The sequence below is a fragment of the Neoarius graeffei genome, chromosome 1, assembly GCF_027579695.1.
Source record: "Neoarius graeffei isolate fNeoGra1 chromosome 1, fNeoGra1.pri, whole genome shotgun sequence".
Classification (NCBI taxonomy): Eukaryota; Metazoa; Chordata; class Actinopteri; order Siluriformes; family Ariidae; genus Neoarius; species Neoarius graeffei.
In genome coordinates, this window is record NC_083569.1 from 27,313,324 (window position 1) to 27,436,624 (window position 123,301).

At 40.3% G+C, this 123,301-nt stretch overlaps 9 non-coding genes, 2 pseudogenes and 4 gene segments (V, D, J or C); 10 read left to right on the forward strand and 5 right to left on the reverse strand.

The window, feature by feature from the left end:
• Positions 1–20,378: 20,378 nt before the first annotated feature.
• Positions 20,379–20,460, forward strand: trnas-gcu (transfer RNA serine (anticodon GCU)). Its single transcript has one exon. It is a non-coding gene; the product is annotated as a tRNA-Ser (tRNA).
• Positions 20,461–24,435: 3,975 nt separating this feature from the next.
• On the forward strand, positions 24,436–24,998 carry LOC132884464 (T cell receptor alpha variable 12-3-like). The segment is given in 2 exon segments: positions 24,436–24,475; positions 24,631–24,998. Coding segments are annotated over 2 exon segments (408 nt in total).
• Positions 24,999–26,278: 1,280 nt separating this feature from the next.
• Positions 26,279–26,456, reverse strand: LOC132897540 (U2 spliceosomal RNA; annotated as a pseudogene).
• Positions 26,457–32,816: 6,360 nt separating this feature from the next.
• On the forward strand, positions 32,817–33,319 carry LOC132887097 (T cell receptor alpha variable 12-3-like; the record flags this gene model as incomplete). The annotated part of the segment is given in 2 exon segments: positions 32,817–32,856; positions 33,021–33,319. Coding segments are annotated over 2 exon segments (339 nt in total), but the record flags the coding sequence as incomplete, so codon positions are not given.
• Positions 33,320–36,455: 3,136 nt separating this feature from the next.
• On the forward strand, positions 36,456–36,646 carry LOC132897784 (U2 spliceosomal RNA). The gene has a single exon (XR_009656378.1). It is a non-coding gene; the product is annotated as a U2 spliceosomal RNA (small nuclear RNA).
• Positions 36,647–36,907: 261 nt separating this feature from the next.
• LOC132896398 (U5 spliceosomal RNA) lies at positions 36,908–37,022 on the reverse strand. Its single transcript, XR_009656030.1, has one exon. It is a non-coding gene; the product is annotated as a U5 spliceosomal RNA (small nuclear RNA).
• A 4,405-nt stretch (positions 37,023–41,427) lies between these two features.
• Positions 41,428–42,006, forward strand: LOC132884473 (T cell receptor alpha variable 14/delta variable 4-like). The segment is given in 2 exon segments: positions 41,428–41,494; positions 41,690–42,006. Coding segments are annotated over 2 exon segments (384 nt in total).
• Positions 42,007–53,252: 11,246 nt separating this feature from the next.
• On the forward strand, positions 53,253–53,325 carry trnaf-gaa (transfer RNA phenylalanine (anticodon GAA)). The gene has a single exon. It is a non-coding gene; the product is annotated as a tRNA-Phe (tRNA).
• A 3,716-nt stretch (positions 53,326–57,041) lies between these two features.
• Positions 57,042–57,156, reverse strand: LOC132896686 (U5 spliceosomal RNA). The gene has a single exon (XR_009656135.1). It is a non-coding gene; the product is annotated as a U5 spliceosomal RNA (small nuclear RNA).
• Positions 57,157–63,419: 6,263 nt separating this feature from the next.
• On the forward strand, positions 63,420–64,022 carry LOC132887104 (T cell receptor alpha variable 12-3-like; the record flags this gene model as incomplete). The annotated part of the segment is given in 2 exon segments: positions 63,420–63,559; positions 63,724–64,022. Coding segments are annotated over 2 exon segments (339 nt in total), but the record flags the coding sequence as incomplete, so codon positions are not given.
• Positions 64,023–84,059: 20,037 nt separating this feature from the next.
• On the forward strand, positions 84,060–84,250 carry LOC132897067 (U2 spliceosomal RNA). Its single transcript, XR_009656231.1, has one exon. It is a non-coding gene; the product is annotated as a U2 spliceosomal RNA (small nuclear RNA).
• Positions 84,251–87,391: 3,141 nt separating this feature from the next.
• Positions 87,392–87,506, forward strand: LOC132896000 (U5 spliceosomal RNA). The gene has a single exon (XR_009655897.1). It is a non-coding gene; the product is annotated as a U5 spliceosomal RNA (small nuclear RNA).
• Positions 87,507–87,864: 358 nt separating this feature from the next.
• Positions 87,865–88,038, reverse strand: LOC132897565 (U2 spliceosomal RNA; annotated as a pseudogene).
• Positions 88,039–95,149: 7,111 nt separating this feature from the next.
• On the forward strand, positions 95,150–95,239 carry trnar-ucu (transfer RNA arginine (anticodon UCU)). Its single transcript is given in 2 exon segments — positions 95,150–95,186; positions 95,204–95,239. It is a non-coding gene; the product is annotated as a tRNA-Arg (tRNA).
• Positions 95,240–103,552: 8,313 nt separating this feature from the next.
• Positions 103,553–103,667, reverse strand: LOC132895952 (U5 spliceosomal RNA). Its single transcript, XR_009655885.1, has one exon. It is a non-coding gene; the product is annotated as a U5 spliceosomal RNA (small nuclear RNA).
• Positions 103,668–123,301: the final 19,634 nt, after the last annotated feature.

Here is a 123,301-nt window from a genome sequence, read left to right on the forward strand (position 1 = left end):
GGACCAGCTCTATACCCTTCATAGGGTGCTCGAGGGTTCATGGGAGTTTGCCCAACCAGTCCACATGTGCTTTGTGGATCTGGAGAAGGCATTCGACCGTGTCCCCCGTAGTATTCTGTGGGGGGTGCTTCGGGAGTATGGGGTTCGGGGCTCTTTGCTAAGGGCTGTCCGGTCCCTGTACGAACGGAGCAGGAGTCTGGTTCGCATTGCCGGCAGTAAGTCAGACCTGTTCCCAGTGCATGTTGGACTCCGGCAGGGCTGCCCTTTGTCACCGGTTCTGTTCATAATTTTTATGGACAGAATTTCTAGGCGCAGCCAGGGGCCAGAAGGAATCCTGTTTGGGAACCACAGGATTTCATCTCTGCTTTTTGCGGATGATGTTGTCCTGTTGGCTTCTTCAAACCAGGACCTTCAGCATGCACTGGGGCGGTTTGCAGTTGAGTGTGAAGCGGCTGGGATGAGAATCAGCACCTCCAAGTCCGAGGCCATGGTTCTCGACCGGAAAAGGGTGGCTTGCCCTCTCCAGGTTGGTGGAGAAGTTCTGCCTCAAGTGGAGGAGTTTAAGTATCTCGGGATCTTGTTCACGAGTGAGGGAAGGATGGAGCGTGAGATCGACAGGCGGATCGGTGCAGCCTCCGCAGTGATGCGGTCGCTTTACCGGTCCGTTGTGGTGAAGAAGGAGCTGAGCCAAAAGGCGAAGCTCTCAATTTACCGGTCGATCTACGTTCCGACTCTCACCTATGGTCATGAGCTTTGGGTAATGACCGAAAGGACAAGATCGCGGATACAAGCGGCCGAAATGAGTTTCCTTTGCAGGGTGGCTGGGCGCTCCCTTAGAGATAGGGTGAGAAGCACAGTCACTCGGGAGGAGCTCGGAGTAGAGCCGCTGCTGCTCCACATCGAGAGGAATCAGCTGAGGTGGCTCGGGCATCTTTTTCGGATGCCTCCTGGACGCCTCCCTGGGGAGGTGTTCCAGGCATGTCCCCCCGGGAGGAGGCCCCGGGGAAGACCCAGGACACGCTGGAGGGACTATGTCTCTCGGCTGGCCTGGGAACGCCTCGGTGTTCTTCCCGAGGAGCTGGCCGAGGTGTCTGGGGAAAGGGAAGTTTGGGCTTCCCTGCTTAGACTGCTGCCTCCGCGACCCGGTCCCGGATAAAGCGGAAGAAGACGAGATGAGAATATTTACTAGAATAGATTTGTTAAAGAAAAAAAAGACCATCACATTTCCTGTTAAACTGTTATTGAGTTTGGAGCACAATAATGAAATCTTGTTTAAGCACGCTGGAATATCCTAGATCGAGGAAGTAAAAGAAGCTAAAACGTATTATTATTATTATCATTACATGTAATAAGGGCTGTATGACTGTAATGTTGTTTATATTGGTTGTGTAGTGCAGTCATTATAAATAAACCCCCCTGGTGTCACTATACCCCCTGGTGTCACTATACCCCCTGGTGTCACTATACCCCCTGGTGACACATATTCTGATCAGCAGTGTCAGCTACAGAAAGGGTGGAGCTCCACAGGCTACTACAGTAAACTGCACTTATTCACCTTCATCTTTCAGCAACTTATCATCTCCATCATGCTGCTCTTTCAACTCTTTCTACTCATGCTTCTTCTGGGTACATTCATCTTAATTTTAGTCATAATATGTTTTCATATTTCATTCATTTATTTATTTCATTTCTTTTCTCTTTTTTCCCCAGGGAGCACATTACTGCAAATGACTGAGCAGCGTATATCAGAAAAGCATGTCTTGGAAGGAAATGATGTCATTCTGTCTTGCAATTTAAAGGCAACTACAGGTGATGATATACACTGGTATCGCCAGTATCCCAAATCCAGACCAGAGTTTCGTGTCTCTGTCTATTCATCTGGACAGCAATCTGCAAACGCTGATAAAAAGCCTGAGGATCTGCAGATTTCCTCTGCTGCAGTATCAGACTCTGCAGTGTACTACTGCGCTCTGAGGCCCACAGCGACAGGAAACTTGCTAACATTGTACAAAAACCTCTTGCACGGCAAAGAAAGTGTTCACATAGTGCTGTAGACTCAAACACTGCATTTCTGTATTGGCAGAAATAATAATGCAATGGAAAATATATTAACATTTTAATGTGTCTCCAATACACGTGGCTATGTATCTTGAAGACACAAAATAAAATAACATGAATAAAAAAAGAGAATTTTCATGGCTGTTTATTTTATTTTGAAACAGTGCTTTGTGATTGTCTGTTGTTTAAAACACTATAAAAACAAGCGATACTCGTCTCTTCTGAAGTGTAATACACACTCACTAACTCTTACACACATCCATTCATTCAGTGATTATTCTGTTCGGAAAAGTCAGGAAGGGAGATCCAAGTCCAGGCAGGGTATGACTTTAATCCTCACCATACCTCAATATTATCATAGTGAGAGATCTCAGTCGTATTTTTTTTGACAACTCAGAAGGTGTGGTTCTTATTTAATTCCCCGTGATTCTGTTCCGACACACCCAGACCCCACCACCACCGATTTCAAAAACTCATCAGATCTACACGTATCACAAAATTTATGCCAAAAGGCGACATGTTTGAATCCCTGTTTGCACCTCTGGAGCTGCTGCACATAAGATTTCCTCATCTTCATTTTCACTCTCAGAAAAAAAGAGCCTTTTTAATGAGGAAAAAAACAAAACATCAATAATTTTCAGCATCTTGTGGCCATTTTTGTTTAACTAGATGCCATTTTTGTGCAACTAGCCAGCTGAGCTAGCAGCAAGCTAGTATTAATATGTTCACTGAGAAATTACCCAAAGAACATACAAACAGATGATCCAGTACTATATTTGGGTCCATTTTTTTTTAAAGATTGATACATTTCAATTGTAAGACAAATTTCCATCAAACTAAAATTAATAATTCTAAATAACTTGCATATTAAGATTTACACAGTTGAAATTTTTGTGATACCAGAGTTTATTAAATGTATTCATATAAATCTTAACACACAATTAAAAACACATTTAAATGTATGTGATGTATTCTCAAATCTAAACAAACTAAAATAGTCAATGTTTAATACCAGACATATGCAATGTGTACTTAATAAACTGAGTTTTTTTCTAACTATGAACAATTCAGTATGCCTTAATATGGCTTATATAATAACATGAGATGTAATTATTAAATTAAATGAATGCTGCATTTACTCAGCTTACATAATTATGACAATCATTAAAATTATCATATTCACCATAAAGTACATAAATTGCTAAATTCACAGTCTTAGCCCTCAATTAAAAAGTTACTATAAATCATATAAAATAGTGCATCACAATGCAAACAATTAGCACAAAGGCCAATAAAAATATCAGATAAACTGCATATTTTCCAAAAATGATTTGAACACATGCACAGTGGTTAACGGTAAGCAGAAACTGTTCCGAGAGTCACTGAAGCTCTGCCAAATGTTCTCATTGTTCAACTTCAGTGTGCATTGTGGGTATAGGGAGAGGCTGATAGGAGTGGGAGAGAGGGAAGCAGGAAAGATCTCATCTCATCTCATCTCATCTCATTATCTGTAGCCGCTTTATCCTGTTCTACAGGGTCACAGGCAAGCTGGAGCCTATCCCAGCTGACTACGGGCGAAAGGCGGGGTACACCCTGGACAAGTCGCCAAGTCATCACAGGGCTGACACATAGACACAGACAACCATTCACACTCACATTCACACCTACGGTCAATTTAGAGTCACCAGTTAACCTAACCTGCATGTCTTTGGACTGTGGGGGAAACCGGAGCACCCGGAGGAAACCCACGCGGACACGGGGAGAACATGCAAACTCCGCACAGAAAGGCCCTCGCCGGCCACGGGGCTCGAACCCGGACCTTCTTGCTGTGAGGCGACAGTGCTAACCACTACACCACCGTGCCGCCGGAAGCAGGAAAGATGAAGAAGAAAACTGGGAAGGAGGATGGATGCACATAAGGAGAGAGGGAGGCTCTTAGGCCTCATTCTGCTTTCATTCACCCATCCCTCTCAGCTTCTCTCCTCCCTGCTATCCATCCCTCTCTGATCGCTCATGGGGAGACACATAAATCATACAGTCTGAGTGCTCAAATGCTGTTTCTCCAACATATGCAAAATATTTTAACAGTGCTTTAATCAAGTAAAAATTGAACTCAAACTGATACACTGGATTTATCTTTTATTGCTTAATGGTCTTCTTGATGCCATTTTCCCCCTCAAATGAAATTTTGAACCCAGTCAGCATTTAAAATAACAACAGTTTTTAACAACAGAGGGAAAGAGGAACAATTGACAAGTATACAGTGATGAATATCCTTAAGATAAGGCACATTTTACTGTAAATAGCTTATTCTGTGACCGTCTCAGCAATTTTTGACCAAAACATTTGTTTTTATTGAAACAACTTGGGTTTCAGTTTTTTGCAAGTTGTGGGGCAGCTTGTCCCAATCTAGGTTCATCGGTATCTTCTAAAACACCTCAAATGTGCCTTTCAGCTCTGGGGATAACTCAAGTTGAGTGCATAGATTATTCCAAATAACATCACAAGTCCAAAGGTGATGCATCGTAGATCAGTTAGAACCTTGACTCCCTCAATGACAACCTCAACATCTGCAAGCTTGGGAAAGGTTTCTGCATTCTCCGGTTTAACAACATAGATCCCCATGGCTGTCTGTACGATTGCTCTCTGGGCCTCTTCATGGTTAACATCCTGTGAGCAAGAGCTTTTAGGTATTTGAGCTCTGCTACACGACAACGATAAAACAAGACAGCAGAAAGTGCAAGGTAATAGGAAATGCACTGTTATCAGGTACAACCGCAAATCAGAAAAATTTGAGATTATGTGGAAAATGCAAATAAAAGAAAGCAGGGATTTCCAAATTTACTTTCACTTGTATTTCATTGCAGACAGTATAAACAAAATATATTTCATTTTTGTTCGTGTTTCTGGTCTTCTTCATTTCATTTGTTAATATACTGTACATCCATTCCTCCATTTCAGGCCTGTAACACTGTAATGCTTCTCTGATTGTGGTGGACGCTGAAGCACTGGGACAGCTGGGGTTTTGCTTTGGCAGACCTTTTTTAATGAAAGCAATTATCACTTTTCACACAATTCTACACACACACACACGGGCCGAAGCCTGGCTGCCTCCCTCCTCTCAGCTCTTTCCCCCTTGTCAGCTCGGCCATCACTGGAAACACGCATGTACGCATGCACGTACGCACACACACACACACACACATACACACCATTAGTTAACCACAGGTGTGATCATTTTGCCACTGACCTTCCCTGGCCTCACTCTCCATTCACAAACTGGCACTCAACCACACCATTGCTTCCACAAACACATTCTAAAAAAATGTTGAAATAATGAGGTAAAACAATGAAATAATGGTGTGATTTGAAACAGGTGATGTCAACAGGTGATTATAATAATGATTTGGTACAAAATCCATATCCAGCAAAGGCCTAGTCTTTGAGTAACAAAGATGGGCCAAAGATCTGTCAAACGATTTGCCAATAAATGCATGAGAAAATTATTGAAATGTTTCAAAATAATGTTTCTCAAAGAACGATATGAAGGGATTTGGATATTTCACTCTCTGATTCAAAGAATCGGATTCTTGAATCTTAAATGATTCAAGCAATCTGGAGGAATTTTGGTGTATAAATGGCAAGGGTGCAAGCCAAAGCGGAACACCTGTGATCTCTGATCTGTCAGATGGCACTGCATCAAAAACCATCATTCATCTACAGCTGATATAACCACATGGGTTCAGAAAACCTCTGTCAAGCCCCCCCCCACACACACACACACAGTGTTGGATTGCTCAGTTCTTTCTCTGGTTACTGGCTTCCCTGCAAGAATATAAGAGACAGGCATAAATAAATTGCCAGTTGTCAAACACAGCTGGAACTTGTTACGTGTTACCTGGCAGTTCTACCTGATTCCTTCCCACCCAGAGCCAACACTCAGTGGCGTCCCCACTACCACAGAGTACCATAAAAAAGATTAAAACTGTAAATGAATAAGACCAGATAATGGACAGCGTATCCATAGAGGAACTATGATGATGATAATATATCATCAGGAACTCTCACTCCTTGATTCAAACTGCTACCACAGTCACACTGCACAAAGCTGGATTCATCTGTGCAGGAACTGATTACTCGACCTGGGCAGGAAGGCTCATCCAAAGCCAGCTGATTGACAGTTTGGCCACTCAAGCAAATGGAAAAGCAATAGAGGAAAAATAAAAGAAAAAAACAATCAGGAAAAGCAAAAGGGAATGGCAAAAGCAATAAAGAAAAAATATTTTCTTATTGCTTTATTTTATTTCTGCATTCATTTTCTTATTCTTTTATTTTGTTTTTATTCTTTTTTATGGCACTTCTGTGACTCCATACACATCTCTGACACAACGCCAAAGCTGTTATTTTTTCCACATTCTGTTGACAAGTTTAGTGAATTTATTGAATGTTTGAGGTTAAATTCTTACCAATTCTTACACGCAGGACCTTTAAGTTCCTTGAGCACCCTATTGGATATTCGAGGCACTTTTAGTTTTCACTGTGTACAGTCAGATTCTTTTTTTTGTATATCCCAGCATGTTAAGAAGTCAGGGTCAGAGTACTGGATCAGCCATGATTAGCACCTCTGGAGCAGACAGGGTTAAGCTTAGCAGAGCTGAAGTTTGAATCTCTAACCTTCTGATCCGTAACCCAGAGCCTTAATCAGTGAGCCACAACTTCTCTCTAACATGCCCTTGACATATGCATTCAGAAATTTGTAATTACATTTAAGGACAATGGAATAAACTAGTTACATGCTCACTACATAGGGTACAACATAATGTCATTGTGTCATTGTAATTTAAATTAATTTGAATATGTGGTTGAATTAAGTGACCACAGCAATGCACATAGGATACGACAGACACAATCTGCTTGCAACTAGGGAAGAGGTCCTTATACCAGCGACCTGCATAATATTGAGTAAAATTCAGTAAATTTAACACCACATCATAAACTGTATCATGAGAATTCAGTGTTTGATTTAACCGATCAACTTAAACAATGGATTTTAATACATATGATGCCAGAATTGACATGACTACACTGAAGTAAAAGTAGGTGGAGCTCGATGTGGTGAGATGCAGTTTAGAAAGTTTCACAGAGTAACTGCCATTTATATCGACTGCAAGAGAGACACAGCAATCATGTTACTCTTCTTTGTTTTCATCATTAAAAACATTGGTAAGTCATTTATATTTTACACAAACTTTTGGTGTATGCTAGAGATTTGTACTGATACCTAAACGTCATGTTTCAGTTGGTATAAAAATATCCTTAAGAAATGAAAATAGAAATGTTGATGTTGTTGCAATGTCTTTACTGCAGGTGCTGTTGACAGCAGCATTAAATCAGACCAAACCATTATATCTTCAGCTGAGGGCAGCAAAACCACACTGACCTGCACATATGATGATTCGGCTTACTATCTCCACTGGTATCGACAAAAACCTCAATCAGGACCAGAGTTTCTGCTGCTGACTGATAAATCCACAGAAACTATCATTAGAGCTCAACAACCTGACCCACGTCTGTTCATCAGACTTCGTAAAAATGAAAAGAAAGTAGATGTGGAGATCTTTCCTGCTGCAGTATCAGACTCTGCACTGTACTACTGCGCCATGGAGCCCACAGGGACACAAAACTCAAACACACTGTACAAAAAGTGCAGCTTGGTTTTAATTTTTCTTTTCAGGAGGGGGAGCTGTTTACCTGTTTCATTCAAACCTCAACACTGATCTTCTTACATATGTTGGTAATGTTTATTGGTTGAACAATCAATGAAGAGATCATTTAAATAAATGTTAGCTGGGTCAAAAAAAGCCTGATAAATGTATACTATATACATTTATCAGGGTGTGCTTCAGTATGTTAATAGCATACTATTTTTTTCATAAGGGATACTTGTGAAAAATCATGACCATGCCAAAACACTTCACATTTACTACACGGTTACTACAAGGGTGCGTTCTGATTCTGACTGTGGAGCTCAACAGTCTGTGGGCTGCGCAACCAAACAACCCTAATTCAACCTCACTGTCATGATCACTAAAGAAAACTGATACGAGAAGCATAAGCCTTATACAAGAGCTACAATTTTTAAGCCATTTTTAGTTTCTGATAAAATGTTATTATTAACCTGTGTAGGAATGCACAGCAGGTTTATTTGAAGACATATTAAAAAAAAAAAAAGTTGGGACACTGTATAAAACATCAATAAAATACAGAATGCAATGATTTGCAAATACTTTTTGACTTAGAGTCAACTGAATACAATTCAAAGACAAGCTATTTAATGTTCAAACTGATAGACTTTATATTTTTTTGTAAATATGCACTCATTCTGAATTTGAAGCCTGCAACATGTTCCAAAAAAGATGTGACGAGGACATGTTTACCACTGTGTTATATCACCTTTTTTTTTTTCTTTTAAGAAGACGCTGTAAGCATTTGGGAACTGAGGACACTAATTGTTGAAGTTTTGACCATGAACTTATTTCCCATTCTCACTTGATATATAACTTCAGTTGCTCAACAGTCCACAGTCCATCCTGCTGTTATTTACACTTCATAATGCTCCACACATTTTCTACAGACCCCTTGCACTAACGTCACACTTATGTTAGCAACCGTTGACAAGCGAACTTTGTTTACATACTGAAGACAAGCGATACTGAAGATGTCAGACATCTGTAGTTCAATGAAAACTACAGCTAAAAAAACCTTTAGTATCAGATTACTTGATAATCTAAGTCAGAAAGAAGCAAAGGATAGATATATATGAAAATTAGAGTTTATTAGTGGTTATGATCCATGCAAAATTACTCAAAACGATTGTAGTGACGATGTAGATTTGTGGCCTAGCGTTACCTGCATAGATATTGGAATGTACCTTCTCATTGCATTTTCCCTGTTTTAATTAAAAAAAAACAAACAAACAAACAGATAGTTTGCTGGAAGAGAAGAGCAGGGAGGATTGAGAATCGAGTGGCTGAGGTTTGTTTACACCCGATACTAATTCTTGTAGTGTCCTAGCAGTCATTGCAAAGATGCATACAAAAAGCCCAAAAATGCCTTCTTACCTGGGCAAAAACAATCCAGGATTTATCTTGTAGTGTCCTGATCCCCAGATCTTTAACCTAGCCACATATAAAAAGTTGTCCACCTCCATGCTCTTCCATGTTTTCATCTGTTTGTCCATGTAGAACAATGTCTGCAGCACCAAGTAGTTTGAGATGTTGGGGAACTCACTTACTTCTTCTTCTTACTTTGGCTGAGCTTCCACTCGCTTCAAGTCTGCACGTTTCGCCCATCCCTCCCTGTCCATCATGGCCATCTGTAGTTCCTTAACACATCCCAGATTTGTGTCGTTCACCAATTCATCTATGTAGGATATGGCCTGCCTGCCCACATTCTGTTTCCCAGTCACTGGTTGCCACAAGACTAGTTTCAGTGCCACTTCCTCCAGGTGTCTAACACAATGTCAAGCTAACTTCAGCCTCCTGTATGCTACTTTAGATGATACTGGTGGTAGGCTTCCATATAACTGTTCATTTGTTAGCTTTGCCTTCCATGATATGTTGAATGCCATACGGAGCATCCTGGTGTAACATCCATCTCGTCTCTTTTGCATATTTTTGTTGATGGTCCAAGTTTCACTACCATACAATAACACAGATTCTACTGTCATGAGAAAAAGATGTTCTTTTAGATTTCTTTTCAAGTTTGAGGTCCATACCTGGAACATCTTATGGCATGCTGACCATGCTAAAGCCTTTCTTATCTCGAAGTCCTTGCTTGAGCTGTGCATCCAGCCTCCAAGGTATTTGAAGTTGTTGACTACCTTGATCTTCATTCCATTTCTGGCGTGTATCTTTTCTTCGCCCTGGTTGAATTGCATGATTTCTGTCTTTTTTGCATTAAGTTGTAGGCCAACCTTGGCGCATTCTACTTCTACATGTCTCAGCATCTCACTGGCTTGTTCAGTTTCTTCAACAATAAGCGCTATGTCATTGCAAAGTCGGTGTCTGTGATGACTGATGGATGATGTCGGCGACTTCGCCTTCTGTCCAGTTTGAATCCCAGCTGTTCTTCCCTGCCGTCTATTGCCTGCTGCATACAGTAGCCCAGTACTATTGCAAACAGATAGTGTGCCAATGTATTTCCTTGTAGGACACCCGATACTATTTCAAAGAAATCAGTGTAGCCGTCAGGTGGGGAACTCAACTGATGGATAATTTTTCAAATAATCAGAAAAATCCTTCTTTACTAGCATGTAAGGATCTATCCCATTGCAAAGAGCAACTTTTTGAAAGTATTTTGACTGTACACTGGGCTCTAAACTGCAAAAATAGTCAGATACGGTTTCACTAGCTCTTCAGATAATGGCAGCCAAAATGGTTTGTCTGACCACTGCTTCATCCACCGGAAGTAAACTCACAAGCAAAAGTCATGTGACTGAATACAATCTGTATTCTATTATAGGTTAACCACTCGCAAAGAATGACCAAAAAACCTTTAACTCCGTGGATTGTCAGTGAAGAAAATGGCAAGATTATGGTCATATGCTGTGACTCTATGGCAGGCCTTGGAGAGAGCTGTTCTCACATAGCATTGTTGTTGTGGGCTATCGAAGCTGGAGTGAAACAAAGGGATTCACTAGTTATACCTAAAAAGGCATAGTGGGTTCTTCCAACTACTGTGAAAAAAATCTCCTACGCCTAGATCAGTGATATTTCCTTTTTAAAGAAATGCCCAGGTAAAGTTCCTAAGCCACAATCAGAAGTTAGAGACAAAGTTCCAGGGAAATGGTAATATCTTTTATCTTTTTCTCTATTTGAATGATTGGAACAACCAAAAACAGCACAAAAATGAACATAAGACAGCTCAAGCTTTGCTTAGAGAAAAGACGGTGTCTGGTTATCCCCCAGGAAAAATTATTACGTGATGTATGACATCACACACAAGGGGTCTAGGAGAGAGGTAGGCCAGTTTAGCACTCACACTCTTACTACAAAGCCACACTGTTGTAACATGCAGAAATTGGCTTGGCATTGTGTTGTTGGAATAAGCAGATACAGCCCTGAAAAAGGCATCGTCTGGATGGCAGTATATGTTTTTCCAAAACCTGTATGTACCCTTCAGCATTAATGGTGCCTTCACAGATGTGCAAGTTGCACATGCCATGCAAACTAACACACCCCATACCATCACAGATGCTGGCTTTTTAACTTTGTGCTGCATGGTAACAATCTGGATGGTCCTTTTCCTTTTTCACCTGGAGAAAACAGCATCCATGATCTCCAACAACAATTTAAAAATGTGGACTCCTCAGACCACAGCACACTTTTCCACCTTGTGTCAGTCCATCTCAAATGAGCTCAGGCCCAGAGAATTCAGCACCGTTTCTGAATGTTATTGAGATATGGGTTTCACTTTGCAGGCTAGATGCAGCGATCAACTCTGTTTAACAAGAACGGTTTTCTGAAGTGTTCCCAGTCCCATGTAGTAATATCCTTTACACACTTCAACCACAGTAGGTGAAAATTGTGCCATTTTCTTCAGTAAAGATAATCACAAGGAGGCAATATCATAATTTAAATCAAAACCATTAATACATATGACTTCTTATTGTTTATTTTATTGAAAGACATTATAGGGGGTGGCATGGTGGTGCAGTGGTTAGTACTGCCACTTCACAGCAAGAAGGTTATGTGTTTGAACCTTTCTGTTTGGAGTTTGCATGTTTTCTCTGTGCCTACATGGGTTTCCTCTGGGTGCTCCAGTTTCTTCCCACAGTCCAAAGACATGCAGATTAGGTCAACTGGTTATTCTTACTTGCCCATCGGTGTGAATGTGAGTGGAAATAGCTGTCTGTCTCTCTGTGTTAGCCCCATGATAGAGTTGTAACCTGTCTAAGGTATTGACCCATCCCACGTGGCGTCACGACAAATGCGGCTGCCATTTTGGACATGAACTACCAGTAGTCTACCACAGCCAACAACGAGGAATGACGGCGAAGCATCTAAAGGAATATAGCCATCAAAGAAAGTTTTTACTTTCAGCAAGACTTCCATCATGCCATTATATTGTTGTGCACCTGGATGTAGTAACCATCAACACACAAGGCAAGATTTATCATTTTATCGGATCCCAACAGATGCTGACCGATGGAGAAGATGGATAGCGGCCATTAACAGGAAAGATTGGCAGCCCTCGGCATACCATCGCTTGTGTAGTGACCACTTTGTTGGAGGTAAGACGAATAAAATTAGCCAGAAAAGGCATTACATTGCTGTTAACATTTTGTGGCGGTGAGTGTGTAACCAAATAGGTTAAAATAACCCATTGTAACCTCTTTGTTCTTCTGTAGTAGCTATTAGCTAACGACATTAGCTAACATTGTGTTCCTTTGCTGTTGGTAGACTGTAGGACAGATCAGAGGTAATGTCCTACAAATAAGTGTGCGTAACATTGCTACAGTAACATACTAGCTACTATGTTGTTGACATTAGCTAGTACTAACAGCTAGCTGCTAGTACACTGCTACAACACAGACACCAACCCTAATAATACAGTTCTTGGTCATTGCCTGGTAACAGCAAATTTATAACGGGCCATGTCTCAACAGACTAAGAAATTATTTCAATGACATTTAATAACATTTTGTTTATCCTGAGGACCGACATTAAATGAAAATGTGAACAAACCTTAGCTGTAATAAGATGGCGACCACCGGCTCCAGGGACGATCCACTGATGTAGGCATGTGACCCAGCCTGACACAAAATATTTGTAGGCATCCAAACTCTTATACGCTTTCAGATCAATACCTGTGTATGGCGATGGGTTTTTAACGACATAGGTATACAGATCATGTGGGCCGAAGTCAGGTAAAGACGAGGGCTTCGTGTACTCCCGAACGTCAGTGAACAATCCTGGTGGAAGCAGGTAAACGTCGTTCTCTAAGCCTGCTAACCTCAATTTTTGCAAATACCTCTCCCTCTGCTCACCCTGTAAATGCCCTACGTCGCTGGATAGTGAAGGTGTTTTCTGCATCTCGCTCCTTTTTCTTTTATGTTTTTCGTTTGTCGTCTTCCTCGCATTCAAACCGATTCGAACCGAAGTCCACTTCATGTCCAAAATGGCGGTCGCGTTTACAAAGGTCACGTGAGTGGGAAGGGTCAATACCCTGTCTCTCGTCAGCCACCAATGTCAGCTGGTATTGGCTCCAGCTCACCAGAGACAAACAATGGATAAGGGGTTTAGAAAATAAATAAATTAATATATTAGTCTATAACTTTTCAACAATATTATCCCAAAATTCAGCAAAACATGGACATTAGCAGACTTAACAGACATCATAAACTATATTATCCCCATTTAATATTTTAATGAATGGATTTTTACTCCATCTTTGTAATCCTGCTGCAGTATCAGACTCTGCACTGTCGTCCTGCACCCTGGAGCTCACAGTGACACAAAACTCAAACAGACAGCCTTCTCCAAACTCGGTCAGATTAGGCTGAAGTCAGATTTAATTTAAACTTTAGTTATTTATATTAATGAGCCAATAAGAAGTGCATACAGTGTTCGACAGCAGCACTTCCTGGGTGTGCACTTCTTACAGATGTGTTCCCTCATGTGTAAAGTTCAGCACATACAGCACTATTATACAGAGTCCTCACAGAACTGTGTTCAGAAATGGCTCAACCATACAATTTACTGTACACAGTGAGATACATCCCACTGATTCTCACTGTCGCTACAGGTAATTAACTTTCATCAGCTCATCATTACATCAATTAGTACAATTGTTAATTATTACATTTTTAACTATTAATTCATTGTTTTAATTAATACCCATGTTTGTATTCATCTAGTAATTTCTTAATTTCTTAAGTCTGTATTTGGTTGAAAAAAATTGATTTATTTTTTCATATTCTTTGTTACAACAGGCAGTTTTGCAGACAAAATTTGGCCGACAGATGAAGCTGCCAACATTGTCAGGAAAGAAACAGACACTGTTACTCTGAAATGTTCATATGAGTCAAGCAGTGAGAGCATTTATCTTTACTGGTACAAACAATATCCGAACAGCGCACCACAGTTTTTACTGTATAAAGGTGCGAGGTCATATAGTTCTGGGAGCACTCCTACTGATCGTCGATTAGAGTCAAAAACAACCAGAGACTCCACTGAACTTACTATCAGAGGTCTAAAGCTCTCAGATTCTGCGCTCTATCACTGTGCTCTTAGAGTAGCAGCACAGTAATACAGAGTCAATGAAAGGCTTTACAAAAACATACAAATGGTATATATGAAGCTTCTAAAACCACAGATTAAAGATACTCCCTTTACCAACTTGCCAGTTAACCACAGAGACAAAAAAACATTTGTGGTAGCACATGCACCTGGAGGAAATAGAACAGAATAATAATGAGGGATTAACACAACAACTCCACATTAATCACAGTGAATTCACAAACCTACATGTTTCATTCTCCAAAATATTTTAATGACACTTCCAGATTCATTGTGTCAGGTTTTGCTGGTTTTCACTATCTGGAATAAAACTAATGAACTAATGAAACAGAGGTATCTGTGTTTTCTTTCTCTCTTCCCCCCCCCAATCTGTCCCTCTGAGTTACATGTTGATCCTGGGATTGAGATGCTGGCCTCTTCTGCCCCTCGGACCTGCTTGATCCATCCTGGTGCCCTGTGTCTGGTTGGAGTTTTATCGCACCGCTCCTGTGAAGGACGGCCCCATGAGGACAGTTGAGGGTTATACCTGTTAAAACTGTTAATATTATAGTCATGTTGTCTGTTGTTGCCCAAATGAGGATGGGTTCCCTTTTGAGTCTGGTTCCTCTCGAGGTTTCTTCCTCATGTCATCTGAGGGAGTTTTTCCTTGCCACCGTCGCCACAGGCTTGCTCATTGGGGATAGATTAGGGATAAAATTAGCTCATGTTTTAAGTCGTTCAAATTCTGTAAAGCTGCTTTGCGACAATGTTTATTGTTAAAAGCGCTATACAAATAAACTTAATTTGATTTGATTTGATGAACTCTTTTCTGGGTTTCCCCATAACCTACTGGAGTCAATTTTCATTTGTTCATTGATTCACTCATTCATTTGCTCATGTGTTGATTATGCAAGTATATACGTACAAACAGATGTGACTTTGATCATACAGATACAAAAAAATAATGAAATAGAAAAATAAGACAATTCCCAGTGGAATTTGCTTTTCCTTTTTCCATCGCAAGATTTGATTACACTGAACTTTGATGAATATGGGTCATGTATATCATATAAAACAAAATTATGTGATTAAGGGATGATGACTCTAGACTTTCATCAAGCACTGGGTTTTTTTTTTCAATTTATTCTGTGATTCAAACTTTCAAACATGCATTTAGGTGGATTGGTCACACTAAATTTCCTATACACTCACTGTCCACTTTATTAGGAACACCTGTACACCTGCACATTTTTGCAATTGTCTCATCAGCCGATTATGTGGCAGCAGCATAGTATGAAAATCATACAGATACAGGGCAAGAACTTCAGGTAATGTTCACATCAAACATCAGAATGAAGAAAAAGTGTGATCTCTGTGATTTTGATCATGGCATGGTTGTTGGTACCAGAAAGACCAGTTTGAGTATTTCAGAGGCTACTGATCTTCTGGGATTTTCACACACACACACACACACACACACCAACCAGTCTCTACAGGTTACACAGGATGGTGAGAAAAACAAACAAACAAACAAACAAAAAAAAAACTGAGTGAGGGACAGTTTTCTGGGTAGAAACACCTTGTTTATAACAGAGGAAAAGGGCCAGATTAGTTTGAGGTGGCAGGAAGGATATACTAACTCAAATAATCACTCTTTACAACTGTGGTGAGCAGAAATGCATCTCAGCATGGACAAAACACTCAACATTGCACTGGGTTGGCTACAATAGCGGAAGTCCACATCAGGTTCCACTCCTGTCTGCCAAGAGCAGGAATCTGAGGTATCATGGACACAGGCTCACTCAAATTGGACAGTTGAAGATTTCCAAGATTTCCACAGACTGACCACTGGATAGGTTGTAGAAATACAGGAGACACCTGAAAAATGTGTATAATGTGTCTCAGATGTTTGTGTACCTGTGATGGTGCAATTGAGTGACAAAAAACAGGAAGAGCTTAGCAACTGCGCACCACTCATCAGTAATGAAATGCCGGCCATAGAGAACGCCATAGAGAACGGTCACAATGAGGAGAACATTTGTAATCTGTCCAAACTACTGGAAGATAAGGTGTGTGTACTACATGTGCCTGAATGACTTTATATCTGCACTGTGGTGTTAAAATCCACACATGAAGCATTAGACCTATATTTACTGATCATTTGAGCTATTAGAGTGAATAAGTGTTGGACTGTGTCTCTCTGAAGCGAGTCTACAGATGCACCTGGTGGAGAAACTGAGGCTACAGATGGAAGTGCAGGAAGAGGCATAACATGAACAGGTCTATCATAGCATATCAGTGTTTCTCAACTACTGGGCCACGGCCCAGTAGTGGGCCGTGAAGCACCATCTAGTGGGGCATGAATTTTTTGTTCAAGTTTGAAGCCAAATACTAAATAGTGCAGGATGTCGTAGTGTCCCAAACCCAGTAGCTGGTTTACCGTACACTTTTCAAGTGGAATAAATACATTTGTGGGTAAATTAATAAGAACAAGCCTTTATTTTTGTCACATTCCTTCTTTGCATTTAATCCACATGTGCGCGCACGCATGCGCAGAATAAATAAAGACATTTGTGGGTAAATTATATGGATCTACGATGCCTGCTGGAAGAGAAGAGCAGGGAGGTTTGAGAAGCAAGCACATGTGGTTTATTTACACCCGATACTAAAACTTGTAGTGTCCTAGCAACCACCTCAAAGACGCAGACAAAAAGCCTAGAAATTCCTACTTACCCAGGCAAAAATGATACAGGATTTATCTTGTAGTGTCTTGATCCCCAGATCTTGAATCCAGCCACATATAAAAAGTTGTACCCTCCATGCTCTTCCAGGTTTTCATCTGTGTGTCCATGTAGAATGATGTCTGCAGCACCAAGTAGTTTGAGATGTTGGGGAACTCAACGGATGGATAATATTCCAGTTCATAATAAATGAATGAATAAGTTTATTTAAACACGATAAGTTGATCAGTAGAGCTGGTGGGGTCATGCATGTACAGATACAAAGAATTACAAATACAAAAGACTAAAAATATCCACAATCTTTAAAAAAAATAACTTTAAAATCTTTAAACCATTTTGACTGAGAATGCCCAGCATTCAAGGTTTGGCTTCTGGAACATGCACAGAGTTTTAAATACAGCAAGAAGACAGAGTCATCTATCTCTCCCACCCTATTTACCAACTATATACCAAGTTTCAAGATATTATTTGTTACATTTTTCAAGTTCTGCTGCAGGAAACCAAACCTACCTCCTTACACTGACCTCAGCAGCCCATGGCATAAGCCCACCAGACCTTTGGTACTGGACCAGTTCACATGTTGCTTGATATGTATACAAAGTTTCGTGAAGATATCTTCAGTAGTTTTAAAGATATGGCCCAGAAACAAAAATGTGACCGGACAGACAACTGGACAGATGGACATGATTTAATCCAGTTCCATTTCATGTGTGGGTTGAACTGCAGTAAAGCTGGAAATATATTCACAGATTCAAACTTCCTGGACCAATAATTCTGAAGGATGTAACCAGAAAACTGTTTGACATATCAAGTTTGATATTCAATTGTAACTATACATTAATGCTATAAAGTGAAAGCTCTGGTTCCCTGCTGTCCACCAGGCACCCAGCAGAGTCACACCATAATAATGTCATGGTGTTGTTTCTGGTGCATGGTATGCAGTGTCAAAGAAAGGAATAAATACGTATTCATAACTGTGATGTGTATCTCTTTTTTGGTGTCAATGTAACAAGACAATGCAGGAATTTATTGACATGAAATCCAGTACACTACACAATTTGATGGTTCATATGCTATAACATTATTATTCTAGTCAGGTTGATTTTGTGTCCTTGTAAATATTTTGCTCATGCATTCATCAGGAGCTCCACTTTTAGACAATCACTAAATATCTATATTATTCTATTTGGGAACACGATGATTTCTGCTTGCACCTGCACAATCACAGTTTCAATTTTGTGCTACATAATTATGCAATATTAACTTTACTGAATAAAATCAGAGGAAATTAATATTTATTTGAGGAAAATAATTGAAATAACTTGGCACAATGCAGATACTCATTCATACATGTGGCGAATTGTATCAGTGCAGCAAACAAATTAGTTTTTTTTCTTCCACTAGTTTGCTTTTTGTGTTGTTGATATAATTGTGTGTATTTAATATTTTCTGTAATAATAATAATAATAATAATAATAATAAATATGTGCATTGATGTTGGTGATTCTACACTGTGTAGTAGAAGAGTGAAGTGGTTGAATATCTTTGTCATAAATCTTTTCGGTGTTGCACTTTGTACACAGTCCCTGAGCACTCATCTCACAGCCAGCAAATTTACTGCAAACAGCAAATATTCTAGCAAACCTGCAGCAAAAAATAGAATTAGGGATCAATTGTTTGCCGTAAGTTTTCCACAAAGTTAGCTACAAATGCACCAGAGGTTTGCCACAAAATTAATTTGCATGTGAAAATACGACCTTGCCACAAATTTGCGGCAACATTGCCAAAGGTTCACCACAACTGTCTACCAGAAACCTGATTTTTTTTAAATCATGATCTAATTATTGAATAATAATTGGTTTTAAAATTAAATTATTTGCACTGCATTGATGTGACTATTAGCTGTTCCTGCTTCCAGTTTGCATTTGCTTACAATGTGCTAAAATCAGGTTCCATATATGAGGCTGAATGTAAAGCCAGGATTATTCAGTGAGAATCATCAATCAGTCAATAACATTGGTGACACTGTCATGTGATGCTGTGGGGCGGAGCTTCAGGAACCTTTATGATCTTAATAAATCAGAGCACAGAAAGAATATTCTCATTCAGCTGAGACCATTCATCATGTTCACTGTTATATTCATGTGTCTGTGGCTCTCACTCGGTGAGTTAACGTTTTTCTGTGACTTCAGAAATATTAAGTGTTGAATTAGTGATTAATTAGTCTGTGTGGTGTTAAAAACAGCAGAATGTGGGTCTGACTTATGTGGTTCTGGCTTGATTATGTAAAGGTTAAAAACATTATATTCTCCTTTCTCTGACAGGTGACTCCATGGCAGAGTCAATAGAGTCACTTTTCATTTATAAAGTTGTTCATGAAGGTGGTGATGTTACTCTGTCCTGCAAATACGATACAAGTGATCCATCACCCACCCTGCACTGGTACAAGCAATATCCAAAATCTAAACCTGAATTCCTTCTTTATATTTTTCCAAATGGAGTTCTAAAGGCCAATTTATGCTGACAACACAGTCCTCGCAGATGGCGTCACAGATGGCGTCTGCGTAGCCCCCCCCCCTTCGCAGATGCTCTGCGCGCACCTCCCAAAAATTGTGACCACCGCAGAAGCCTCACAGACAGAGTTGTAGACAAGAGGGCTCTGATTGGTCCACTCTACATCCGCTGTACACGCACTTCCGGTTCCCTACTTTCCCGGTTTGGTTTGTTTTCACGACCGCCATTTTTAAAAACATGAGCGAAGATAGAGCAGCATGAAGAGCAGTTGATCGAGGAAGTGAGGAAGTACGTACATCTATATAACTCCAGTTCTAGTCATTATAAGTAACCAGAGGATAAACACTCCACTAACCACACCCACCAACTACTCCTAGCGATTTCGCGACTTCGCGCCCCCTTGCTTTGTGGCAGTGAATAACATCGCACACGCCTATTACTCCCCGCTCAACGATAAATTACAACTGTCTGCGAAAAGCCATCTGCGAAAGCATGACTCTGCAAGAGCATGCAGAGTCCCCCAAGAATGTCTGCTAAAGTTGAAGATAATAACCAAGTGGATCTGCTCATCTCCTCTGCTGCTTTATCAGACTTCAGATGAGCATTTAAGACGGATTTATTTTTGAATATGTAGTTTTCACATTTTCATAACAAGCTTATTAAATAAATATACAGCAATAATGTTCCAACAAATATTTTAATGAGTGAGTTTTGACTTTGACAGTTATTAACACACCAAAGATCATTGCATCATACAAAATAAATAAACACACATGTAACTGTGGATGAGGTGGCCGAGAGGTTAAGGTGATGGACTGCTAATCCATTGAGCTCTGCATGTGTGGGTTCGAATTCCACCCTCATTGTATGCCTGTTCTTTTGGGCAGCACGGTGGTGTCGTGGTTAGCCCAGTTGTCTCACAGCAAGAAGGTTCCGGGTCGAACCCAGCGGCTGGCGAGGGCCTTTCTGTGTGGAGTTTGCATGTTCTGCGTGGGTTTCCTCTGGGTGCTCTGGTTTCCCCCACAATCCAAAGACATGCAGTTAGGTTGACGTGGGGCAGCCTTGAGCAAGGTACTGAACCCCTGACTGTGCCATTTCACACTTAAGGGCATTTTATCCCAGCAAATTTCCTACAGTCTTGTTTTTTGGAGGTGGGAAGAAACTGAAAAACCCATGTGGGGTGAACATCTAAAACTGGACATGTGCCACAGTGCTGCCAGTAAAATAAATAATCATCAAATTATCACATTTTTATAATTCTTCTGCTTAAAGTGTTTCCTTCTGCTGTGAAGTTATGTCGTTTTTATCATAAAGAAATCTTTGTTCCCTCATGGTACAATTCCATATTCCTCAATATCCAGTGCACTAAAGACAAGGCTTGGCTCAATCCTCATACCAGAATTCCACAATGACTGTGGACCCATGAGTCTCTCTGTTCTGACTGGAGTAATTACACTGTTGGATTGTCCTGAGGAAGGGCATATCATTATCTGAGTGTATTAAATCCACATATATAATACTGAAACTGTATATTGTGGGAATCTGAATATTTTGACTCTTTTCTACATTGTAGAACAATACTGAAGACATCAAAACTATGAAGTAACACATGGCACATGATGATGCTTTGCACACTATTGGTATTATCTTAACCAGCTTCATGAGGGAGTCAGTTAACAGGTGTTGCCTCGTCAAAGTTAATTAGTGGAATTCCTTGCCTTCTTAATGTTTTTGATGTCAAACAGTAAATAGTAAATAATAAAAATACAGTAAGTAGCTCTATTTGACACTGGTAGTAATCCATATTATGTCAGGAACCGCTCACCTAAGTAAAGAGAAACGACAGTCCATCATGACTTTATGACATGAAGTGTCTTTTAATGAATTTAAAAAAAAAAACATTTGAATTAGGTGAGTCCAAAAATTTGACTTGTACTGTATTTTTTCGAAAGCTCATAACTCTTTTGTCTTTCTGTAATGTATACACTGTATGTGTAGTAAACTATGACTGTATAAAGGTTTTTCTCCTTGGTGAACACTAGATGGAGCAGTCAGTTATCTTATTGTGGGCAAAGTACTGAGAACCACACAACCCTGCTCACATCCTCCAGAGATGTTCAGTTCTTTGATGAAGAACACGACTTTTCACAATAAAACCTCTGTGACAGAGTATACCTGGTCTTCTATCATAGACACTGCATATATATTATCCGAACCCCTGCTCCGGTTACTCTTAGTAGCTCAGTTAAGTTCAGAGACACCATTCTGATAAAACAACATAACTGTCCACGGATGACTAAACTGTGAAATAAACCTTAACTATTCTCTTCCACTTAGCAGCTCTAACATTAAGCTGCCTGCTGCTGCACATATGACACATGGAGAAAGTAAGACAGAAAACAAATTAGCATTCAAAATGAATATCAGGTCATTTAATACAAAAATACCACACACACACAGTATGTACCACTCCTTTCCAAAGCCTAATGGCTTGCTGGCATCTTTGAAAGACCAGCAGCGAAACACCTCAGAAAATATTTGTTATGCAAAACAAATAAAAAAGAGGCTTTGTGTTTCTTTTCTCTCTAATATATTCTCTGTTGGGGCCGAGGACCCTAATGTAGAGGCACCATTAAAACACCAAAGTACATAAGTGAATATTTTAATTCTTCAAGTATATTTTTCTCTCCCTCCATCCATTCTCTATACTGCATTTCCATTGTGGGTCGTCGGTGAGCTGGAGCCAAACCCAGCTGATGATGATGGAGAAGCTGGGTACACCCTGGACAAGTCACCAGTCTATTGCAGGCTTAAGATAGAGAGACAGACAGCCATTCACACTCACATTCACACATACAAGCAATATTTCTATAGAGAAGCCAGTTGACCTCATCCTTTGGCCTGTGGGAGGAAACTGGAGCATGCAGAGGAAACCCACACAGGCACAAGGAGAACATGCAAACTCCACACAGAAAGACCCCTGATTGACTGGTATGTTCAAACTAGGAACCTGCTTGCTGTGAGGCGACAGTGACACTGCACCTCTGTGCCACCCGAGTGTAGTTTATACATTAAAATGACTGTAATTATGTAAAAACATTAATTCCCTCCTTTCAGTATGTGTTTGCTGAAATGTGCTCAGGACAGGTTCCCCATGTGAGGCTGGATGTAGATAATATCACTATAGCCTTCTTTCATCTCAGAAATATTGCTCAGGTAAGAAATATAATGCCACTTCATGATGCATTAGACCTAGTTCAATCTTTTGTTACCTCCAGGTTGGATTATTGTGATGCCTTACTGTCTGAATGATCTAACAGATGCATAAACAAGCTCCAGCGAGAGTCTTTACTAGAACTAGAAGATATGACCACATCACCCCTATCTTATCCACACTGCATTGGCTCCCAATCAAATTTCACACTGATTATAAACTACTACTTTCTAACTATAAAGCACTAAATGTGCTTGATCTCACGCCACAGTACCTGAATGAATTTCTGGTCCTTTATGACTTGCCACACTGACTTAGATCAAAAGGTGCAGGCTATCTGTTGGTACCTCAAATAGTTAAGGCTCCAGCAGAGGGACAGCCTTCTTTTACAAATCCCCCCAGTTATGGAACAGCTGTACAAGTAGTGTTCAGGTCTCAGACACAGTCTCAGTGTTTAAGTCTAGACTGAAAATGTATTTGTTTAGTGAAGCCTTTTGTTAACAGCTTTTTGTTACATAAAGTAGCAGATCTGGAGGGTTCTTGGGCAGAGAGTGTTTTGATAAGTGTTTTGAAGTGCCCTTAAGCAAGGCACCTAACCCCCAACTGCTCCACAGGCTGCTCTGGGTATGTTGTATGTCGATCTGTATGATCTGCCTGTAATGTAATGTAATGTAATGTAATGGTAAAATGGGATGTTTGGATGCCCCCCCCTTACATGTTCACTCAGGTTTGTAGACGGTAGAGTGGCCTTATGTACACTTTATGTACCACGGTGCCCTCAAGTCTCTGTTACGTTCTGACTCTCCCTTTTAGTTATGCTGTCATATTTAGTCTTGCTGGAGTCCCCACTTGCACTCAGCACACAATGTACACTGTTCATAACCATTATATAACAATGAGCAAACTAAATCTCTCTCTCTCTATTGTGCTACACATGCCACTCTTGAGACACCAGTGATGATGATCTGATGCGTTACTTCTGGCTGGAGTTCTCATCACTTCACTCCTGTGGAGGATGACCACTTATGAACAGCCTAAAGATCCACTTAGAAGATAGCGTTGGAGAAAAACAGTTTTGCTACGATGGCTCAGGACTGCAGTTGCCATGAACAGTTTTGCATTCAAGTCTCAGTCAGTAAGCAGTTGATAACTTCAACAAAATAGACTTCATGCCAAAACTACAGTGAATTTCCTGGTTACACAATCACCCCTTTTCACGATATAGGACACAGTTATAGAAGTGAGGTATTTATAATCACACTGTCTGTTATCACCCAAATGAGGATGGGTTCCCTCAAGGTTTCTTCCTTTTGTCGTCTCAGGAGTTGTCACTGTCACCTCAGGTTTGCTCAGTAGGCATAAATTTATATCTGGCTTTTATATAGTTCTGTAAAGTTGTTTTGCGACAATGTCTATAGTTAATAGCTCTATACAAATAAAATTGAATTGCATTGAATGTAAAGCCAGGATGCTGCAGCAACTCAACAATCTGTCAACACTGTAAGTGACACTGTCATGTGATGTTGTGGGGGCGGAGCTTCATGATGCTTTTTGAACCTTTATGATGTTTCCATATTAGCTTACAGAAAGTCCTCAGAATATTTTAATTCAGCTAAGACCATTCATCATGTTCACTGTTATATTAATGTGTCTGTGGCTTTCACTTGGTGAGTTTTTATTTTTTTTTAATTAAAAAAAATTATGTGTTGAATTAATGATTAATTAGTCTGTGTGGTGTTAAGAAACAGCAGAATGTGGGTCTGACTTGTGTAGTTCTGGCCTGATTATGTAAAGGTTAAAAACATTATGTTCTCTATGACAGGTGACTCCATGGCAGATTCAATAGAGCCACTTTTTACCCGTGAAGTTGTACATGAAGGTGATGATGTCACTCTGTCCTGCAGCTACAGAAAATTCACTGGTACAGTCAACTACCTACACTGGTACATACAGCATCCAAAATCTACACCTGAGTTCCTTCTTTATATTTATCCAAGTGGAACTCTAAGTCCCAACCGTCCCCCAAGAATGTCTGCTGAAGTTGATGAAAAGAAGAAAGAAGTGGATCTGCTCATCTCCTCTGCTGCTGTATCAGACTCTGCACTATACTACTGTGCTCTGCAGCCCACAGTGACAGGAAATCCAACTGCACTGTACAAAAACTTTCACACAGTTTTGTTTATACTGTAGGCAGTTCTGCTGATGATTTTGAGAATTTTTGGTGGGAATCTCACTTTCTCTCTGAATATTTATAAAGGGATTATATTGGTGCCACATATTGTAAAGTAGTATCATAAAGCAGTAAAACAGTTTTATTATACTGAAGACAAATGAACTAATAGGTTACATAATTTGCATGCTCTCCAAACCTGATTTAATGAATTATCTCATCTCATCTCATCTCATTATCTCTAGCTACTTTATCCTGTTCTACAGGGTCGCAGGCAAGCTGGAGCCTATCCCAGCTGACTACAGGCGAAAGGTGGGGTACACCCTGGACAAGTCGCCAGGGTGTCACAGGGCTGACACATAAAACCATTCACATTCAATTTAGAGTCACCAGTTAACCTAACCTGCATGTCTTTGGGGGAAACCAGAGCACCCAGAGGAAACATGCAAAATCCGCACAGAAAGGCCCTCACCGGCCTTGGGGCTTGAACCCGGACCTTCTTGCTGTGAGGCGACAGCACTACACCACCATGCCGCCAGAGTTGTTCCAGTCAACAGAAAATATCCATACAGAGAATAATTCTGGAAAAACACACCAGTTTCCCACAGTTTTTCTCCCAGCTCTTTTTGGAGCCATATGGAGTAAGCCATCTGTTGAAGAAGGTGTAGTTGTTGAACAGTACTGACAAACAAGCCAACAGTAGGGCAATTTTTTTCTCAAGCCAGTATTATGTAATGGCTTTTTTACTTGAGGCCAACACTATCTTTTGGAGGAAAGTGTCATCTTTACTTAATCCATCAGCAATATGTCCAAGATAGAGGGATATGAAATTTGTATTGATATTAAAACCCCAATATTTTTAAATGGTTGTTGCCATTTCCTTCCAGAATATTCTCGATTTAGAAGAAGCCTTTATTTGTCACATGCACACTCAAGCACAGTGCAATTCATACTCTGCATTTAACCCATCTGAAGCAGTGAACACACACATGCACACAAGTGAGCAATGAGCACACACACACATACCCAGAGCAGTGGGCAAGTATGCTACAGCACCCAGGGAGCAGTTGGGGGTTAGGTGCCTTGCTCAAGGGCACTTCAGCCCAAGGCCACCCCATGTTAACCTAACTGCATGTCTTTGAACTGTGGGGGAAACCAGAGCACCCGGAGGAAACCCACATAGACACGGGGAGGACATGCAAACTCCACACAGAAAGGCCCCCACTAGCTGCTTGGCTCGAACCCAGAACCTTCTTGCTGTGAGGCAACAGTGCTAACCACTCCAGTTTAATACACCACTGTGCTGCCCACCATTCCTGGAGATATTGCAATACTAGGTTGATGTGTGGAGCGGAAGGAGCAAGCCTTCCAGCTCCCTGCTCTAAAAATCTGTCGTCCTCATGTAGAGAACATATGAGATAGTAAACTGATAAGAACAAACACTACACTTGATCTTAGCCAAAAGGCCGAGAGGCTGTGCCCAAGACTTTCCAACATGGAGAGGCGTGATATGTTTAAGAAGAAACATTTTTTCCACCCTCCAAATAGAAGCTCAAATAGAAGCTTTCTGACTTGGCGTTGTCGTGGACACTGAACTATTTTCAGGGTTAAAAAAAATGAATAATAATAAACTACAATGTTCACTTAAACAGTACAATAATTATAATTCTTTGTTCATGGACCAATAAAATAAAACAAAACTGGAAAGAGGGTTATATTTTTTGTACAAATCTTCAATCTTGAGACACAACCCAGGCCTCGAACTCCAAAAGATCTATTTAAGAGGTGAAGTTGGATGCAGTGAGTTGATCAGCAACAGTGGGATTGTTCTGTGTTGTATTGGTGATTTAGTTCACTGTGACTGATACTGTGAAGTGATGATCTGTACAAAGTTATGCTCCAACAGCAGAACTTCCTGGGTGTGGCCTTCTAGAAATGTGTTCCCTCATGTGTAAAGTTCAGCACATACAGCAAGCACTATTATACAGGATCCTCACAGAGCTGTGTTCAGAAATGGCTCAACTATACAACTTCCTGTACATAGTGAGATACATCCCACTGATTCTCACTGTCACTACAGGTAATTAACTTTCATCAGATAATTAATTATATTCCTTAATACCCATGTTTTAAGCATAAATTCTTGAAATGATTGTTTTGTGTTTGTTTCCAAAAATACTTCACAGATTTATTTCTTTATGTTCCTCTTTACAACAGGCAGTTTCGCTGATAAAATCTGGCCGACAGATGAAGATGCCATTGTCAGGAAAGAAACAGACACTGTTACTCTGAAATGTTCATATGAGTCAACCAGCAATCGCATTTATCTTTACTGGTACAAACAATATTTGAATAGTGCACCACAGTATTTACTGCATAAAGGTGCAAGATCAAGCACCTACCAGAGCACTCCTGATGATCGTCGATTAGAGTCAAAAACAACTAGACTCCACTGAATTTACTATCAGAGGTCTAAAGCTCTCAGATTCTGCGCTCTATCACTGTGCTCTTAGAGATGTAGCACAGTAATACAGAGTCAATGAAAGGCTTTACAAAAACATACAAATGTTAAACAGGAAGTTTCTAAAACTTCATCAAAGATACTCCCTTTACCAAATTGTTATCAGTTAACTGCATACACAAAGGTTGTGGTAACATCTGCAGCTAAAAGTAAAAGCAAATTAAAATAAAGAGGGTTTAAATGTGGTGCAACTTTAAACAAGTACACATTTATCACAGTAAATTCACAAACCGACATTTTTCAGAAATGTTTTACTGACATTACCAGAGTCATTGTGTCAGGTGTTGTTGGTGTGAACTACTCTGAATTAAAGATACTGAACTTTTCTGGCCAGTTTTCCCCACAATACACAGTGCTCAATTTTAATCAGTTAATTCAGTCATTAATTATGCATGTACATAAAAATGCATGTTATTTTGCTGGATGGGAGCTCAGGCAGTGGCCTTTTACAAAGATGAAATGGATGAATAATAAAATGGCAGCAGTGCATACAGTACATATAGTCATTCAGATAGAAAGGAACCTGAAAAAGAAATCTCTAAGCCAAAGCTTATTCTTGACTTTCCCCTACAATATAATTATCACCCCTCCTGTAGATTTGTTTACTTTATCCATTTATTTGTGTTTTCAGTCTGTGAATTGTGTAAGTTGTAATTGCAGTTGTGTGTGTGCCTTACCCACTTCCACCTTCCCTGAGTCAGTTAATCCTTTCCTTTACAAACTCGAGTCCCTCGGTCTCTCATCCTGATACACATTTATCACAGTAAATTCACAAATCTACATTTTTCAAAAATGTGCTGCTAGCAAAATGATGTGCAGACAATAATCTGTGAACTAATTTAATATATTTCTGCCCAACAAGATTTGTTTTGCTCGTTGACAAAAGTTATAGTGTATTTTAGCAATATAAGGGCCATAGCAGTTCAATATATACTCTCAAAATAAATATTCAGGTGGATGCTTTTGAACATTGCTGGTCCTCTCTAAGTTGCTCTGGACATACAAGCATATTATAAACCACACAGAATTACAATTATTAGCTATTATTGCTGAAGCTATTTGCTGTCTGAATGACTCAGTATGCTTCTCAAAAACAAACTGTAGGCAGGTATTACATGGGGGGCAGAGTTCCCTTTCCTTTGTGATTTGTAAATCGAAGTAGAAAAGAGATGTGTTTAATGTGTTTAACCCCTGTTACAATGTTAGCTTTTGATGTAAAAAATAAATACATCCAAAATAAAAGTCAGATCAATCATACCAGATCTTATTCCACCTATTAATGTGATATAGAAACCATCAAAATCAATGTGAAAAACAAATAGAAACATTTTAGGGGGAAAAACTTACAATAACCTGGTTGCTAAGTTTTTTTTTTCTTCAATTTGAGAGATAAAATTATGTATTTTATATTGAAGTGAGTAATAAGTGCATACACTCTTAGAAAGGATGTGTTAAACTAAGACAAACTGTTAACTTCTTACACATCAGTGGGTGAGTTTTGGGTAAACGCTTGTTGTGTGAATTTGGACAGTGAATGTGTCAGGAAGGTTAATATGAAGACGTGTAAACTTGTAATATTAATACATTATGTGCTGTATAAAACAAATAATTGGCCCTCATTTATGAATTGAAGAAACTGGGCATACGGTCATTTCCACGCAAAGCTTGGCATTTATCAATGTGAACGTGAGCGGAGTCTTTGATCAAATCTCATGTCAAGTCTTACCTCATGTACGCAAGTACTGAATCAGTGCGGATGTGCCGTGCAGCACAGTAAATCTGGCTGAGTGGAGAAGTGTTATTAGACCATATATACTGACTGTCATCTAAACATATGCAGCCACATATTCATCACTTAAAATATGGAGCATATGGGAAAATATCACATTTTATAAAGGCCTTCATTGACTATGAGCTTGAATTTGGTCGCTTGTTGATGGCAGCGCTGTTGACCACAGCAGTGAGTTCTTTTCATACTGGTATTGGATCTGCACTGGTTTCTACAAATTAGGGCCATTGTGTTGAATGCTGTGAACAAATACACAGGTTGTGTTGATTTTAAAACTACACATTACTATGGGTAAAACAGCTGACATTAATACAAAATGTGTAAATTTAAGTGCTATACAATTTGTGTCAATCTTCCACAAGGAATTTTAATCTCCACTATGAACATTTGATTAATGAAATAATTTGATTGATTTGAAAATACATGATAACTGGGCTTGGTACTGGATGGAGAATGAAAAGTCAAAAGTAGGAACTAAGACATGACACCTTTTAAGAGTAGCTGGAATTTGTGTTGGCTTCCACTGTTCTTTATCCAGAAATGTAACCGCTAAATCTGTGTGAACACTACATTTCATTTCATTACATTCATTTCATTTCATGGACTGAGATCATCATTGTTCTGATACACAACTCTGCTGCAATGCACATCTAGATTCATGTTTTCAAGCTTGCTGATGACATTACAGTGTTGAGCCTCATCAGCAAAATGATGAGTTTACATACAGAGAGAAGGTGGGCAGTTTGAGGACTCGTGTAGAAGCAACAACACCTGGACATAACAGCAGATCTTATTTTTGACCTCAGGAGGTCCCACAGTGGTTAATGTGGGTCTGTTCATGTGATCATGGGATTCTATGAGTCTTGGGTTGCACATCACTGAGGATCTCATCTGGGCCAAAAGAAATCCCTGCAATGTCTTAATTTCCAGGAGGGACTGTCCCCTTAGTACAGGGGTGTCAAACCTGATCCATAAAGGGCCTTGTGGCTGCAGGTTTTCATTCCAGCCATGCAGCAGCACACCTGACTTGGCTCATTCAATCAACTGAACTGTCTTCACACAGTCAAATACTTGCAGCCACACCCACCCTTGATTAAAGGGTGGGTGTGTCAGTTGATTGAATAAGCCAAATCAGGGTGCTGCTGCATGGCTGGAATGAAAACCTGCAGCCACACGGCCCTTTATGGATCAGGTTTGACACCCCTGCCTTAGTACATTCATTCCATTCATGGGATCAACAGAGAGCATCCTGTGCAGCTGTACCACTGTACCACACCATGAACAATTAGATAGAAAGCTTTACAGAAAGGTCTACAGGGTGTGTGGTTGAGACCAATTCTGAACTTGAGTGATGTAGCTGCGGCTCTGTACGAGTTCAGGGTTTTTTGTCAAGTTCAGCTATTTGCTGTAATGATTTGTGAATTAAAAAAAAAGACTTCATTTTCACAGCAACACATTTTTCAGGGTAAACTTGGACATTGTTCATTTCAAGAAAACAAAATAAAACCAAACCAAACAAAAAAAAAATCCTTGGTGTGTAAAAGTCTTTTCTCTTTCTCCACAAGATGGCATTGTCAGTTATCTTATTGTGGCCCAAACATAAGGACCCTGCTCACGTCCCTGAGAGATTTCGACTTCTTTGATTATGAATACTGCTTTTCACAATAATATACACTCTCTTCAATCATACAGAGTACTTTAATATGTAATACATTGAAAAAATACACAGAGATTGTACAGATAAAGAAAAGAGCCCTTTATTTGTCACATATACATTCGAGCACAGTGAAATTCTTTCTCTGCATTTAGCCCATGTGAAGCAGTGAACAAACACACACATGCACACAAGTGCGCAGTGAACACACAACATCCCCATAGCAGTGGGCAGCTGCGCTACAGCGCCCGGGGATTAATTGAGGGTTCGGTGCCTTGCTCAAGGGCACGTCAGCCATGGATGTAGAGGGAAGGGAAAGTGCTGTTCATTCACTCTTCCCACCTACAAATTTTCCTGCTTGTCCAGGGAATCAAATTGGTGACCTTCTCTAACCTTTAGGCCGTGGCTGCCCCAGAGATGTGAGATTTTATTGCAGTTGTGTTCTAGTCTTGATTCTGATTATTTGATCAAGCTGAATAGTATAATTCTCAACTCATCATCAACAAAATGACTTGTTTCTCTGAATTAATAAAGAAAATTGAAATTGCAGTCAGACTATAAATACAATTTGTTAATAATGTGTGATGTGTAATATATTTGTCTCCAGCAAGGACAAGCACATTACAGCTGCAGTGAATAAAATGGGCTCTGGACAGGTTCACTTGTAATGGTGGCGCTGGTGATGTTTGTGACTGGATAATGTAAATGTTCTATTTTGCTTCCACAGTTTCATGTTAAAATGATAACTAGCAACCAAGAGATTTTTTTTTTTAGTTTCTAGGTTTTTAAAGCAGAACAATCATATTTAAATTCTCATCTCATTATCTCTAGCCGCTTTATCCTGTTCTACAGGGTCGCAGGCAAGCTGGAGCCTATCACAGCTGACTACGGGCGAAAGGTGGGGTACACCCTGGACAAGTCTCCAGGTCATCACAGGGCTGACACATAGACACAGACAACCATTCACACTCACATTCACACCTACGGTCAATTTCGAGTCACCAGTTAACCTAACCTGCATGTCTTTGGACTGTGGGGGAAACCAGAGCACCCAGAGGAAACCCACGCGGACACGGGGAGAACATGCAAACTCCGCACAGAAAGGCCCTCGTCGGCCACGGGGCTCGAACCCAGACCTGCTTGCTGTGAGACGACAGCGCTAACCACTACACCACCGTGCCGCCCCATATTTAAATTATATGAGGCAAATTAATTAATTAATTAATATTTAAAGAAAGAAAGAAAGAAAGAAAGAAAGGTAGGCCAGGCAGCACACTAGGCTACAGGGAAGAAATAAGAAACACAAAGGAAATAAAACATCCAGTCAGTCTCTCTCTCTCTCGCTCTCCTTAAGACCTCATGGCTTGCTGGAATCTTTCATAATATGACCAAGAGCAGCAGCTGTTTTTTTCCTCACCTCAGTGAAATAACAGGTTTTGTCATTACAAATTCCATAAATCAATCACATTATAATAACAATAGTAATAACTTGTTATACTTTTTTTTTCTATCATGACATTTATTCACAGCAATTTCTGGTAAGGCCAAAGCCCCTAATGCAGTAAAACTACTTATAAAACATACATAACAGGAAATTTAAACATTTAATAATGTATTGATTAGATTATATTTTTACAGACTAGAATGTTTGATTTTTCATAATTCCATGAATTCTGCTGACAGTCGGAGTTGAAGACAGGTTCCCCATGTGAGGCTGAATGTAAAGCCAGGATGCTTCAGTAAGAATCAACAACCTGTCAGTAACAATGGTGACACTGTCATGTGGTGCTGTGGGCTGGAGCTTCATGAACCTTTATGATGTGAACATATCATAGTACAGAAAGAATACTTTCACTCAGCTGAGACCATTCATCATGTCCACTGTTATATTCATGTGTCTGTGGCTTTCACTCGGTGAGTTAACTTTGACTTTTTGTCACTGCAGAAATATTAAGTGTTGAATTAGTGATTTATTCGTCTGTGTGGTGGGAAGAAAAATCAGAATATGGGTCTGACTTATGTAGGTCTGGCTTGGTTGTGGAAATGATAAAAACATTTTGTTCTCTTCTCTATGACAGGTGACTCCATGGCAGATTCAATAAAGCCACTTTTCACTCAGACAGTTATAGATGAAGGCAGTGATGTTACTCTGTCCTGCAACTATCAATCAACTAGTACTGCATCACCCACCCTGCACTGGTACAGACAATATCCAAAATCCAAACCTGAGTTCCTTCTTTATATATCACAAAGTGGACATAAAAGTGACTCAATCCCACCACGTCTCTCTGCTGAAGTTGATGAAAAGAATAAAAAAGTGGATCTGCTCATCTCCTCTGCTGCTGTATCAGACTCTGCACTATACTACTGTGCTCTGCAGCCCACAGTGACAGGAAATCCAACTGCACTGTACAAAAACTTTCACACAGTTATGTTACACTGAAGGCTGATCAACTTCCAAAGTTACATAATTCCAGATGATATAATATCAGTGATATAATGAGCTAAAATAAATAAATGGGGGGTTCAATAGGTCAATAAAATATATGTCTTTTGGCTCGGTCTCCTGCTAGACTGTAAATAAATAAGACATGTCCAGGGTATTTACAAGAAACACTGGGATATTTAAATAATCCTTCAGTGTCTTCTAGGAAGACATGGGTGTATACGGAAGATGCAAGAAAACACGCATGGCTATTATAAAGACACCGGCGTCTATCAGTAGACACAAGACGCATCTTCAATTGGCCTATAAGCTTGTAAGTATGATCTCCCAAGCCAAGTATAGATCTTTCACAATTTATTTGGGCACGAGCTCTGTTAAATGTTTTGATGTTAGGAAAAAAAGTAATAGCTACATATCTGTACTAAAAAAAGAAGATAAACCCAACCTTACAAGCTGCATATAGGCCTACTGAAACAAACTACTTACTTTAGATGGGCCTGTTAAACATGTCCCTGGCATCTTATTTGTTTGTATTATTCATCCTTTTTTTAAGTTTGGTTTTCTTCATCACTTCACAGTAATCACTTATTAAAACTCATGCAGCAAACCTAAGTCTGAATTCAAGACACCGGCATCTTTGTGAACCGTGCTGAGAAACACTGTGAGAAACACTGGGGTATTTACCATTGCACGTGAGTCAGCAGCAGTAATAACCACGTGATGCTGTCCAACCAGTCACGGAGCAGCGCGGACATTTTGACCTGCAATTCACATCCAGCAGTTGCTACCAGACTCACAGTCATTGCTCGCTCATCATATTTTTTGGGTTCATTATTACCAGTAGATTGACTTTGTATAATGATAAGCATCAATAATTTACTGATTTGTTAGTGTTACAGAGAGAGTATCATTCTGTTGATTGCCTTACATTATGTGGGAAGCCTGCCACATTTAACTAAAGAAAATCTGTATTGGTGTCACCAAACTAGAAGTATGCTAACCTTCTTAGCACCCGGCCCCCACCCCACCATTAATTTGTCTTAGGTCTGTGACTGAGTTTCCCCCTATAGTAGTTTTATGGAAGTAAAAAGCAAAATAGTTTGTACCCGCTAATCCTCAATCTCTTCAATGAACTGAGATAATTGAAGAATAATTAACTTTGCTTTACAGGGGCCACCCACCAGACAGCAAATTGCCTTGGTCCAGTTCATAGAGAAATCAACTGGCTTCTTCATGGGGAAAAGGCAGAAGTCCAGATCAGTGCTGACTGTGAAGGAAGTGTTAACGGAGATTTGTTTTGTGTTATGGGGATACCATACTATCTCAGATTGGGTTAACTATCACAGGTTAAATAGTAAAGTTTAGGTTTTATACACATTTGAACATGTGATAAATCCACATATATCTTTCATATGAAAAATATATTTTTTTTCTCACCTATCTACCCTGTTTTTGAGGAAATGGTAACAGACACTATAATTTGCTGTTCTGATTGGTTGGTGCACTAGCTTGTTGAACATAATTAGAGATAAAAATAAAATACAAATTCAGTTTTTAATCAAGGGGCCAAGATATTGACTGAGGTGTTTATACTATATCATCTGAGATTATAAACTCAGCTGTCCAACCAGTCACTGAGCAGCACGGATATTTTGACCTGCAATTCACAGGTTATAATGTAAGGATTTTTTTTTTTTTGGAAGAACACCAAAAAAATTAGCGAAGTTGATGTCTAATGCTGTAGCATGCTCTACCCCCATCCCAATGTAGTGTGGCGATATAGCTTACAGCAGGTTATGGTCATTGAACTGCTGGTTGTCCAGGTGGTGCTCTGAAAACGGTGTGGGGTTTATAGATAATTGGACTAATTTTGAGGGCACTGCTGGCCTGTTAGAGTGGGACAGTATCCATCCCACTCAGGAAGGTGCTGCTCTCATTTCTTGCAGCATAGGTCATAGTCTCAGAACAGGCCTAGTTAACTTATCTGGAGGGTCCTCAGACAGAGTGTTTTGGTAAACTGGGATGTATGGATGCTGTCAGTCCCCCACTCGCTTGCTCACTCGATTTTGTTGACGGTGTAGTGGCTGGCTGCTTTATGTCCCGGGGCTCCCTCATGCCTGTGTTACCTTCTGGCTCTCCCCTTTTAGTTATGATGTCATAGTTAGTTTTTCCGGAGTCCCTGCTTCCACTCAGCGCAAAATGTATACTGTTCTTACTTCATCAGGTGACATTGGGCATACCTAACAACCTATGATTTCTCCCCCCCATCTGTTCCTCTGAGTTACATGTCAATCCTGGGATTGAGATGCTGACCACCTCTACTCCTCGGACCTGTCTGATCCATCCTGGTGCCCTGTGTCTGGCTGGAGTCTCATCACATCGCTCCTGTGGAGGACGGCCCCATATGGACAGTTGAAAGTCACATTTGGAAGACGTTCTGGACACTTACAGTAACGCTTTTATGGCTGAGGACTACATTTGACTTGCTAACTTTAGGACTGCAGTTGTCATGAACAGTTTTGCACTCAAGTTTCCATCACTGAAGAGTTATAACATCAACGAAACTGACTTCATGTTAAAACTGTTAAAAATGTTATAATCACATTGTGTGTTATCACCCAAATGAGGATGGGTTCCCTTTTGAGTCTGGTTCCTCTCGAGGTTTCTTCCTCATGTCACCTGAGGGAGTTTTTCCTTGCCATTGGGGACAGATTAGGGATAAAATTAGCTCATGTTTAAAGTCATTAAAATTCTGTAAAGCTGCTTTGCGACAATGTCTATTGTTAAAAATGCCATAAAAATAAACTTGACATGAATTAAACAATGATTCTCACTTAAATAAATCAACTATAAACAATCATTCTATAGCAGAGCTGTACATTTTTGGTGATCAAATGTTAGAAATATCCAGCTTTTTGCATGGAACACCCCCTCCACACACACGCCCCCCAGATGATGTCTCTCTTCAAAAGGATCCAGCTGTTGGGGGCGGAGTCTAGCTGTGTTTACCTTTCTGGATTTTAATATTTGGAAGTAGTATATTTAAAGCCATTGACTGTAGCAAGCTATTACTTTTTGGTCTTTTGGTTAAAATCAAGTGTAGTATCTGTTCTTATCAGTTTAATATCTGATGTACTTTTTAAATGAGAATATTATATTAAACAGAGGTTTAGAATAAAGAGCTAGGATAGAGACTCATTCCTTCTGCTCACTACATCAACCTGCTATTGCAATACTTCCAAGAATAGTGCTCTTGTTCCCAAAACAAGGAAAAACAGATTTTTTTTTGTGTGTGTGTCAATTTTATGTTTGAAATGATATACTAAATGTGCTTTTTAGAGTAGAGTGCTGGAATAGGATCTCACTCCTTCCGTTCTATGTGTCAACATGGTATTACAACAGCTTCATTGTTCCAAAAATTACAGTTGAATCCTTCTGAAGAGAGACATCGTTTTGGGTGTATGTGTGTTTACATGCAAAAAGCTCAGTACTTCTAACATTTGACCCCCAAAAATGTACAGCTCTGCCAGAGCAAAACTAGCAAAAATACATTGAACTCATTAACATTCCTCTCCATGAAAATCTTTAATAAAAGGTGAAAAATTTACACAATAATGAAGAGAAACCTGAGCTGCACTTAACACTGGATCAGGTTAGTGACACTGGATTGGAGGTGCAGAAAGCTGGTAGAGGGTAAGGTGGCCTGGGCCAATCTCTTACACCTTTACAGCTTTACTAGCCATTGCACACAGGCAGAGAAATGTCTGACCAACAAGCGTTTTTGATTAGTAAGTAAGCGCAGGGGGTGGTGAATTTTGAAAAGGAACAGTTGAGTGTTGTGTGATCTGTCTACTGAAAAAGCAGGAGAAAGAATTACTGCAGACTAACGGTCCAGCTGCTTGCTGAGCATGGAGAAAACCAGGAAATTGCTGGCACTAAATTCAAAAGGGGTATATACACTGTATATTAAAAAAATAAATAAATACTACTACTACTAATAATAATAATAATAATCCTCAGTTTCAGCATTTGATATGTTGTCTTTATACTATTTTCAATTAAATATTGGGTTTTCATGATTTGCAAATCATCGTCTTCTGTTTTTATTTACGTTGTACACAGCTTCCCAGCTTTTCTGGAATTGAGGTTGTACTGGATTATGACAGTTACACTGATATGATTGACAGTAAATGGGATGAGCTGCTTTTAATCAGTTTATCTACAGTTGTATTTCTCTACCACTAGAGGTTCCTGCATACACATGGTCATCTTCACACACAAGAACAACTTAAGTTCCATTCTTTGTGGAATGTGTGCACTGTTTATGCACAAAACTATGTGTCCACAAGGTTAATAAATGAGAGTGCAGATGTTTTGGAAAACCTGAATCACTGCAAGACAGGAATGGTGATGAAAATTCTCATCAGCATTTTAAATCATCTTTAATCATGTTTAATCTTTAGAATAAACAGTTTAACTAGTCAGCAGGCTGATCAAACTCTAACCATGTATTTAATCACAACCCAGTTGACTAACACAGGAAACACCTTAGGAATATTGATGCAGTTAGACTGATATAGGGTGGAATAGGCTCATTAAAATCAAGTTAAACTAAACAGTTACTGTAAATTGTGGTAGTTAAATTCTATTATGCAGCAGATCACCTCAACAACAAGCAGTGTGCATTTCCTAATTTATTTTTTTTATTTGTTTGTTTGTGATTGATACATGTCATACCTTAGGAAATTCCATGTAATTCCATTGAAATGCAATGGAATGCATTTGTTAAATAAAGTGAAAATAAACAGTTACTGTATATTTGAATTAATTAACTGTTTATTAGTTCAATGCATGTGCAGCATTAATGAACCTATAATGTTCCATAGAGAAGAAAATTATCGCACTGTCTGCTAATATCACATAAACTACAGAAGGTCCTTATACTCATGAACTGTGTAATATTATCAGAACATTCAGCAACATGCGGAATTATCACACATGATTAACTGTATTATCTACATTGAATATTTGTTTTAATGATTTGATTTAAATAATTATGACTCCATCTTTTTAATTTCTAATTAAAAGATGGCAGAATGTACAAGATTATTCACTGAGAGATTGATGCTAGAATTGATATGGCTGTGAAAGTAGGTGGAGTGAGATGTGGTGAGATGCAGTTTAGACAGTTACACAGAGTTACTGCCATTTATATCGACTGCAAGAGAGACACAGCAATCATGTTACTCTTCTTTGTTTTTATAGTCGTTAAAACCTTTGGTAAGTCATTTATATTATACACAAACTTCAGGTGGATGCTGGAGATTTTTGTCCTGACACCTAAACATGATGATTTAATTGGTTTTCAAAAAAAAAAAGTCCCTAAACAATGAAAATAGAAATGTTGATGTTGTTGCAGTGTCTTTACTGCAGGTGCTGTTGACAGCAGCATTAAATCAGACCAAACCATTATATCTTCAGCTGAGGGCAGCAAAACCACACTGACCTGCACATATGATGACTCGGCTAGAGATCTCCACTGGTATCGACAAAAGCCTCAATCAGGACCAGAGTTTCTTCTGATGATTACTATATCTTCAAATTATGTCACTGAAGCTAAACAACCTGACCCAAGACTGTCTATCAGACTTCGTAAAAAGGAAAAGAAAGTAGATGTGGAGATCTTTCCTGCTGCAGTATCAGACTCTGCACTGTACTACTGCGCCATGGAGCCCACAGGGACACAAAACTCAAACACACTGTACAAAAAGTGCAGACTGATTTTTTTCCCCTCAGTAGGGGGAGCTGTTTACCTGTTTCATTCAAATACAGTTTTCTGTCTGAGTTCATAAAGTTTTATATTTATTTGCTTTGAATATCTACAGCCATCATCTTTGGAAATGCTTTCTTTGAGCAATTAATGGGGGAAAAAGTTACACTTCCTATGACGATGTAACACAGTGTTCAGACCTTAATATGAAGAAATAGTTTGAGATTCTGATTCATAATTTAACACGATGGTTTCCACCCTCATTATTTAACAGATTATAAAATAGCACTTGATCCAGTACACTGACGTTAGCAGTCAGCTTTCTCAGGCAGCTGTCTGTTCCTCCTATTGATCTGACGTATGAAGAAGAAGAACTGACAGCCATGTTAGCAGCTAACAAGCAATCTGTAACAGTCCCTGATGTGGCTGGAGCACAGAAGCACAGCAGGTGGGAGTTGATGCTCACACACACACACACTTTATTTTTCCTATTTTCTTTGCTTTTCAGCTTTAATCTCATACAGTCACACACAACGCACACGTGTTCTGGTCGAGAGAGCTCCCCTTCTCTGCTCTCCCCCTCATTTTATGCTCCGCCATCTCTGCAACACACACACACACACACATTAACTGATAACAGGTGTAATGACGTGGCCACTCACCTTCCCTGACCCCGCCCTCCATGTACAAACTGATGCTTGGCCACGCCCCCACTGCCACACTATCAAATTGAGTAAACACAAAGCCTTGTGGGGGCGGCACGGTGGTGTAGTGGTTAGCGCTGTCGCCTCACAGCAAGAAGGTCCTGGGTTCGAGCCCCGGGGCCGGCGAGGGCCTTTCTGTGTGGAGTTTGCATGTTCTCCCTGTGTCCGCGTGGGTTTCCTCTGGGTGCTCCGGTTTCCCCCAAAGACATGCAGGTTAGGTTAACTGGTGACTCTAAATTGACCGTAGGTGTGAATGTGAGTGTGAATGGTTGTCTGTGTCTATGTGTCAGCCCTGTGATGACCTGGCGACTTGTCCAGGGTGTACCCCGCCTTTCGCCCGTAGTCAGCTGGGATAGGCTCCAGCTTGCCTGCGACCCTGTAGAAGGATAAAGCGGCTAGAGATAATGAGATGAGATGAGACAAAGCCTTGTTGAATAGAAAAGAGCTCTCAGATGCAGTGTCTTGCAAAAGTATTCATCCCCCTGGTGTTTGTCCTGTTTTGTTGCATTACAAGATGGAATTAAAATGGATTTTTGCAGGGTTAGCACCATTTGATTAGCACAACATGCCTACCACATTAAAGGTGAAAATTGTTGGCACAAACAATAATTAAGTTAAAAAAAAAAAACAGAAATCTGGAGTGTACATAGGTCCCCCCCCAAAAAAAAAAAAAAAAAAAAGTCAATACTTTGTCGAGCGACCTTTTGCTGTAATTCTCTATCGGAATCTATACTTATGACTTTTTGTTTATTCTATTGAAATAAATATATTATGGGGTGGCATGGTGGTGCAGTGGTTAGTACTGTCACTTCACGGCAAGTAGGTTATGGGTTTGAACCTTTCTGTTTGGAATCTGCATGTTTTCCCTGTGCCTGCGTGGGTTTCCTCTGGGTGCTCCAGTTTCTTCCCACAGTCCAAAGACATGCAGATTAGGTCAACTGGGGACTCTAACTTGCCCATAAGTGTGAATGTGAGTGTGAATGGCTGTTTCTCTGTGTTAGCCCCACGATAGATTGGCGATCTGTCCAAGGTCTACCCCTCCACTGTCAGCTGGTATTGGCTCCAGCTCACCCGACACCTGCAATGAATAAGTGGTATAGAAAATGAATGAATGAATGAATGAATATATTATAGTGGCTCATATTAGTCTATAACTCTTTTCCAACAATATTATCACAAATTTCAGCAAAATATGTACATTAACAGAATTAACATACATCATAAACTATATTATCCACAGTTAATATTTGTTTTAATGAATGTATTGTTACTCCAGCTTTGTAATCCTGCTGCAGTATCAGACTCTGCACTGTCGTCCTGCACCCTGGAGCTCACAGTGACACAAAACTCAAACAGACGGCCTTCTCCAAACTCGGTCAGATTAGGCTGAAGTCAGATTTAATTTAAACTTTATTTACTGATATTAATGAGCCAATAAGAAGTCCATACAGTGTTTGACAGCAGCACTTCCTGGGTGTGCACTTCTTACAGATGTGTTCCCTCATGTGGAAAGTTCAGCACATACAGCACTATTATACAGAGTCCTCACAGAGCTGTGTTCAGAAATGGCTCAACCATACAATTTACTGTACACAGTGAGATACATCCCACTGATTCTCACTGTCGCAACAGGTAATTAACTTTCATCAGCTCATCATTACATTAATTAGTACAATCATTAATTATTACAACACATTTTAACTGCTAAATCATTGTATTAATTAATACACGTTTGTTTTCATCTAGTAATTTCTTAATTTCTTAAGTCTGTATTTTGTTTAAAAAATACTTCACTGATTCATTTATTTATATTCTCTTTTACAACAGGCAGTTTTGCAGACAAAATTTGGCCGACAGATGAAGATGCCAACATTGTCAGGAAAGAAACAGACACTGTTACTCTGAAATGTTCATATGAGTCAAGCAGTGAGAACATTTGGCTTTACTGGTACAAACAATATCCGAACAGCGCACCACAGTTTTTACTGTATAAACGTGCAAGGTCAGGCTCCTACCAGAGCACTCCTGATGATCGCCGATTAGAGTCAAAAACAAGCAGAGACTCCACTGAACTTACTATCAGAGGCCTAAAGCTCTCAGATTCTGCACTCTATCACTGTGCTCTTAGAGTAGTAGCACAGTAATACAGAGTCAATGAAAGGCTGTACAAAAACATACAAATGGTAGATATGAAGCTTCTAAAACCACAGATTAAAGATACTCACTTTACCAACTTGTCAGTTAACTGCAGTCACAAACAGCATTTGTGGTAACACATGCACCTGGAGGAAATAGAAAAGATAATAATGAGGGATTAACACAACAACTCCACATTAATCACAGTGACTTCACAAACCTACATGTTTCTCATCTCATCTCATTATCTCTAGCCGCTTTATCCTTCTACAGGGTCGCAGGCAAGCTGGAGCCTATCCCAGCTGACTACGGGCAAAAGGCAGGGTACACCCTGGACAAGTCGCCAGGTCATCACAGGGCTGACACATAGACACAGACAACCATTCACACTCACTTTAGAGTCACCAGTTAACCTAACCTGCATGTCTTTGGACTGTGGGGGAAACCAGAGCACCCAGAGGAAACCCACGCAGACAACATGCAAACTCCGCACAGAAAGGCCCTCGCCAGCCCCGGGGCTCAAACCCAGGACCTTCTTACTGTGAGGCAACAGCGCTAACCACTACACCACCGTGCCGCCCAGCTACATGTTTTATTCTCCAAAATCTTTTAATGACACTTCCAGATCCATTGTGTCAGGTTTTGCTGGTGTGCATTACTGGAATAAAACTAATGAACTCTTTCCTGGGTTTCCCCATAACCTACTGTAATCAATTTTCATTTATTAATTCATTCACTCATTCATTTGCTCATGTGTTTATAATGCATGTAGGTATATACTGTATGTACGAACAGATGTGACTTTGATCATACAGATACAAAAAAAATAATGAAATAGAAAAATAAGAAAATTCCCAGTGGAATTTGCTTTTCCTTTTTCCATCACAAGATTTGATTCAACTGAACTTTGATGAATATGGGTCATGTAAAACAAAATTATGTGATTAAGGGATGATGACTCAAGCAGTATTTTTTTCCCAATTTATTCTGTGATTCAAACTTTCAAACATGCATTTAGGTGGATTGCTCACACTAAATTCCCTCTGCACTCACTGTCCACTTTAATAGGAACACCTGTACATTCATGCAGTTTTCGAATCAGCCGATTATGTGGCAGCAGCATAATACAAAAAAAAAAAAAATCATACAGATACAGGGCAAGAGCTTCAGGTAATGTTCACATCAAACATCAGAATGAAGAAAAAGTGTGATCTCTGTGATTTTGATCATGGCATGGTTGTTGGTACCAGAAAGGCTGCTTTGAGTATTTCAGAAACTGCTGATCTTCTGGGATTTTCACACACCAGTCTCTACAGGTTACACAGGATGGTGAAACAAACAAACAAGCAAACAAAAAATTGAGTGATAACAGTTCTCTGGGTAGAAATACCTTGTTTATAACAGAGGAAAATGGCCAGATTAGTTTGAGGTGCCAGGAAGGATATACCGTACTAACTCAAATAATCACTCTTTACAAATGTGGTGAGCAGAAAAGCATCTCAGCATGGACAAAACACCAAACCTTGGGTTGGCTACAATAGCAGAAGTCCACATCAGGTTCCACGCCTATCTGCCAAGAGCAGGAATCTGAGGCTATTATGGACACAGGCTTACTCACAGGCTCTGTAGTTCAGTGGTGAGAGTACTAGCCTTGTAAACCAGGGATTGTGAGTTCAACCCTTGCTGGGGGCTGTAAGGGATATTCTGAAGGTAGAGAGATGATAAAGACAAAAGAGGGAATGTTGAGAACACTGACACAAGTGCTGCTCATGATTTCTCATCACCTGAAGACCGCTTTCTGCTGGTGAGAATGGCTCCATGTGGACAATCTGAAGATCAGTGAGATTACTGAGGACCTGAAAGTATCTTTGGTGTGCAATTTCTGCAAAACACTTTACACTCAAGGCTCTATCAATGCACAGTTGATAACATCAAAAAAAACATCCTTGCTATGGAATTTTTCACAAAGACAATTTAATTATAGCCCTGGTTGAACACAGCAAAACCAGTAAAGCCATAGAGATTTTCTGAAGAAAGTAACATGAACCTGCTTTCCTCCACACATCTCACGCAACCATCTCAAATGTTGAGCAGGATGCTGCAGACATGAAAAAGTCAAACCTTTGAAAGATATAATGAAATTACAGCAACACAAAAACAATTTTTTGTGGGTTGTTTGGCTTGTTGGTCTAGGGGTATGATTCTTGCTTAGAGTGCAAGCGGTCCCGGGTTCAAATTCCAGCCAAGCCCAGGTTTTACCTTAAATGGTCGACCTGGACTGCTGGTAACATGGATTTCACTTGGCTGCATTGTTCTTAAAGTGCTAATCTAATGAAAGTTATATCAGAAAATCCCCAGTTTTCTGTGTGTGATGTGCTCAAATATGCTGTAAAGTTGGTGGACAAAAAAAAAAAATTGGTCAGGAAAATATTTTTATGCATCTGACTTCTATTCCAAAAAGCTTCTCCATCATTATTAGATCGTAGCGAATTACAGGTTGGCGGCGCTGCACACGTGATGTTATTTGCGCCAGTACCTTCTTTTATGTCCACACGGACTCTATACTATTATCTGCAGTGGTGTGCATTCTTGATACCAAGTCTTTTGAAAAAGACACCAAAGCTCTTCAAATTCATCCTCAATCTTTGGTTGGCTGTCTGAGGATGATTTAGAACCTATAGCCACGGAGAAAGAGGCAGACGAATACACAAGCCAAGTCGCTCGTGAAGAAGAGCAACAACTGTGCCAGCTGTGCCAGCTGTTTTCTGGAACCCGGAAAATTAATACATGGTACAAATCATAGTTTGCTATTTTTTAAACTAATTTGGTGTTCAACTTTCACAGTTATGATAAAGCAGTGTTGCTAAATAATGGCAATAAATATTCACTTACTCTCACTTTACAGTGCTGGAGCTGCAGGAGCAGGTGGCGCACAACAGGCAGGAAGTTGTTAGGATTCACCTCCAAAACTAAGTTGCTCAAAGTCCAGAGTGCTAGCCATTACACCATGGAACTCAAACATTGCTGTAAGATTGTTTTCACCACCAAACTACTGGAATGGACCAGGCAAAAAAAATTAAGCATGCCCTTGTTCAAAGACTTAGATGTATGCAAACCACACATACTCCTCAATGCCAAAACCCAGGATTGAACCAGGGAGCTTTAGGCTAACGCACTCGCTACTGACCTATTCCAGCAAGCCTTTCATAATTAGGTCATGTCTCCATCCAAGCACTGCTCTCATAGCTTTTTCTGGGGAAAGCCCTGTAATCTAAAACATAATTATGTGATCAGGAATGGCTCTAATGTGATGGTGTATTCGGGCCACTGTAGCTAAACAATTTTTTACAGAGCTGGGGTGTGGGGGTAATATTCTGAGGAAAATTCAGAATTTCTGAAGTTGTAAATGTATGATTAAAAAAACTCAGATATTCTCTCAGATTGTAAAGTCATACATTTTCAAGAAAAGAAGTCACAAATTTATGGGAAACAAAACTCGGAAAATAGTGTTTTTGTTAAGTAACCACTTCACTTTGCAAGGTTGGATCAACATCATCATGACACAGATGCCATAGATTTCCAGAGTTATAGGAAATGCAGTCCTTCCTCATCAATTGCGCAATATAAAAGAATAAAGTGTCAGTTTGAAACGGCTCAGCTGTTAACTATAACTGAGAGTTATAGGAAGTGCAGTCTGTGTACTTGACTGCCCCCACTATTTTTCAGATTTTTCTCATCAATTGTTTTTTTTTCTCATAAATTTGTGACTTTTTTCTTGTAAATATCTCAGACTATTAACCCCTCCACCAGCTCAATATTTTTAATATCTACAATGGCCCTAATATGCCATCGTACTCTATTTGAAATGAGATTTAAACTTTCAAACATGTTTGTAGGTGGACTGGCTAATTGCAGATAAGTGTGAATGTGCGTGTACATGGTGTCTTGTGTTGTTCTTGTGTCTGATCAGGATGTATTTCCTGGTTTTATGCCCAGTGGTGTTCGGATAGACTCCAAATCCACTGCAGTCCTGACCAGGATAAAGCAGTTACATGAACATTTGTTGGCTGCAGCTGTAGAGTGGATTTGTAAATGATTATATAATATACCAAAATTGAGGATTTTTGATGGTTGCTCTGTGGCTTGGTTCCACAAGGTTTAAAATTGTAGTTTCATCAAAAACATAGACTTGTACTGATAGACCGTAAAAAGCCAACTTGGAAGATGAAGAAGTAATTAAGAAGCAGAGATCTGTGAGAGGGCGGTGTAGTGGTTAGTGCTGCCGCCTCACAGCAAGAAGGTCTGGGTTTGAGCCCCGTGGCTGATAAGGGCCTTTCTGTGCAGAGTTTGCATGTTCTCCCTGTGGGTTTCCCCCACAGTCCAAAAACATGCAGGTTAGGTTAACTGGTGACTCTAAATTGACCGTAGGTGTGAGTGTAAATGGTTGTCTATGTGTCAGTCCTGTGATGACCTGGCGACTTGTCCAGGGTGTACCCTGTCTTTTGCCTGTAGTCAGCTGGGATAGGCTCCAGCTTGCCTGCGACCCTGTAGAACAGGATAAAGTGGCTAGAGATAATGAGATGAGATGAGTTCTGTGAGAAGAAACTTAAAATGCTTTGTTTCACAGAGAGGATGCTGAAGTCAATCCCAGCTCAACACCTATGGGGAATTTAGAACAGCCAGTCAGCCTGATTCATATGCCTTTGGGAAGAAACAGACACAGGGAGAATATGTAAACTCCACACAGAAAGGCCTTGAACCCAGACCCTTCTTGCTGTAAGGCAACAATGCTGACCACTGCGCCGCTCTGACCACGTTATGCTATCTTCAATTTGACAAAAGTTGTGTAAAGCAACAAGAAAGACCCTTTTTTTTTTTTTAGTTTATGCCTATTGGGTCTCAAAACTTTGCTATAAATTCTACCAATGGTGTTTAAATAAAATTCAGATTCTTGGGGCAAAAACTGTATTTTTATTTATGTTGCTCTACAAGCTGTAAGAATGGCAATTAAGGAATAACATTTATTTTCTATATTAGTATAGTATTATATAATATTAGTATATTGTACAAATGCATCATTTTTGTTTTAGAGAACTGAAGTCTGAAGTTGAAAGTTGTTGTTTTTTTTTCCTCCCAAAATTTGGCAAAGAATTTTAATGCAAAAATATTTCTGCAAAACACAAATTGTTGACTCAGTTTCTCCCTCAGATTTTTTAAACTGAGCACTCAATATAAAACACACATTTGTAAGTCAGACTAACTTCCATTCGTAATGACTGAGAACTTGATATTGAATTATGAGTGAATGTAACTTTATTCAAACACAAATTTATAGGTTACATCCAATTCAATTTTCAAATACAGGGAACGTTAAATATTTGTACCTATAACAAACTCCTCTAAAACACACACACACACACACACAGAGAGAGTTTTATGAACTTTAAATAAATAACTTGAATTTTTATCCAAAAGTACATTTTACTCAAATATTTGTGTGTGGAATGTTGACAGTTTTTTTAAGCTGAAGTGACCACAGTGTTCATACAAGAGTATGAATTAAAAAAAAAAGGTTGTCACAAGAAAGGAGTAACAATATATGAATTCATGATCTAGTGTTTTTTATTGTTGATGGTATTTTTCTATATATTTATAGGATGTTAAACAAGCAGACTGATTCAATAAAATTAACATTTTCATTCTGAGATGAAGCAGTTGTCATGAATATGAATAAATATGAGTGGGTGGAGCAACATGTCGAGACGTCAGAGAAAATCTCAAACGCACAACACAGGCATCGATTTCTAAAGCTAGAAGTCTGAACTAAACACTCAGAATAACAATGTTACTCCTCTTAGTTTTCTTCAGTATCACTGATATTGGTAAGTCATATACATTACACATGAAATAATTTTTTTTATCATTAAGAAGCACAATTTCTGTATGAATATCTGCATTTATGATGAAAATATCACAATATTCTTATAATGTTTTTTTTTTTTTATAGCAGAGGCTGCTGACAACAGCATTAAATCAGACCAAACTAATGTATTTTCAACTGAAGGCAGCAACACCACGCTGTCCTGCACATACGAGTATACTGGATATACTGGATCAGATACCAGTCTCCACTGGTATCGACACAAACCTGGATCAAGACCTGAGTTTCTGCTGCTGATTCTTGAAAGCAGTGGAAGTATCATACACACTCAACCCCCTCATCCACGATTGTTCACCAAACTTGATAAAGCGAGTAAGAAAGTGGATCTGCTCATCTCCTCTGCTGCAGTGACAGACTCTGCACTGTACTACTGCGCTCTGAGGCCCACAGTGACAGGAAACCCAACTACACTGTACAAAAAGCACTACACATGACTGGAACAGAGCCGTGCTTTTCTCACAAGATGGAGCTATTTACATGTTTACCCTCACTTCTTCATCATATCAGTTTAACCATCATTTTTACACTGACAATATGCTGTGGTAATACGTTATTTTAAGGAAGACAATATTGGAGGTAAACTAATGTCTTATTCTTGGTAGAATAAAGGCCCAACTTGCACTTCACTATTCTTTAGTCTTTATTTATAAAGACCTGTATTTCTTTATAATTATAATAACTACAATATGTTTCCTCTGTTATGAAACAGGCCTTAAGTTATAACTGAAAGCTAAAAAGCACTAAACAAGTTTTCAATAAGTTCATATACATCCCACTTTCTAAAGTCAAGATCCTGCAGAGTCTAAATTTTACAATAATATTTGTGTGTTAGCTTTTTGTAATCCACAGTGATTTTACACAGTGAGGTGTGTTTTAGTGAAATGAAGTCATTATTGAGAATTTCTGATAGATATTAGCCTGGTGGATACACAGTACAACTAGGAACAGCTATTACACATAATATAATCTTATACCTTTTATACAACCCCGATTCCAAAAAAGTTGGGACAAAGTACAAATTGTAAATAAAAACGGAATGCAATAATTTACAAATCTCAGAAACTGATATTGTATTCACAATAGAACATAGACAACATATCAAATGTCAAAAGTGAGACATTTTGAAATTTCATGCGAAATATTGGCTCATTTGAAATTTTATGACAGAAACACATCTCAAAAAAGTTGGAACAGGGACAATAAGAGGCTGGAAAAGTTAAAGGTACAAAAAAGGAACAGCTGGAGGACCAAATTGCAACTCATTAGGTCAATTTAGAATAGGTCATTAACATGACTGGGTATAAAAAAAGCATCTTGGAGTGGCAGCTGCTCTCGGAAGTAAAGATGGGAAGAGGATCACCAATCCCCCTAATTCTGCGCCGACAAATAGTGGAGCAATATCAGAAAGGAGTTCGACAGTGTAAAATTGCAAAGAGTTTGAACATATCATCATCTACAGTGCATAATATCATCAAAAGATTCGGAGAATCTGGAAGAATCTCCGTGCGTAAGGGTCAAGGCCGGAAAACCATACTGGGTGCCCGTGATCTTTGGGCCCTTAGACGGCACTGCATCACATACAGGCATGCTTCTGTACTGGAAATCACAAAATGGGCTCAGGAATATTTCCAGAGAACATTATCTGTGAACACAATTCACCATGCCATCCGCCGTTGCCAGCTAAAACTCTATAGTTCAAAGAAGAAGCCGTATCTAAACATGATCCAGAAGCGCAGACGTCTTCTCTGGGCCAAGGCTCGTTTAAAATGGACTGTGGCAAAGTGGAAAACTGTTCTGTGGTCAGACAAATCAAAATTTAAAGTTCTTTATGGAAATCAGGGACGTAGTGTCATTCGGACTAAAGAGGAAAAGGACGACCCAAGTTGTTATCAGCGCTCAGTTCAGAAGCCTGCATCTCTGATGGTATGGGGTTGCATTAATGCGTGTGGCATGGGCAGCTTACACATCTGGAAAGACACCATCAATGCTGAAAGGTATATCCAGGTTCTAGAACAACATATGCTCCCATCCAGACAACGTCTCTTTCAGGGAAGACCTCGCATTTTCCAACCTGACAATGCCAAGCCACATACTGCATCAATTACAGCATCATGGCTGCGTAGAAGAAGGGTCCGGGTACTGAACTGGCCAGCCTGCAGTCCAGATCTTTCACCCACAGAAAACATTTGGCCCATCATAAAATGGAAGATACGACAAAAAAAGACCTAAGACAGTTGAGCAACTAGAATCCTACATTAGACAAGAATGGGTTAACATTCCTATCCCTAAACTTGAGCAACTTGTCTCCTCAGTCCCCAGACGTTTACAGACTGTTGTAAAGAGAAAAGGGGATGTCTCACAGTGGTAAACATGGTCTTGTCCCAACTTTTTTGAGATGTGGTGTTGTCATGAAATTTAAAACCACCTAATTTTTCTCTTTAAATGATACATTTTCTCAGTTTAAACATTTGATATGTCATCTATGTTCTATTCTGAATAAAATATGGAATTTTGAAACTTCCACATCATTGCATTCTGTTTTTATTTACAATTTGTACTTTGTCCCAACTTTTTTGGAATCGGGGTTGTATATTTACTTAAAAATGAGAAAATTGCCATGCTTGTGTGCAATTTACTTTCAGTGTTTCCTTTTTTATAATAAACTGTTTATTTGTGAATTATTCTTAAATGCTTCAATATGTCTCAAGGCTTGTAAAAATATTTCTGCGAACAAAGACTAAATGATGGGAGAAAATCTTTCAGCAACATTGGTAACAGCCGAACATTGGCACCAGTTACCAGTTCTGTTCATACGAACTTTCATTTCTGAGAGGATCCATAAGCAATACTCTTCTTTAACATAATGAGAGCATGAAAACTGATTCCATCATTGTCTTGATTGTTGGATTTTAAGTCATCCTTTTAATGTACTTCTTATGTTTAATGACAGTTTTTCAATGAAAAAATACTGTTCTACAAAAATGTTCAGTGATTCCTTGATGACTTCTGTTGAATGCGAGTTTGGATATTTGGGGTTTATATTCTTTTTTCTGTTTTTTTCACAATCTATTTTTTTATACCAACACAAAAGCTATACAGCACAACAAAACAAAAGACAAGAGACAAAGACAACAGTGCACAAACAATGAGCACAAGCTGTGCAGTGAACCAAGGGAAGAGGCAGATTTTCAAAAGTGCAAATTAAATCCTAAAGTGATTTATACAGTATCAGTGATTTGTATCAGTTTTTTTTTTTCTATTACCGTTTTCTACACCGCAGAAGAATACTGAAGACACCAACACTTTGAAACAACATATGGAACACACACGGAACTATGTGACATACAAAAAATAATTAAAAAAAAAAAAATCCCACAGGCTACAGGAATGACAGACCACATAAGAAACAAGGGGATACAAAAAATGACAAAACCTACACAATGATCGCAATGCAAAAGAACAGTAAAAGATAGTGCAAAAACCTCATCATCCCACCAGCGAAGCAGGCAGGGGCCCGATACAGACACGGCAACCACCGATGGGCCACATCACCGCCCCCAGGACCCCAGACAGACCAAACACAGGGCAGCAAACGGGAGAGTAGAGCCGACACCAGTGTGCAGCTTTGTCCTCAAACTGCACTGCAACGATCAAAATCTCTCTCTCACACACACACACACACACAATGTTAGATGTGCAGGAGAGATGGCATGAGGTCATCTCTCCTGCACATCTAACATTGTGCGTGTGTGAGAGAGAGATTTTGATCATATATATATATATATATATATATATATATATATGATCAAAATCTCTCTATTCATTTTTTTATTTCACAATCTATTTTATTTACTACACACAGATCAAAACCTCTCTCTCTCTCTCTATGCATGTGTGCACTTATAAGGGAAATCATTCCCCACTTGGCACTGTGGATAACAGCTGAAGTAATCAAGACTGCATGATTGGGGGGTAACAGTGAAATGAGCGAGCACAGAGAATACATTTACCTCATTATTTAGCTTATTAGGGGTGGTGTAGTGGTTAGCGCTGTCGCCTCACAACAAGAAGGCCTGGGTTCGAGCCCCATGGCCAGCGAGGGCCTTTCTGTGCGGAGTTTGCATGTTGTCTGCGTGGGTTTCCTCTGGGTGCTCCGGTTTCCCCCAAAGACATGCAGGTTAGGTTAACTGGTGACTCTAAACGGAGTGTGAATGGTTGTCTATGTGTCAGTCCTGTGGTGACTTGTCCATGGTGTACCCCACCTTTTGCCCGTAGTCAGCTGGGATAGGCTCCAGCTTGCCTGCGACCCTGTAGAACAGGATAAAGCGGCTAGAGATAATGAGATGAGATTTAGCTTATTATTTGCTCATTCTTTTGTGTGAACATTTGTTCATTTAATTAAAAACACACTTGGAAGAAAAGAAATTGCCAAAAACATAAAATAGTTTCATTCATCAATTACCACATTACATATGTAATACTTCCAGATGATACATGTCATTTACCAGCTGGGAGGTCTGCATGGTGAAATACCGTGACAGAGGTCTTGAAAGTACTGAGTGAGGCCCTCTGGGCTGAGGTCAGTATTCAAGGCCGAGGTCACGGTATTTTACCATACGGACCGACCTTAAGCTGGTAAATAATATATTTTTTTTCTTTACCAAATTCTAACAGAAAACAAGAATGCCTGAAAGGGAAAACCGAGCTGAGGCGAGCCACCATTTTGAATCCTCATTCACAGCTGTAATGCAAATGTCTTCTTCCTCGGTATACAAGTGCACTTCCATGGCAGGAAAAAAACTACATTTTGCTCGGCGTTAGCAACAGTTACAGGATTTTAGCTTTCTCCTGAAATGTTTTCTTTTATTTCTTCTTCCTCAGGGTAGTAAAACTTGCTTTCATTGTGAAGACTGTTGTTATCACTATCCATGCTGTAAAATTAATGCTATTCTCCTGAGAAATGCTGGCAAAAATTTATAAGATTTTTGATAATCTTATTTAAAAAAAAGATAAATGTTGACAAAAAATACTACTATGTTTGTTGTTGTTGTGAATGAGCGAGTCGCCAGAGGTCCATAACCGGGGTCCATAACTGGGGTCTGTATCGTAGGATACGGACCTGCTTGCCAGCCAATCAGAGCGCAGGATTTGATGGAAACCGGACCACGAAAAAAATAATACATATTATTTTAAACACTTTATATTTCATTAGATTTTGGTTAAAAAGGAACACCATGAGACCTTACTGATTGGATTTAGCAACTACTAATGTTTATATCGGTGACATGACTGCTTAGATGGTAGCATGATCTTGCTGAAATAGCTCAGTAGGGAGAGCGTTAGACTGAAGATCTAAAGGTCTCTGGTCCAATCCTGGGTTTCGGCACTGAGGGCAGTGGTGTGTGTTCATCTAAGCTTTTGACCAAGGGTCTGTTTGATTTTTTTTGCCAGGTCGCTGTCAGTATATGCCAGTAATTTGGTGGTGAAAACAATCTGGCCTCTGTTACATGGTGTAATGGTTAGCACTGTGAACTTTGACTCCAGTGATCTGAGTTCAAATCTCTGTAGAGCCTTTGTTTGCAGCTTGTAATATACACAGATTGTCTCAACTACAGGGTCCTTTTGGTCAAGCACGCTGTCATGTCCCAAACCCTTTGTTTCCGTTAAAGTGCTTGTCTTACGAAAATTACACCTTATAAAACTAGACATGTTAAATAGTTTACTGTCTAAATTGTATTTTAATATGAGACCAGGAACATGTTCTGTTTAGTTAGTAAAGTTTGGCTCTTTGAGTCCGCCATTACACGAACGTGTTCCTGGTAAGTTACTGTTCATTCAAAGAAGTGGCATCATATGCAAAACGCTTGAAAGTTTGTGGCATTTCTGGCTTCATCTGCTTTGCAAAGTGTAGCACATTTAAAAATTTTTTTAAATTCCACAACAAAACTAAAACCAAAGCATGCCTCCTAAGGGGTGTGTCCTTCAAGGCTGTTCAAGTGTAGCCGATAAAAAAAGCAGAATTTTGATCCATTGTAGCCCAAAGTCAGCAGGACACTTGCAGAATGAATGGGTTTGATTTGTACTGACAAAGAGAGGTAACTTCAAGCCGACAGGACGGTTTGGTGTCTGCTCCATACATTTTGAAAAAGATAAATTTATGAGGCAGATTCACATAGAAGGATTTGAGCGATGTCTGGTACGGTACGTGGAGCAGTTCCTACGATCTGGAAACAAAAGCCAGCAACGCCATCCCAAAGAGCTCACTGCACAGTAAGGGTCAAGCTTGCGTTTAGCCTGTTGCTTGAATTTATGAGTTGTCCATCGACCCATTTCACTGGGGCACATGCCCCAGTATATATCTGCTGTGCCCCAGTAAAATTTTCTGATCACATTTCAGAAACAGTAATGTATCTGGCACTGTGGAATAACCGTATATGACCGATGCGTCCAAATCGCACCCATTCGTCTCTATTAAATTGCTGGTGGAACACTCATCACACAATTAACACACATATATCACATGAAACCACATGACTTGAGCTTCCCAAAGGTGCTACCCACGAGTTCCTGTGATAAACAATTTGCGATAAGTTGAACATCAATGAATTCACATCAGATTTAATGATATTCTGCATACAGCTCTGCGTCCATCTCCACACCCGTTCTTATCGACACAATACCTCACTAACTCCTGAGTTTACATGACAAACCATACATCAAAATAAACAACAGTCCCTACCATTTCAAATGCTATAAAGTATTCATCCGTGCCTTTTGCCTTTCTCAAGTAATCCAGTTTTTAAATTACAGCAAATTACAGCAAAAATTTGTCTCCAACTTCGGAATGATATTCTAATGTAGCTTACATTACGTAATGTCGGTGCATGATATATTTTTACAAATTATTGCTAAGACATACAGTAGGCTATGTTGCCAGATTCCAGACAATCCACACAAGTATGAAAAGATATTTCGGTTGCCATGCTTCCTATAGTGGCATACATTCAAGAACATGGAAAATTCATAAACGCAAAATGTTTTTCCTTGACACAAAAGTCTGATGTAAATATGCAAATATTATCATAACCTAGACTGCCTTGGAAAAAAAAAAACAGATTATATTATAGCATGTATGCAAACATGACAATTACAAAGAGACACTGCTTTATCATAACTGTGAAAGTTGAACATCAAATCAGTGAAAAAAAATATACTGTATATATAAAACAAAATAAAATAAAATAGTACCATGAACTCCCCGGGTTCCAGAAAACAGCTGCTGCAGTTGTTGATCATCTTCTTCACGAGTGACTTGGCTTGTATATTTGTCCGCCTCTTTCTCTGTGGTTATAGGTTCTAAATCATTCTCAGACAACCAACCAAAGATTGAGGACTAATTTGAAGAGCTTTGGTGTCTTTTTCAAAAGAATCGGTATCAAGAACGCACTGCAAAGCCACTACAATACCATAAAGATGCATAGAACAAAAAGAGCAAATCCCATCAGCTTTCTGCTCAAAAACATCTCTTTGCCATCTTTATTTAGAAAACATATCAAATTGATTCATTAAAAAAAGAAATATCTTTTTTTTTTAACAAGAATACTAATTCTGGAAGTATTACAATACCAAGTTGATATACAGAGCAGAAAAAAAAAACAAGCCCCTATTCCAGCTACCTAATTTTACCCACAAAAGTCACTTAATTCAATGACTATTTTAGAGACTCAACAATAAGTCCTCATTCAACTAGTCCATATATTCATCAGCCTGTTTTTAAACCCACTGCTCTGCCTAAGATAATGAGATGAATGTGACACAATTTATCACCAACAATGACTTTATGGGTGCATTTTATTTTTATTGTGTTTCCTTTTTTATTTAGTTTTAGACATAACACAACATGCCACTGTACCAAGCAATAGTGACACTCAACTGTATGTTTAAAAATAAGAATATTCATAATTTCACACAATGAACAGGCATGACATGGCATCATGCAAACTTCATAACACAAAATCACACTGTGTCAAGCAATGACACATAAAAGAGAACTTCACACAATGAACAAGTGCAGTTTTGTCAGCCTACATGTAATAGTGGTCCTACAGTAACATTTACAGATTAGTATAACAAATAGATTTATAGATATCACTCCTTCTTACATTGGTGCCGCCACAATTTCTACCACTTCATAACTTTTATCCCCCTTTCCTTCACAATCCACCTGGAATAACATCCATCTCTCTCCATTGCTTTGCTTTCTACTATTCCTTCCCCATACACTGATTTCCCATGTTACTTTCCAGAAAACTGGCAAAGACCAGACAAAACAAGTTCTTCAAATCACAACAGGGAATCAGTAAATATCATCAGAGCAGACTTGACCTCATTCTTGGCATTACAATAAGGCAGGCCTACTGGGTTTGAATTAAATGATAGCTAACATTAAGCTATCTGATACATCTCCTAACATTGACTAGCCAGCTAACTGCACTAACATTTCCATTGGGACAAAAAAAACCCTGTCCTGTGGGGAAATTTTGACTGACTTTCTGTTTCTTTGTAAAGAATTTCCTTATGTCCATTGTGTCTGGGGATGGAGCAAATACTGCAAACAATTCATCATCAACCAAGAATACTCCATTAGGCTAAGCTTATTTCATTGTTTAGTTGAACATTAATTTAAAGTGGCCTAGGGTTAATTTTGAGGGCATAGAACAAAAGAATAAGGTTTTAGAAATAGCTAGACATTGTGAGGTGGCAATGGGGCTGATGTCACCTCCTCCACTTTCGAGCAGCTGCACCTTACACCAAAATTTCTCTGCTTGCACTGAGATTCACTTCACTTGCGTGTGATGAGTTGTTGTAGGTAACGCCCAGAAAACCCAGAGTGGATTTTCAGTGGTATGTGTATTCTCTTATCGAGCAAGTGAAATGGATTCTTTCACGAAGCAATAGAAACAGCGCTGGGTGAACTAATATTTTATGTTATATGTGGGGGGGGTCCAAACAAAGAATTATGAAATGTGAGGGGGACATGTCCCCTTCAAATTCAATGGTGGCGATGCCCATGTTTCTAACATTTGACCACCAAACATGTCCAGTGCCACCAAAGCAAAGCCTGCAAAAATAAGTTCAACTCATTAACATTCTACTCCATGGAAATCTTTAGTAAAAGGAGAAAGATTTACAAGACAATGAAGAGAAACCTGCTCAATATTGTCTGAATTCTGTTCCAAAAATCACTCAAAGCTTGTCCGCCATTATTAGATCGCAGCAATTTACAGCTTGGCAGTGCTGCCATTTGCGTCAGTACCTTCTTTTGTTTCCATACGGACTCTATACTATTCTCTGCAGTTGTGTGCATTCTTCATATCGATTCTTTTGAAAAAGACAGGAAAGCTCTTCAAATTTGTCCTCAATCTTTGCTTTTTTGTTTGAGGATGAGTTAGAACCTATAGCCACAGAGAAAGAGGTGGATTAATTTTTGTTTGCTTTTTGTTTGTTAGTTTAGCTTGTTGGTTTAGGGGTGTGATTCTTGCTTAGGCTACATCCACACGACAACGGCAACGAGATGTTATTTAAAAATATATCGTGTCCAAATGGGCAATGATCAGTAAAATATCAGGTCCATATGGCAACGCAACGCTTGCTGAAAACGATGCAATACACATGCCACACCTCTAGGGGCGCTGTAAGACGGTCCCTTCGGAGACACCAGAACAATAGAAGAAGTAAGGACGCATGCGCATAAACTATTATGCGCGAGACTTCATATTAGCCACAAAGTCAGGAAAATCTGTTCATAAAATTACATTATAATGACCAAATACAATGAAAAGTATTTTTCCAGTCTCACCTGTGAAAGGTAATCACATGTGATCTCGTTTGGACGGCAAACCTGTTGGTACAGTTAAACGCAGCTAATCTTTATTCTCCGCTTTGACCTATCCAATATGGCGGCGATGATGACGTATGATTCTACGCGGAAGGCGGCGTCTTTAATGGTCCGGAATAAATTGAATGCTACACGTTGATGGATTAATTTGTTGTTTCTCACCTGTGAAAGGTAATCCCATGTGATCTCGTTTGGACGGTAAACCTGTTGGTACAGTTAAACGCAGCACATGAATCTTTATTCTCCGCTTTGACCTATCCAATATGGCAGCGAGGCTGACGTATGATTCTACGCAGAAGGTGGTGTCTTTAATGGTCCCGAATAAATTGAATGCTACACGTTGATGGATTAATTTGCTCTTCTATGCCCTTTTTGAGGAATGTATTGTAGGACTTAAACCAACATCTGAAGAGGTGAGATCGCTCCTTTTTTCCCTATTTTTGCTGGCGGGATTGACTCTGCCCTAAGGGCAGAGTCTCTCTCTCTCTCTCTCTCTCTCTCTCACTTTGCACCATTACACAATAAATATTCACAGTGAAAATATTTTGTAAGCGCCTTTCATGAACCAAGTTATAGGATTTGTTGACAACTCGCATCGAGTTCGTTACACTTCTACCCGGCATGAAGCACTCACAGTCATGTGGTTGTGACGTCATCGTAAACAAATCCGTTCTACTCATCCAGACGACTTCACAACGGCAACGTTGCCAGATCTTTCCACTCTGGAACCCGTTCTCAAAAAGATTGCGTTTTGGGCACCCAAAACGCCGGTGCCATGTGGACGCCAGGCCTAAACGATAAGCAATTGTATCGGAGTCACCTGAATCCGTTGCCGTGTGGACAGGGCCTTAGAGTATGAAAGGTCCTGGGTTCAAATCCCCAATAAGTCCAGCTTTTACCTTAAATGGTCGACCAGGGCTACTGGTGACATGGATTTCACTTGGCTGCATTGTTCTTGAAGTGCTTGTTTAATGAATGGTATGGACTGTCAGACTCTGTAAGTGCTTCTTCGATGGTGGAGTGGCTGGCTGTTTTATGTTCTAGGGCTCCCTCATTATCTGTGTTACCTTCCGGCTCTCTTTTTTAGTTATGTTGTAATAATTTGTCTTGCTGGAGTCCCTGCTTGCACTGAGCACACACATTGTACTGTGCTTAACCATTAGGTAACAATGGGCATACCTAAAAACCTGTGTTTCTCTCTCTCTTGTGACACATCCATCCTGAGATACCAGTGAAGCTGACGTCTCCTGCTCTTCACACCTGCCTGATCTATCCTGATGCCCTATGTCTGGCTGGAGTCTCATCACATCACTCTTGTTGAGGATGGCCCCATCTGGACAGTTGAAAGATACACTTAGAAGATGGCTCTGGACACTTACAGTATTGCTATGATGGTTTGGGACTGCAACTGTCATGGTGACTTTGGGACTGCAGTCATATTTCTGCAGAAATATAGAAAATTCTAAAGGGTTCACAAACTTTCAAGCACCACTGTAGGTTAATTTAACCATTTCAAAAGTAAGCAGGAAATGCTGGTTATTTCTTAAGGTGTAGAATATTGCACTGCATGCTCAGAGTAGCTGACTAAGGTCAGTAATCCAACTCTGTAAAAAGTCACTCTAACACAGGGTTTTTCAAAGTGTGGGAGAGTCAGCCCCCACTGCTATACTTAATGTTCCATTCGTATTTAAAAAAAAAATGGTTGTTGTACACATTTTATTTTTTTCTTTTACACATTTTAAACATCTGTGCTTTTTAAAACATCTTTTTTTTTACACATTTTAAACATTTCATAGCATCGTTAGCTAGCACCTCTTGGCAGACAACACACTGTGGCAGTGGAGCATCTTCAGATCCAGTCCATGAAAATCCAAACTTTAAATAATCGTGGTCATACTTCCTTCTTTTTTCAGTCTTCCAGGATTCCGCGGACCTTTTTTGTGATTGTTGCGGGCTAAAATGTCTGATGTTGGGGGGGGTTCCAAAAAATTGCGATGAAAGTTGCTGTGTTTTTTAGGTTTTTGTTGCGATTACATTGCGGGAGGAAGTGAAAGTTGCGAGAAATTGTTGCAATTTTCTCTTTTTGTGATTAAAATTGAGTGATATGTTAAATATTAAGTTATTACTGAAAAACTATTGATTAAAAAACAAAGACACTGAGAAATGGTCCTATAAACAACTTTACCAATATAAAAGATTACCAGGACTACAAAAATGCAGAAAAATAGGCTTTACTTATCCAAATGCACCTGTTGGTTCAAAAGTTAAAGTGCATAGAACCTCACAGCACAACATGAAGTTACCTTAAAATATAATATAAATGCCTCAGCTTTCATGTAAGAAAAAAAAAACTATTAATACTAGTACTGTGTGCAGGCAGTCTCTCCTGAAGACTAAATTAAACAATAATTATAAACTAATAAAATAAATGGCTCAGGCTTCATAGAAGAAAAAACAACAACAATTTGAACAGAATCTCACAGTATAATGCTGAAGCTGCCTAAACAATGGAAAATAAAATACAATTCTGGCAAAAACGTTGGCATCCATTAATTTCTTGTAGTAAGTAAAAAAAAAATAATGTAAAGTGCACACAGTCCTTCACTGTAAACATAACACACTTTCAGTAACAGAATTTAAGCCTACATAAACACTGACTTGCACATCATGCAGTGTTGCCAGATACTGCTGACGTTTTCCAGTCCAAAATATGTTCAAAACCCGCCAAAATGCACTTGAAACCACCCAATCTGGCAACACTGCGTGCATGCTGCTTCTCTTGAACGTATACACGGAAGTAAGGCGGAAGTTAGTTTGTTGACGTCACCTCAAGACGACGCCAACGATTGGTCAAATTTGCGGGAAAGTTGCGGTGATTGGATATAATTGCAACACCGCCCTGAATTCGCGGGGATTGGTTGAATTTGCAAATCACAACATCGCAAAATCCTGGAGGGTCTGTTTTTTTGCTTGGCCCAGACTCTGTCTCCTCACTCACTGTGGCTTTAGGTACTAAAAATCGACCCATTTTGTCTCTGGCAAAGGCTAACTGAAGTTCGCTAAATGTCCGCAATAGTAACTTATTCTGGTTTATTTTTCCTCATGTTGCGCCCCCCCTGAAGAACTCTGGTGCCCCCTAGGGGAGGCGCGCCCCACACTTTGAAAAGCCCTGCTCTAACATGTTTATCTGATGTCTTTAATTGGCATCTAAGTAACAGCAGTAAGCAAAAGTTGATAAACATTCCAAGATGTTAACAGCTTGATTCAGCTTGATATCTATATGGTTTTACTTTATTTTATTTTATTTTCATGTAACTGGTGCCAGGTCTTTCATGGAGGGAAAAAACAAAACAAAATGAAACATGATTAATTGATCCCATACAAACTTGCCCCCTCAACCATGATATTGTTGCACATATAAATGCCCAGTCAAATTATTGCCATATTCAGTTCATATACACTCATTCAGCAGACTACTAGATTGGACACATTTTCAAAAAAATATGTCTTCTATCCATTTTGTGGAAAAAAACTGAATACACATGCTCAGGATTTCCAAAGCAGATTATCTTATTAGATGCTGCCATTTTAAAGTTAAAGGTCTCAGGTTGCTAATAGCTTCAGGGATGATCTATAGTGAATATAACTCTTAGGTCAGCCAACAACTGATATCAAATGTGTCACTTTTATCGAATGGTGGCTAACACATTTTTGGGATGATTGGATTAATAACATATTTTGAATTAAATTACACACTTTGAGTGTAAACTAGTTGTTGGTGTAAGCATGTTCTCATCATCTCATCTCATCTCATCTCATTATCTCTAGCTGCTTTATCCTGTTCTACAGGGTCGCAGGCAAGCTGGAGCCTATCCCAGCTGACTACGGGCAAAAGGCGGGGTACACCCTGGACAAATCGCCAGGTCATCATAGAGCTGACACATAGACACAGACAACCATTCACACTCACATTCGCACCTACGGTCAATTTAGAGTCACCAACTGCATGTCTTTGGACTGTGGGGGAAACCAGAGCACCCGGAGGAAACCCACGCGGACACGGGGAGAACATGCAAACTCCGCACAGAAAGGCCCCTGCCGGCCATAGGGCTCAAACCCAGCCCTTCTTACTGTGAGGCAACAGCGCTAACCACTACACCACTGTGCCGCCCCTATTGAAATATGAATTTAAAAAAAAAAACACAACAATTTCTTTTTCCCAGCAACATTTTTTTTCCCGGTAAATGAGGAGTGTAGTTCATTTAAACAAAACAAAACAAAACAAAACAAAACAAAACAAAACAAAACAAAACAAAACAAAACAAAACAAAACAAAACAAAACAAACAGACAGACAGACAGACAAGCAAACAAAAAAGGCTTGGTTTTTCACCTTTCACCACAAGATGGCACCATTAGATGTCTTATTGTGGGCCAAGCACGAGGACCCTGCTCACGTCCCAGAGACCTTGACTTGTTTGTTTATGAATACTCCTTTTTACAATAATGTTCACTCTCTTCAGTCATACATACATAATCATTTAATATATAATGCAATGCAAAAAAAAGAGATTGTACAAATGTGAGATTTTATTGCAGTTGTGCTCCAATCTAATGGAGCTTCAGCAACGTTTCAGATTTTTCTATCAAGCTGAATAGTCCAATTGTCATCTCACCAAACCCAAAATGACTTGTTTCTCTGAATTATTGAAGAAAATTGAAATTGCAGTCGGGCTATAAATACAATTTGTTAATAATGTGTGACCTGTAATATATTTGTCTCCAGCATGGACAAGCACATTACAGCTGCAGTGAATAAAATGGGCTCTGGACAGGTTCACTTGTAATGGAGGTGTTTGTGATTGGATAATGTAAATACTTTATTGTGCTTACAGAGTTTCATGTTTAAATGACAAATAGCAACCATGAGATTTTGTTTAGTCTTTAGGTTTATAAAGCAGAATAATAAGATTAAAATCATATGAGGCAAATTAATTAAAAAATAGACATGAGAAAGAAGACAGGTAGGCCAGGCAGCAGACAAGGCTACAGGGAGGAAATGAGGAACACAAAATAAATAAAACACCCAGTTTCTCTCTCTCTCTGCAACCTTCACTCGATCCAGCAAACTTCACACACAAAATGCATCACACCTCTTAAGGCCGAATGGCTTGGTGGCATCTTTCATAATATTGTGAAGAGCAGCAGCTGGTTTGTTCCTCACCTCAGTGAAATAACAAGCTTCATTTTTACAAAGTCAGTAAATCAATTGCATTGTAATAATAATAGTAATAACTTGTCAGACTAAATTATTTGTCATGATTTATACTTATTTACAGCAATTTCAGATCAGGCCAAATCTCCTAATGCAGCAAAACCACTTATAAAACAAATATAACAGGGAATTTAAACATTTAATAATGTATTGATTAGATTATATTTTTACAGACTAGAATGATTGATTTTTCATAATTCCATGAATTCTGCTGACAGTCGGAGTTGAAGACAGGTTCCCCATGTGAGGCTGAATGTAAAGCCAGGATGCTTCAGTAAGAATCAACAATCTGTCAGTAACAATGGTGACACTGTCATGTGGTGCTGTGGGCTGGAGCTTCATGAACCTTTATGATGTGAACAATCATAGTACAGAAAGAATACTTTCACTCAGCTGAGACCATTCATCATGTTCACTGTTATATTCATGTGTCTGTGGCTTTCACTCGGTGAGTTAACTTTGACTTTTTGTTATTGCAGAAATATTAAGCGTTGAATTAGTGATTTATTCATCTGTGTGCTGGGAAGAAAAATCAGAATATGGGTCTGACTTGTGTAGTTCTGGCTTGATGGTGGAAATGATAAAAACATTATGTTCTCTTCTCTATGACAGGTGACTCCATGGCAGATTCAATAAAGCCACTTTTCACTCATACAGTTATAGATGAAGGCAGTGATGTTACTCTGTCCTGCAACTATCAACCAACTAGTACTACACCACCCGACCTGCACTGGTACAGACAATATCCAAAATCTCAACCTGACTTCCTTCTTTATATATCAGAAAGTGGATATAAAAGTGATTCAATCCCACCACGTCTCTCTGCTGAAGTTGATGAAAAGAAGAAACAAGTGGATCTGCTCATCTCCTCTGCTGCTGTATCAGACTCTGCACTATACTACTGTGCTCTGCGGCCCACAGTGACAGGAAATCCAACTGCACTGTACAAAAACTTTCACACAGTTATATTATACTGAAGGCTGATCAACTGCTAAAGTTACACAATTCCAGATGTTATAATATCAATGACAATCAGTTAAAATAAATAAATGGTGGGTTAGATAGGTCAATAAAAACAAACACTCACCTGCAAGTGTAGTAGGGACTTCTTGATTCTAAGATCCCTGTTCTTGGCTGCAGGAGTGGAATCCAACGTGTTCTTCTGCAGTTGCATGCTGAGATACTTTTCTGCTCACCATGGTTGTAAAGAGTTGCTATGAGTTCATGAGTCCTTCCTGGCAGCTTGAACCAATCTGGCCATTTTCCTCTGACCTCTCTTGTCAACAAGGTGTTTCCACCCACATTTCTAATGGTCAGTTTTCAGTGACACTACTTCGACACTCACTCTCTCTCTCTCTCTCTCTCTCATTCCTGGCCATCTGAAAGACACACAGAGACACACGTAAAGTAATTAGACACAGTTTGACCTTGTCCCATGTTACCTGCTGGTTCAATCTGACTCCTCTTCACAGCCGACACTCGACCACACCCTCACTGCCACACTCATCTTTATTATTTGCACTGCTCTTTTTAAATGTATGTAGTTCAGTTTCTGTCTCCTTATTAAGTTATCATCAACACCCATAATGTCTCAGGAAACTGAGGCATCTGCCAACTGACTATTAAATATCACTATTAAACTGATGATAAATTTTACTAAAAATATATAATTTGTCACTCACATATCTCTCCTTTAGGACCACAAACATTCTAAGCTACATTATTATATTCCAGCATTCAAAATCTCAGATAACATCCCATCTCACAAGATTATGATCATATTTACAGTGCTTGAAAGTTTGTGAACCCTTTAGAATTTTCTATAGTTCTGCATGAATATGACCTAAAACATCATCAGATTTTCACACAAGTCCTAAAAGTAGATAAAGAGAACCCAGTTAAACAAATGAGACAAAAATATTTTACTTGGTCATTTTTTTATTGAGGAAAATGATCCAATATTACATATCTGTGAGTGGCAAAAGTATGTGAACCTCTAGGATTAGCAGTTCATTTGAAGGTGAAATTAGAGTCAGGTGTTTTCAAATCAATGGAATGACAAATCAGGTGTGAGTGGGCACCCTGATTTATTTAAAGAACAGGGATCTATCAAAGTCTGATCTTCACAACACATGTTTGTGGAAGTGTATCATGGCAGGAACCAAGGAGATTTCTGAGGACCTCAGAAAAAGCGTTGTTGATGCTCATCAGGTTGGAAAAGGTTACAAAACCATCTCTAAAGAGTTTGGACTCCACCAATCCACAGTCAGACAGATTGTGTACAAATGGAGGAAATTCAAGACCATTGTTACCCTCCCCAGGAGTGGTCAATCAACAAAGATCACTCCAAGAGCAAGGCATGTAATAGTCGGCGAGGTCACAAAGGACCCCAGGGTAACTTCTAAGCAACTGAAGGCCTCTCTCACATTGGCTAATGTTAATGTTCATGAGTCCACCATCAGGAGAACACTGAACAACAATGGTGTGCATGGCAGGGTTGCAAGAAGAAAGCCACTGCTCTCCAAAAAGAACATTGCTGCTCGTCTACAGTTTGCCAAAGATCACATGGACAAGCCAGAAGGCTATTGGACAAATGTTTTGTGGACAGATGAGACCAAAATAGAACTTTTTGGTTTAAATGAGAAGCGTTATGTTTGGAGAAAGGAAAACACTGCATTCCAGCATAAGAACCTTATCCTATCTGTGAAACATGATGGTGGTAGTATCATGGTTTGGGCCTGTTTTGCTGCAGCTGGACCAGGACAGCTTCCCATCATTATGCTTGCTGAATTATACCAGTTAATTCTAAAGGAAAATCTCAGGACATCTGTCCATGAACTGAATCTCAAGAGAAGGTGGGTCATGCAGTAAGACAACGACCCTAAGCACACAAGTCGTTCTACCAAAGAATGGTTAAAGAAGAATAAAGTTAATGTTTTGGAATGGCCAAGTCAAAGTCCTGACCTTAATCCAATCGAAATGTTGTGGAAGGACCTGAAGCGAGCAGTTCATGTGAGGAAACCCACAAACATCCCAGAGTTGAAGCTGTTCTGTATGGAGGAATGGGCAAAAATTCCTCCAAGCCGGTGTGCAGGACTGATCAACAGTTACCAGAAACATTAGTTGCAGTTATTGCTGCACAAGGGGGTCACACCAGATACTGAAAGCAAAGGTTCACATACTTTTGCCACACACAAATATGTAATATTGGATCATTTTCCTCAATAAATAAATGACCAAGTATAATATTTTTGTCTCATTTGTTTACCTTGGTTCTCTTTATCTACTTTTAGGACTTGTGTGAAAATCTGATGATGTTTTAGGTCATATTTATGCAAAAATATAGAAAATTATGAAGGGTTCACAAACTTTCAAGCACCACTGTATATGTTTTCCAAGTCTCTCTCTTTCACTCTCTCTTGCTCTCTCGCACACACATAAATACCATTTTCTCCAATGCATCCAGGCTCAGTTGACTGCAGCAGCTCATTTGTGGTGTCTGGACAACACAAATTTATGTTCACATTAATATTGTGTGGCAAAAAAAAAAAAAAATCCCGATATGTGACTAATCTTCCAAAGGCTGGCTATGGTTTGGTCAGCTGGCTGGTTCTGCGTAGGCTACATGTCACATTAAAACACATGATTAAATTATGTCAGGGCAACTACTGGTGTCTACACAAATTGTTGTTGACCTGTTAAATAAACTTCATCAGGGCAAATAGACCACCACTGTGAATATTCATTAAACCACTGGAACTTTTGAGCTCACCTGGCACACTAATCATACAGAGCCTATGCTGTAAATCCAACATCACCAGGCTACACGGAGCAGTTTTTGTGCAACAGCATAATTTGACAGGTTACATTGTTGATATATTCTATATATACACCCACGGTCGATGACTTACTATCTGGTTTCAGCTTGAAAAATCCAACAATAGTGGATTGTTTTTTAAGCCATCTTCCAACCAGTTCTGAATGTTCTTCTTCTGTTGGCAGTCACCAAAGGTTTGATCCCCCTACTCCCTTTGTCTTTGGATGCTGCAAGTCAAGTTCCAATCTGTTTCAGTCAGTTGTTTTCTATTAATCTCTTACTTTTTTGAGAGTGAAAATACCCGGGGCTATAGTCCCGAGTGATAGGGACTAACAATGCCACTGTTAACAAGTAAAAAAAACAAAACAAACAAACAAACAAACTATATATATATATATATATATATATATATATATATAACTTTTTTCCTAATTCTCAAGTAAACCTGGTTCTCTTCCACTTAGCAGTTCTAACATTAAGCTGCTGCTGCACACATGGAGGAAGTAAAACACATAAAACAAATTATCACACACTCTCCAAGCGAATGTCACTGCAAACTTTATTTGATTAAGTAAATCTCACTCACACCCACATATACACACACACTGATTCACAGGGGCGGAGCTAAGGGGTGGCTGGGGGGTGTGGCCACCCCAGGGCATGCCTTGGCCCCGCCCTGGCCACCCCAGGGCCGGACAATAAAATTTATAAAATCGATATGTCCCACGAAATGTTAGTTCCGCCCGCTGGATTTTTGTTCCACCTATTTGGTTTCTGCGGGGATGCATATTACCGTAGCACATAAACATTTTGCGTGTTCAAGCAGCAGGTGGTATCAGATAGTCATGCTCTAGTCTGACAACACAACAACCTCCGAACTACGTGAACGTGCGATTAATTTGGGATGCAAGTTATTCATCTCTTATACTCTCTTCAAGTTTTCTCACTTTGTAGACATAGTTACAATTCTGTCCTCAGACAATTCAGAGTTTCCAGAAATCTCCCGAGTTTCCAGAAATCTCCACTTTGCCCGGGGTTTTCGAAAGTATCCGTTTTCAGTGACTGAAACCTTCGTTTACATGTAAATGCAACCGTATAGATAAATATGCGTCTTTATAGATATCCAGCTACAGTGGGATTTGTGCTGTGTGAACACATAGATAGATACTAGATAGATAGAAAGCAAAACGTCGGTGGTTTTCGATTGTACGACTCAAAAGAGAAAATTACATCGGCAAGTTCGCTGTCTGTGAATCACTTTGCTCACTCTAACCGCAGAATACAACTTTTAAAGTTAATGTTTATCTGTTACATGAAAATATAGAGATGTTGTGTGTTACTGGTGGGAGTACACATTGATTAATAATTGTCACACTCATATATACACAACACTCATGCATTCTCTCAACACACACTCTCCCCCTACCCCTCTCTCACACACACACATACACACACACTCCCCCTACCCCTCTCATGCACCACATTTCTATATTTACATGTAACACACTCACTCATACACAACACTTATGCACTCTCTTAACACACTGTCTATCTCACTCTCACACACACAATTTGTGCACTACATTTCTATATTCACATGTAACATTCATGCACTCTCAACACAGACACACAACTCATGCACTAAATTTTTATATTTAAATGTAACACTCATGCACTGTCTTAACACTCACTCTCTCTCACTCATATATGAACACACACTTCACTCTCTTAACACACACTATGTCTTTCTCTCACTCACTATAAGATACAACTCATGCAATCTCAACACACACCCTCTCTTACACACACATACCACTCATGCATGATGCACTATATTTCTATATTTACATGTAACACACTCACTGGTATACACAACACTCTTGCACTCTGAACACACACTCACCCACACACTACATTTCTATATTCACATATAACACACACACCACTCATGCACTCTGAACACACACTCACCCACACACCACCCATGCACTACATTTCTATGTTCACATATAACACACACAACACTCATGCGCTTTGAACATACACTCTCTCTCACACACACAACTTATGCACTTCATTTTTGCATTTACATGTAACATATCTTCACACACACACACACAATTCGTATACTACAGCTCATCTATATCTACATGCAGTGCACATACTTCCCCCCCCCCCTCTTTCTCACACACACACCACTCATGCACTACACCTCATCTATGTCATGTGTTACATCAGTGTAACACTTTCACTCACTCACACACACACACACACACACAAACACATTTTGTAGCTCAACACATTTAGCTTGTACAGTACTTACAATGGACAATATCACAACATGTTGTAAGTGTTTACATATATTGAGTGTGACAAAAGGGTGAAAAATCTAAACTACACTCAAATTACATTTTGTGTTTGCTGTGTACTACAAAGTCCACATTTTCTGAAATGGATGTTCATTTAACTCATGTAGCACTAGTTTTGCTGTGAGGCAGGCAAATAGCTTTCAAAAAGAGGATAGACCTTGATGGCTATAAATGTGTAGGAACTTGAAAATCGTAGCACTCCTGACACGTGCCACTTCTCCATTGTATACTGAGAAAAAGCACATCCAACAACATATCCTGGTACAGACTGCATGTCCTTCAGGTAAACTGCATAGCCAAGTCCCCAAAATGCAAAGCGCATGCACAGTAGGGCAATAAGTAATTTTACTGTAACACTCCTGACAGTTTTGAAGTGCTCTGAAAAGCTTTCAGCCCACCGCCACTGTGTTAGCGACATAAATGGTTAGCAGCAGAACAAATGTAGAATTGAGAAAATTGTCACAGGTTTATTATTTTGGGCAATTTTCAAGCAACAGTGATGCTGTATTTGGTTAAAAAAGACAAATTAGTTACAATTCAACACCAGCTAACAACAAGGTTATCAACAGCAACTGTGAAACAACTGTCACTCTAAGACATGAACCACCAGTTGGATAGCTAACAGCAACAATCAGCCATCAGAGTACTGTACCTGTAAAATTTTCTTTTGTTTCCATATGGACTCTATCCTATTCTCTGCAGTGGCATGCATTCTTGATACCGAGTCTTTTGAAAAAGAAACAAAAGCTCTTCAAATTCATCCTCAGTCGTTGGCTTTCTGTTTGAGGATGATATTGAACCTTTTGCCACGGAGAAAGAAGTGGATGGATTTTTTTTTTTGAATAGTTTGGCACATTGCTCTAGGGGTATGATTCTTGCTTAGGGTGCAAGCGGTCCCGGGTTCAACTCCTGGACGAGCCCAGGTTTTACCTTAAATGGTCGATCTGGACTGGGGTATCAATGATTTCACTTAACTGCATCATTCTTAAAGTGCTAGTCTAATGAAAGTTCCATCAGAAAATCCCTGGCTTGCTGTGTGTGATGTGCTCAAATACACTATAAAGTTGGCGAATAAATGAAAAATTGGTTTGAATTTCTTTTTTTGCACCTGAATTGAGGAATGTGTAAAGGACATTAGACACTGGATGCTTATTAATTTCCTTCTGCTTAACTCTGACAAAACTGAAGTACTAGTACTGGGACTACTGCAGCTAGAAGTAAGTTTTCTGATTCCACAGTAACTCTGGATGGCCTTTCTTTTTCTTCACGTGTAGCAGTAAAAGACCTCGGAGTGATTATTGACCCCAGTCTTTCATTCGAAATTCACACTGAGAAAGAAGCAGACGGGGGTGGAGTGTTTTTTTTTTGGGGGTGGTAGTAGCTTGGCTTGTTGGTCTAGGGGTATGATTCTTGCTTTAGGTGCGAGAGGTCCCGGGTTCAACTCCTGGACAATCCCAGGCTTTACCTTAAATGGTTGATCTGGACTGGGGTATCAGGGATTTCACTCGGCTGAATTGTTCTTCAAGTGCTCATCTAATGAAAGTTACATTGGAAGATGTAATGTGTGTCATGTGCTCAAATACACTGTAAAGTGGCCGGATAAATAAAAAAAATTGGTTTGAAAAATGTTTTTTGGCATCTGAATTCTGTTCCAAAAATCACTAAAAGCTCGTCTGCCATTATTAGATCGCAGCGATTTACAGGTCGGCGGCGCTGCACGCGTGACATCATTTGCGCCAGTCCGTTCTTTTGTTTCCACACGGACTGTATCCTATTCTCTGCAGTGGCGTGCGTTCTTGATACCGAGTCTTTTAAAAAAGAAAACCTGACAGGTGGTCTTCACCTGAAAACCACTGGCTTCTGCTGAGGATGGCCCCACATGAAGAGCCTGGAGACCAGTGAGGTCACTCATGGTGCTGATGGTTTGTCTCTTGAGGGCTTGGCCTGTCCAGTGTTTTTGTGAACTCAGATGAGAAAGTAGCCAGAATGTACAGCCCACAGCCCACTCTACAACTAACACACCACATTATTTACTAGACAGGGACACTCTAACGAGTGCAAACCCCGCCTTTTCCCTATTAAAATACATTGGGCGAAAATTTCGAAGTTCTGCCATGACCTTGACCTTTGACCTCCAAAATTTAATGGTTTCCTTCCTGGGTGATTGGCAACACGTACAAAATTTGGTCCAAATCGATCCATTGGTTCTTGAGATATCTTGCAGACACATAGACAGACAGACAGATACACACACACACAGACTGACGCAGGTGAAAATAATAACCCCTCCGACTACTGTCGGCGGGGTTAAAAATGTGTGTCCATTTTGTGTGAGGCAAATAGTAAACAGAAGCTAACTACATCTAGGAAGTAAAGTTGTGAGTGACGTTACAGCAGTTTCTGTGGGTTGTTTTGAAGAGCGGTGTGGGGCTTCAAGGTTCTGCTGTGGCCCCAATCTTCAGCAGCCATGAATGCTTCAAGGCTTTATAGCTCAGTGGTGAAAGCACTGATCTAATAAACCAGTAGTTGTGAGTTCAATTCTTACTGGAGCCTATGAAGAGTTTGTGAAACTGTCTCTGGTTCTGGCTTTTTGTAGGCTTGGACACTGCAAGTTTTAGTATCGGGTATAAACAAACCACAGCTGCTGGATTCTCAAGCCTCCCTGCCCTTCTCTTTCAGTAAACAATAAGTTTTTTTTAAATTAAAACAGAGAAAATGCAGTGGAAGTTCCATTCCAACATCCAGGTAGGTGAACCTAGGCCACAAACGGACATCGTCACTCCAATCGTTTCAAGCAATACTGTGGATGAGACTGAGGACCTGAACGTGGCTTTGGTGTGCAATTTCTGTAAAACACTTTGCACTCAAGTCACTATCAATGCACAGTTGATAACGTCAAAAAAACCCCAACAACTTCAAATTAAGAGTATAATGAATTCAGAAATAATTCAGATGCTCGTGAGTTTTTGGTTACGCAATAGACCCCTTGTGCGTGGTGTCAGGTGATAATTTCTTCTGGGGGACAACCAGACACCATCTTTCTTTAGAGCAGCGCTTGATGGGTCTTAAATATAGTTCGTTTTTGCACTGTTTTTGGTTGTTCCGATCATTCAAAGAGAGAAAAACAGGAAAAAAAATACCATCTCCCTGTAACTCCCTGTTCTACATGGACATACAGATGAAAACCTGGAAGAACATGGATGCGTACAAAATTTTATATGTGTGAAATATGTGAGGATGCCCCCCCCCCATGAACAGTTTGAAGATTGTGATATTACTGTAGATGGGACTGAGGACCTGAAGGTGTCTTCCTCATATTATCTTGTGGAGTTTTTGGTTGTTCCTCAAAGAGGAACCCGTAAATCTTCTCTGGAAAAAGGCTTCAAGATTGTTTCCCAGCAAAACAAGTCCTTGCCTCTGATGTAAGCGGTTCTTGCTTCTTGACCAGCAAAGATTTACTGGCACTCTGGAACCAGTTTTCCTGGCTGAGAGTTGGCTCTTTGGCTGTTGAAACTTCAAGAACTGGCTCAAGATGAGGCACACACAGATGATTCAACATGAAATCTCACACAGTTATAGAAGGGAAATTATTTTTATCTCACTGTCTTGTGACAGTGGTTGTTCAGAATTGTTCACAGTTCTTTGGATGTCCCTCTGAGGGGAAGCCATAAATGTTCTTTGGAAAACCCTTAAAGCCTGTTTCCAAGGAAAACCCTTCATGATCAAATCAACTCATTAGGAACAATTTTTCTCACCGTGTGAAATGGGAATACACAGTTGGAGCTAGAAAATTAGTGAAGTACTGTATTTGACTCAGAACCAAAACAAAGAAAAAGAAGATCAGGAACAAGAGAATTTTGAAATTTGACTGGAACTAGGGGTGGCATGATGGTGTAGTGGTTAGTGATGTCGCCTCACATCGAGAAGGTCCGCATTCGAGCCCCGTGGCCCTGCGAGGGCCTTTCTGTGCGGAGTTTGCATGTTCTCCACATGGGTTTCCTCCGGGTGCTCCGGTTTCCCCCACAGTCCAAAGACATGCAGGTTAGGTTAACTGGTGACTCTAAATTGACCGTAGGTGTGAGTGTGAATGGTTGCCTGTGTCTAGGTGTCAGCCCTGTGATGACCTGGCGACTTGTCCAGGGTGTACCCCGCCTTTTGCCCATAGTCAGCTGGGATAGGCTCCAGCTTCCCTGCGACCCTGTAGAACAGGATAAAGCGGCTAGAGATGATGAGATGACTGGAACCAGAACAAGAGAAAAGGGTGGCATGGTGGTGTAGTGGTTTGCGCTGTGGCCTCGCAGCAAAAAGGTCCTGGGTTTGAGCCCAGTGGCAGACGAGGGCCTTTCTGTGTGGAGTTTGCATGCTGTCTGGGTGGGTTTCCCCTGCCGTCCAAAGGCATGCAAGTTAGGCTAATTGGTGGCTCTAAATTGACTGTGAATGATTGTCTGTATCTATGTGTCAGCCCTGGGATGACATGGTGCCTTGTCCAGGGTGTACCCTGGCTCTTGCCCATAGTCAGCTGAGATAGGCTCCAGCTTGCCTGTAGGACAGGATAAACAGCTACAGATAATGGATGGATGCAACAAGAAAATTATGAGAATAAAAAAAATGATGAAACATATATACTAAAAGAGCAGTGAGCTCTTTTGGATGGTGCTTCTGACTTTTGTTTCCAGATCGTAGGAACTGCTCCATGTACCAGACATCACTCAATTCCTTCTATGTGAACCTCACAAATTTCATTCATTCATTATCTCTAGCCGCTTTATCCTTCTACAGGGTCGCAGGCAAGCTGGAGCCTATCCCAGCTGACTACAGGCGAAAGGCGGGGTACACCCTGGACAAGTCGCCAGGTCATCACAGGGCTGACACATAGACACAGACAACCATTCACACTCACATTCACACCTACGGTCAATTTAGAGTCACCAGTTAACCTAACCTGCATGTCTTTGGACTGTGGGGGAAACCGGAGCACCCGGAGGAAACCCACGCGGACACAGGGAGAACATGCAAACTCCACACAGAAAGGCCCTCGCCGGCCCCGGGGCTCAAACCCAGGACCTTCTTGCTGTGAGGCGACAGCGCTAACCACTACACCACTGTGCCACCCCTCACAAATTTATCTTTTTCAAAATGTATGGAGCAGACACCAAAACATCCTGTCAGCTTAAAATTATCTCTCTTTGTCGATATAAATCAAACCCATTCATTCCGCAAGTGTCCTGCTGACTTTGGGCTACAGTGGATCAAAATTCTGCTTTTTTTTTTATCAGCTACACTTAAACAGACTTGAAGGACACACCCCTTAGGAGGCATGCTTTGGTTTTAGTTTTGTTGCGGAATAATACAAAAAAATAGCTAAAAATGTGCTACACTTTGCAAAGCAGACAAAGCCAGAAATGCCATGAACTTTCAAGCGTTTTGCATATGACGTCACTTCTTTGAATGAATGGTAACTTACCAGGAATGCGTTCGTGTAATGGCGGACTCAAAGAGTCAAACTTTACCAACTAAACAGAACATGTTCCTGGTCTCGTATTAAAATACAATTTAGACAGTAAACTATTAAACATGTCTAGTTTTATAAGGTATAATTTCCAGGGGTAATGTAATTTTTGTAAGACTAGCACTTTAACAGAAACAGAAGGTTTGGGACATGACAGCTTGCTTGACCAAAATGAGCATGCAGTTGAGACAACCTGGGCATGTTAGCTCAGATGCTACAAACAACGGCTTCAGAAATACCACTGAGATTTGAATTCAAATCATTGGAGTCAAAGGCCAGAGTGCTAACCATTACACCATGGAACCAAGACATAGATATAAGATTGTTTTCAGCACCAAATTACTGCCATCGACCTGGCAAAAAAAAAAAAAATTAAACCTGCCCTTGGGCAAAGGCTGAGACATACACAACCCACACTCCTCAACGCCAAAACCCAGAATTGAAGTAGGGACTGTTAGAGCTTCAGTCTAACACTTTCCCTACTGAGCTATTTCAGCAAGTCCGCTATGAACAGGTCATGTTGCCATCCAAGCAGTTGGATACAACATTTGGTCCTTGTCAAATATATGCAGTAAGCAGAAATTTGTTTTTGAGATCACATTACATTACATGACAGGCATTTAGCAGATGCACTTAGCCAGAGAAGTGCAAAAGTCAGCTACAAGAAGTGCTGAACTTCGAGAAGACAACTTGTAAGCACTTACATTCAAACTACACTAAATGTGCTACAATTAGGGTAACAGCCAGAGAAACACTGCAGTGCTCACAGGAGACACGAAATTCAAATACACAGATGAGACTGCCTCAAAGAGAAGCACTTATGAATCTCTTAAAAATCAGTGCTCTTCTTTGAATTAAGAAGAACAACTTTATTCATCACACGCTTGTGAAATTCCTCTCTGCAGTTAACCCATCCGAAGCAGTGAACACAAACCTGAGCAATGAGCACACACACAGAGCAGTGGGCAGCCATGCTAACAGCACCCAGGGAGCAGTTGGGAGTTAGGTGCCTTGCTCAAGGGCACCTCAGCCCAAGGCCATCCCATATTAACCCAAGTGCATGTCTTTGAACTGTGGGGGAAGCCAGAGCACCCTGAGAACCCATACAGAACATGCAAAATCCACACAGAAGGGCCCCCACCAACCTCAAACCCAGAACCTTCTTGCTATGAGGCAACTGTGCTAACCACTTACACCACAATTAATCTAAATGTGCTTCATTTTGAAAGTAACTTTACTTTAATCAACTATAAAATGTATCTTTAGTTGCTTGAATCACTCAAAAATAGAGTATTTTCACATGTCGTCATCAAACTGGAAGTCGGCCATATTGGAGGCATTGGACACATCAAATCACAAAATGTTGAGTTTAACTTTGGCTAGGCTGCGGTTAAACCTTTCTTCAAAATACCTTGCGTATGAGTTTGGTGTATAACAAGACAAATAGCATGTGTAAGGTGTGATGGAGTGCCCGTCACTTCAGTTGAGTATGTGCTCTAACTGCCATACCAATGAGCCTGGCACTTTGGTCAGGTTAGCCATAGAGATTTTCTGAAGAAAGCAAAAGTAACATGAACCTGCTTTCCTCCACACATCTCATGCAACCATCTCAAACGTTGAGCAGGATCCTGCAGACATGAAAAGTCAAACCTTTGAAAGATATAATGAAATTCCAGTAGCACATCAGCACTTTTGTGTGGATTGTCTGGCTTTGTCTGGTATGATTTTTGTTTCGCTTGTGAGAGGTCCAAGGTTGAAATCCTGGATGAGCCCAGGGTTGACCTTAAATTGTTCACCTGTTAGAAAAAAAAAATTAAAGGAATGCTGGCTGCATCGTTCTTAAAGTGCTCACCTCATGAAAATTACGTCATAAAATCTCTGGCTTTCTGTGTGTGATGTGCTCAAATAGGCTGCAAAGGTATAGGGCCAGTGGTGCAATGGATAATGCGTCTGACTATGGATCAGAAGATTCTAGGTTCGACGGCTGGCTGGCTGGCTGGCTGGCTCGAAAGTTTTAAAGGGCAGCATGGTGGTGTAGTGGTTTGCACTGTTGCCTCACAGCAAGAAGGTTCTGGGTTCAGTGGCTGGTGGGGGCCTTTCTGTGTGGAGCATGTTCTCCCCATGTCTACGTGGGTTTCCTCGAGGTGCTCTGGTTTCCCCACAGTCCAAAGACATGCAGTTAGGTTAATGTGGGGCGGCCTTGGGCTGAAGTGCCCTTGAGCAAGGTACCTAACCCCTGACTGCTCCCTGGGTGCTCTGGTGTGGGTGTGTGCGCGTGTGTGTTCACTGCTTCAGATGGGTTAAATGCAGAGGATGAATTTCACTGTGCTTGAAGTGTGCATGTGACAAATAAAGGTTTCTTCTTCTAAGTTAGTGTATAAATAAAAAATTGGTTCAAAAATAAATTTTTGCATATGAATTCTGCTCCAAAAATCACTAAAAGCTTGTCCGCCATTATTAGATCGCAGCGATTTACAGGTTAGTGGTGCTGCATGTGTGACGTCATGTGCACCAATGCCTTTTTTTGTGTCCACATGGACTCTATACTATTCTTTGCAGTGGCATCCATTCTTGAAACCAATTCTTTTGAAAGAGACAAAAAGGCTCTTCAAATTCGTCCTCAATCTTTGGTTGGTTGTCTGAGGATGATTTAGAACCTATAGCCACGGAGAAAGAGGTGGACAAATAAGCCAAGTTGCTCGTGAAGAAGAAGAGCAACAGGGGTCAGCCAAGATGGTGTCAGTGTAATATGTGATTTGTGTAGCTCCGCAACATGATGAATGAAACCTAATGTGCTTTTTGCTAAATATGCTTAAGGGCTGATTAGAATGAACCTAATTGATAAACTAAATAGCTACTACAAGGACCTCGCTCAGAAACAATTTTTTAATCCTTGTTTTCTTTCATTTTATTCACTGTTATCCAGCTAGTGCCTTGAGTTAACCATTCAGTGAACCTGCTAACTAAAGGAGAAGTGAACATATCACTATACGAACTAAACCAACAGGAGTTGGTAACAGTGGCGGCTCCTGAATTTTTTTTCAGGGGGGGCAATTTTCCCCCGTTATGTCTACACGGACCATAAATGTCCACAGGACTGAAGTAAATTGACCTAGGTAGCAAGTCAACTGTTCTACAGAATGTTCTGTAAATAGATTTTGTACTTCAAACTCCATGACCAGCAAGAATTTTACAGACTCTGCAACTTAAGGACAAACAGGAAAGTGCACTTACTGTAACAAAACATTGTAAATAGTTGGCTAACATAACAATAGCAGTTGAATAAATAGATGAGTGGATCTTTAGATCTTGCAATTACTGGTATTTACCAAGGATATTACCAAAGTGCTAACTCTCAGAGCAAAGTGTGGCAAATATAAAAATGCACATTGAAAACATCAAAAGTGAACTGATTCTGTGACTGTGTGTGTGTGTGTGTGAGTCACGAAGTCAACCAAACCCAGAAAAACACCATGATGACTGGAGCCCTCAGTTTCGTCTTTGCCTCGTAGAGCTAACTCGAACACTCCACAAAATTTCACGCATTGGATGAGCCGGTTTAATATGTGCCTGTTCTTGCTCACCTCATCGTTGTGGCGGTGAACTGCTAGCCTGTAGCCCTCATCCAGTTGTGTAGCGATGTTCACTCTCCCAAAAGCCGAACATTTCACGCAGCTGCCCATGTGAATCTTTGATGACTCATGTTTTTTTTATTTTCTCCGACAAATGATACATGTCCGAAACTCCAGTGACCGTCCAAGCAGTGTTGTCCGTGGAGCCACCTCCAGGGTGGAAAAGTAAGCAGGGGGAGCAGAAAACCGCTGAGGCGTCCTCGCAGCCAGCTCGCCAGGATTTGCGCTGGGACCATGTTGAAGTAAAACCTCGAGTATATGATTTCCCCCCCTTGTCGAAATTTGTTTTATGTTTAGATTTGGTCGAGGGGGTCCAGCTTGTTTTGTTGCCAATTTAGCTCAATCTTGCTCACCTCATCGTTGTGGCGGTGAACTGCTAGCCTGTAGCCCTCATCCAGTTGTGTAGCGATGTTCACTCTCCCAAAAGCCGAACATTTCACGCAAGCTGCCCATCCAGCTTGTTTTGTTGCCAATTTAGCTCGATTTGATTGCTGACTAAATGGAACTTCTTTTAAAGTGCCTTTCCACCATTGGATGTATTCTTTGACATAAAATACAATATATTTTATGACAACATGACTAGACAGAGAAATCTTTTAGCTTCAAAATGATATATCAAACATAATTTTTTGACAACGACAAGTATATTAATTTTGTGACCAAAGTCACCTACCCTTTTAATTTCCGCGCGGTAGTGAAACGTGATGTCATCGGCAGGTTCCCCTTCTTGTGTACCACGTGTCGGTCTATTTTTAGACCAGGAAACCCCCAAAGTGACAGAGTCATTTCTCCTCGTATATGGGGGCCAAAAAAATTGCGAAAAATTTTGAGTTAATCTTTCAGTTAGCTAGATTTATTGGTATTAGCTAGATTTATTGGTATTATTTTTATCGCGTTCTATCCATCATTGCTGATAATATGTGCCACGTCACACGTCACGTGGTACACAAGAAGGGGAACCTGCCGATGACATCACGCGCGGAAATTAAAAGGGTAGGTGACTTTGGTCGCAAAATTAATATACTTGTCGTTGTCAAAAAATTATGTTTGATATATCATTTTGAAGCTAAAAGATTTCTCTATCTAGTGATACCATTTATATATGTGGCAGATCACAGAATCCAGGGACACATGTTGGCTGAAACGAATCCGAGATAATCGCAAAAGAAGCATTTTTTTTTCGAAATTTGTGATTTTTGTTTTTTTCCATCATGTGCAAGTTGAGATCTTGAAGAATGCAATCAGTATTTCAGATAATAGATTGTTTTGTTGGAAAAGCATACATTTTTTGTTGCAAATTGTCTTGTTTTTGTCAGGACTGTAGCCTGCTGGGGGGTGTGGGTAAATTACCATATGGGCCATTCACATGATGATTTAAGTCATTTGTTTTTTTTTTCCGCGAATCAGCTGCATGATCCGAGTTGAGCGCATGGCTACTTAACCTGCATACAGGCGTGTGATTTCACTATGGAATGAGTTACTAAACAGAGCGCAGAGCAGCAAACACCGCGAAGCAAACAGACACTCGGTATTTACATCGGAGATCACCATTTCTAGCAAAAAAACCCGCAACCTCGTTTTCCAGATTGAATGGAATGCTTGAATGATTGGATGATACACGGACCGTTCTAGGACTACATTCCATCGGAGGCATTGGTGTGTGCAAGGCACCGTTTCTCTTTCTGATGGGGTAAGTTTATTAATCTAAGGCTGTATGGTTATTTTTGCATGTAACGGAGAGTGTTGTGGTTTGGTTAAGCCTAGGTCACAACCGGACGTACGATTTTTTGGCCATGTGATTTTTGGCGTTTCCCAAATCGCTGCGTTTTTTTTTTTTTTGTTCACGGAGAAAGACGCTTGTTGGCCGTAAGTTTGTCTTGCAACCTGAAAAAAACGTAAGCGCCCGTAGAGTTTGTCTGACATGACAACGAACCTCTGCGGCCGGTCTGCGGCTCAAAAATCAGCACATCACACGCGCGCTCTCGTGCTTTTCACATGCGCGCTCTCGTGCGTTTCATGCATGCTCTCCGTGTGTTTCTTGCGTTTTTTGCGTGTAGACCGGCCGTAGGAGCACGGTATGGCCGGTTGTGACTGAGGCTTTACATGAAACTAGTGTTGTGTTAGTTGTGTCATCATCATGCTATCTTTCTTTCTTACGGTGTGAGTAATTTTTCAACCACAAAATGTTAAAGTATACTTTAGGACTTATTTTTGTACTTCATAATTGTTTTGGGCGTACTTTGCATGGAAGGAAAATTGACGTGGTGATCTTTGTTTACATGAAAGTGGCATCATGCTAGCTTGTAGGGGGTAGAGCTTTCCTTAATGTCATGCAAATGAGCACCATTATGTGCCCGCCCTACACCCAGAGTAGCTGAGATGGAAAACTTTGAGGGCGATTTTCTCCCTTTTCTGTTTTAAGAAGTATACACTTTCAAAAGGCCACACATTCTTCAAATATTGTCAGATCTCCACATGGAAGGCATCATTGGAAAGCTTAGAAACTATACTTTCTGAATCTGTCAATAACTCAAAATGCCCCCAGGCTGACATGTGTCCCTGGATTCTGTGATCTGCCACATATGTTGTCAAAATATATTGTATTTTATGCCAAAGAATACATCCAATGGTGGAATGGCACTTTAAGGACTGCACTGAATTGCTTTCCGCATCCATCTCACCTCAGAAACTGAGCGGATCGAACGCAACTTTGCCACGCTTCGCAGTGACGTAAGCACGTTAGGGCAAGCCCCCCTGGAACCCATAGAGATTGCATTGAAGTGTAAGTCAGGAGAAAAAAAATATATTAACATGGGACTCTTTCAGTGAACTCTTGGGCGATTTTCAACGTGACTGAAATCGCCCCAAAAGGGGCGGTATTCTAGAAGCAAGACCACCCTGATTGGACAATGATACCCAGAGACAGATTAAAACAGCCTCGAGCAGCGCTGGTGAAAGTTTGTTTTAAAAAAAGAAAAAAAACTTTTTTTTTTTCGTTTTGGCAGTGCGTCGCCCAATCGCCCTTATGCACCAGCCGCCCTTGGTTGGTAAGCATACTTGCTATTTTTTCAGGTTATCGATCAATATGGAAACAGAGGAAGATAGCTGCGCTGTAATGCATTTCTATGCCAGAGAGTCTCTGAGTGAAAAGTTTGAACCAGATCGTTTACAAGAAGGAATGGAAGAGTGTTTGGTGCCACTACCAGAAACTCCGAAACCACGACCAGCCAAAAAGTCGAAGACACGTGCCAGTGACGAGGATCATAAAGAGGCTGTGCCCATCTTGCTTTTGCTAAAAATAATGGAAAGAATTGAAAAGATGCAAGAAGAATCTCTCAAATGTCTGCAGTCACTTGAGGCGATGGTTAAAGATAATACAAATTCCATTAAAAGTGTCACCGACATCCTTGATTCTATGGGGAAACAGGTAGAAGACGTGAAAAATAAAGTCGTCGCCTTACAAAGTAAAGTTCACATGTTAGAAAAAGAGAACAGTGTCCTCAGAAACAATGCAGCAACCTGGATGCCTAAAGAAGATGGAATCTACGAGTGTCTGGCATTCCAGAGCAAGCAGGTGAGAACGTGAAGAATATCATCGTTGACATTTTCAAACACATTTCCCTGGACATCGTGGACCAGCTGGCTTACTCAGTGGACACTGCTCACAGATTAGGTCCCTGCTCTGCAGAGGTGCGCTCCAGCTGTTGCATCATAGTTCAATTCCTGTCATGAGCACACAGGGACATTGGCAGTGGCATTTCCAAAACCCAAGGGCTGTCCTGAGATCACTGAAATATGCACAACTCACAGCAAACGCAAGGAAGTGTGCAATTTGGTGGGTGGAAGTACAGTATCTGGGCTTTCACTTGGGTCATGGGCAGGTGCGTCCCTAAATTGATAAGAATGCAGTGATTGTGGCCTGCCCAAGACTCAAGACCAAAAGGGGGTGAGGCAGTTCCTGGGCCTGGCTGGCTATTACAGGAGGTTTTTCCTAATTTTTTGGACTTTACCAGCCTGCTGACTGAGCTCACTAAAAAGGGAGCACTAGAGCTCATCTAGTGAACAGAGCAACTGTGCAATGGAGGACGGAGCCATGCAAACGGGCTTTTTCACAGATTGAAATATTGTTTCTCCAAGACCCTCAGTGTAAACATAAATACACAAACCAAACAAGCATTAATTTAAAAAAAAGCACACACATACAATACCACACAAGCAGAAATAGCACAAATTGTATTAGTGTAAATGGTAATAGTAACAGTGCAAAATGGCTAAGGATATGGGAGTATCTGCAATATGCAAATCATGATCCATTTACAGGATGAGTACTTTTACTAACTTAGAAATAAAATATTATTAGAAGAAAATTATCATCAGAGGGTCTACCATTGGCAATTTATAATAGTCATAATTGACATTAACATTGACTGTAGGCATATTAAAGTTTGGTCTTTAGTCACTGGATTTATCTAGATCTGTTACTATTAATAAGATTTAATTGACACGAAGTGTGGTGAGTCATTCATATATATATGCTAAAGGGCACTTCAGCCCAACACCACCCCATGTTAACTGAACTACATGTCTTTGAGCTGTGGGGTTAACCAGAGCTGACACAGGGAGAACACACAAACTCCACACAGAAAGGCCCCCACCAGCTGCTGGGCTCAAACCCAGAACCTTCTTGCTGTGAGGTGACAGTGCGAACCACTACATTCCCCTGTTAATATATTGCTAAAGCCTCCCCCTCGGGGAATCGAACCCCGGTTTTCCACGTGATAGACGGAGATACTGTCCACTATACTAACGAGGATGACGCAACAGCAATCATTTATCAATCGAAAGTGTAAAAATGACAGGGTTCACGTGTGATTCATGAAACGTTTGTATCTTGCCAATCACAGCATAAGAATGATTGGGCATTGATAAATGTGGTGGGTGAAAACCATTGTCATTTAAATATCACAATCCTAAATATTATTGGTTTAGATAGAGGCCTTGCTCCTTGACTTTACGACATGAACAACAGAAGGGCAATAATATAACAACATCTAATCAGAATTCAGATACATTCTGTTGCCAAGTAAAATTGTAACCTTTCAACGTATCAAAAAAGTTCTCGAGCGCTCGTGCTGTTTTAACCTTAGACCAATCACATCTCAGCTTAAACTCGCATTCTAAACTAGTTGCAGCTCCCCCAGAAGAGAGCGACTCCCCCTGCAGCCTCATGGAACGCAGGGTTTAAGGCTCCGGATGGGTTTTACTGCCGTTTATGAGGGAAAGGAACATACACCCTCCCGACAGCCAATAAAACACATTTGCAAATTGGTAGAATGAGTTAATCATCACATGCAAGATTTGCAATTAATCAAATGAATTTATTATTATTATTATTAATGAATTACTACAGTTCTAAACTTCAAATTTTAAAAGTCTGGGCTGTGGAGAGATGATGGATCTCTTTTGGTGGAACACAACGGAGCAAAATATTGTGACCCCCCCCAAGGCGATGCCTCTCTTCAAAAGGATCCAGCTGTTGGGGGCGGAGTCTAGCTGTGTTTACCTTTCTGGAGTTTAATATTTGGAAGTGGTTTATTTAAAGCTGTTCACTGCAGTAAGTTATCGCTTCTCGGCCTTTTGGCTAAGATCAAGTGTAGTATCTGTTCTTATCAGCTTAATATCTGATATGTTCTCTAGGTGAGAACGTTGTGTTAAACAAATTTTTAGAACAGGGAGCTGGAATAAGGGCTTGCTCTTTCTGCTCCATGCATCAACCTGGTATTGCAGTATCTCCGGGAATGGTGTCCATGTTTAAAAACTAAAAAAAGGCTAGTGTTTTTTTTCTTCAGAAAATCGATTTAATGTTTGTTCTTTAACTAAAAATAATAAATGGATGCTTAAAAGTATTGAGCTAGGATTGGGGTTTGCTTTTTTTATTCTATATGTCCGTATAACATTATAGTAGTTCTAGAAATAGTTACTTTGTTTAAAAGAGAAATGTGTATATATATATATATCGTAAATCCTCTAATATAGGCCGGGTCCTTTATTTCACTCAAGTGCATCTTGGTCCAGGCCATTATTGGAAGGAGGCCAGAATTAGAGGCAGGCCTCTATTTCTATTTGAGCAAAACAGACTACCAGTGGAATGAATAAAAAGATGCTGGTGACTGAAAACTGAAGTCTCACGTTCGAGTCAAGTTGATGCTTGGTTGCCTGGTTACCACCAGACCTACCGGTAATCACAATCAGGGGCGCCTGCAGGGTTGAACTGTAAGGTACGCACTAGCGGTGTAATCCCCCCCCCCCCAAAAAAAAAAAAAAAAAAAAAAACGCTTGCGTGCTGCAGTTTCTATGAAGAGTCGATCTATAGGCTTATACACAAAACAACGATAGAACTTTAACTTGAAATTGAACAATAGCCTTCCATGAACACAGGCTGATATTTGAACAACATATGTGAACTACACACGACAATAAACAATAAACTCTTTATAGCCTCGATTAGAATCTAGTGAACTTGCTCAGCACTACCGCACGCACGACTCTGACACACACTGTAGCGCAACGTGGGGTACACAGACTCGCTGAAAAACTCCTCGGGTATTTTTCTGAGTTTACCGAAAATCAGAGTAGAAGGAGCCACCCACCCTCTGTCTGGTTTGAAGCGGTTCTGTAGAACATTGAGCTTTACAGAGTCCGGTGCACATTTTAAGGCATCTGGTTGAAGTTTACCTATGTCTGATAAATCTGATGTCAGTGATAGCGGGCTGACTCGGGGCTCATTAGTAAAGCTATCTGATGGCTCATTTGTCAGCAAGGTGGAGCAACCATCTACTTCTGATCGTAAGGGACATGGGGAGATGTAGGTGTTCTTATATGAAATTCACTGGATGTATGGCTAGTTTCAAACTCAGAGGTAGATGAAGGCAATTCCCTCAAAGGAACTGAGCTCGCATCCAGCTGCAGCGTACTGCTGCTCGGTTGCGGAGGAGTGGAAGCTGCCGGTGCCGTGTTACTAGCTGATACTGGAGAGGACTGGCAAGCAGATGACACCCCTGGATCACTGCTTTTGGACTTTTTCGTAAAAGTCTGAAACAAGCTCGTTTGTTTCAGAGTTCATTTACTCATTTTTGACTCGCTTCTCAATAAATTCTCGCACAAGCTCTGACTATTGACGATTGTCTGTCTCCGTTTCTCAAAACTGGAGAGAATCTCAGTGGTGCAAGAAAAGTATATCTACATTGACCAATGAGCTTTCTTGGTCACGCACACCCCGCCCACTCCTGAAGCACACAAATGCGCCGGCACACACACGTCTCTCTCTCTCTCTCTCTCTCTCAAATTATGTTGCATTGCCAAAGCATTCAGGTAACAATTATAATTAAAAAAAAATATCTCTCTCCCCAAGGTACGCCTAGTGCGTACGGCCATACGCCTGGCGGCGCCACTGATCACAATTGTCTTTCAGATCGGAACGATTGTGTAAGGCCACTATGATCTCAGAAACATCGTTGGTTATAGCCCCGGCCTGTATTAGAGTCCGGCCATTATTTACCTCCTCCGACAGCGAGACCGGCCAATATTAGAGTCCCGGCCAGTAATGGAATACAGGCCAGTATTAGAGGATTTACTGTGTATATATATATATATATATATATATATATTTTTTAATCTGGTCTGATTTTTCCCCTATTTCCTGGTTTTCTCCCTGCTTAACAAGCAACTGGACTGTAAGTCTGCAGTAATTCTTTCTTTTACTTTTTCATGAGAGAAATCACACAACACCACCTATCTTCTTTTTATTTTCTTATTGGCTTATTTATTTCTCTGACTGTTTGCAATGGCTAAGAAAGCCATAAAGGTGCAAGAGATTGGCCCAGGCCACCAAACCCTATACCAGCTTTCTGGACCTCCAATAGTGTTTTCACCAACATCACCAAAACATGAACGTTCTGGATGTGTGCCATGTTGGCAGTTTTGATTTCCATAAACAGTGTTTGCATTTCATCCAGGAAAAAAAAATATATTTTTTGTAATGGTATTGGTTAAAGAAACTTGCAATAAGAAGACAGAAGCTGCTAGAAAGCATGTAGAAGGCCTAGAGCCCAGTGTAAGAGCCTACTATCTCGGGAAACTGCAGTTAATCAACAGCGTGAAACCATATGAAATGGGAGAGGAACTGAGTGAAGACAATGCATTGCTGCCCGCTGTAATATACCCAGACATCATCAACTATTTAATTTTTTTGCCAAGTCCATACACTGCTGAGGATCTGAAGTGTTTCAAGGGACTAGAAGCCTATAACCAGATGTGCTGTGACTGGGTCAGGGAATGAAAAGCACGGAAATTTGGTGACAAATGTCTGGTGAAAACAAAGGTGTGTACTGTGTACATTACATGTACAGTGATATACTGTAGATCATGTGTGCACATCCCCTGTGGGCCTACCTCAGATGGCTGATTGTGATTTTTAACTTTAACTTCCTTTCAAGAGAACATACAGAAGCACCATCACGGCTAGACAGCAGAAATATGGTGTCATGCTTAATTTTAAGACATTGATTAAAACTTAAAAAAAAAAAACCTCATACCTGATACAAAGTGAACTGAACACACTCTTATGTTGTGCAGATTTTGTCAGTCAGATCCTGGTTTAGTTTGGCAAGCCAGAGACAATGATGCTCCTCTGACAATTTTCTGGTTTCCTCCCCCTGATTTTTGATTATTTTAGGTAATCGGTAGAAGTGCAGATGTTTCTCAAGATCTGAGCGATTGTGGCAACCCAAAACTGTGCAGTAATTCACCATTATTTGGTTTGTTTATCGAAAAATTCACAAAGCTTGCTTTGCTGTTCATGTGTCCAATGCCTCTAATATGGCCGACTTTCGGTTTGATGACGTCACGTGAAAATACTCTATACAGTGCCACTAGCCTGATCCAGTGTTAAGTGTAGCTCAGGTTTCTCTTCATTGACACATAAATCTTTCGCCTTTTACTAAAGATTTCTGTGGAGAGGAATGTTAATGAGATCAACTTATTTTTACAGGCTTTGCTCTGGGGGAGCTGAACATTTTTGGTGGTCAAAGATGAGAAATATCAAGCTTTTGGTATAGCTCCAAAACTTTTCCCCATTTCCTGGTTTTCTCCATGCTCAACAAGCAGCTGGACCATTAGTCTGCAGTAATTCTTTCCCATGCATGCCTAAAATTATGTCTCTTTTCAAAAGGATTTGGCTGTAATTTTTTTTAATAAGGTCACCATTTCTAGAGCTACTGCAATACCATGTTGATGTACTGTATAGAGCAGAAAGAGTCAGCCCCTATTCCAGCTCTCTGCTCTAAAAAAAAATCAATTTAATTGATCATCATCATCATTCAGAAAACACATCAAACACAAAAATGACATAGGATTTTTTTTTTTTTCAAGAAGGGCACTATTCCTGGAGGTACTGCAATACCAGATTGATGCATGGAGCAGAAGGAGCAAGCCCCTATTCCAGCTCCCTGTTCTAAAAATCTGTTTAATATTCTCATTTAAAGAACATATCAGATATTAAACTGATAAGAACAGATCTTAACCAAAATGCAGAAAACTGATAACTGGCTGCAGTTAACAGCTTTAAATATACCACTTCCAAATATTAAAATCCAGAAAGGTAAACACAGCTGAATCTTTCTGAAGAGAGATATTATCTCAGGGGTGCACAAAATGGTTGAAGAAGAATCTTTGTAAGAAGCTTGATATTTCTAATATTTGACCACCAAAAATGTACAACTCAGCTAGAACAGAACCTACAAAAAAAAAAAAAAACACAGTTGAGCTAATATGCCTCTCTTCAGCAATCTGTAATAAACCACAAAAGCTTTATATGTTAATGAAGAGAAACCTGAGCTACATTTAACACTGGATCAGGTTAGTGAAACTGTATTGGAGGTCCAGAAAGCTGGTATAGGGTAATTTGGCCTTGGCCAATCTCTTACACCTTTACAGTTTTATTATCCATTGCAAACAGGCAGGGAAATGTCTGACCAATGAGCATTTTTGATAGATAGATAGATAGATAGGTAACATTTTTGGTGGTCAAATGTTAGAAATATTGAGCATTTTGCATGGACCCCCCTCACACGCCCCCAAGACGATGTCTCTTTTCAAAAGGATTCAGCTGTCAGTAAGTAAGTAACTAGGGAGTGGGGATTGTTGAATTTTGAAAAGGAACAGCTGAGTGTTGTGTGATCTGTCTAATGAAAAAGTAGGGGAAAGAATTACTGCAGACTAATGGTCCAGCTGCTTGTTGAGCATGGAGAAAACCAGGAAATAGGGAAAAGTTAGGTCGGGCAAAGAAATAAATATTTTTTCTTTATTATTTTAACAAGGTCACCAATAAACGAATAATATCTTGACAAATAATATCTGGAAATAATATTTTGTTATCAAAGATGGCAAAAGCAACAATAGAGCTTTGGTCAGACCTCAAGTTATTTGACACATGGAGAGTCACTAATGCATGAGAGAAAGATTTCACATTTTTCCTCACATCCCCATCATTCTTTTTCTAGAATTGATTATATTTTCATCTCTAGATCGGCCCTTGACAGAACCGGAGCCTGCTCCATTAACACATGCATTCTCTCAGACCACTCATCAATCTCTATAGAACGCCTGCCTCCTTACTATGACCCTTTATCTAGACATTGGCGTTTAAATCCATCTCTTCTAAGCAATCCTGCATTTTTAACATATTTAGGAAATCAATGGGAACTTTTTTATTTCTACAAATGATTCACCTGAGGTTTCAGCCTCAACCTTATGGGAAACAGACAAGGCTTTCCTCAAAGGGTCTATCATTTTTTACACAACTGCGAAGAGGAAGAACATATTAGCAAAACAGTTGGAGCTTGATCGAGACATTTGCTATCATGGAAAGAGATTTTAAAGTGTCTTTCTCCAGTTCTGTGCTGAAGAAATTAGAAGCAGCCAGATCTGCTTTAGATCAACTGCTAACTCAAAAAGCAGAATCAGCAATATTTTATGCCAGGCACAGACTGTTGAATCTGGGAATAAATCCGTCTGGCTACTTGCTCATCTAGCTCAAGCTATACTCATCTGAGTGTCAAAACATATCAATTCTAAGGATTTTAGATCCACAGTGTTGCATTACTGCCATCTACAGGTTTCCCTTTGAGCGTGCACTGACAGTTCCATCATTCTGTCGCTAAACGAACAGCTGATCATACCGAGGTGCTCGCTGAGCGCCCATATTTATTAGTTTGGTCCTGCGTTTCCTTTCCTTCGTATAGAACATGACTCAGTAACACATTCAGAGTCATCCAATTAGTGATTGGCTGCGCGAGAGCGGGCCGAGAGGTTGCGCGGGAGCGAGGCTGCGCGAGAGCGGGCCGAGAGGTTGCGCGGGAGCGAGGCTGCGCGAGAGCGGGCCGAGAGGTTGCGCGGGAGCGAGGCTGCGCGAGAGCGGGCCGAGAGGTTGCGCGGGAGCGAGGCTGCGCGAGAGCGGGCCGAGAGGTTGCGCGGGAGCGAGGCTGCGCGAGAGCGGGCCGAGAGGTTGCGCGGGAGCGAGGCTGCGCGAGAGCGGGCCGAGAGGTTGCGCAGGAACGGGCCGCGTAATAACAAACGCAATGCCCCCGAAGAAAGCTCCTACGGTCGAGGAGATTGATGATATTAAAAAATCCCTCGACTTTCTGGGGGAAGAAATCTCTGCTGTCAGGGTGCAGCAGAAGACCATCCTGGACCTGGTAGAAGAGGTCAAAGCTCTGAGGCTGCAGAATTCAGAGAAGGCAAAGAGGATCGCCATTCTCGAGAACCGAGTGGAGGAGCTGGAGCAGTACACCCGGATGAATGACATCATTGTGACCGGACTGCAAATTCAACCCCGCTCATATGCTGGAGCAGTGGCGAGAAGAGATGGAGAGGAACTGAATGAGGAGGATGCTAACTCTGTGGAGAAACAGGTGTTAGCATTCCTGCACTCCAAGGGGATTGAGGTAAAAAGCAATAACATTGAAGCATGTCACCCTCTCCCACGGAGAAGCAACACAGGCAAACCAGCTGTAATAATGAGATTTGTCAACAGAAAGCATAAGATGCAATTGTTAAAACAAGGGAAGAAACTGAAAGGCTCAGATGTGTTTTTAAATGAGCACTTAACAAAAAAAAATGCAGATATTGCAAAAAAGGCGAGACTACTAAGGAAACAGGGGAAAATCCAAAACACTTGGACACAAAACTGCAAGATTTTCATCAAGCTGAAGGGATCTCCAGAAGAGGCCAAGATCTTGGTCATCCGAGATATTGGGGAACTGGACAAATTCTGAGGGAGCCAAATAAAGCAATTTACAATCATGACACAAGGACTGGACACTGGACACTGGACACAAGAACTGGACACTTTCCATTATACTGAGCACAAAATACAAGATATGGAAAATAATATTGATCCGGAAAATAATCTTTTCAGCAACATCAATATCAGCTGCCGGTATTACACTGAATATCAATACAATGCAAAGATCAGAGACGGAAATAAGATATCAATTATTCATTTCAATATCAGAAGTCTGTATGCCAATTTCCATAAAATGAAGGAATATCTCAGTCAGTTCAATACTCCATTCAATATAATAGCCATATCAGAAACTTGGATCAACGATGAGATGGGAGTAGATTTTGAGCTGAACGGGTATGAATTAAATTATATCAATAGAAAGAACAAAAGAGGAGGGGGAGTGGCAATATATGTTGATAATAGTTTGGAATATAAAATTAATAATAAAATGACGGTAGCTGTTGATGATTGGATGGAGTGTATTACAATAGAAATATGCTGTGAAAAAATGAAAAATATAATGGTGAGCTGTATATACAGATCTCCTGGATCAAGCATAGAAGTTTTTATAGATTGGATGGAAAGTATGTTTATAAAATCAACTCAGAAGGTCAGGTACATCTGTGGTGATTTTAACATCGACCTCTTAAATCATAAGAAACATAAAATGACAGAAGAGTTCATTAATTCAATGTTAAGTATGGGACTGTACCCAACTATTACCAGACCAAGCAGGATCACTTCTCACAGCACCACTTTAATAGATAATATATTTACTAATATCCTGGAAAATAATATAGAGAGCGGTCTACTATTAACAGACATCAGTGACCACCTACCTATTTTTAATGTATATTACTGTAATTATAGCAAGAAAAAGGATAATAAAAATTATAAATATATAAGAATGAAAACTGAAGAAACCATGATTGCACTAAAAAATGACTTAATAATACAGGACTGGAATGTAGTTTATAAAGAAAAAGATGTTGATAAAGCATATGAGGAATTTTTAATAATATTCAATGAACTATATAATAAAAATTGTCCTATAAAGAAATACAGTAATATACATAAATATACAAATAGTCCGTGGGTCACCAAGGGGCTACAAAATGCCTGCAAAAAGAAAAATATATTATACAGACAATTCTTAAAGCATCGAACTATAGAGGCAGAGGAAAAATATAAAAAATATAAAAATAAATTAACTAATATTATGAGGATATGTAAGAAAGACTATTATAATAAATTAGTGGAGAAAAATAAAAACAATATTAAAGGTATATGGACTGTATTGAATGGTATTGTGAGAAATGGATCCAAAACTACAAATTACCCAGAGTACTACACTGTAAATGATAAGACCATAAATAATATGGAGGATGTGGTGAATGGTTTTAATCAATTCTTTGTAAATGTGGGACCAGATTTAGCGGCAAAAATAAAGGAACCCGAAACAACACAATGTGGGGACATAGAAGATATGGGGGACAGAAATCCAAGTACAATTTTTCTAACTGCAACTGATGAGGAAGAAATTATCCAAATTGTAAGAAAATGTAAAAACAAAACTTCTGCAGACTGGAATGATATAGACATGTTAACAGTAAAGACAGTTATTGAGGGAATTGTGAAACCACTCACCCACATCTGCAATTTATCTTTTCAATCAGGTACATTTCCAGACAAAATGAAAATTGCAAAAGTGATACCATTGTTTAAAACCGGAGATAGACACCATTTCACAAACTACAGGCCTGTTTCTTTACTCCCCCAATTCTCCAAAATACTCGAAAAACTTTTTTCAGATAGACTGGACAAATTCATTGAAAAACACAACCTCCTTACAGACAGTCAATATGGATTCAGAACGGACAGATCAACATCGATGGCACTAATGGAACTAATAGAGGAAATCACAAAATGTATAGACAATAAAAAAATAGCAATTGGAGTATTTGTGGACCTAAAAAAAGCATTCGATACTATTGATCATAGTATATTATTAAGTAAACTAGAAAAGTGTGGTGTTAGGGGAGTTGGGTGGAGCTGGCTGTCGAGCTATCTAAGAAACAGGCAACAGTTTGTGCAGATAGGTGACCATAAATCTGATTTCATGAACATTACATGCGGGGTACCACAGGGGTCAATATTAGGTCCGAAATTATTCATAATATACATCAATGACATATGTACAATTTCGCAAGAATTGAAATTTGTTTTGTTTGCAGATGACACCAATATTTTTTGTTCCGGTGAGAATTTGCAGCAGACTTTAGAGATAATCACAACTGAAATAAATAAACTAAAACTATGGTTTGACAAAAATAAATTATCATTAAATCTAAGCAAAACAAAGATTATGTTGTTTGGGAGACATAAAATAGATTGTAATGTAGAATTGATAATAGACAATACTAAGATAGAAATGGTACAGGAAATTAAATTTCTTGGTGTGATTTTGGATCCTAAAGTCTGCTGGAAACCTCATGTAGGATACGTACGAGCAAAACTGGCAAAGTGCTCGGCAATTCTGTGGAAAACAAAATATATTCTTGATTGTAAATCTTTGCATACTCTATATTACTCATTATTTTTGCCATATCTGACTTATTGTGTCGAAGTCTGGGGAAACACCTACAAAACCACTCTGCAGCCGATATGTACAATACAGAAAAGAGCAATAAGGACAATAAACAAAACAGGATACAGAGATCACACAAACCCACTATTCATAAAATCACACATGTTGAAATTTATGGATCTGGTCAAATTCAGAACAGCACAAATAATGTACAAAGCAAGAAATAATCTATTGCCAAAAAATATACAAGGAATGTTCAGTGAGAGAGAGGGGGGATATAATCTAAGGGGAGACCTAAATTTTAAAAAACCAAAGGTTCGAACAAATATGAAAAGCATGTGCGTATCGAGCTGTGGGGTGACTTTATGGAACAGACTGGAGACAGAAATAAAACAAAGTGCAAATATAAATCTGTTTAAAAAAAGGTACAAAAAAATATTTTTAAACAAGTATATTGCAGAGGAAATATGTTAATGGAGGATGATGAGGGATAAATAGAATAGGGTTGATTGTTATATTAGAACTAGCTTAGTATATGGTATATATTTATTTATGGGGATAGATATCTTCATATTTACAGGGATAAGTATGTAGTAGATATTTTTTTTTTTTTTTGTAATTATATATTTATATAGATAGTTATGTGTATATGTATATATATGTATATGGATATGGTATGTAGTATATATTTATTTTTGTAATTATATATTTATATGGATAATCATGAAGTGTATATGTGGTATATATTTTTATAAGTGTATTAATGTAGTTTGGATTTCGGGGTAGTTAAAAAGGGGTGGGAAATTAAAAAAAGTATTGTACTTCTTCCCACTCCTTTTTCGAACAATGTGCGGTGTATTGTAATGTATTAGCTCTTTATATTATTTTATTTAATCTTTTTTTGTCACTTTTTTCATTTTCTTTCTTTTGTATGTATAAATAGTTACATACATTTTTATACATGTTCGAAATAAATAAATTCATTCATTCATACATATCAATTCTAAGGATTTTTTTTTTGACAGAATTAATCTCCCTACCCTATCTGAAGAAAGCAGAAAAGGAAGTCTTGGAGGCCATTAAATCCCTACAGAGTGGGAAAGCACCAGGCCCTGATGGGTTTGGACCTGAATTTTATAAAAAGATGGCAAAGTTTGAAGTGGGGCACTTAACTAACATGTTTATGGAATCATTTAGGAGGGGCACACTCCCACCAACTTTAAATCTCACCCATATTTCTCTGATTTTAAAGAAAGATAAATCTCCTGATCTTTGTACATTCTATAGACCAATAAGCTTGCTTGGGGTTGATTGTAAAATTTTGTCTACGCTTCTGGCTAGAAGTTTGAAAGAAGTGTTGCCCATTTGAGTGAGACTGGACCAGACATGATTCATCAGGGGTAGGAAATCACACTCCAGTGTCCGACGGCTTCTAAATGTTATACAATTAACGCAAATGACAAAAAAGCAAGGTTGTTGCTGTGTCACTGGATGCTGAAAAAGCATTTGATCAGGTGGGAGTATCTATTTGATGTTTTGAACAGGTATGGTTTGGACTCCAGTTTTGTTGAGTGGATCAAGGTGCTGTACAGGTCCCCAGCTGCGAGGGTTTTCATAAATGGTTCAGTATCGGATATCTTCCCCTCGAGTAGAGTAGAGGTACTCGTCAGGGCTGTCCTCTCTCACCTTTATGATTTGCACTGGAACAGAACAGGGAATGTGAGGCCAGCCAGGAATTTGAAAGAATCTGAGAGAAAACACCACAAAGGCAGGGCAAAATGGGCTCTGTGGCGCAAAGGATAGCGTGTTGGACTTCTAGAGTAATCAGAGAAACCATTCAAAGGTTGTGGGTTCAAGTCCCACCAGAGTCATTTCCTTTTGCATACGCTCTGCAGGGAAGCTTCTTCCAAACGAAATCGTCGACCTGAGGCGAAATCCTTTGGATATGGCCATTCCCTCTTTTCCATCTGAGATGCAATTCTTTCTTGACCCCAGTCAAACAGCAATATCACCATGTTCCACCTCTTCCTACGAATTTGGCCAAAAGGAAGCTGTACCTGAAATTCCAGTTCCTCACAATACTCATGACATTCACTCCTGCCATAATTTGTGCTTACACCTCCAAAGCCAACACTTGCGTTCTCCATGTGGGAGAAAACCCAGCAGCGCCTGATGCAAGACTCTACTGAATGTTGATTTCAGTTGCTCACAGAGAAGGCTTGTTGCATTTACAGGCTTGCCGATTCAGGTCCTGCCACAGGTCTTTGCTCTCGAGACTCTCTTGAAGGTTTCTTTCAATTGCTGACAAAAATGCACCTCTACAATCAAGAAGTACAGGCAAGTAGTATGGCGCCCATAATTGTGGAAGAGCGTGAGATGAAAAGCCATGCCAAGATGATAAAACTGGCCCAATAGGGACTGCCAGTAAACAGGAGCCATGGTATCCCAGCAGTGCCTGAGACAAAAGTCTTCTGTCAGTGCAAGACCAATTCCTTCCGTGCCCATCTTACTTTCTGAGCTGAAAAACGAGCGAAGACGGCATGGTGGCATACTGGATGTTGAATTGCAGGCCTTGTGCTGATGCTTGTGGGTTGAGATCCTCCCAGAGTTCATTGGTTTTGAGGTTTACTGCACGTTCATTTCATCTGTTATGACGAGAAAAGGACTTGTCCCTGGAACAGAACAGGAAACGTGAGGCCAGCCAGGAATTTGAAAGAATCTGAGAGGGAACACCATGAAGGTAGGGCATAATGGGTTCTGTGGCGCAATGGGTTGCGTGTTGGACTTCTAGGGTCATCAGAGAAGCCATTCAAAGGTTGTGGGTTCAAGTCCCCCCAGAGTCATTTCCTTTTGCATACACCCTGCAGGGAAGCTTTTTCCAACCGAAATCGTCGACCGAGGTGAAATCCTTTGGATATGGCCATTCCCTCTTTTCCATCTGAGATGCAATTCTTTCTTGACCCCAGTCAAACATAAATATCACCATGTTCCACCTCTTCCTATGAATTTGCCCAAAAGGAAGCTGTACCTGAAATTCCAGTTCCTCACAATACTCATGACATTCACTCCTGCCATAATTTGTGCTTACACCTCCAAAGCCCACACTTGCGTTCTCCATGTGGGAGAAAACCCAGCAGCGCCTGATGCAAGACTCTACTGAATGTTGATTTCAGTTGCTCACAGAGAAGGCTTGTTGCATTTAAAGGCTTGCCGATTCAGGTCCTGCCACAGGTCTTTGCTCTCGAGACTCTCTTGAAGGTTTCTTTCAATTGCTGACAAAAATGCACCTCTACAATCAAGAAGTACAGGCAAGCAGTATGCCACCCATAATTGTGGAAGAGCGTGAGATGAAAAGCCATGCCAAGATGATAAATCTGGCCCAAAAGGGACTGCCAGTAAACAGGAGCCATGGTATCCCAGCAGTGCCTGAGACAAAAGTCTTCTGTCGGTGCAAGACCGATTCCTTCCGTGAAGATGTTTGACATCTTCAATATCGCTTGCCTTCAGTATGTAAACAAAGCTCACTTGTCCCCCAGGACAAGGGCAGTAACGGTTGCGAATGTAAGTGTGACATCGGTGCAAGGGGTCTGTTGCAAATTTTGGCAATGTGGCACAAAGTTATTGAAGGGAACTTATTTATAATCTCACCATCTGGTGTGACCTAGATGAGGATGGGTTCTCTTTTGAGTCTGGTTGTTCTCAAGGTTTCTTCCTCATGTCATCTCGTGGAGTTTTTGGTTGTTTCTCAGAGATGAACCCTTAAATGTTGTACAAAAAAAAAAACTCCTTCAAGATTGTTTCCCAGCAAAACAAGTCCTAGCCACTGACATAAGCAGTTCTTGGTTCTAAACCAGCAAGGATTTGGTGACACACTGTGACCAGTTTTCCTGGTTGAGAGCTGTTTCTTTGGCTGTGGAAACTTCAAGAACTGGCTCAAGATTAGGCACCAGCTCGGAACCAGCCCTCAGTGGAAAAGTGGTGACTTGGTGGACAAGTGGTATTCGAGGATCAGCAAAGGGTCCTCAAGGTTCTGTTTTGGGCTGACTCTACAATAGATAGGCGCCTGTTTAGAGCACTGGTCTTGTAAACCAGGGGTGGTGATTTCAATTCTCACTGGGGCCTTTGACCTTCCTTCTGAAGGTAGAGAGTTCTGAGCTAAGATATTGGGACTGAGGAAAAGTGGTGCCTATATCATTCATTGCTTGTGAGTTCTCACTGTTTCTTCAAAACAGTTCTGCTCAATTCTCTATCAGTGAGCCAGTTGATATAAAAAAAACTGCAGCTAAAACTCTAAAGGATTCTTATCATGCTGCACATATTCGTAAGTTCCTGGTGACACAATTATAATTTTGGACTATGTAGTGCTAGGAAACTTCGGACAAGAAGACTATGAGATATGCATGGAAAAAGCATGAGGTTGAGAAAATTACATTTTTTTTTAAGAACCAAAAACACTGGTCAGCTTTTTTTGGTTGGAGTACTCATCACCTGAAAACCACTGGCTGCTGCTGAGGATGGCCCCACATGAAGAGCCTACTCAAGCGAGTAGGACGCTTCTTTGCTTTGCTCCTGCTTTGCTTCTGCTTGATCTTTATTTTATTTTACTTTTTCACTTAATTTCCACTATTTCTTCATTTTATTTTTCACCTTTACAAGATAAGTTAGCTTTTAAAACAAAATGCCAGGGGGCAAAAAATCCAGGAGATCCTGCAGAAAATGCACAGAACTAGAACAGAGGATTTCTATCCTGGAATCAAAGATTGATGCTCTGCCAAAGACGGATGAACTAAGAGCGATATCTCACGAAAGGAGTACAGAAACAGTGGCTGAGAATGCAGAGATTGCACCCCGACAGGCCGATGGCATTGCAAATCGAGTGGATGAATGCATCGATCTAACAAAGCAAAATGTGAGTACAGAAAACTGGCACACTATGGGTGGCAGGCCCAAAAATAAAAACAGAAGAGTAATTACCTCAACACCAGTTCGTTCTGATACTATGCAACCCATGCTCCACAGCCATGCTATTAGAAATAGAGCCAGGTCTACAAACTACAATAGGATTTACAATCTTATGGAAAATCCACATCCCATAAGGCTTCAGAATAAATTTGAATGCCTCAGGGATGTGGAAGTGGAATTTTCAGCCGGACAAGCACATCATAGAAAGAGATTGCACCACAACCGAAGAGCTGTGGGAAGAGGCAAAAAGCAGCTCGTAACACCACCTGATCCCACAACCCTTGTTCTTGGTGATTCCACTGTAAGACATTTAAAAGGACATGGGATGATTATTTGCAGTGTTGGGCAAGTTACTTCAAAACTGTTTTGCATTTTTTATTACTTGTTACTGTCATTTTAAAGTAATGAGTTACATTACAATATTACTGTATTTAAAATGTAAGGCATTACACTACTATTGCATTACTTCTAAGTTACTCTCACCAAAATAACTGGAAGTATGGATTTGGCAATCTAAATGTAGCTCAAGACGCTCAATTAGCTCATCACACATCCAGTGGAAGGTGATGTGGTATCTGACTGAGCTAGGCTTATGGTTAAAAACAGTAGAATATAATAGCCACAGTGATGGCTCATGGCACAATACAAGGAACAATCATTGCAAGAACAGACAATAGGTGAAAGTCTGGCAAATTGTGATAGAAATACTGTAACTTTAGGCCTATTCATATTAACATTAATTGAACTGTAATGTACTGTAATGTCTAAAGATATGACAGGATACAAGATTAGCATTTCTATGCCTTTATTGTTTTCAAGTTTACAGCATTAAGCATAGTTTATGCTTCATAAAAAAAAAAAAGATTAGCCCTAAGGGATATGACTCCATCATTTCAGAAATTTAACAAAAATGAACATATTATGGCAAATCGTAGCCTACAATAAAACTGGCCTGAAAAAAAAACCCCACAAGCCTTTTAAATCACAGCTAGACAATGACTATTAGCTATATGAGGCTACCCAGTCACATTTCGAAAAACAGAATTAGAAATAACAAAATCAAAGTGCTTTTAATGATATTGAAATGCTTAGACATATTAGCCCTCGAAGGAAAGGCAGCTCAATCACTTTAGTTTGACTTCCGACCAGAAAAAAAACCTCAGTTATACAGGACAAAAATACGGAAGCCGAGAAAGGCCCTTCATATAATCCTTTTTTTACTCACCTTGTTATCCTGAGACAGGGCTGCTGACAGCTTTGGCTGGGCCCGGGACAAAATGCTCTGAATGCCCCCCCCAACAACCCACACACACACCCACCTCTCTTATCCCAGTCTCTACTCACTCCAACCCTTAAATGACAGGTATTCAAAAACCATTCAACCGGTCAACAACCATTTCATTTTAGCATTTCAACATTTTTACAGTTTTAACATTTTAACATTTCCTTAGTCTGCAACTATTCAGGTGCGAAATGCAATGCGCCAGACTTTTGTTGTGCGGGCGTGCGTACTGTCCAGTGTGAAAAGCATAGAAGAACACACCGCTCAAGAAACGGCGGGATATGATTGCGGGCTAATGTGAATATTCTTAGCTTCAATCAGATATATGAAACGCAATGTTATTAAGCCGTTGTGGTTATGAAATGATTCAATGCCCTGTGCGTTTGATATGGTGTTCAGTGTGACTTGCTCTCCCCTCGTTTGTAACATGAATTGCGTGCCGCGCGTGCCTTGGTTGGGGTTACTTTACGGGGCTGGAAAAAGTTGTCTGTGTCTTACCCAGTGATGGGAATAACGGCGTTAGAAATAAACGGCGTTACTAACGGCGTTACTTTTTTTAGTAACGAGTAATCTAACTAATTACTTTTTACATCGTTATAACGCCGTTCCCGTTACTTACAATAAAATACTATGTGTTACTTTATTAAAGCTGTTCTCATCTGGCACGCTGCTCGCTCAGCCTTTCTTTCCTCTGCTTTAGTGTGGGGTGGGGAGACGCAAAACAACGGCACAGTAAGCCAATCAGAGTAGATTTGGACAACATACGTGGGTAGGCCACACCTACTGCACTACTGCGCGCTCTTTCAATCGGAAGACACAGCGATGGCGAGCGGTCAGCCCAGCACTGCGCTTTCACATTGGAAATACAGCCATTACTTTTCATTACTTGAAATAAAAGGCAAGAGTGTTTACGTGCAATGCACATTATGTCGAGGAACAAAGCGTTTGTCCTCGTCAGTGGCCAGTAATTAGTAACATAATTTTAATAACCAAAAAAATATATTACATTTGATAGACGTCTTATCTCACATTGTCCCACAAAAATATTAATATAGTGTAGATAACATTACTAATCGGTTCTGTTAAGTATCCATTTCAGTCATTAAACACATTTAACATTCACTTTTATTATGATTACACTAATTGAATTTGATTTTTTTTGAGGGGGAACAAAATGTAACGGAATAATTACTTTCTCTGGTAATTAGTTACTTTTATGACAAAGTAACTCCGTTAGTAACTCAGTTACTTTTTGGGAAAAGTAACTAGTAACTATAACTAATTACTTTTTGAAAGTAACGTGCCCAACACTGGTCTTACCTGGCTCGGCTGCCCCACTGCCTTTGCTAGTACCTGCTGCATCATCCGAATCTTTTTTTAAAATATTTATGCAGTGAGCCCCTGAGTCTCTTGGTTTCTTCCTCTCTTTTTCTCTTTTCTTTTCTGTGCTCCTGACTTGTGCATGTTGGCAAATGGCACGCACGCTGATTGTCAAAGCGCTATGATCGAACGATGTCGTTTTTTTTCCCCTTAATCAAAGAGTCAGACCAAACCATTTTTGCATTAGGGGTGGTAGGGGGTTCTTGATGCCTTTTTCAAAGACAATAAAGGCAAAAGATCTAGAAATCATTTATTAAATGCAAATATAGCACATTTCTCCCCCAAATCAAAACATTTTGAAATGAAATAAAATAATCACAACTTCTTGAGAGCCCAGTTCTGCCCCCCCCATTCCTGGGCCCGGGACAACATACCCGTTTGTCCCCCCCTGTCGGCGGGCCTGCCCGAGATAACGACATAATTAATTCAGGATCTCGAGAAAACAACACAACTAATTCGAGATCTCGAGAAAACAAAACCGTTATTTTGAGATCTTGAGAAAACAAAACAATTATTCCGTGATCTCGAGAAAACAAAACAATTATTTCATGATCTCAAGAAAACAGTTGAGAAATGGTTCATTCAGGTACGCTAAGAGACTTGTGATATGCTGACTTTGGGGCTATTTCTCATTCTGTATAGACGCAACTTTGGTCATTAGAATGTCTAGAATAATCGATCACCTAATAAGGCAATATTTTGATCAGGAGTTGACACAGGGAGAGATTGCATTAAGTCTTTTAATAAGGGATAATTTCAAAATTAGTTCGCAGCACCTCCGCAGAAGACTGGCCCAGCTTCGTCTCTACCGACGGAGATACAGTGATCCAGCTGAGATTATGAAATAATTGTTTTGTTTTCTTGAGATCTCGAAATAACGGTTTTGTTTTCTTGAGATCTCGAATTAGTTGTGTTGTTTTCTCGAGATCCTGAATTAATTATGTCGTTATCTCGGGATAACAAGGTGAATAAAAAAAGATTATATGAAGGGCCTCTCGCGGCTTCCGTAGGAAAAATGTAAACAAACTGTCAGCATATCTTCAACAACATACTCCACCACAAGTCTCCTAACCTCCTGAGGCTGAAGGAGCATCTCAGAGCGGGAGAATGTTAATTTTGGCTGCTTTGTGATTTTATCACCACTCTCATCCTCCGCTTGCTTCCTTCATGTTACTGTGGCACCTCTGTGAATGTTTAGTTAAATTCTCATCTCATCTCATTATCTCTAGCCACTTTATCCTGTTCTACAGGGTCGCAGGCAAGCTGGAGCCTATCCCAGCTGACTATGGGCGAAAGGCGGGGTACACCCTGGACAAGTCGCCAGGTCATCACAGGGCTGACACATAGACACAGACAACCATTCACACTCACGGTCAATTTACTGTAGAGTCACCAGTTAACCTAACCTGCATGTCTCTGGGGGAAACCGGAGCACCTGGAGGAAACCCACACAGACACAGTGAGAACATGCAAACTCCGTACAGAAAGGCCCTCGCCGGCCACAGGGCTCGAACCCGGACCTTCTTGCTGTGAGGCGACAGCACTAACCACTACACCACCGTGCCGCCCCTGTTTAGTTAAATTACTGGTGCTATTTTGGGAAGTGGACAGTTCTTTAGGTTTAGCACACAAAGTGCATCTGGCTACGATGTTCTTCACATCCTTATTTTTCACAAACTTAAAGTAATGGGCATATGCCCATCTGGAGAATGTGTTATCCGACATTAGATCAGCTGCAGGTTCACTCATCTCTCGCTCCTGTCTGATTAGCCTAAAGGAAAAGGCAGTGAAACATTTTGCGCGGACGTTTCACCTCTGCTGATCTCGCGTGATTTTGGCGAATTTGTTTGAAGGAAAAAAAAACCCACCACTTCATTCCAGGCTAAAAATGCATTGTAACGTGCATTACTGACATTTGTACCGAGTAAAATATTACCAAATTTTTTCTGTAATGCCTTACGTTACCGCGTTACTGCAAAAAGCAATGCATTACAGTAATTCGTTACTTTTGTCACGCATTACTCCCAACACTGATTATTTGCTGCCTTCCAAATGCATCCATCTCTGACACCAAAGACAGCATTTTGAAACTCATGTCCAAGCATAAAACTATCAAACGTATTGTTGTGCATGTGGGAGCAAATGATGTTTTCAGAGAACAGCTGTTTGTCCAAGATGATTTCAGAAAACTTTTTTCTGATCTCTATAAGACTAGAATACAATCTTTTATCAGTGGCCCACTCCCTGCAAGGGGAAGCTTTGCATTTACTAGACTCTTCAGTCTTAACACCTGGCTTGGAAAAACGTTTTTTTTAATTTGGTACCTGTATAAACTTCATAGACAATTTTAACCTTTTCTGGAATCGCAGAGAATTCTTCAAGCCAAATAGCACTGAACTCAGCCGGATTGGGTAGAAAGGTAAGAAAGGTAACAGAAAGGTAAACACAGCTAGACTCCACCCCCAACAGCTGGATCCTTTTGAAGAGAGACATCACCGTGTGTGTGTGGTTTCCATGCAAAAGGTTCGATATTTCTAACATTTGACCATGAAACATGTCCAGCTCTACCAGAGCAAAGCCTGCAAAAATAAGCTCAGCTCATTAACATCCCTCTCCCCGGAAATCTTTAGTAAAAGGTGAAAGATTTGCGCGTCAGTGAAGAGAAACCTGAGCTGCACTGAACACTGGATCAGGTTAGTGACACTGGATTGGAGGCTGTGAGACTCTCAGCGCTGCCGCTGTGATGCTTGGAGTTGTGGCTGAGGAGCTCATTACGGAAACACCTGGGATTTCCTTTAAAAGGAGGAGCCTTTGGGAAATGGCGGGGGCTTGGAGCTCATCACCTGCTGTCTTGGGTTTGGTCATTTGTTATGGCTTTGTTATATATTTGGTTTTTCTTTCCTGTTACAGCTCTTCACTCCACTATCATCACATGCTTGCACTGTCTAACACTACTGATTAATTGCCTTACTCACACCATTCATTCATTTTGTAAATATTTCTATTTTCTTTAAGTAAATGAATTAAGATCTTCAGTCTCTGTCCTTGTCCTCCTTCCTTTGTTGTGATTTGTGAATCAGTCGGAACGCTAAGTCATAGCAAAAGGCGCGGTCATGTGACTGCAGCTGTGTGAGCTTTGAACCCTGACATTGCAAAAGTATAAGTTTAGAAACACAAGCCAAATGTGACCAACATACAAATAAACAAATCAAAGCGCATTTCAATGAAGTATTAAACTTGGATGAGCCAGCAGCAATATTTCTTTAAAAATATTCTGATCACTGGACTGAAAACCTAAATAATTATTGACAACTTTTTCCTGGGGCTCGAGGCAAAAATATTTGCTTGTGCTACATCCTAAGGCAAAGTTTAATTTTATAAAATTGAGAGCATCATTATTAGATCATAGATGCCTCTAAACTTTAAGCTAACACTATTTGTTTTCTCTAGAAATGTATTTTCATTGGCGAATGGCTGCTTATATTGTTTCTATGGTAGACTGGGTCTGTATGTGATTATATATGACACTGTAATATAGGAGACCTGACCAGTCTGATGAGTTTGTTGAACATCCCATTCCATAAGCATGAGGTGAGGAATAACACACAACATTTTTACTCCACCTAAATGCTTTCCATACCACATTTTCCTGCCTTCCTGCGATGCTACTGTTCAGGCTGCCAAATAGAAATTATTTATTCCATTGGATTTGGGATGTTGAAGCTTCTATTCTGAGGGCAGATAAGTTTCTCTTCTTGACCATATTACGCTTCTCCATGTCGTAAAGTCAAGGAGCAAGGCCTCTAAACCGATAATATTTAGGATTGTGATATTTAAATGACAATGGTTTTCATCCACTACATTTATCAATGCCCAATCATTCTTACACTGTGATTGGCAAGATACAAACGTTTCATGAATCACACGTGAGACCTGTCATATGGTGATTTCTGCACTTTGATCTGCACTGGTTTCTACGTTAGATTGATAAATGAGGACTATTGCATCGTCCTTGTTAGTATAGTGGACAGTATCTCTGCCTGTCATGTGGAAGACCAGGGTTTGATTCCCTGATGTGGAGGCTTTAAAAATTTATTAACTTGGGCAGCAGGGGGATGTAGTGGTTCGCACTGTCGCCTCACAGCAAAAAGGTTCTGGGTTTGAGGCTGGTGGGGGCCTTTCTGTTACCCCTTTTCCACCAAATCAGTTCCAGGGCTGGTTCGGGGCCAGGGCTGGTTCGGGGCCAGTGCTGGTGCTGGTTCACAACTCGTTCAACTCGCGAGCCAGCTGAGAACCAGTTTGCTTTTCCGTAGCTCGCGGTGCTAAGGGAAGCCACGTCATTACGTTGCTGTATACGTCAGTTATGTCGCTACGTTTGCTTAAACCTTGGCGCGAATATCGAAGCAAAAACAACATGGAGGAAGCAGCAGCAACAACAACAATAATAATAATGGATGACTTCGTGTTTGTACAGCTGCTGCTTCTTGTCGCTTAAAAATGGCGATCTTTCGCGGTCTTGTTATTGTTGTTGGTCTTAACAACTCCGCCCCCCCCGCGCTGACATAAGCGGTTCTTTCCTCTGGCCCAGCAGAGAGTTGGTGCTAGCCTGGAACCGTTTTTTTCTGGCCCCAGAGTCAGTTCTTTGTCAGTGGAAACAGAAAACCCGGTTCCAAACTAAGCACTGGCCCCGAACCAGCCCTGGAACTGCTTTGGTGGAAAAGGGGCATGTGTGGAGTTTGCATGTTCTCCCTGTGTCAGCTCTGTAGTTAAGTTAACATGGGCTGGTCTTGGGCTGAAGTGCCCTTGAGCAAGGTACTTCAAGGAGATACGCAGAACCATGGCCTCACTCTTTGTTTTTAAATGCCTTGAGACCTCAAGAATGGCATAGGAATAGTTTTAAGCGGTATCATGATCCAGAGCATTTTTTAAGGATTTTCACTAGGAGACCAACTGGTCTGGGCAATACAATCACAGGCCCCAGAGTCCATGCGGCTGCACCGCTGCGGCATATTCTGTGATGCAAAATGGTTCACCAGTCACCATACAGACAAACACACTACAGTGACTACACAGCTATCAAGAGCAATTACCAAGCACAAATGTTATGTCAAAGACACTCAAAGTTACACAGTAATGACATCGGATTCTGACATCAGCCATCTCAGTAACCAAATTTTAGTTTTGTTTTTCTTAACCAACATGATCTTGTGTGTATATCTTATAACATAGATCTTCGTTTTCCTTGTTAAATGTATACTTACATGGTACTTGGTTAATTAATTGCAACCAATTGAACCAAATGATAAAATTTGGTCTCCCAGTGAAGCTGGTTTGGGATTTGGTCTCCCAGTAACTATGTTAAAAAATGCTCTGTATAGCCAGCTTCTCTTATTTTATTTCTTTACCCTTATAGTTACTATACTGTTTCCTTATGTTGGACAAAATATACACAGAAAGAGAATAGCTCTGGCCTGATGAGTAGAGTCAGGGCACTGATTTTATTTACAAATTCGATTTCACCATTGCTGAGACAAGAAAAAAAAATATTGGAAAAATAATATCATTTTGAAAAGTAAATATAATACAATGAATCCGCTGCCCGGTACAAAACCCCGGGATAAAACCCCAGTGGGATTAGAACCTCCCGGGAATGGACTCCTCGTCCGAATGCAGCGCATGGACTAAAGAGTTTTCTAGAGTTATAGTTTGTTCCTAAAAGATGAACATTTTTTTTTAGAAGTGTGCACGTTTTGCACGAAGGTCTCAGGTCCTTATTACACGGTTATCAAAATGAATAATGCACGTAATACAGTATGTTGAGACAGAATGAACTCCAGTGCTCGGCCATCTGGCTGTATTTTTAGACAATTTCTGCAGGCTGGAATCTTTGGGCTTCGTTTCATCCAAAAGAGAAAATAACTTTGCTGGTGAGCTGAAAGAAAATCATATATGTAAATAAGCATACACTTCTTTAAATGATAAAATTATGCTTGTCAGTTAAAGGTAAGAGGTACAATGAAATGCATCATGACAAGAAATCAGAAAACAAATCGATGGGTTTCTTTATGTATCCACACTCTATGCCTATGGGGCTCCACTCGCGCAGGCGCAGGAGCTCCGTGAACACTGGCCACTAGGCGGTGTGTCTGACTGGTAATTACTAACACTGGCCACTAGGCGGTGTGTATGACTGGTAATTACTAACACTGGCCACTAGGCGGTGTGTCTGACTGGTAATTACTAACACTGACCACTAGGCGGCGTATGACTGGTAATTACTAACACTGGCCATTAGGCGGTGTGTATGACTGATAATTACTAACACTGGCCACTAGGCGGTGTGTGTCATCTCATCTCATCTCATTATCTCTAGCCGCTTTATCCTGTTCTACAGGGTCGCAGGCAAGCTGGAGCCTATCCCAGCTGACTACGGGCGAAAGGCGGAGTACACCCTGGACAATTCGCCAGGTCATTACAGGGCTGACACATAGACACAGACAACCATTCACACTCACGATCAATTTAGAGTCACCAGTTAACCTAACCTGCATGTCTTTGGACTGTGGGGGAAACCGGAGCACCCGGAGGAAACCCACGCAGACACGGGGAGAACATGCAAACTCCGCACAGAAAGGCCCTCGCCGGCCACGGGGCTCGAACCCGGACCTTCTTGCTGTGAGGCGACAGCGCTAACCACTACACCACCATGCCTAGGCGGTGTGTATGACTGGTAATTACTAAGGGGTCATCCATAATTTTCATCATTATCATGAGTCTACAAAGAGTAGACTTTTGAGCAACCCCCCTCCCTCCCCCCAAAAGTGTACATTAGCGGACAAAAAAAATGATGCTGGATCTACGTGGAATAGGAATTCAAAATAAAACCATGTCTTGTATTACTTTTTATTAAAATCGGATGACAGGACAATACAAAGATTCACAAGAGAAGAAAAGAAGACACAAGACTGGTCCAGAAGTTTTCATGGAAAGCAGGCGATTCATTTTTCAGTCCCCCCAGGATTTCGCGGGCCTTTTTTGTGATTGTTGCAGGCTAAAATGTCTGATGTTGTGGGGGGTTTTCCAAAAAATTGCGATGAAAGTTGCGGTGTTTTTTAGGTTTTTGTTGCGGTTACATTGCGGGAGGAAGTGAAAGTTGCGAGAAATTGTTGCGTTTTTCTCTTTTTGTGATTAAAATTGAGTGATGTGTTAAATATTAAGTTATTACTGAAAAACTATTGATTAAAAAAACAAAGACACTGAGAAATGGTCCTGTAAACAACTTTACCAATATAAAAGATTACCAGGACTACAAAAATGCAGAAAAATAGGCTTTACTTATCCAAATGCACCTGTTGGTTCAAAAGTTAAAGTGCATAGAACCTCACAGCACAACATGAAGTTACCTTAAAATATAATATAAATGCCTCAGCTTTCATGTAAGAAAAAAAAAACTATTAATACTAGTACTGTGTGCAGGCAGTCTCTCCTGAAGACTAAAATAAACAATAATTATAAACTAATAAAATAAATGGCTCAGGCTTCATAAAGAAGAAAAACAATTTGAATAGAATCTCACAGTATGATGCTGAAGCTGCCTAAACAATGGAAAATAAAATACCATTTTGGTAAAATTGTTGGCATCCATTAATTTCTTGTATTAAGTAAAAAAAATAATGTAAAGTGCACACAGTCCTTCACTGTAAACATAACACACTTTCAGTAACAGAATTTAAGCCTACATCAACACTCGCACATGCTGCTTCTCTTGAACGGAAACACGGAAGTAAGCAGTGTTGCCAGATACTGCTGATGTTTTCCAGCCCAAAATATGTTCAAAACCTGCCAAAATGCACTTGAATCCCCCCCAACTGGGAGGGAAACCGCCCAATCTGGCAACACTGGAAGTAAGGTGGAAGGTAGTTTGTCAACGTCACCTCAAGACGACGCCAACGATTGGTCAAATTTGCGGGAAAGTTGCGGTGATTGGACCGCAACACCGCCCTGAATTCGCGGGGATTGGTTGAATTTGCAAATCGTAACATCCTGGAGGGTCTGATTATTGAAAATTAGGAACTGTCTTTTTAAGGGGAGCTGTTGCCTTTTGGCTTTGAAACGTTCATTTTTGATTCTTTCCAAGCAGCCTGTCCTGCCCTAACTGCCTCCTCTCAGATGAATGCAGGAAACAATAAATGTTTAAAAACTGCTCGTACTCATTTGAACGAGTCTTGTGAATAGCGGTATTTCTGCTATTCACAAATTTGTAAATGCGTTCAAAATCTGGGTCAGCCATTGTTGTTGTATTGAAGAAAGAAAGCGTGTAGAGCTAGCTGGCAACACCGATGTGGCGCGAAATTTTTAACATGGCGGCCGCCGATTCGCACATTGATGGATCATCATTTTTCCATTTTTAAAAAAGTGTACGCCTGGTCATTAACCCCCTGCCCCCCGTGTACGGTTTATACGCTCGTGATAATGATGAAAATTATGGATGACCCCTAACACTGACCACGAGGCAGTGTGTATGACCGGTAATTACTAACACTGGCCACTAGGTGGTGTGTCTCATCTCATCTCATTATCTCTAGCCGCTTTATCCTTCTACAGGGTCGCAGGCAAGCTGGAGCCTATCCCAGCTGACTACGGGCGAAAGGCAGGGTACACCCTGGACAAGTCGCCAGGTCATCACAGGGCTGACACATAGACACAGACAAACATTCACACCTACAGTCAATTTAGAGTCACCAGTTAACCTAACCTGCATGTCTTTGGACTGTGGGGGAAACCAGAGCACCCGGAGGAAACCCACGTGGACACGGGGAGAACATGCAAACTCCGCACAGAAAGGCCCTCGCCGGCCACGGGGCTTGAACCCAGATCTTCTTGCTGTGAGGCGACAGCGCCAACCACTACACCACCGTGCCACCCCCTTACTTGAGGTCTGAAGGCATTTAAAAGCAAGTAAGTACGTTACTCCAGGGCACTTCAGCCCAAGACCTAGCCTGGCAAGCCAGACTAAATGTGAATATTTAGTCTGGTCTCGGTCGTAGACATTTCCAAAGGGTGTGTGTAGGAACAACCCGTTGTCTTTCAAACTGTCTCTGTGCATATAGGCCAATGCTCTGACCAATCAGCGCAACAGTGACTGTGACGTAGTCAGAGCGACAGAAAACGGAGCCAGCTGGTAGATCAGACTTTTGCCATAGCCGGTCGGCAAAACAGCGAAAACGTCCTTCTTGAAAAGGAATGAGTGGAGAGCCTCTTCCTGCTCATGTTTCAATGAAAACTCCAAGTCTAATTCTTCTAAAACTGATTCCAAAGCAGAGTCAAACGAGTGCTGTTCTCCAGCGTCGCGCAGCCTTGTCGTCACTCCTGCAAAAGCCCGCCCAAAGAATCCAAACATAAAGCTTGCGTTGTGATTGGCAGGCAAGATTTGATGCCCGGGGTGTATTGTTGATATGGTCCGAGGCTAGACCCACTCGTAGGCAAAAATATTTTTGGCCGCTAGGGTCTAGTTTACTAGGCTACCCAAGACCAGCACACATTACCCTAACTGCATAATTTTGAACTGTGGGGTTAACAACTAGAACCACCCACATTAATACATTTTTAAAGTCTCCCTGTCAGGGAATCAAACCCCAGTCTTCCACATGATAGGCAGAGATACTGTCCACTCTACTAACAAGGATGACGTCAGTTGTTTCATTGATCAATCTAATGTAGAAACCAGCGCAGCTCAACGTGTAGAAATCACTGTATGACAGGGTTCACATGTGATTCATGAAACGTTTGTATCTTGCCAACCACAGTGTAAGAATGATTGGGCATTGATAAATGTGGTGGGTGAAAACCATTGTCATTTAAATATCACAATCCTAAATATTATCATGTCATTTATCAATCTAACGTAGAAACCAAAGCAGATCATGTGCCTCTACTCCAGATGTTTGGGGTTTTTTCATCTTAATTATTGTTTGTGTCACAATAAAACAACAGGTTTCACCTTTAAAGTGGGAGGCATGTTGTGTAAATCAAATGGTGCTACCCCCCCAAAAAAGAAAAAACCATTTTAATTCCAGCTTGTAATGCGACAAAACAGGACAAATACGAAGGGAGATGAATACTTTTGCAAGACAATGTAAGTTTGATTCTTCAGATACAAATATGTGAAAGATGAATGAATACGCATCTAAACTATTTAAAGAAGAGCCTTGCCAGTAATCAGATCTTGGCAATGACACATCTGGCTCTGTTAGAAAACCTCTGCACATCCATTAGGCCTTAGGCATTCACACTTCACTAGTTGTTGGGTTTCCTGTGGTGGCAGAAACACACAGGACCAAAACCATCAGAAAACAACTCGATGGGTTTCTTTATGTAGCCACACTCTATGCCGACTGGCCACTAGGCTGTATTTAGAACTGCTAATTAATAACATTAGGCTATATACTGAATACCGTTATTAAATCAAAAGGTGCTTCAACAAAGTATTTGTTTAAGGGTGTGCACACTTATGCAACCAGCTTATTGTACATTTTTTTATTTCTTTATGTTTTCCCTCTAACAGATTTGTTTGTTGTACAATTGAATTGTACAGGTTATAGGTCACATTAAAGGTGGGAAATGTTTTGAAATTATTTATCGTGGTCTATTTTTTTTTTACATCAGAAAAACCTATCATTTTAATGGGGTGTGTACACTTTTTACATCCACTTTTAATATTCCTGAGATGAAAGAAAGCTATCCCCGTAATGTTGTCTGCATGAGTTTCAAACGAAAGACTGGAGTCAATGATCACACTGAGGTCTTTTACTGCTGCATGTTAAGAAACAGAAAGGCCATCCAGAGTTACTATCCATCCATCCATCCATTATCTGTAGCCGCTTATCCTGTACAGGGTCGCAGGCAAGCTGGAGCCTATCCCAGCTGACTATGGGTGAGAGGCAGGGTACACCCTGGACAAGTCGCAAGGTCATCGCAGGGCTAATACATAGAGACAAATAACCATTCACACTCACACCTATGGTTAATTTAGAGTCACCAATTAGCCTAACCTGCATGTCTTTGGACTGTGTGGGAAATCAGAGCACCCAGAGGAATCCCACACAGATACGGGGAGAACATGCAAACTCCACACAGAAAGACCCTCGTCGGCCACTGGGCTCGAACTCAGGACCTTCTTGCTGTGAGGTGACAGTGCTAACCATTACACCATCATGCTGCCCCCGGAGTTACTATGTAATCAGAAAACCTACTTCTAGCTGCATGTGGTCCTAGTACAAGTACATCTGTCTTGTCAGAGTTCAGGGTGGCAGGGTAATGTAGTGGTTAGCACTGTCCCCTCATAGTAAGAAGGTTCTGGGTTTGAGCCCAGCAGCTGATGAGGGCCTTTCTGTGTGGAGTCTGCATATTCTCCCCGTGTTTGCATGGGTTTCCTCCAGGTGCTCCAGTGTCCCCCACAGTTCAAAGACATGTAGTCTTTTGGTTAACATGGGGTGGCCATGAGGTTTGGCTGAAGTGCAGTTGAGCAAGACACCTAATGCCCAACTGCTCCCTGGGTGCTGTAGCATGGCTGCCCACTGCTCTGTATGTGTGCTCATTGCTCACTTGTGTGTTTTAACTGCATCAGATGGGTTAAATCCAGAGGTTAAATTTCACTGTGTGCTTAAGTCTGTCCTTGAGTGTATGTGTGACAAATAAAGGCTTGGTTTCTTAAGGAGAAGGAAGGTAATACGCATCCAGTATCTAATTTCCTTCACACATTCCTCAATTTTATTAAACTGGTGTCTCTCATCTGGATTTGCAGAAACATACAACTGTGTGTCATCAGCATAACAAAGAAAAAAGCAGTGGGCCTCAGACAGAACCTTGTGGAACACCAAAATATATCTTAATGTGCATAGAAAAATCACCATTTACATCAACAAACTAATAGCGATCAGTTTAATAAGACCTGAGCCAGGAGAGGGCTGTTCCCTGGAAATAACATGTTCTCATCTATCAAGGAGAATGGTATGATCAGTGGTGTCAAAGGCTGCACTAAGGTCAAGCAATACAAGCAGGGAGACACAGCCCTGATCAGAGGCCAAAGTGGTGTCACATACAAAGTGGTGTCACACACACCAGAGTGGTGTCCTTTCCTGGGTGAATTCCTCACACGTAGTGTTAGGCTCCAGATCCACAGCAGTCTGACCAGGATAAAGCACTTACTGAAGACAAATGAATAAATTAAGGGATGTGCTCAGAAAACCTTATATTAACGAACAGTGTAATATTATCAAATTCAGCAAAGTCAACATAAACACAATTAACAACACAAAGCATCATTAACTACATTATCGGGATTTTAATTAATTACTTTCTTTAATGGATTTGTTGCACCACATAAGCAATATCAGATTAAACGAGGTTTGAGTTTACAATATTGTAAGTTAAGGGACTGATAACACAATCTGTAGGACTCCATCTAATCCTCAGTGGGTGGAGCGAGATGTGTAAGATACAGTTTACACAGTTTCACAGAGACAGCACTCCCATTCATATCTACTGCAAGAGACACACTCAGAACAACCATGTTACTCTTCCTCTCTGTTTTCATGGTTGTTATCAATGTTGGTAAGTCATTTAGTATTATTTTAGGTGATTTTATTTTCATAACAAAAGGTTTATTTGAAATGTTGAATGTAGATGTAGGAGGTAACAATACAGACACAGAGACAAATCCGCCATTTATACAAGAGAGATCCAAACTGTCACTCAGGAAAACCGTTACTTATCCAGCTGTTACAACAGCTGTAATTAATATCAATAAGGCTATATTAAACATGGCATACTATATACAAATATGTACCATTTTACTGTTCTTAAATTAGTACTATTGAGTGGTTATTAAAGTATATTACAATGTGTTTTCAGCAGAAGCCGTTGATGAACGCATGAAACCAGACCAAACAATCATAACTTCAACTGAAGGCAGCAAAACCACACTGAGCTGCACATATGATGAATCAGCTTTCTATCTACACTGGTATCGACAAAAACCTTAATCACGACCAGAGTTTCTTCTGATGATTCAAAAATCTACAGAGTTTGTTCCTAATCCTCACCCAGGACTATCCATCAAACTTTATAAAACTGAAAGGAAAGTAGTTTTGGAGCTCTCCTCTGCTTCAGTATCAGACTCCTCACTGTACTACTGCGCCATGGAGCCCACAGTAACAGGAAACCCAGCTACACTGTGCAAAAACCCCTTCATATGAGAAAAGTGAATTGTTTTTCTTTTTTGTCAGGAGGGGGCGCTATTTAGCTTGTTCAAGCCCTAGTAACAGAGGACGTAAAGGGAACGTTAGAATTTGGTTCTCTAAAGGTTAGGTTATAACCAAACCAAAAACTACCATTTAAAGAACGTTCCCTTTGGTTACAGCAAAAACCAAACAAAGGCTAACGTTCCTTGAACTTTTAGGGAACCACTCATATGAAACGTTAGCCAGTAGTTGCACTGCTACCACCACACAACGTTATGCTTGGCTGTTTTTTGGTTGTTCTGAGAACCAGTGCTGACAGTTTTTGTTTCCTTGATATTTTACACTAGGCCAGCCTAGTGTGACATTATTCATTAATTTCTCCTGTTCAATTTTATGGTAGGGCTAAATTGGACCAAAGTGCAAATAGAGTAAAATACAAAAAGGTATCATATTTGTTTTAAATTCAGTGAAATGGAGACATACACAAAAGTAGGTCTAACTTACAAAGAGTGCAAAGAGTACCATACAAAGTGAATTATATTGCAAGTTGCATTCCAAACGGGGTTCCCCATTCATTGTGTGTGTGGTAGGCAAGAGCCTAACATTTACACTTTGTGTTTTTTTGTCAAACATTGAAGCTTTGTATTCATTCTTAAAGTTTATTATTATTAATATTGAATAAAAAGTAACTGGGATATATCATTAATTAATTATCATTCAAATTTTAGGTAAATCATTTTAATTTGCATCTTATAAGGATTTTATAAAGGAAATAAGGACTTTGGAAGTTGGTTATACAGGTCTGATTGACCAAAGGTTTGACATTTATGCACACCAGGAACACACTGTTCATGTCCAGAGTACTGATTTGTTGTTTCATTATCTTGTGCATATCCAGTAATGCCTTATATAAATGCTATAACAATTAAAGATACATTACACAGCTCCTAGAGATTGCAAATACCTGAATGAGGATAAATCAAAACTGAGCCGGCCAAATTGTCTAGAATTTGTGTAGAATGCTAAACCACAGCAATTCATCCAATCCCGTAGGTTTTTTCTCGGGGTCCAGGTACCTTAATACAATAATACAATTAATATAATACAACTTTTTTCCCCCCATGGTGGCACGAAGGAATCAGTCCCGAGATTAATTAGGGTAATTATTATGGGTTTAACATAAAAAGCGCACTCTTCCCATGACAGCTCCTTCACTTCACGAGGGTCACCTTCCCGTATTTTTACACGAGGTTTACCAATCTTCCCGTGGCTCTTCCACGAGGTTCACCAAAAAACATCCCGTAAACAAAAGTCTACGAGGATCCCCAAAATAAAAACGTCCCGTGCCTCTACACGAGGATTACCAATAACATAACCAAAATAATAAACAACTGGGTTTTTTTCTGATACCTCCAACCAGGCGGAAGTCCAACCAATCAAACTAATCAATTAAAAGAGACCCCTTACCTGATTGGAAGGTCCCCGTACGGGCCACCAAATTGTTAGGGTTCACCCAGTTGGAAACGGTCAACTTACTTCTCGGGACCCCCGCCCTCGTACCACCTGCAGAATTCTGGGACGGAACACCGCAAAAAAACAGAGAACCAGAGATCGGTTTCACTGCTGTTTATTCACAGTATTCTCGCCAAAGATGAAAGATAACAAACACCTTTTATAACAAATTATAATCTCTCCAAATGGCTATTGTGTCTGTCGAATGTGTGTGTGTGTTTGTATGTGACCTCAGAGAGGGGTGTGTGTGTGTGTGCGTGTCTATGGGAGGGTGTGAGTAAGTGACATCATTTTGATATCTGTGTCTATGTGTGTGTGTGTGTGTGTGTGTGTGTGAGCAGGTCACATTTTAATTACATCACTGTTCTGATGGAATGTTCAGATGTATGTGTGTGTGTAAATCATAACATAATGACATATTGCTGATCATATGACATGATAGCAAGGTACAAACAGATTTTAAAGGTTATTGCCTACGTACATACGGAATTTTTCAACAAAGATATGTTATAAGAAAGTAAACAAAAAATAACAACAAACCTAAACAAAGACAGTCATAAGCAAAACATCTCATATCAAAATAAACAAAATGTTCCCAAACAATGTCCAGCCAAGACAGAAGGTCATTTTAACTGAACAGAAATTAATCCTTAATTTTGTCACCATTTTAATAAATTACTGCCTTCTTGGTCAAGAATAATACTTATATAAACCTAACAATGGCGTCAGTGTAATATGTGATTTGTGGAGCTCCGCAACATGATGAATGAAACCTAATGTGCTGAATTGCTAAATATGCTTAAGGGCTGATTAGAATGAACCTAATTGATAAACTAAATAGCTACTACAAGGACCTCGCTCAGAAACAATTTTTTAATCCTTGTTTTCTCTCATTTTATTCACTGTTATCCAGCTAGCACCTTGAGTTAACCATTCAGTGAACCTGCTAACTAAAGGAGAAGTGAACATAACACTATACAAACTAAACCAACAGGAGTTGGTAACCATACTTGCTATTTTTTCAGGTTATCCATCAATATGGAAACAGAGGAAGATAGCTGCGCTGTAATGCATTTCTATGCCAGAAAGTCTCTGAGTGAAAAGTTTGAACCAGATGGTTTACAAGACAGAATGGAACAGTGTTTGGTGCCACTACCAGAAACTCCAAACCCACGACCAGCCAAAAAGTCGAAGACACATGCCAGTGACGAGCATTATAAAGAGGCTGTGCCCATCTTGCTTTTGCTAATAATAATGGAAAGAATTGAAAAGATGCAAGAATAATCTCTCAAACGGCTGCAGTCACTTGAGGCAATGATTAAAGATAATACAAATTCCATTAAAAGTGTCACCGACGTCCTTGATTCTATGGGGAAACAGGTAGAAGACATGACAAATAAAGTCATCGCCTTACAAAGTAAAGTCCACATCTTAGAAAAAGAGAACAGTGTCCTCAGAAACAATGCAGCGGCCTGGATGCCTATAAAAGAAGATGGAATCTACGAGTGTCTGGCATTCCGGAGCAAGGAGGTGAGAAAGTGAAGAATATCATCATTGACATTTTCAAACACGTCTCCCTGGACATCGTGGACCAGCTGGCTTACTCAGTGGACATTGCTCACAGATTAGGTCCCTGCTCTGCAGAAGTGCGCTCCAGCTGTTGCATCATAGTTCAATTCCTGTCATGAGCACACAGGGACATTGGCAGTGGCATTTCCAAAACCCAAGGGCAGTCCTGAGATCACTGAAATATGCACAACTCACAGCAAACCCAAGGAAGTGTGCAATTTGGTGGGTGGAAGTACAGTATCTGGGCTTTCACTTGGGTCATGGGCAGGTGCGTCCCTAAATTGATAAGAATGCAGCGATTGTGGCCTGCCCAAGACTCAAGACCAAAAAGGGGGTGAAGCAGTTCCTGGGGCTGGCTGGCTATTACAGGAGGTTTTTCCTAATTTTTTGGACTTGACCAGCCTGCTGACTGAGCTCACTAAAAAGGGAGCACTAGAGCTCATCTAGTGAACAGAGAAACTGTGCAATGGAGGACAGAGCCATGCAAACTGACTTTTTCACAGATTGAAATATTGTTTCTCTAAGACCCTTGGTGTAAACATAAATGCACAAACAAAACAAGCATTGATTTTTAAAAAAAGCACACACATACAATGCCGGCGGCATGGTTGTGTAGTGGTTAGCACTGTCGCCTCACAGCAAGAAGGTCTGGGTTCGAGCCCCATGGCCGGCGAGGGCCTTTCTGTGCGGAGTTTGCATGTTCTCCCTGTGTCTGAGTGGGTTTCCTCCGGGTGCTTCGGTTTCCCCCACAGTCCAAAGACATGCAGGTTAAGTTAACTGGTGACTCTAAATTGACCGTAGGTGTGAATGGTTGTCTGTGTCTATGTATCAGCCCTGTGATGACCTGGCGACTTGTCCAGGGTGTACCATGCCTTTCGCCCGTAGTCAGCTCGGATAGGCTCCAGCTTGCCTGCGACCCTGTAGAAGGATAAAGCAGCTAGAGATAATGAGATGAGATGAGACGAGACATACAATACCACACAAGCAGAAATAGTGCAAATTGTAATAGTAATAGTGCAAAATGGCTAAGGATATGGGAGTATCTGCAATATCCAAATCATGATCCATTTACAGGATGAGTCGTGAGCAGATGTTGAGGTGAGGAAGTGTCATAAAGTGACAAGTGCTTTATTACTTGACAATACTACAGATGAATTGTAGTAACAGACTAAGTTATTTGGAGATAGGGGAGAGAGAGAGAATTCAGCATCCCAACAGCATGGTAAATAAAGCTGCTCGCCAGTCTGGTGGAGCTAGCTTGGAGGCTCTGGTACCTTTTTCCAGAAGGCAGGGGACTGAAGAAGGTGTGTGAAGGGTTAGTAGGCCTATGTTTTGGTTGCACATGGCTGCCTGCATCACTGTCCCAGTCTGTAATGTCAAAACAATTCTGAAGTGCAGAAGTAGCACCTCTGGCTGCACACGTATCTCTTTCAGAACTGATTTGGTCACTTTCAACCTTGGCCTGTATGCTGGCTTTAGCATAACTGTGATGTGGTCAGAGAGTCCGAGGTGGGGGAGGGGGGCAGCCTTGTATGCTCCTTTGTTGTTAGTGAAAACAAGGTCCAGTGTATTATTTCCTCTTGTCGGGAAATCAACATGTTTGTGTAGCTTGGGTAAAACAGACTTTGGATTGGCATAGTTAAAATCCCCAGCAAGAATAAGAAATCTATCTGGGTGGGCTGGCTCTTGCTCACTGATAGCTTGGTACAGTTCACTTAGTGCTGCCTCTCTGTTGCTGTTATTAGTGCTGGGTGGAATGTATACAGTTACTAACAAAATAGCTGTAAATTCCATCAGCAGGTAAAAAGTTCAGCATTTCATGATCATAAACTCCACCAGAGCTGAACAGTGTTCAGAAACCACTATCATATCCCGACACTGAGCATTGCTTGGTCTTACCTCCCACTCCACAGGCTCCGTCAGCTATGTGGCACATTAGCCAGTCTAGCTGTATGGTGGAGTCCAGGATGGTGGTATTTAGCCATGTTTCTGTGAAAATACAAACACATTTTCTCGTGTCACACTGGGTGGCTCTCAGAAGGTGTACATGGTCCAGCTTATTGTCTATGGAACGAACATTGGCAAATATGATGGATGGTACTGCCGGTCTATTCGGATGAGCCGCTAGCCTAGCCCGTGTCCCTCTGCACTTTCCCCTTTCCTGCTTCCTCTCACAATGCCTGCAGTGCCCCCTCTCCTGATAGGAAACAGTACTTGAAGTCAGTGATGTGATCTGGCAGAGTAGGCTGAAGCTCTAGAGATTTTGTTCTTGTGCTGCTTGTCAAGCTGTGTTCACTTGTTCTGCCAATATTCACCAAAAACTGGCGACTGTACTTGTGTCTTAACATATACAAACATGTAGACATAGATGAAGAAACATTTCAAAACACCATGTTATTGGGTTTGCGAGGGGCTGCTGCATCCGTACATGCCGTCATCTTGAAACCATCTAATAACCATTAGATAAACCAACTTTTTTTTTAGTGTGTTGCAGGCATCAAATTCTGAGGTTTTTTTAAAATTTACAAAATACAATTAAGATGGTCAGTAAAATTATTGAAAATCTCTTCTTTGTCCTTTTGTCAGTTAAATAAAGGTTCACGGTGGCACGGTGGTGTAGTGGTTAGCACTGTCACCTCACAGCAAGAAGGTCCGGGTTTGAGCCCCGTGGCCGGCGAGGGCCTTTCTGTGCGGAGTTTGCATGTTCTCCCTGTTTCCTCTGGGTGCTCTGGTTTCCCCCACAGTCCAAAGACATGCAGGTTAGGTTAACTGGTGACTCTAAATTGACCGTAGGTGTGAATGTGAGTGTAAATGGTTGTTTGTGTCTATGTGTCACCCCTGTGATGACCTGGCGACTTGTCCAGGGTGTACCCCGCCTTTTGCCCGTAGTCAGCTGGGATAGGCTCCAGCTTGCCTGTGACCCTGTAGAACAGGATAAAGTGGCTAGAGATAATGGGATGAGATAAAGTTTCACATGAATTAACACATCACAGATATTTGTGTTAATTGCTTTTTGGAAAATATCTCAACTTTTTTGGAAATGGGGTTAGTATTAGTCCATATGGAGATTATAACTAGGGGGTGTGTCACTCTGTGTAATCATCTGACAAGGCTGTTCCTGATTCGCTGAGTGAATCTACAGCGCTGGGCTCATTCAGTTTGCCCAAAGCCTCATTTTATATCATTGTTTGTTTTTCTTTTCTTCTTCTTTATGATGGTGCTGTTGTACTTGGCTTCACAAAAGTCCAAAATAGTAATCTTTAAAACATTTGTTAACCAAAATAAGACAATGTAGAAACCAAAAAATTAAATATTATACTGATTTTTTTTTCTTTGACAGACAGGAGGGCTTAGTCCTGCTAGTCCACAAGCTGCCGCTGGTGATTATACAGTTGAAGATTAGTGGGGAAAAAATTCTCCTCGTCTTTTTCTAAATCTTCAACTGTCCAGTTTCAGTGAGTCTATTGCCATTGTATCCTCAGATTCCGGTTCTTGTCTGACGGGACTGGAACTTCATGTGGTCTTCTGCTGTTGTAGCTCATCCAACTTAATGTTCGATGTGTTGTGCATTTTGAGATGGTTTTCTGCTCATCATGATTGTAAAATTTGGTTATTTGAATTGTCAGAGTGTAACACTTTGGCAGCTTGTGTAATTTCGAACAGCTGGAATACAGATATCACATTTCTGTATGTTGTATATATCAGATACTCACTGTGAATGTCTGAAATTCCTCGTGGTGTTTGCCATTCAATGGGGCATAGTGGTGTTTTCTCTGTTTCAGATTAGGTCAGGAAAAAGTGCAAACATTCTCATTTCATTTAATGTTTTGGTTTATGATTGTGCTGTTACTCACCTGAAAGCTTTTAGTATCAGCAGCTTGTTTCATTTCCCAATATATAACCAGAAAAAAAAAAATATATATATATATCTGGTGTTTGTTCTAATTAATGTCTATTATGACCCTGTAAATATTGTTGAAATCATGTACGTTGTTTGACATGTCACCTGATATCAACAGTAAATATGCTCTGAGTAATGTAAAAGCCCTGCCCCAATATGGTGGTGTGACTAACTGCCTCCTAAAGACATTTTACAGGGCCATGATACTTCATTAATTCTCTGTAGATACTGAAATACTGCATGAATGGAGGTAGATATAACATGTCTGCATAACTCTAAATAATTTACATTTAAGTCAGGTAATGTGGTTTCTTCACTGCTGTGGATTTTCATGCAGTGTTGGTTGTCCCCGTCTCTTTGTTTCTGTTTCCTTTCCAGCTGTATGTAATCGAACCCAACCTCCTTGTGTGGAGGCCGCTGTGGTTTTATTTTACACAATTCTCTGAAAGTGCTAAGATCATCCTTTACCAGATTTTAGTGTAACATAGATACAGTACATCCAATCAGATTTGGGCTCAAAAATAGAGTAGAGTGGGGTAATACGCCCCCGTGGGGTAATACGCCCCCGGCCTGTTTTACCCAAAATAACCACCAGATGGCGCAAAGTTACATTTCTATTGTTGCTATGGGCTGGGTTGACAACGGGGATATACAAATATCCACTGTGGATCGCATATCAGCAACGCAGCGGAGAGAAATCAAATTTCATGGTAAGTGATATAATTTTCAGATATCAGTAAAACTGTATTTAGATAGCTACTATTTCGTCAGATATCACAGCTGTGTATGTGGTATGAGTAGACAAGTCAGTATGTTAAAAAAAATACATTAGGTATAAAAAGTTGAATCACATTTTGAAAGTAAGACCCATTTTTGTAAAAGTGTAGTCTGTGGGGTAAAACGCCCCCTTAATGGCGGGGTAAATGGCCCCCAGGGGGCATCGTTTCCTTTTATCATAATTACTGTGTTTCATACATTTCTGAATAGCAGATACATAGTTTTTAATAACATCTCGCTTACCTGGTTGAGTAAAGCAAGTAATTTGAACTTCATCTCTTCTCATCTCATTATCTCTAGCCGCTTTATCCTTCTACAGGGTCGCAGGCAAGCTGGAGCCTATCCCAGCTGACTACGGGCAAAAGGCAGGGTACACCCTGGACAAGTCACCAGGTCATCACAGGGCTGACACATAGACACAGACAACCATTCACACTCAATTTAGAGTCACCAGTTAACCTAACCTGTATGTCTTTGGGGAAACCAGAGCACCTGGAGGAAACCCACGCAGACACGGGGAGAACATGCAAACTCCGCACAGAAAGGCCCTCGCCGGCCACGGGGCTCGAACTTGGACCTTCTTGCTGTGAGGCGACAGCGCTAACCACTACACCACCGTGCCACCCAAAAATTGAAATTAAAATGCGAAATATAATAAAATAATGCATCTATTCATTAATTCAGGGATATTTTCTTGTTTCTTTCACATTATAGGCTTAAGTAAACACTTTTGCTATCCAACCAGCTTTTTTTGAGTGAGGGGGCCTATTCCCCCACCTCAGGGGGCCTTTTACCCCACTGGGGGGGTAAAAGGCCCCCTTGGCACAATGTTTGTTTTTGTTAAAAAAAAAATTAAGTATTAACTTTAGGCAAACTTTAGGTGGCATTATTGTTCATGTCACTGTTGTCAAAAACTATGATTAAAACTAAACACATGGTTCATTTCAACTTGGAGAAAAACTGAATTTTCCTTAAAAGGGGCTTTTTCCCCCACTCTACTCTATATTAAACAGACCTGCAAGAGACACACATAAAGAACACATTAAATCTCAGCCACAATAAACAAACAAGAAGACAGAGTCATCTATATCCCCCACCCTATACACCAACTATATACCAAGTTTCAAGATATTATTTGTCACAGTTTTCAAGTTATGCTGCAGGAAACCAACCCTACCTCTTTACACAGACCTCAGCAGCCCATGGCATTGGCCCACCAGACCTTTGGTCCAGATGAGCTAAAAATTAAAATTTCTCACATTTCTTATTATACCTTATAAATTATACCTTATAAAACTAGACATGTTAA